The sequence below is a fragment of the Dipodomys spectabilis genome, unplaced genomic scaffold (genome assembly GCF_019054845.1).
Source record: "Dipodomys spectabilis isolate Male_0828 unplaced genomic scaffold, ASM1905484v1 ptg000043l, whole genome shotgun sequence".
Classification (NCBI taxonomy): Eukaryota; Metazoa; Chordata; class Mammalia; order Rodentia; family Heteromyidae; genus Dipodomys; species Dipodomys spectabilis.
In genome coordinates, this window is record NW_024870720.1 from 12,995,679 (window position 1) to 13,096,929 (window position 101,251).

At 41.2% G+C, this 101,251-nt stretch overlaps 3 protein-coding genes across 5 annotated transcripts; all 3 read left to right on the top strand.

Moving 5' to 3' along the window:
* The first annotated feature begins 3,199 nt into the window (after nucleotides 1–3,199).
* On the top strand, nucleotides 3,200–60,285 carry Slain2 (SLAIN motif family member 2). 3 transcript variants are annotated; one of them, XM_042678068.1, is made up of 9 exons: nucleotides 3,201–3,950; nucleotides 21,580–21,728; nucleotides 26,990–27,154; nucleotides 29,256–29,417; nucleotides 32,787–33,146; nucleotides 33,746–33,883; nucleotides 42,824–42,901; nucleotides 55,317–55,632; nucleotides 57,318–60,285. In XM_042678068.1, the coding sequence occupies exons 1-9, from the start codon at nucleotides 3,559–3,561 to the stop codon at nucleotides 57,382–57,384; spliced, it is 1,827 nt and encodes a 608-aa protein (XP_042534002.1). In that variant the 5' UTR covers nucleotides 3,201–3,558; the 3' UTR covers nucleotides 57,385–60,285. The 3 variants fall into 3 exon arrangements, with proteins under 3 accessions (XP_042534004.1, XP_042534002.1, XP_042534003.1); XM_042678070.1 differs by lacking the exon at nucleotides 26,990–27,154 and having other exon boundaries at nucleotides 3,200–3,950; XM_042678069.1 differs by lacking the exon at nucleotides 42,824–42,901.
* Nucleotides 60,286–91,636: 31,351 nt separating this feature from the next.
* Nucleotides 91,637–96,901, top strand: Slc10a4 (solute carrier family 10 member 4). The gene is made up of 3 exons (XM_042678444.1): nucleotides 91,637–92,235; nucleotides 92,880–93,090; nucleotides 96,110–96,901. Exons 1-3 carry the CDS (start codon nucleotides 91,637–91,639, stop codon nucleotides 96,620–96,622), a joined length of 1,323 nt encoding a protein of 440 aa, XP_042534378.1. The 3' UTR covers nucleotides 96,623–96,901.
* A 1,014-nt stretch (nucleotides 96,902–97,915) lies between these two features.
* Nucleotides 97,916–100,664, top strand: Zar1 (zygote arrest 1). The gene is made up of 4 exons (XM_042678362.1): nucleotides 97,916–98,848; nucleotides 99,880–99,972; nucleotides 100,058–100,132; nucleotides 100,521–100,664. The coding sequence occupies exons 1-4, from the start codon at nucleotides 97,916–97,918 to the stop codon at nucleotides 100,662–100,664; spliced, it is 1,245 nt and encodes a 414-aa protein (XP_042534296.1).
* The last annotated feature ends 587 nt before the right edge of the window (nucleotides 100,665–101,251 follow it).

Here is a 101,251-nt window from a genome sequence, read left to right on the forward strand (position 1 = left end):
GAAGAGAAAAATATAATGCTAAAAACCAACTATCCAAAATGCTTAGGAATTTTCACTTTAATGATTTAAGACATAACACATTTATCTGAAGCGCTATTTTAGGAGTTCATTTGACAAGCATTTATTAGGCTTCTAAGCAGAGTAGTGACTTGAAGTGACTTACCTGAAGGGTCTCCTGGTTGTTGTACACCCAATAGGAGTTAAGTAGCAGAATAGAAGAACTCATTAAAAGAATACTACAGTCATCCATATAAGAGAAAATGGCAACTTGAACTAGAGTTTATATATAGGTGCTGGAAATTATTCAGATACTTTAAATGTAGAGCTAGCATGACCAAACCAGATTTGGTAGACAAAAGAAAGTAACAAATATGGATTATCACCAAGATATTTTGCCTAAGCATTTCACAGAAAAGAATGGAATGGTATACTTCAGTACAAGCAGATATTGGTATGTGTTTATAGTATGTATGTGTCTGAATGAGTTACAAGTCCAGTTTCGAACTTAAGAAGGCTCTTAGACATCAAATGTCTGGAGCAGTGTCTGCCATATATCAGACAAAAAATTAACTGAGTAAAAAATGAAGATTTAGAGTAAAGCAATTGGATAAAAATACAAGTATATCTACCATGACTTTTATGTTTAAGCATATATTTACATACATGATGTTATTAGAATTCTTCACTTTTTGGTACTGGATATTGGATTTGGTACTGATATCGGAGGTCAACCAAAAAAAAAAAAAAAACCAAACCAAACAAAACAAAACCACATTCTGGGAAAATATAAGGACCTGAAATTAAGGGAATAGAAGTCAAGGTCAAGCACTACAGTTATATCTTGAACCCGCCATCGGGCTTTCTGATCCTCAGTTGTTCCACATTACTGTACAAGACTTTTTGTACTCCTTGCCTCATGTTAACATTAGTGTTAACTTCATAATGTTGATTGAACTTTTTTTTCCCCTTCAGAATATATATTTTGGGGGTTTTCCTTGAGAAACTGGCCAGTTAAAATCTGTGTCACAAACCATTAGTTCAAGTGAAAACTGCCACATGTGAAGCTGTCATGATATTCTTCTCATCATGACATGCCTCTCTGGAACAAGTTTAGATATGTTAGAAACAAATGATATTTGTACATCATATAGATGATACATGGATTAGTTCACAATTACTGTTAGTCAATGAAGGCATCTTTTGATTAAGTCAGGAAAATCCTTATAGTTAGTAAATTTTTAACATACTCAGTATGTTTCTTTTTCTGGCTATGAATAAACATCTTTCTGGTCCTTGACTTTTCAGAACTTACATTCTAATTAATGTGTGTGCATGTGTGCATGCCTGCGTGCATGTGTGTGTGTGTGTTTTCATGGGCTTGAACTCAGTTTTCACAGTTTTGTTCAAGGCTAGCACTCTGAGTTTGAGCCACAGATTCACTTTCTGGTGGTTAATTGGAGATAAGAGTCTCATGGACTATCCTGCCTGGGCTGGCTTTGAACCACAGTCCTCAGATCTTAGCCTTCTGAGTAGCCACTAGCGCCAGCTTTTCTAATAAATTTTCAACAAATCAGATATTGAATGTCCACTCTGTTAGATATTGTACAAGACATGCCAAGACAAAAAAAAAAGTGTTTGTGCTGGTAATTGAACTCAGGGCCTGGGTGCTGACCCTTTTTTTGTTTGCTCAAAGCTGGCACTTTACCACTTGAACCACACTTGTACGTCCATCTTTTTCACCATGAACTTTCCTGCTGGAGCTGGCTTCCTTATATGAGTTCAAAGCATTGCATGTGTGAGCTACCAGCGCCCAGCAATAGAGTCCATTAAAACAAAAAAGTTTAACCAGATGCAACATGGAAATCCATCCCTTTGTATATAAATGGTTCATTTAAATCAGATGTATGACCAAAAAAAGAAAGAAAGAAAGAAAGAAAACAAATGAAAAGACTTCCTTGAAAAAAAAAGCAATTTAAAAAAAAAGTAGGAATACCTGTAGCTAGCTACTGATGTCAAAGTAAGCAGAACAACCAGCTCTTTGTGATTGTCAGGAACAGGTTTCCTAGATGGGTGAGCCCAGGTTTTATGCAAAGATCACCTTTTGGTAGGAAGCTTATTTTAGACAAGTAAAATAGAACCAGGCACAAGGGCAACCATTAAAAGTCTTTCCAGATGCGTCCACACCCAGGTGTGATATTCCTGCAAGGGTGTTAGCTAAGGGCGGCGAAGACAAGAGCGGGAAAGCTGCAAAAAGTAAGCCAACTAGTTCACAGTTGACACCCGCAGCAGCAGCAGCGATGGTGATGGAAACAGAGCATTTAAGTCTGGTTTTGGTTTTGCAGGCACAAGTGCTGCAAAAAAAAAAAAAAAAGGGTACTACTTTCACTCATCTCAGTATTCTTCATTACCTGTTAACATGTTTGTTAATTTTAGTACACATTTTTTTTTAGAAAGTCAAGACACACTACATTAGGAAAAAAGCTTTCTGGGGGAGAGAGAAGGGCCAAGGGGGGTGCAGAGAAGCGGTTTTCTGTGTCTGGCTTCCGTGTGCTGTGAACTTCGAATCGGAAAAAGTGATGTTTTTAACCGATGAAATAATGCCTTTGAAAGTGCTCAGCATAGTGCTAGCCCAGAGTAAGCAATACACAGATTACGGTTATTGTTTTGACCTTGGAGCTCTCACAGCCTCTGGAGATTCGGGTTTGTCATTTTCAAGGAAGGTTGCGGTCACAGCTGGTCTGGGGGCTCCAGCCACGCTCTGACAACCTCCGATTTCAAGCAGGAACCAACTGAATGTTCGCTAAACAAGTAAGTAAACCCTCCCCAGCGGCCCGGCTCGGGGGTCCCCCTAGCCGCGTCTGGGAGTGAGGAATCCGCTCCACGGCCCTCACCCAAGTCCAAGAGGCAAGGCTGACCCACAGCCACGTTCGCAGTCTAGCCCCGCCCGAAACAAGCCGATCTCAGCTCGGGGTGAGGCCGGCGACTGGAGCCGCACCCCGCAGCCGGCCTGGCGGGTCCCACCTCCGCCAGTGCTGCGATCACACCCCTTCCTGTGCAAAGCCACGCCCACACATCAAGGCTCCGCCCCTGTCAGCCGACGAGCCACGCCCACACCGCGCAGGTCCCGCCCCTCCACCCGCCCGGCCCCACCGCGAGCTCGGAGCCTGGTCCTCTCAGCGTCGGCGGGAGGCCACGTCCACTCCCGACGCTCTGAGGTCACCGACGGGGCCGAACTGCAGGGGGCGGAGGGACGGAGGGAAGATGGCGGCGGAGGCCGGATATTGGCGCCGCCTCCCCCAATCCCGGAGCCGGCGCAGATGAGGCGGCTCGGCTGGAGCCAGCGGCGCTTCGGAACCCGAGCCGGGGAGACCCTGGCGGTGGGGCCTGGCCCAGCTCTATGCCGGCGCCTCGGCTAGAGTGAGCGGCGGCGGCGGCGGCGGCGGCGGCGGCGGCAGCGGCGGTGGTGGCGGCGGCGGCGGCGGCGGCGGCGACGCCTCGCTCCTCCGCTTCTCTCCCGGTCGCTGTGAGTCCCCGCGGGCGGCGGGCGGCGGGGCCAGGATGGAGGACGTTAACTCCAACGTGAACGCCGACCAGGAGGTGCGGAAGCTGCAGGAACTGGTGAAGAAGCTGGAGAAGCAGAACGAGCAGCTGCGGAGCCGCTCGGGCGCCGTGCAGGGCGCAGGCCCGCTGGGCCCGGGCAGCCCGCTGCGGGCCGGGGTGTCGGCTCCCGGCTCCGGCGCGGCATCCCCTCGAGGTTACCCTTTGGGCCTCGGCGTCAAGTCCGGGGGCGGCGGGGCCGGGTCGGGCCCCAGGCGGACGAGCAGCGAGGAGCCGCGGGACGTCACCTGCTTGCTGGCGGCGGGCGAGGGCGGCTTGCTGGACGAGGTGGAGCCGCTGAGGCCCGAGGAACTGGAGCGCCTGTCAGGCTGGGAGGAGGAGGAGGAGAGCTGGTGAGCGGGCGCGGGGAGAGCGCGGGGCGCCGGGCAGGGCTGGGCGGGGACGGGCCGGGGCGGAGGAGCGGCGGGCCGGGGTCGCCCCGCTCGGTCGCCGCGCTTTGTGTGGCCGGATGGTCTCTCGGGGAGCTGGGACTCTGTGCGTTTCTTGCTCTGGCCGCGGGAATACAGCTGGAGTTGGGGATGTCAAGCGCGTGCAAGGAAAGGGGCAGGGAGCTAGTTCTTTAGGGGGTTCGAGGACCCTCGGGGTGCTCGGGGTGTCTGTGGTTGACACAGCTTCAGACAGTCTGATCGCCTGGGGGAGTCGGAGATGGAAAGCTGGCCTTGTCGGAAGGGCCCTGCCTTTGTGTGAAATACCGGCTTTGGGGTGTTTGGGATAGTGGGGAGAAGGGTCTGCTTGATGAGATCTCGTCGCCCGGCACGCTGGGCTGGAGGTGGGTAGGGCAGACCGGAGTCGTGGTCGTCGTCGTCGTCTGGGGTAAGTGTTTGGGACCAGAGATGGGTGTATTTCTGGTGGGTAAGGGGAGGCCGTGTGAATCAGCGCTCCCCCTTGGGGGATGGGGTGACGCTTTGTGTGCAGAGGGCAGAGGATGGTGTTGCTTTGTGTGACGAGGTGGATCCAGAGCCTCAGCTCTTTCTTTCTTTTTTCTTTTTAAGCAAGAATTGGGCCTGACAATTTTCAGAGCTGGGAAGTAAGAGTTATCAAACCTTTCATTTCCATATCATCTAGGGGCAGAGAAAGAGCCCTACCAAAAGTCTAAAACAAATTGCTTGCCTGATGAACTTGTGACCCATGCCTTGATATCACTTTTACTAATAGAAAACACATGGGAGGAAACTTTTACCCTCTTCATTTTATTGCCACTTAGTTAAAGATGTGTGTGGGAAATTATCTTTCTCTCTTGATTCATCCTTTTAACTTTTCGCTGAAATAGCCCTTCTCATCGTTAAAAAAGAAACTTACGACGTAGTGAATTCAAAGTCCTTTGTAGACCAATATTGCAGGCCTAGAGTTTTGAAGTGTTTTTGAGCTTTGCCTGGATCGTGCCCTGGCTTTGCCACTCACTGGTCATATGACCTTGGGAAAGCTACTTTGAGCTTCACTTCCCCCCCCCCCCCCATTTGATAGAGCAAATTGTAGTTCTATAGAGTTGTAAAGATTAAATAAAATAATCCATTGTGTACTTTTAGCTCTGGGACTGGCATAGAGTAAATTCTCTGACTAACGACTGTTACTTTTAAACCTACTTTCTTAAATCAAGAATATTTAGCGTGCTTATGTGAGCTGTGGGAGATTCTAAAGATTGGTGCTTGTTCAAAAGCCGTTATAGTCATGCTGAGAGCTAAGCAGTTGAACAAGATAGGATGTATGCAGTGAGTTGTTGGAAGACTGATGGGACAAAAAGGACTTAATTCCCCGAAGCTGGAAAGAAATAAAAGTCTAAACTATTTGGAACAAACTTTAAGGAGGAATTGGAGTTGGGATGGGGAGTGAGACCATCATTTTATGCTGTGACAACTATATGTGGGGTTTTTGTTTTTCTTCTTTCTCTGTTCCTGGGGCTTGAACTCAGAGCCAAAGTACTGTCCTTGAGTTTTTGTTTTGTTTTGTGTGCGTGTGTGTGTGCTCAAGGTTAGCACTCTTCCAGCTCTGTAACCAGTTTTTTGGTGATTAATTGGAGATAAGAGTCCGGCAGACTTTCCTGCCAAGGCTGGCTTTGAATGGTGATCCTCAGATCTCAGCCTCCTGAGTAGCTAGGATTACAGGTGTGAGCCACTAGGGCCTGGCTGTATTACAAGGAGGTATTTCTAACTCCTAGCTGGGAAGATGAATGGCAGAGGTGGTACTTAAGAATATATTATGTCAAACCTTTATGTTATTACCAAGTGATAACCAAGTATTATTAGAACTGAATGTGGTAATGACAGTTTTTCACATTAAGGGAAATCACATCCTACCAAAGGAATCCTTGGTATGTATGCACTTTAAAAGAACCTAGAATCATCCAAATATCATCACATGTCTCTTCCAAGTGATGATGATATTGATGCTCATAATAATAAGGATTAGCTGCACTCATCAGCCCATTTTAGATTATGTATTATTAGAACACATTGGCTCCACTTGGAGAAGCTGATTAAGTCTTTGGCTACTTTGGTTTCTAAGCATAGGATTTGTTAAAGAAAAACAAGTCATTTTAGTTACTGTGTCAGAAGTTTCTTTCAACAAGATAAGATTGCTCCTTACTGCTTTGACCTGGCTTCATGTTTTTTTTTTTTTTTTAATTTTATTTTTGTGATACTTGGGTTTTAACTCATGTCTTCTCACTTGATATTCAGGCTCTCTGTCAGTGGAGCTACACCCCTAGCTAGTCCATTTGATTTTAGGAATTTTTGGAATACGATCTTGATTTTTTTCCTGGACTAGCTATTTACATTTCCTGTGTAGCTAGGATGACAGGAATGTACTCCACTATTTTTTGAGATGGAGTCTTGTTAACTTTTGCTCTGACTATCCTTAAACCAAGATCCTTGCTTTCTCAGTTCCTCAGTAGTTAGGATTATAAGAATGTGCCATGGGGGCTGGGAAGGTGGCTCAGTGGTAGAGCGCTTGCCTTGCATGCCTGAGGCCCTGGGTTCGATTCCTCAGCACCACATAAGCAAAAAGAAAAAAGCTGGAAGTGGCGCTGTGTCTCAAGTGGTAGAGTGCTAGCCTTGAGCTGAAGAGCTGAGGGACAGTGCCCAGGCCCAGAGTTCAGGCCCCACAACCGGACCCAAAAAAAAAGAATGTGCCATGGAAGTTGGGTGCCAGTGGCTCATGCCCATCATCCTAGCTACTCAGGAGGCTGAGATCTGAGGATCATGGTTTGAAGCCAGCCTGAAGGAAAGTGTCTGAGACTTTTTATCTATAAACTGCTCTGAAGCCAGAAGTCATGCTGTGGCTCAAGCACTAGCCTTGAACACGCATACTGTCCTGGCTTCATATCTCAATATTATAGATGACTTAAGCTTTTTTCTTAAAAATTTGTGCACATTAAAACTTGAAGGGCTGGGAATGTTGAGATCCTGCACAAGGGAAAATTTCAGATAAATCATAGTTGGATAAATTATGTATTTATGGTATAAATTGAAGGCTATGAATGTCAGTGGCAGAAAGATTCATAACTGGCAATTTTTTTCTTAGCCAAAATTTACCTTCTATGCCTTCTAACCACTGTGCTTCTTTTTAATCTAGAGGAATATTTTGCTTCAGGTTTATATCTCACAAAATGTTGATAATACTAGTAGGTATTATGTGGAAAAATAACTAGGTTCTGGGGCAAAACTAATTTATTGAAAACTAGATTCAACAAAAAGTAACAGATACTGAACTTCTATGAGATGCTACTATGGATTAAACACACTAAAATTTATGGTTTGTTTCCTAAACTTAAGTTCTGTTGTTAAGGAACTAATATTGGAGATAGGAGTCTCACGGTCTCTTCTGCCCGGGCTGGCTTTGAACCGCGATCCTCAGATCTCAGCCTCCTGAGTAGCTAGGATTACAGGCGTGAGCCACCAGCACCCGGCTCTAATTAATACTTTATAAAATACTTAGGCAACTTTGACAAACTTTGGTGAGGGACCCAACTTCATTATATAAATTTTATTTCATAACTAGTACACACATGTGTATGAGTAACTGAAACCAAAGTGTCGTAAAACTATAGTTAATTGTACGATAAGTGATACACTAATATATTTTTCCTGTTCTATTTCATTAGGGAAAAAATGCTACCACTTGGTAAGTTGTCTTTGTGTCCCACCATGAATGGGATTATAACTCTCACTTTAAAAAAGAAGGTTCTAAAGTAACTCAGAAAAGTCTAGGGAAAGGATCTAACATTGTGTATCACAATATGTAAAGATGTGCCAGGCAGTTTACAAATATTTTGCATTTAGTTACATTTAATTTTTTATTTTTGGGGCTGGGAAGGTGGCTCAGTGGTAGAGCGCTTGCCTTGCATGCCTGAGGCCCTGGATTCAATTCATCAACACCACATAAGCAAAAAGAAAAAAGCAGAAGTGGCGCTGTGGCTCAAGTGGTAGAGTGCTAGCCTTGAGCTGAAGAGCTGAGAGACAGCGCCCAGGCCCAAAGCTGAGACCCCACGACTGGACCTCCCCCCAAAAAAACAACAAATTTTTTTATTTTTTGTCAGTTGTGGGGTTTGAACTCAGGGCCTGGGTGCTGTCCCTGGGCCTCTCTGTGCTCAGGGCTAGTGCTCTACCACTTGAGCACAGCCCCGCCTCCAGTTTTTGAGTGGTTAATTGGAGATCAGAGTCTCATGGGACTTTTCTGCCTAGGTAGGCTTTGAACCATGATCCTCAAATCTCAGCCTCCTGATATATATATAGATATACATAGATATTATAAGGTATATGTAATTTTTCACTTAAATAAACTTAATCTCTGTCTCAGCTTTAAATAACAAAGTAAATGATGGAACTAAGATTAGAATCCAGCTCTGTAGAGCAAACAATGCTGTTTCCACTGTCTCTTTATATATATATATATATATATATATATATATGTGTATTTATATATTTATATGTATGCCTTTTCCACATGAGTGGTTCCTTTAAATATTAGAAGACTGTTATTATGATGATACACTCTGAACATTCTCTTCTGCAGAGTAAATCCCAATGATTTCTTTTTTCTGTGTTTGTTTTTTTTTATTTTTTTGCCAGTCCTGAGGCTTGAACTCAGGGCCTAGGTACTATCCCTGAGCTTCTCTTGCTCAAAGCTAGCATTCTGCCACTTAAGCCACAGTGCTGCTTCTGGCTTTTTCTGTGTATGTGGTACTGAGGAATTGAACCCAGGGTTTGGCAAGCACTCTACCACTAAGCCACATTCCCAGCCCGTGTGTGTGTGTGTGTGTGTGTGTGTGTGTGTGTGTGTGTGTGTGTGTGTGTGTGTGTGTGTGTGTGTGTGTGTGTGTGTGTGTGTGTGTGTGTGTGTGTGTGTGTGTGTGTGTGTGTGTGTATGACAGGAAAGTTTATTAGGAAAGCAAAAGACTTTCAATAGATTGAAAGAGGGTCATCTCTTGTATGAGACTGACAATTATTATTACTAATTTTTTTTTGGTTGGTCTTGGGGTTCAAACTCTGGGCCTGGGCACTTCCCTGAGCTCTCACCTTAAGGCTAGTGCTCTATCACTTGAGCCACACCATCAGTTCCAGTTTTCTGGTGGTTAATTGGAGATAGTCTCTTGGACATTCCTGCCTGGGCTGGCTTTGAACCGCCATCCTCAGATCTCAGCCTCCTGAGTAGCTGGGATTACAGGTGTGAGCCACTGGCGTCCAGCTCTGGCAATGATTTTTATCCCATCAGATGTTGAAGTATAAGAAGCTTAGAGCCCTTAGTTTCATATTACTCTTTCAAATTTACTGGAGTTTTACTAAATTACATCTAATCCTAAGGCAGTGGTTTACTGGACTTGATAGGTGAGTTAAAGAGTGCTGGCAGCTCACACCTATAATCCTAGCTACTCAGAAAGCTGAGATCCAAGGAGGATTATAGTTTGAAGCTAGCTTGGGCAGGAAATTGTATCTAATTAACCATCATAAAGTCCAAAGTGGAGCTGTGGCTCAAGTTCTGGCCTTGAGCAAATAAGTTCAGGGATTCAGCCAGGCCCTGAGTTCAAACTCCAGGACTGTCAATGCACAAGGGTCTCTACACATACATGCACACATGGGTCTATTTTTTTCAGAAACATCATGCTGACCCAGCTTAGCCTGGAATGAAGCCTTTCATTAATCCTTTGGTGAAGAGAATACTCAAAACACCCATCTTATGACATTGATGGGCTACAGAGGCTAGTCACTTTTAAGTTGGAAAGTTTTAATTATAATATTCTCTCTTTGAGACCTTAGGATCTCATCCTCCACTTTAAGCTTCCCATTGCGTTTCCCCATCATTCATGGTAACTGTTCCTGTCATTTCCCATTCAAGGGCCCAAAACCCCTGCAATCTTTTAAGATTGGAAATTGAAGTCACTCTTTGGCTGATATGGGGCAGTGTAGACCTAGGTCAGGAGTCTCTTGTCCTTGCTGTCTGTCAGTGTGATTCCAGGTTGTGGTTGATCCCAGGTCCTCCTTTTGGGATCATGGTCAATAGTGGTTGTGTTTAAGGAAGAGCCACACTGCAGAAACAGAGCAACAGGTTGGGACCAGTAAGGCACAGCAGCAGAGAAAGACCTCTCACAAATGATTATAAGTAGGAACAATATAAACATTACTATTTTCTTTCTCCGTGTAAATGTAGAGACTGAGAGGACAGTAGATTATCGAAGGTTTTGATAGAATTAGACATTTCATTGATATTGCCCAAAGGAATGTAAACACATTTCGTTTTAATCAGAATGTACACATGGCCTTGTGTTGTGGTTACAATATGAAGAGCTATCTTGTTTTGAAGTATTGCATGTCTTGTTATTTTACCTCAGTGCTTAGTGGAGTTAGCCCTTAAGCTGAATCACTTGTGGTTTTGTATGCTGGAGATGAGAGGAAATAAATTTAGTTAAAATACTAGCAATATGAGTTCCAATAATGAGTAGCATCTGGGTTTTTCTTGGAGCTATAGAAATAGCAAATAATAGAAACGCAAGGGCTCAGCTTCCTGTCCGTAGGAAGGTAGACAGGCATAGGCATCAAGTTGGACAGGCATGGGCATCAAGTAGCCATGTTTTCAAAAAGATAGGCACAAGTGACTCTATCTGGATTCTCCTATACCCCCTCTTGTCTGAACAGTTTTCTACAAAACTGTTTCTTTATGGTCCTTTATAGTCAGGATGAGGTTTCTCCTTGTTGGGCTGATACACTCAGTGAGTCTGCTCCCATATTGCAGATGAGTGATAGGTCCATACCAAAAAGACCGTTTAGGATATAACTTCATAGTATATGATACACCATTTTCAAGTATACAAGTCAGTGACTTTAAGTATATTAATAAAGTCCTACAACTTTCAACACTAACTCTAGAACATTTTCCTCATTACCAAAGGAAACTCCAACCCATTAGCAGTAACTTCCTATTTTACCCTCTTCCTTGCTTTATCTACATTTTATAACTAGGAAAGTGCTTATTTCTTATTCATAAAATATTGCCTCAGATTGGGCATTAAATGTTCCAATTTCTTTGTGTTGGAGTACTATTCTATTGTGTGGATTTACCATATGCATTCATCAGTACATGGATATTTGGATTATCTTTTGGCTATGAGTAATGCTGCTATAGGTTTTCAGATGAACATACAGTTTTTTTTTTCTTTTTATTATTTTAAATTTTAATTGTCAAGGTGATGTGTACAGGGGTTACAGTTACATAAGTAAGGTAGTGAGTACTTTTTTTTTTTAAATTTAATTTTATTTTATTTGAGAGCATACTGTACAGAGGGGTTACAATTACATGGTCAGGATAATGCATACATTTCTTACCAAGCATTGCAGCCTCCTCCTTTGTTTACCCTTCACCTACAGTTTTTATTTTTTTTATTTTTATTTATTTATTTATTTTGGGGGGGGTCCGGTCGTGGGGTCTGAACTCTGGGCCTGGGCGCTGTCCCTCAGCTCTTCAGCTCAAGGCTAGCACTCTACCACTTGAGCCACAGCACCACTTCTGGCTTTTTTCTTTTTTCTGCTTATGTGGTGCTGAGGAATCGAACCCAGGGCCTCATGCATGCAAGGCAAGCACTCTACCACCTTCCCTGCCCCAGTTTTTATTTTTCTTGGGTATACTCCTGGTTGTGGAAATACTACAAGTAGTAATTCCATATATAACTTTTGAGAAATAACCAAACTGGTTTTGAAGTGGCTGTACCATATGTGTAATTCCATAAATGATGTACAAGGTTTCTGATTTTCTACATCTTTGTCAACATTTGTTATTAGACCCATCCCATTGTATTTTCATTTGAATTTTTTAATGACTAATAATATTGAGCACTTTTCCCTGTATTTTGTATATCCATTTGTATGTCTTTGGAGAAGCCAAATGCTTAAAAGTGGCGCCTATCACTATATCACAGTTATTTTTTCTTCTTTTTTTATTGAGATTAGATGATAATATAAATTTTACATATTTCACAGTATTGTGGAATAGTGATACTTAGTTAAAGTCACCAACATATTTTAACCTTCACAAGGGAAATTGTCATTATCATAGTCTATAAAGTTTGTGAATTCTGTGAGCTTTGACAATACAATTATTTCTTCCACATCAGGTGATATTTACATTTCTTTCCTTTTGCTTAGGGTAAGCTGTTCCCTCTTTCCTTCTTATTCCTCCCTTCCCATCACTGTCTTTGGGTTGCTTAGTTCATTTTCCTATGTCCAGTACAGCTGATGGCCACTCTGTTGTATGTTTTCCTGTTTCCCACTGATTCTGTGTCCTCCTAGCTTCCTTCCATTGCATGCATATATAGATACCATATATGTGGTCAATAACATGGAGTCGTCTAGCAATGATACAACAAAATGGGTGGCAGTCTTTTGTTTCTTGAGTCCTGTTTACTTTGTCATATCTCCTTGCATTTTGGCTTTAGTATCCACATGCCAGGGAGACCACGTGTCGTTTGTCTCTTCGTTATTGGCTTACCTCGCTCAAAATGATTTGCTCTAGTTCCATCCATTTCCCTGCAAATGCCATTATTTTGTCCTTTCTAATGGTTGCATAATATTCCCTTGTACTATATCACAATTATTATAATTACATCTTTTATTTGGATTAGGATTGAAATCAGCTCTTTAAAGTTTTATTTTTAGGACCTTGGTTCATTTAAAATTTTTATTTTATTTATTTACAATATAAAACTCTCCTTAATTAACCATCTTTAACAGTTTAGCAGCATTAACTAAATTAACATTTTTGTATAACCATTACCACCTTCATCTCTAGAGCTTTATTATCTTCCCAAACTGAAAATCTATAAGTATTAAACAATAACTTCCCATTCCCCTGGCCTCTGGCTCTGGCAGTCCCTGTTCTACTTTCAGTGTCTCTGAATTTGGGTAATCTAGGTACCTCACATAAATGGAATCATGTAATATTTGTCTTTTGATTGGCTTATTTCACTCAGCATAAAGTTTACTCATGTTGTAGGATATGACAAAATTTTCTTCTTTCTACTAATTTTCCATTGCATGTATATGTCACATTTTCATTATTCATTGATAGCCATTTGGATTGCTTCTATCCCTTGGCTGTTGTGAATAATGCTGAGAACATAGATGTACAAATGTGTTTTTATCCCTAATTATATTTTTTATAATACTTGTGCCTCACATCCGCTGGGCAAGTTCTCTACTGTTGAGTCATGTCCCCAGTTCTTTTTGAGAGAGAGAGAGAGAGACTGAGAGTGTGTGTCCTGGGGCTTCAATTCAGGGTTTGGTGCTCAAGGCTAACACTACCAGTTAAGCCACAACTCCACTTCTGGCTTTTTTGGTAGTGAACTGGAGAAGAGTCTCTTTGAACTCTGATCCTCAGATCTCAGTCTCCTGAGTAACTAACTGGTGTGAGCAACAGCTCACTGGCTTGTACAGGTTGGTAAATTTTGAGATAGGTCTAGCTTCCTTCTGCCTAGTAATATACCTGAACCAAGTTCTCCTTTTCATTTCCCGCTGTAACTGGATGGCAACCACCACCATGCCCAGCTAGTTCTATTGATAAGGAGTCTTGGACTTTTTTGCTTAGGCTGACCTGAAACCTCAGTCTTCCTGATCTCAGCCTTCCACATATCTAGGATGAGAAGCATGCATCAATGTACCCAGCTATTCATTAAGAAAGGGTCTTGTGAAGTTTTCTACTTGGGATGATCTTGAACCATGATCTTGTCAATATTAGCCTCCCCAGTAGTGCTTATACTTCTTTGCAGTATAAAGAAGTGGAATTGCTGGACTAAATGTTGATTCTATTTAATTTTTTGAGGAGCTGCCTTAACTGTTTTCTACAGTGGTTGCAAATAGAATGTTACTTTGTTGGTGGTGGTCAGAATTTTTTAATTTCTTATTTCTCCCTTTACTGTTACTTAAGACTTTAAATTATTGAGGAAAATGAAGAATCTCTTAGGGCTGGACATTGGTGGCTTATACCTGTAATCCTAGCTATTCAGGAGGCTGAGACCTGAGGATCATGATTCGGAGCCAGCCCAGGTAAAAAAAAGTCTCTTTAAGACTCATATCTCCATTAGCTAGGAGATGTAACTCAAGTGTTAGAGCTCCAACTTTGAAAAAGTCAAGGGAAAGCACAAGGCCTTAATTTCAAGCCACAGTAATGACACAGAAAGCAAATGGGCACTGATAGCTCACACCTGTAACCCTAGCTACTCAGGAGGCTGAAATCTGAGGATCATGGTTCAAAGCCAGCCCAGGCAGGAAAGTCCATGAGACTCTTCATCTCCAGTTAACCACCAGAAAACCTCAAGTGACATTGGCTTCAGTGGTAGAGAGCTCGCAATGAGCTGAAGAGCTGAGGGACATTGCCCAGACCCAGAGTTCAAGCCCCATGACCAACCAAAAAACAAACAAACATGGAATTCAAACAACAATGATATGCACCTATAGTCCCAACATTTTGGGAAAGAAGCAGGAGAATTGTTAAGAGTCCACTGGTTTTGGACTAACCTGAACAAAATTTTTAAAAAATGATCTTTGCAAATGTGGGGTGTGTGTGTGTGTGTGTGTGTGTGTGTGTGTGTGTGTGTGTGTGTGTGTGTGTGTGTGTGTGTGTGTGTGTGTGTGTGTGTGTGTGTGTAATGGAATTCTATGCCTCTATCAAAAAGAATGACACTGCTCCATTTGTTAGGAAATGGAAGGACTTGGAAAAAATTATATTACGTGAAGTAAGCCAGACCCAAAGAAACATAGGTCCCATGGTTTCCCTTATCTGCAGTAACTAGTATATGTCTAGGACAAGCAGAAGAGTTCAAAAGCTATGTACATATGACCATATAACCTGATGCTAAGTGAAATTAACCCCAAGATAGGGACACAAAAGATTTTATCTTTCTTGTTGTTCTTTTTAATGTACTTATAATGTACTAGGTGATTTTTTTTCTTCGTATGTTCTTCCCCCGTGGTACAAAAAAAAATGATCTTTGCTAAGAATGACACCGTTATTTGAGCATATTTTGTGTACTGAGTATTGTATGAAACATTTTAACTCATGTTAAATCATTTAATTTGCATAATTTTGAGTTATTTCCTGTTTTCATTGTAGTACAATATATATCATGCTAATCACTTTTTAAGGGTACTGCTTGGTAACATTAATAAATACATTCTTACAGAGCAATCATCACCATTTATTTTAGAACTTTTTGTCCCATTGAACTCTGTACTCATTAAGCAGTAACACTTTTATTTCTATTCTCATAATCCTCAGGCTCTAGAAACTACCATTCTACTTTCTGTGTCTATAAATTTGAATGTTCTAGGTACCCAGAGTAATCAAAATAATGGAAATAGATTCATACATCATTTGTCATTTTGTGTGGCTTATTTTATTTAGCTTATGTCTTCAAAGGTCATTCATTTTAAAAATATATTATTCCCATTTTATAATAAAGGAAGCTAAATGTAAATTCACATAACTAATAATGTAAAATTGAAATTCACCAAAAGTCTGAAAGTTATGTCTAATGAAGAGCACTTTGTTTCTATTTATTTAGCTATAGATATTTAATCTGAGGGAAAATACTATTTTTAAGTACTTAAAGGTTTGATTTTTAGCCTTAATGTGGGGTTTTTCTTAGAATAATTGGTATAAATTAAAAGCAGGAAAATTTTGAAATGAGTAATTTTGTAATATAGCCACTTTGGTTCCTAATCTTATCACAACTTGGGTGGATTAAGAAATGCCAAGGAGATTGGTAAAACATTACTCTGAGGGGTTTTATGGTGGCATTTTCAGAGATGATTTGGTCCTGAGGGTTTTGACCTAATAAATGGTTTTATCCCTTAATGGATTCATACTGTGATGGCGTTCTTAGGAGGTAGTAGTGGAGCCTTGGAGGAGGTAAGTCACCAGAAGTAGGTCCTTGGGAACAGTATCTTGCCCTGGCCTCTTTCTTCCCTGCCTTTCTCTGCTTCCTGTCTCCATGAGGTAAACAGCTCTCTACAACTACTTACTCCCACTACCTGGATATTTTGCCTTAAGTATATGTGCCAGGTACCTGTCAGAACTGACCCATCTGGAACTGTGAGCCAAAATAAATCTTTTTTCCTTTCACTTATTAAAAATCAGTCATTTGTCACAGAAATGAGAAAGCTAGTAAGCTGTTCTGAAATGGTATGAAACACATTTTTAAAAAATTCTAGACTGCCGCGTGGGTCTGTGGCAAGGGATATTGACAAAGAAATAGAAAGTTGAAATAGAGGACTTCTAAGTACTCCTTTAATTCTATACTCCAGTGGTTAAAACATTGCAATCTAGTGGGAGCATAGATACTTTCAAGGCAAAATTAACATTAAGCTTAAATATCTGAGAGGTCTTTTTTTTTTTTAAATACATGTGTTTTTTCCAAATCTTCTCCTGTTACTATACATTAGTTGTACAAGGGTGGGGTTCATGGTGACATTCCCACATAGAGATACAACGTATCATAGTAATCAGTATGACATTCCCATCATTCTCCCTCACCGGTCTTCCCCTTCCCCAAAATGACTTCCTCCTGTTCCATTTTCAATCAAATCATTTCCATTCACCCTCCTCCTTAGGTCAGCCCCTACCCACTTGTATTCATCTCTTCAACAGAGCCTATTTCTCTGTCTTCATCTCCTATTGATAAATAGCTTTCACTGAGATTGATTATACCACATACATATATAGTTAAAATGGGTTAGAAAATTATTCACCTCCATCCTTCATTCTTCCCCTTCCCCTTTTCTCTTTATTCTCCTAAACAGTCCCTCAGTCAGTATGTAGGCAGTACACACACACACATGCATTTCTATGAGTATGTAAGTATTAGCTTCCACATTGGAACGAAAACAAACAAAATTTGGCTTTTTTTTTTTTTTTAATTCAAGGCTAGGCTCTCTGTCTCTTAAGTCACAACTCCAGGCTTTTTGGTGGTCAGAGATAAGAACCTCACAGACTTTCTGTCTGAGCTGGCTTTGAACCCTGATCCTCAGATCTCAGCCTCCTGAGTTGCTAGGATTACAGGTGTGAGCCACCAGCACCTGGCTCAAAATTTGGTTTTGAGCTTATCTGACTAAAGCTGATATCCTTCATTTCTGCCTATTTTCATGCAAATGATATGATTTCATTGTTTTACAACTATTTTTAATAGTCCATGGTATATCTATCTTTATCCATTCTATTTTTTATCCATCTGTTTTTGGTCATCTTAGTTACATGTTTGGCTATTGTGAGCAGAGCTACAATAAACATAGGTATGCAGTTTATCTTTCTTGTAAATTGATTTAAATCCTTCAGGTATATGGCCAGTAGTGGTATGGTAGGGTCATAGGTTAGGACTGTTTTTATTTTTTAATTACCTCCATACTGATTTCCATTGTTGCACTAATTTATATTTCATCAACCACAGTGGATGAAGGTTGCTTTTTCTTAATATCCTCACCAGCATTCTTTGTTTGCTTTTTGAAGGATGCCATTCTAACTAGAGTTAGATAGAATTTTGGTGTGGTTTCAATTTGCATTAAGGATAATAAACATTTTTTTCATGTGTATAGCCATGTGTGTTTTCTTTTTTTTCATATTTGTATTTCTGTTCAGTTTACTTGCTCATGAATTGTTCTCTTGCTATTTAATATGAGGACTTTATTATGAATATTAATCCTTTATTTTCTGATTAGCTGAAGATTTGTGTGTAGGTTCAAATACCTGTCTCAATTGCTAGAAACTCTTTAGTTTGTTGTAGTTAGTTCTATTTGTCAATTTGTGTTCTAATTTACTAGGTAACTGGAGTCTTATTCAGAAAATATTTACCAGTGCTTATAACTTCCAGGGTTTTCCTCTAGTAGATTTGAAGTTGAGTTCTTTGATCCATTTGGAGTTGATGTTTGTATGAGTCAAGCTTCAGTTTGTTGCAAATGGACACCCAGTTTTCCTTGTACTTTTTGTTGAAGAAGCTGACCTTCCTTCAATGTATGTTTTTGGCCTCTTTGTTGGCTATTAGATAGCTATAGGTGTGTAATTGTATTCCTTTGGTGATTGGGTCTGTTGCATTATTTTGTGCTAGCACCAAGCTGTTTTGGGATCTGTAGTGTAATTCTGAGTAAAGTATTATGATGCCTCCAGCATTGCTCTTTTTACAGTATTCATTATTGCTTTTGCTATTCAGGGTCTTTTATATTTCCATATAAAGTTTCCATTTTTTTTCTATTTCTGTAAAAAATGACGTTATGTCTCTGATGGGAATTGAATTTATTCTATAGATTGTTTTCCACAGTGTGACCACACAATATTAATTCTGCCAATCAATGAATATGGGAGAACTTTACACTTTTCCTTTTATTTTATTTTTTATTTTTATTTTTTTTGAGTCCGGTCGTGGGGCCTGAACTCTGGGCCTGGGCGCTGTCCCTCAGCTCTTCAACTCAAGGCTAGCACTCTACCACTTGAGCCACAGCACCACTTCCGGCTTTTTTCTTTTTTTGCTTATGTGGTACTGAGGAATTGAACCCAGAGCCTCTGGCATACAAGGCAAGTGCTCTACCACTGAGCCACCTTCCCAGCCCCTCCTTTTATTTTATTAATCTTATGTGGTACCAAAGAATCGAACCTAGGGCCTCATGCATGCTAGGAAAGCACTTTACCACTAAGCCACATTCCTTGCCCAAGGATTTACACTTTTGAGTGTCTTCTTCAACTTCTTCTTTTATTTTTTTTTCTGCTGGTCCAGGGGCTTGAACTCAAGGACTGAGCACTCTCCTGAGCCTCTGTGCTCAGGCTAGTGATCTACCACTTGAGCCATAGAGCCACTTTTGGCTTTTCTGAGTAGTTTATTGCAGATAAGTTTCATGGACTTTCTGCTTTGAACCACTATCCTTAGATCTCAGAATAGCTAGGATTACAGGTGTGAGCCATTGGTGTCCATCCAGCATGTGCGCTCTCTCTCTCTCTCTCTCTCTCTCTCTCTCACTCTCTCTCTCTCTCTCCCTCCCTCTCTCCCCTCCCTCTCCATCTCCCCCCATAACCCCTCCCTCCCACCCCTTTCCTTCTCCTCTTCCTCCCTCTCCTCTCCTCCATCCCCCTCTCCCCACTGTCCCTCCCTCCCCTTTCTCTCCCCCTGTCCCCTTTTAGTCTTTCTCTTTCTCCCTCCCTCACTCTCCCTATCTCTCTCTACTTCTTTATTCAAAGTTTTATAGTTTTTATTGTAGAGGTCTTTCACTTCCCTGGATAAGCTAATGCCTAAGTATTTTACTGTTTTTGTTTTGAGTCTGTCGTGAATGAAATAATTTTTTTCAATTTCTTTCTCAAACTTCATTATTTGCATACAGAAAAGCTACTTATTTTTGCATGTTGATTTTATATGCTGCTACATATTCTAAAGTATTTATTAGTATTAGAAGTTTTTTGGTGCAGCCTGTAGGGAGTTGTAAATGTAGGATAGTATTGTCTGCATATAGGGATAATTTGACTTCCTTCCTTGTATGAATCTCTTTTATTTCTTCTTTGGGGCCCTACAAATTATAGTGCCATATGGAGTAAGAATGGGAAAACTAGAAACCCTTGTCCTTTTACTGACTTTAGGGGAATGATTTTGGTTATTTTCCATTTAATATGATGGTGGCTATAGGTTTGTCATATATAGCCTTCTATTCCTAGTTTGGTTAGAGCTTTTGTTGTAAAAAGGATACTGAATTTTGTGAAAGCCTTTTTCTGCAGAGAGAGAGAGAGAGAGAGAGAGAGAGAGTGTACACCAGTATAGGGGCTTGAACTCGGCCTGAGTTGCTGGTCCTTAGGTTTTTCACTCAAGACTGGTGCATCTATAAATTGAGACACAGCTCTACTTCTGGCTTTTTGATGGTTAGTTGGAGATAAAACTCTTGTAGGTTTTTCTGCCTGATTTTTCTTGAAACCCCAATCCTCAGATCTCAGTTTCCTGAATAACTAGGAGAACAGGTATGAGCCACCAGTGCCTAGCTTTTGTCTGCATTATTGAGGTGATCATGTCTGACATTCGTTCATGATCAATTTATGGTGATAGCTTACATTTACTTATGTATATTAAACCATCTTTACATCCCTAAGATGAAACCAGTTTCATTGTGGTGTATTATCTCTTTAATGTGTTGTTGAATTCAATTTGCAAGAATTTTATTGAGAATTGGCCATTTTATTGTCTGTCTGATTTTGGAATGAGTGTAATACTTGCTTCCTGAATGAGTTTGGTAGCATATTTCCCTTTTATTACATAGAATAGTGTAAGGAATATTGGTAATCGTTTTTTGTTTGTCTTTTTTAAGATCTAATAGAATTTGACAATGATTCCTTCTGATAGGAAAGAGACAAACCTGTTTGCACCAGAAAACACTTCTTTCTGGTCTAATTTGATTAGTATAAAAGATGAAGTTATAAACATCTAATGAATTCTACTGAAACCTTCTTAATTTGAAGTCATCACACTTAGAATTAAGTAACTTTTTAACATTTTTATATGGAGTCATACATGAAATAATTATTAATAACTAACAAAATGTGAAGTAATCCTATGAAATACTATGAAATAGGAAATTTAAGAATACTTCTCTCTTTTGCTCGCCCTTTACCCTTTGATATAGCTTTTAGGAGCTTTAAAATGCCATCCCTTTCTCCTTTTCTAAACCTAGTTTTATAAAATACCATCCCTTATTTCTTTTCTAAAAGTAGTTTCTTAATGCTTTACATTAATTTACTAAGGACTTATAGTCTGCTTTTCTCAAATATCTCAATGTTTGAAAAGCATAAATAATAGGGGCTGGGAAGGGGGCTCAGTGGTAGAGCACTTGCCTTGCATGCCTGAGACCCTGGTTTTGATTCCTCAGCACCACATAAGCAAAAAGCCGGAAGTGGTGCTGTGGCTCAAGTGGTAGAGGGCTAGCCTTGAGCTGAAGAGCTGAGGGACAGACCCAGGCCTAGAGTTCAAGCCCCACGACCAGACCCCCTCTCCCCCCGAAAAAAAAAAAAAGAAAAGCATACATAATACTAATTTGTGTGTGTGGATTTGTGGTGGGATGTGAGTTAGTAAGTAGAGAAACAGAGTATTTCGCTCCGCTTAACTCCTAGACTACGAGTTATGATGTAAGTGGCTACACTAGGAAGTCAGTAAAGTACTACTAAAACAGAGCAAATTGCTATGAGGACAGATTTTCCTAAAGTTCTATTTGTAGGAGTAAATGACAAAATTAAAACATATTTTTAAAGTTCCTCATTTGTGTTCATATAGTGTTTGAGAATCAGGTTGATAAGGACTTACTAGAGTTTCATTTTCTTCTTGTGAAATAAATAAACATGGGTGACTTTAAGTGTACTCCATCACTTTCACAAGCCCCTCAACTTCAATATATCCGTAAATATCTCTACTTTATGATCATGCTTAATAATGAATGTTACCCCTTCTTTTGTTTCATTTTCTTCCAGGCTGTATTCATCACCAAAGAAAAAACTTACACCAATGCAGAAATCAGTTAGTCCATTAGTTTGGTGCAGGCAAGTTTTGGATTACCCAAGTCCTGATGTTGAATGTGCTAAGAAGTCTCTTATCCACAAACTTGATCAAACTATGTCAGGTATGTCTATAATTTTAGTTATGAATTCATCTCTTTGTTTAGTCAAAAACAAATATTGCTGAGCCACTGGTGGCTTATGTCTGTAATTCTACCTACTTAGGAAACTGAGATCTGAGAATTGAGGTTCAAAGCCAGGCAGGCAGTTAAATCCAAAAGACGTATCTCCATTCAACCGGCACAAAGCTAGAAGTGGAGCTATGATTCAAGTGGTAGAATGCCAGCTTTGAGGGGGAAAGCCAAGAAAGAGCACAAGGCCTTAAGTTCAAGCCCCAGTACTGGCGCCAAAAAAACAAAACAGAAAGACCAGAAATAGTGTGTAATGCATACTTACTGAGACAGTTCCTTGCTTGGAAGCATTTTCTTCTGTTTTTGTTTTTTTCTGCCAGCCTGGGGTTTGCACTCAGAGCTTGGGCACTGTTCCTGAGCTTCTCTGTGCTGATGGCTATCACTCTACCACTTGAGTCACAGCACCACTTCCGGTCTTCTGTTGGTTAATTGGACATAAGAATCTTTGGGGGGCTGGGAAGGTGGCTCAGTGGTAGAGCACTTGCCTTGCATGCATGAGGCCCTGGGTTCGATTCCTCAGCACCACATAAGCAAAAAAAAAAAAAACGGGAAGTGGCGCTATGGCTCAAGTGGTAGAGCGCTAGCCTTGAGCTGAAGAGCTGAGGGACAGCACCCAGGCCCAGAGTTCAGGCCCCACAACCGGACCCCAAAAAAAAGAATCTTTGGGCCTTTCCTGCCAGGGCTGGCTTTGAACCTCAGCCTTCTAAGTAGCTAGGATTATAGTCGTGAGCCACTGGCACCTGGCTTAATAGTATTTTTAATCGCATTTTTACTTAGTCTCCTCCTAAAGAATAATATAAATAGGAATTTGTGTAAATTTTTAAATATAGGTTTTCCATACAGTTTTATCAAAAGTCATCGTCTAAAGTCATCCTACTTATTACAAGTTGGTGATTCTCTCAAGTAGAAAAACTGAAATGCCAAAGAGACCTCTTTACTCTGGTACTTAATTGGTGTTTGAATCTTTACATTATTTAGCTTTTTTTAAACTCAATTTCACCTTTTTTTTTTTGTCGTGGGGCTTGAACTCTGGGCATGGGCGCTGTCCTTGTGTTCTTCAGCTCAAGGCTAGCCTAGCGCTCTACCGCTTGAGCCACAGCGCCACTTCCGGCTTTTTTGCTTATGTGGTGCTGAGGAATCGAACCCAGGGTCTCATGCATGCAAGGCAAGCGCTCTACCACTGAGCCACCTTCCCAGCCCCTAACTCAATTTTCATATGAGAATGATGAACCTTAAAGGTGTTGTACAGGGGTTTTTGTGTTTTTTGGGGGGGTGTGCATGCCAGTGTCCTCAAAGCTAATGTTCCACTACTTTGAGCCACAGAGCCATCTCAGACTTTTTTATAGTTAATTGGAGACAAGAGTCTCATGGACTTTCCTGCCCAGACTGGCTTTGAATCTCAGATCTCAGCCTCCTGGGTAGCTAGGCTTAAGCCACTGATGCCCAGCAAATGATAATGTATTATGAAGAACGTAGTTTGTTTCCTGGCTTACAATAGTTACCTAATAAATTTATTCATTTTCTTCCCTCTTAACACTGTTTTCCTCTTAACACTTTAGATTTAAATTGCTTTTTTAAAAAAATAGTATTTACAAAGCTGGCAAAAAATACGTTTATAGTTATTGGTGACTTTTGGTGTAGCATGCCAGTCGATATTATGGACAGTATTGACCTTTCCTTAGCGTTTTTCTTGATCTCTTTTAATATTCTCCATTTTGTTAGTTTTGGTAGTACTAGGTTTGAACTCAGTCTTGTGCTTGCTAGACAGGTTCTTTACCACTTGAGTCATTCCTTTATCCCATTTCTTCATTTTTGTTGTTGTTGGTGGCAGTGGTCATTGTTATTGAATTTGGGGCCTGGGCACTGTCTCTGAGCTCTTTGACTCAAAGCCAACATTATACCACTTAGAGCCACAGTTTCACCTCCTGTTTTCTGATGGTTAATTGGAGATAAGAGTCTCATAGACTTTCCTGAACCACATTCTCAGATCTCAGCCGTCTGAGAAGCTAGGATTACAGACATGAGCCACTAGCGCCCAGCTGAATTGGTTATTTTTAAGGAAGAGTTTCACTTCATGCCTGGAGCCAACTTGGACTGTGATCCTCCTATTTGTGTTTATTGCTATATTGCCAGGGATGAGAATCACATACATGACACTACCAGGAACCATTGGTTGAAATGGAGTCTTTCAACTTTCTTTTTGTCTGGGTAGCTTCAGACCTCAACTCCCACCCCTCCTCTTCTCTGCCTCTTGAGTAGCTAGAATTGCAGTCTTGAACAACTACAAGGGTCACTTTATGAAATATGCAAGTGGTAAAGGACTGATTCATGATTAGTAATTCTGAGTAAGATTTGTTTTTTGTTTTATGCTGTATATTTATAAGCAGACATGTATTTAAATTCCTTATTTTGACTTGAACATAGAGGTATGTACTCTTTGGGAGTTGGGAAAGTAGCTCAAGTGGCAGGGTACCGCCTAGCAAGCACCAGGCCATCAGCTCAAAGTCCAGAACTGTTTAAAAAAAAAAAGTACTCTTTGACTAGAGTTGACACTGAATATGGCTTAGGAGAGCTGAAAGAATAGGTAAGTAGTTACACTGGCAGTAAAGGAGGTTTTTTAGTTTGTAAGGAGTAACTTACAGGATAAATCTGAATCTGTTTAAAAACTAAAGTCTTAACTTTTCTCATCTGTAAAATAAAAAAGCCCTTTTGAAAAGCCAAATAGCCTTGGTGTCATTTTTTAAAGTTCTTGAATATGAATTTGTCTTTAGAATTATAGTCTGGGCTTGATTTATATTATATGCAAAATTATAAAATCTGTAAAATTATAAAATCTCCAGCAAATTTCGGCCAGATGATACTATTCAGACATTTATTAAGAATATTCAGACCAGGTGCTAGTTGGCTAGTGGCCCATGCTTATAATTCTAGCTACTCAGGAGGTTGAGTTTGAAGGTAAAAGTTTGAAGCCTGCTCAGAGAGCAAAAGTGTGTGCGTGTGTGTGTGCGTGCGTGCGTGCGCGCGCGCCAGTCTTGGGGCTTGAACTCAGGACCTGAGCACCATCCCTGAGCTGCTTTTTACTCAAGGCTAACACTCTACCATTTGAGCCACAGTACACTTCCAGCCTTTCTTCATGTGGTACTTTTGAATCGAACCCAGGGTTTCATGCATGCTAGGCAAGCACTCTACCACTAAGCCACAGTCCCAGCTTTGCGAAACTTATCTCTAATTGATCCTCAAAAAAGCTGAAGTTGGGTATGATTCAAGTTGCAGAGTGCCAGCCTTGAGGGAAAAAGCCAAACAAGAGGCTCTCAATTCAAGGCCCAGTACCAGTACAAAAAAAGAAAAAAATTATATTCCTAGGAATAGTTTATAATTTCTTAAATATCTCACATTAGGAATAATGTAATTATAATTACAATTTAGGAATTTTTACAACCTCAACAACAACTGTTGAGGACTGCTATGGTATACATTATTCTCAACTCTGAGGACATAGCAATTACTATAATAGCCCAAGTGATTATTTCCTTCCTGGAACTTATATTCTCATTGGAGGAATCAGATGACAAACAAATAAAACATGTAAGTGGCCAAACTTCCTATAAAGAGTCAGTTTGATCTTTGTGCACTGTAAGGTCTTAATTTTGGTCATAGACAACAGCAGCCATAGGTAATAGTAATGAGGCATAGCAGTGTTCTTGTTTACATGCACAAGTGGTGGGCTGTATTTGGCCTGTGGGCTTTAGTTTGCCAATTCTGGTTTAAATCATCTGAAGGAAGTGAAACTATTTTCAGCTAGTAACTAGGAACCTGGACTTGAGGGAGAAACACAAAGCTGTTATATCTCAAATAGAACCTTTTTTAGTAAGCAGTATTTTGTTTTATTTTAGCAAGTGTATTACAGATGTGAGGCTAGGTATGATGCACACATCGATAATCCCATCATTCAGGAAGTTGAGGCAGGAAGATTGGGAAGTTGAGGTCTAGTCTACATAGTTCCAGGAAGCTTGGGTTGTACAGTGAGATCTTGTCTCAAAAAATGAATGAGTGATTTAAAAAAATTATGAGTTTATGAGTGAAGAAGTTATTCTTTAACCAAAACTATTACTGGATTATCTGAACCAGTAATCTAGTACTGAATGTTTAACAATATTTAAGTTTTATATATATATATGTATATATATGTACACACACAGAGAAATACTACAGATACAAATATAGTATATTTAATATATACGCTCAGTGCTCAGAACTCAAAGAAACAAATTTACTAATGATATTATAAAGGCTATTACAAAGGGTACAGATGAAGATATGCATGCTGGGACTGCAAGGAGAGGAATGCAGAGGTTCCATGTTCTCCAGACATACCACTATCTAGGAACCTCAACATTTTCAGTTATCTAAACTCTGAACATAAGATTTAAGTTTATATGGAGACTTCATTCCATAGGCTGATTGAAATGTGGTCAACTTGTCAAAATGTGGTCAACTTGTCAAAATGTGACTGGATAAAAATGTCTGGTAGACTAGAGTGGTAGACAAAGCCAGTCCAGATTCTTCAGCATTCCTTCTTGAGTATGGGCAGGATCCATTGTGAAATAGGGATCTTTGTAGTCCAACAAATAAGGCAGGTTAAGGAATTTCTTTATGGGCAGCTCCAAGACAGGAAGACAGGGAGCAGTTACAGTTTGTAGAATCTGCCTTGAGGAAGAGAAATTCTAGTTTGTATTGCCTGTACTGGGAAGGGAGTTATGAGATATGAACTATATATGATACATGTGTGCACATGCACGCATGCACAAGCTTTTCAAAAATCCACACATAGCTTTTTAAAGTGATCATTATAGAAAAATAGAGAATTTTTTTATTTGGTTTGTTTTTAAAAGTCACTCTAATATTGATGGAACAGTTACTAAAGAACAAACTTGCTAATAAGATGGACATGGATTAATTTAGTGGCCAGCTTAGGATTTATTCTTTCTGCATTATTTTTGTTGTTTTGTACAACACAATAAAAGAGAATAGAAATATTTAGTCTTTTTTTATGACAGTTTTCCCTACTGAAAAGAATGATTCTTTAAGATAGACAATGACTAAATGAAATTTTCAATAGAAAAAAAGTTTTGAAATAAACTGGTTCCTTTTTTTTCAGTAATTAAATTTGAATTTTCCTTTTCTCACTAATGCAGCTTTCAAGAGGCAGAATTTATACAATAATCCTTTCAACTCTGTGAGTTATACAAGTCCTTACAGTCCAAATGCCAGTAGTCCATATAGCAGTGGCTTCAATTCTCCATCCTCAACCCCAGTACGTCCTCCTATAGTCAAACAGCTAATACTTCCTGGAAATTCAGGTAAGGAATAGTCTCTAATTTGCTGCCCTACCTCAAAAATAACGTATTACTAGTTCGGGTCCATTTTATTTATGAAACTTAAATAGAGAAAATCTTAATGGGGAGTCAGTTACTTTTACTGAGTATCAACAGTACAATGGTAAGTGATTGTGTTACATTATGTAACTTTCTTCAGTAAGAACTTAAAAATACATATATATGTATGTTTATATATAGGCACATAATTAAAGATAGAAGTTTAAAAAATCGGGTCTAATTAAGATCACAAGATTCATTCCTTTAATCATTATCTATTGATAGTGTTGTAAAAGTTATTGACCAGCCTACCTGGGTTGAAAAAGTTAAAAATTCTTTACTAAGGAGTTTTAATAACCTTCATCACATCAGTTAAATACTAGCGTAAGTGTGCCAAAGTGTGATGGGGCTGTTTAATGTGGGAGAGATAGTTTGCTATCAACTGGGGAATTTGTGCTGTGCTGGTTCTGTGTCTGATTCTGTCCCTGCATAACTTACTCCCTTTATAATTCATCTGTTTGTTACTTTTTTTTTGCCAGTCCTAGGGCTTGAACTCAGAGCCTGGGCACTGTCCCTGAACTTCTTTTTGCTTAAGGCTAACACTCTACCACTTGAGCCTCAGTGCCACTTCTAGCCTTTTCTGTTTATGTGGTACTAAGTAACAGAACCCAGGGCTTCATGCATGCTAAGCAAGCACTCTACCATTACACCAAATTCCCAGCCCATTTGTTACTCTTACAGTTGCAATTCTATGACTCATTAGTATAGTTAAATTAGGTATTATTAACCACTTCATATTTTTTACCTGCATGTTCTCTAGTGATTTTATTGACCCTGCTTTGCTTAATATCTAGGTTATTTGCTACTGCTTTCATTTATGGTGATATCATATTGAAAAATTTAACCAGCAGTATTTGTTTAAAATAAAGAAATTGATTCAAGCATATTTGAACCTGTCTTTGTACTTTTTCTGCCATGTGAATTATGCTCTTTTTTTTATTAATATTGTGTTCTTCCTCTATTTGTCTTTTATGTTGGAACTGGCTCTCACAGTGAGTGATTCTGAAAAATAGGTGTTTGATACAAATCTTTATTGCAAATAGTAGTAAAAGTGCTGGGATTTTATTCTTTAGTAACAGTTGATGGTCCAGTAAAGCAATTTTCTTAGAAATAAGACTTCTCAGGCCATATATTCTTTATTCCTCTGACCTGTTGTCTCTCCTTCTTTTAGTTTAGTACTTTGAATAAAAAATCAGGTTACTTTCTTGATCTCATTTTTTGTGCTTTACTATATCAGAACATTTTGGATCCCCGTTACTAATTTGGCAAGAAATTTTGTAAACATAACTCCATGTAAGGTAAATTAACCTAGTGTCCTTTTTTGTTTTTGTTCTTATATGTCTAAGAAATCTACTTTTCTTGCTGAGAAGTAGATCCTTTTAGTCAGCAAAAAGATTTTGGTGCTTGTTGATGACTGAATAGGGAAAGAGAAAACACTGTATCATAAGTTGATCTTCTTGTAGAGCATCTCTATCAACTATCTTGAAGAAGTTGACGTTTTTTAACATAGAGTTAGTGAATAACTACTTTCTAGGCACTATGTTGAAAGCTTAATTGTTCTATAAGAGACTAGAAAAGATATACTTTAAAAGATGTTTAGTGGGGCTGGGAATGTGGCTTAGTGGTAGAGTGCTTACCTAGCATGCATGAAGCCCTGGGTTCAATTCCTCATTACCACATAAACAGAAAAAGTGAAAGTGGTGCTGTGACTCAAGTGGTAGATTGCTAGCCTTGAGCAAAAGAAGCTCAGGGATAGTGCTCAGGACCTGAGTTCAAGCCCCAGGACTGGAAAAAAAATTTTTTTAATTTTAAGATGTTTTTTTATTTGTGCCAGGATATATAAAGGAGTCTTTATAGTTTTCTTTTAACTTACTGAGATGAATTTCTAATTTCAGATTGGGAGTTTTGCAAATAAAAATAGTAAAACAATAAAGAACTTAAAGGATACAATTTGTAATGATTGCAACAGATGTTCATTCAGTTTTTGTCTTAACTAATATTTGGGGTTTTCTTCCCTCTTTTTAAGGTAACTTCAAAAATTCATCAGACAGAAATCCTCCACTCAGTCCTCAGTCGTCTATAGATAGTGAGTTAAGTGCTTCAGAATTTGATGAAGATTCAATTGGATCCAATTATAAGCTAAATGATGTAACTGATGTACAGATTCTAGCTCGGATGCAAGAAGAAAGTAAGTATGTTAGCTGTTAAAAGTTGTGGTGGTTTTTTTTTTACTTAAAGTATTGTGGGAAATATAATGTAAAAGTAGAAACAGTAAAAAGGACATTTCAGTGTTTGTTCATTTACTTGTTTTCAGAGTCCGATTTGCAAAGAGCTGTTTTGTTGTATGAGGAGCAGAGAAAGGCACATTATGTTCAGTTTCTGTGATTGGTATTCAGACCCTTTGTGTAACTTCCTATTGGCACTCACTAGTTATTGCTCTGTTACTGTGTATCTTTTTGTGTAAGTCAATGTTTTATACTTTGATTCATCCCTTGGGGAGCCTTTTTTGGATCCCCCCCTTTTATCTATGCTTCTCCCATGAAATTGTGGTATATTTAAGTACTATAAGAAACACCCTAAGATTTTTTTCATATCCTAAGAACCATTTTTTTTGCCTTCTTGGTAACAAATATTTTCTCCCTTGAAAATGCAAAGATATAAAAATGACCTTTATGGAAAAATTGGAACTATGACATTAAATTAAATTTGATGGTACTTTGCAGCACGTCCTTGAAACATTTTAGGTCACTTTATTGAGAATCCAATAAAAATTATAGCTTCTGTAATCCTCAAAATGTACACAGGCTCTCATGTAAGATTATTGTGGCAATATTATCGTGCTAAGATTAAATTCTATTCCGTAGAATAAACTCATTTATTGGAAGCCTCACCTTTTGGGTCTTGGTATATTGTGAAAAGCTTAACTAGTTTGTTATTTTTCTTTAATTTTTTAAATTGTTATTATAAAGGTGATATACAGAGGGGTTAAGTTACATATGTCAGGTAAAAAGTACATTTTTTCAACAGTGTCACCCCTTCTCTTGATTTCTCCTAGTTTTCCCCTCCCATTCCTACCTCCTCTTCCCATTTCCTGGAATTAATTTCAATACTATTTTATATGATCAGAGCATATAGGTATTATGCTTTTGTATTTCTCTCCTAAGAATATCCTCCTTTGGTCTCAGTGTATATGAATGTCTACAGTCCTGTTATCATTCATCACGTTGTTATTAAGTAGTTGTACCAAGAAGTTTTATTCCATTGTGTCAATTTATGAGTACAATGGATCTTGATCAGTGATACTCATTTCATAATTCTTTCCCTTTTCTACCAACTCCACTCACCCCCTCAAATTTCAGATTTGTTTTGCAACAAATACAGGAATTTTAGCCTTTTGTAACAAATAATAGAAATTTCAGCCTTATCATTTCTTAGCCATCTACATATATGAATAATTGTATTCTACATATGTGAATAATTGTATTCCTGGTGAATTAAGAAACAGATGCAGTGGGGGAGTTAGCAGGGAGGAGAAAAAGGAAGGGAGTAACAATGTTTGACAAGAAATGTACTCATTACCTTATGTAACTAACCCTTCTGTACAATAAAATATAAATTTTTTAAAAAAAGGAACATGCTGGGGCTGGGAAGGTGGCTCAGTGGTAGAGCGCTTGCCTTGCATGCTCGAGGCCCTGGGTTCGATTCCTCAGCACCACATAAGCAAAAAGCCGGAAGTGGCGCTGTGGCTCAAGTGGTAGAGTGCTAGCCTTGAGCTGAAGAGCTGAGGGACAGCGCCCAGGCCCAGAGTTCAGGCCCTGTGACCGGACCCAAAAAAAAAAAAAAAGAAACATGCTGCCAAAACTATATGTAATACTTCCTTAAAACAGCAATCTGCACCCTACTCCATTTTTTAGAGATGATATTTTTCTTTTTTTTTTACATTTCCAGGATTTTTTTTCCTTGGGGGGGCAGGTGTGTCAGTTCTGGGACTTGAACTCGGCATAGACGCTGTTTCTTAGCTTTTCTACTCAAGGCTAATGCTCTGCCACTTCTGGTTATTTATTAGAGATAAGAGTCTCATGGACTTTCCTGCTCAGTATGGCTTTAAACCTCGATCCTCAGATTTCAGCCTCCTGAGTAGCTAGAGTTACAGGTGTGAGGCCACCTGCGCCTGGCTTCTACCCTGTCTTTTTGGTAGTTACTTAGAGATAAGAGTCAACCAACTTTCCTGCTTGTACTGGCTTCAAACCTCTATTCTCAAATCTCAGTCTCCTGAGTAGCTAGGATCACAGGGATGTGACATTAGCTCTGGGCTATAATAATTAGAAATTCTTTAACAATGAGAAATGCAAAATTACATATTTAGGCCATTACCTAGCTCAGCCACTTGAACCACACCTCCAGTTTTTCTGTTTTGCTGGTTATTTTGGAGCAGTCTAGCAAACTTTTTTGCCTAAGCTGATCTTGAACCTCAGTCCTTCTGGATCTCAGCCTCCTGAATAGCCAGAATAACAATTGTGAACCATAGGCACTCATCCTCAGTTTTCCCTTTTTAAAACAATGTTCCTTCACTGTTGATCTGTTGGGTTTTCTTAGATGACAGTGCTGTGTTTGTTATAACTAGACACTCAGTAGCTATCAGTTGTTACTGTGGTCCCAAACCTAACTGAATGGCTGAATGGACCCCAGCAATTTAAGGGGGTTGGAATTTATTGGGGAATTTTTCAAATGGTTTGTTATTGGCAGTGCATGGAATCGATCTCATGCATACTAGGCAAGTGCTGTCACTGAACTACATCCCCTGGAATCTATGGGTTTAAAGATACTCTAGGGCTATTCTACCTAGTTTGAGGAATTTTCTTAATAGTACTTTGATTTTTTTTCCATTGGTCATGGGGCTTGAACTCAGGGCTTGAATGCTGTCCCTGAGCTTTGTCACTCCAGGTTAGTACTCATCAGTTTGAACCACAGTGCCACTTCTGGTTTTCTGGTGGTTTGTGATGAGTCTCACAGACTTTCTGGCCTGGGATGGCTTTGAACCACAATCCTCAGATCTCAGCCTCCTGAGTAGCTAGGATTACTGGTGTGAGCCACCTGCACCTAGCTTTGAATATTTCCTTCTATGTATAAATATATACTTAAAGGTTTAAATATTTTGTAATATCCTCTTTTGCTGAATGCCAAGAATTGGCAAGACTTGATGGAAGTATCTAGATTCTGTGTACATCTTTGCATTATAATTTTAATCCAGATATAAATAAAGGGTTTTTTTGCTCATTGATATATTCTGTTCATTAGTTAGTCATTTTTCCACTTAGTTTTTCTTTAGTGCTAATCTCAAATTTAGATTACTGTCATCAGGTGTAAAAGTATTTTTTAGTATGTGATTCTACTTTATAATTTATTTCAGATTTAAGAAATCTAGGAAATAGGGTTTATAGGTTTTTATTAATTGTTTATGCCTTATTAGAATTTCTCAGTCTTTTACTTTTAAATTTAAAAAATATTTAAATGTTAGAAAATATAGTTAAATAAAATAATAATTTGTTATTGCCAGGTCTTCGGCAAGAATATGCAGCTACCACATCTCGGCGCAGTTCTGGTTCATCTTGCAATTCTACAAGACGGGGTACTTTTAGTGATCAGGAACTTGATGCACAAAGTTTAGATGATGAAGATGACAATATGCATCATGCCGTATACCCTGCTGTTAACAGGTTTTCACCATCACCACGCAATTCACCTCGACCATCACCTAAGCAGTCACCCAGAAATTCACCTCGTTCACGATCTCCTGCGCGGGGAATAGAATATAGTAGAGTATCCCCACAGCCTATGATTAGCCGCTTACAGCAACCTCGACTTTCACTTCAAGGCCATCCCACAGATTTACAGACAAGCAATGTTAAAAATGAAGGTAAAACATCAGTAGATATTGTTTCTTTTTTCTCTTTTGATAGTACTGTGTTTGAATTAGGGCCTCATGCTCTACCACTGAGCCATGTCACTAGCCCTTTTTTGTATTGTTTATTGTATTTTAAGGTCTTATTTTTTGCCTAGATCTTGCTTGGCCCACAATCCATCTATTATAGATTTCTCATCATAGCAGGAATAACAGAGTTGTGCCACCACATCCAACTTCTTCTATTGAGGTGGAGTCTCATGGACTTTTCTTCCAGGGCTGGACTGGAACTTCAGTCTTCCTCATCTCAGCCTTCTGTATAGCTAGGATGACAAGCAAGGGCTGCCACTCCCCATTATTGGTTGAATGCATTGAGGAGCTTGGACTTAATCACAGTCCTCTCAAACTCAGCCTCCCAACTAATTGGGAGTATTACAGTATGAGCTATGGATGATTAATGAGAGGGTCTCTTATTCTACCCATTTTCAAACTCTGGATTGCGATTCTTTTTTCCTTTTCATAATTTGTGTAAATAATTTTGTTTTCAGTTCTAATACTTTAGTTCTCCATTAGAATGATTTGATTTCTTTTTAACTGAAATTATATTATTGTAGAAAAACTGAGACGCAGTCTTCCAAACCTGTCCCGAACATCTAACACACAAATTGACTCCGTGAAAAGCAGTAGAAGTGACTCAAATTTTCAAGTGCCAAACGGAGGAATACCTCGCATGCAACCTCAGGCTTCAGCCAGTATGTATTTTTCTCATGCTTTCAGGTATCAATAACAGGAAATGAAAATTACAGATTTTTATTTTGTGCTGTGTTACTGCATTAAGCTATTACTAAAAGATAATGAACTTTTGTATAGCAATCATTTTGGGGAGATACTAGGGGATTGAACTCAAGGCCTTATGCCCTCTACCACTTGAGTCATACCTATTTTGCTTTATTTGGGGGATAGAATTTCACTTTTATGCCCAGGCCATCCTGGACACAAGCATACTATTTATGCTTCCCTGGGAAGCTGGAGTGACAGACATGCATCATGGTGTCCAGCTTTTGGTTAAGATAGGGCTTCTTGTGAGAGCAACCAACTTTATAGAGGTTTTAAACAAGCAAAATCTATTTTAAAATAAGGTACATTTGCCTTTTGCTTGTAGAAATAGAATAGAAATAGTGGCCAATATTCTATGCAAACATATCACTTAGTATTTAAATCTTCTTTTAGAAAATCTCTGCAGCACTGAAGGTATGCTCAACTGATAAGAGTGCCAACCTAGCAAGTATAAAATTCTGAGTTCAAACCTCACTAAAACCAGGAAAAGATCTCTTCTTTAGGAATATCTAAGGCTGCACATGTTGCTCAGTGGTAAAGTGTTTGCCTAGCATAAGAGAGGCCCTCTATCTGATCCCTACCACCACTAAAAAAATAAAATACACACACACATATGCGTGCACACACACATACACATTTTAGCAAAGGACAGAATTGAATCCAAGTAACTAGTGTAATAAATAACACATTTTTCTTATTTACTAGTTGTGTATGCTATTGTTTATATCATAGGAATTTAGGTATCTAAAACTTAATAGATTAGATAACTTCCTTAATTTACGTATCTAATCTTAATCCTCAAAGATTCCATGAAAAAGGTACCATTATCAACATTCTATAAATTAGAAATTTAAACATCAGAATCTAACTTTACCCATGGTTGTGCATATTACATATAATGTAAAGGACAGGTCACTGTCCATACTTTTGTTGATCCAGCCTACAAAGGTCACACAGAGACTTGTCCACGTACGTTATATGGTACCAAAGTATAAAAATATCCAGAAGTGTCATTTCTGATTTTTCTAAAATTTGAAATTCTATAGTTTACAACACTGTAGAAAACGTTAACCTAGAGATTTACATATCTCGTTTATTCTGTTGAATATATTTCAAAACAGATTTTCAAATCAAATGCAATATTAAATTTAGCATACCAGTCTGGAGAAATTGGTATTGTGAACTGAATATTTAAGAAGGCTGTTGTGATATCCACTATGGTAATTATTAGTAGTGTAGAACATACAAATTTATAAACTTTTTAGAGTGAAATTAAGAACAGAATTGGAACTCTGTCATTTTTGAAATGGTAAGTGGTAGGTTTTGTGCTTATATAAGCCTTCATAGTAAGTTAATTTGATATAGAATGTCATATATCTCGGAGGTTTTTTTCCCCTTATATATTTAGCAAGTACAATAGTAAATGAAATGTCAGCCATCAAAATGATAGAGTAATAAAACTCATGTATTTTATAAGCTATGCTTTTATAGCATCTGCACATAATCCAAAACATTTGTGCTTGGCTTTCAATGCTGCGGTTTTATAGTTGGTTTTAATTATTATGATTTGAATTTTGAAAACAAATTGACATGAGCTAGGCACTGGTGGCTCAACACCTGTAATCCCAGCTATTCAGGAGCCTGGGATCTGAGCACCTCAGTTCAAAGCCAATCCAGGCAGGAAAGCCCATGAGATTCTTATCTCCAATTAGCCACCAAAAGCCAGAAGTAGAGCTGTGGCTCAGGTGGTAGAACACTAGCATTAAGCATAAAAGCTCAGGAATATGCTCAGGCCTTGAGTTCAAGCCCCAGGACTGGAACAAATAAAACAAAAGTCTTTACATGATAAATCTTAAAACATCACCCCAATAGAGCTATTGTCAGTACCAATTCTGATTCAAGGTTGTTCTTCGTGGGAAGAGTATGCCCTGTACTTGAACTGTTACAGTATCACAACAATGAAAAATAGCTTTACATAAAGACAGAAGAAAAGAAAGATTGGAAACTGGTGTGTATATGTTAGTAGAAAATGTATTGGCTGTATATTAAGCTACATGATAATTACTTGCCTTGTATGGGGATAGGATTGCCTTCAATAACCATCTGCTGTTTTCCTAGATTTTTTTTATATAGGCAAAGTAATTTCCCTTTTTCTAAGTAGTTAATAATTAACTAGGAAAATGGGAGAAAATGGCGTTCCAATTATAATGTACTATTGTATGGAAAAAATATATGCAATTTCACAAAAGTGTATTTCTATGTTTGAACAATATATTGGTAGAAGAGTTAAATTATCATTCTTTCTTAGTTGTATATAATTGCTCATATGTATATTTGTAGCTACAATAAAACCTGCTTCTAATTTAAAATGTCACATAATGTTTATTTTTGTATAGAATTAAACTTACCAAAAATATATTTGGAAAATTGATCATCTAGAATATCAACAGGCTTAAGCTTGTGTTTATAAAAATACTTCAAAAATAGTGTTTATGAAAGCCTTTTAATTTATAATTATGTGTGTATAATAGCAAGTTTTATACAATGAATTACAGTTTGTATTTCTTCTGTAAACTTCTGTTGGTAGTGTTATAGATACTCCATTTTACTTTCTTTCAAATATTCATTTTTTTCAACTCTTAAGTGGCAAAACTTCAGTTCTTACTTGCTGGTCTGCATGAAGCTAACTTTGCAAGGTTGCTTACTTCTACCTACTGGACCACTTCTTTTGCCTTGTTACTATGCCAGTCGCTGTTTTTATATGCTTATTTGCTGTGGCTGCATTATTGTAGATGCTGACATTTAAATATGAGTATTATGAGAATCCTAGTGTATTTTAAACTTTTATAGTATTATAAATTTTCACCATTTTTATTTGGGAAATGTGAATAACTTAAAAGGTTTAAGAAAACCAGAGCATTATAAAGATCATGGGTACAGGCCATTTTCTCAGTGGTTAATTAAAGGGAAGAATGTTTGTCAAGGGAGAAAGCTAGTTAAAAAAAAAAAAAAAAACAGGGTTAGCAGAAAATGTAATTTTCTGAAATATATATGAAATACTGGCTCATAAGAAAAGGAAGAGTGCACTCTCCAAGAGAATTTTTAAATCTACTTGTTTTAAAAAAAATATAGCCAAAAATGGGTTAGTATTTTTAAATACTCAAAAGTTCTTTCACATGTATTATCATTGAATCTCACAAACATAATTCTTTTACTTTTTATTTTTACAGAAAAAAGGACAGATCCACATAATTTTATAAATAATGCAAGGTTATATAACTAGAAAAGTGGCAAAACCAAGACCAAATTATTCCTTCCTTTCAACACCTACTTGAAACTTCTTATTGTTTAGAATACATAATGCTGACATTAATTATAAATGAGGAGGCATCTTGGAAAATACTCTTAGATGAGTATTGGAGCATGACTTGAAATTAAACTATAAATAACTTGTTAATTACTACAAAAGAATAAAATAACTCAGCAATATCCATTTGCCCATTTTGCCTAATGTAAAAATAGTTGTACAGGGCTGGGAAGGTGGCTCAGTAGTAGAGTGCTTGTCTTACATGAATGAGGCCCTGGGTCTGATTCCTCAGCACCATGTAAGCAGAAAAATTGGAAGTTGCCCTGTGGCTCAAGCAGTAGAGTGCTAGCCTTGAGCTGAAGAGCTGAGGGACAGCGCCCAGGCCCAGAGTTAAGGCCCCACTACCGACCAAAAAAAAAAAAAGTTTTACATAGTATACACAGTATACCTGAGAACAGTGATCTATAAGACCAACATTGTACTCTGGATCTTTCACTGTATCCAGTGCAGTATCCAGAACAGTTGTCTGCTTGAACATAGCCCAGATTATTCTGATACCATCAAGCAAGGAATTCATTTGCTACCAAAACACTGAAAGGTGATCCTTAAACTTTATGTAATTATAAAACTTGAATTGACATAAATCTAATCATGTAATAACCATCGTTCATGGGCTTAGAATGAGTAAAGTATTTATGGAGCATCAGTTTAAGAATACGTAGTGCAGTGATAAGTCAGTTATCTAATCACAAGATTTTATAAATACAGTGTTTTTATTGGATTGGGGAGGTTAGAGACCTAGAATCTCATTCTTAAAAATGTCTCAGCTGATTTTGAAGCATATTCAAGTTTGAAAGCCACTTATTGAACCTCAGCTGAGGGGTTTATGTTTTGTCCATAATGCAAAAAATTTATAAATGAGTGAGATAGCCTATGCCTGCCAATAGTAAGAAATAACAGGCTAGAACTTCTGAGAGAAGAGCGATATGTTAGCCCCATGAAGTAGTTGTGGGATCCAAAAGATCTCAGCCAGCTCAAGAGGAGCTTGCATGAGTTGCCAAACAAAGAAGTATAGAGTATGCAATGAAAATTCTTAAGAATGACAACCTGGTCCTAGTGGTTTCCTACAGCTGAAGTGCAGAGAAGAGGATAGGCGAAGAATGGAATCAGTGATGGGGACTGAGAAGTGGAGGTAGGAAATAGACTCTTAAGAATTTTTTTTTTGGGGGGGTCCGGTCATGGGGCCTGAACTCTGGGCCTGGGCGCTGTCCCTCAGCTCTTCAGCTCAAGGCTAGCACTCTACCACTTGGGCCACAGCACCACTTCCAGCTTTTTTTGCTTTTTGCTTATGTGGTGCTGAGGAATGGAACCCAGGGCCTCAGGCATGCAAGGCAAGCGCTCTACCACTGAGCCACCTTCCCAGCCCAGACTCTTAAAATTTTTAAGTTCGAGTTTCATCCTATAAGCCTAATGAGCCCTAGGGAGCTTTTTTTGTTTGTTTTTGGTTTTTTTGGTCAATTGTGGGGTTTGAACTCTGGGCCTGGATACAGTCCCTGAGCTCTTCAGCCCAGACAAGTGCTCTATCACTTGAGCCACAGTGCCACTTTTGGTTTTCTGGTGGTTAATAAGAATCTCATGGACTTTCTTGCCTGGACTGGCTTTGAACTGTGATCCTCAGATCTCGGCCTTCTGAGCAGCTAGGATTACAGGCTTGAGCCACCAGTGCCCAGCCCTAGGGAGTTTTTAATTGGTTTTATAACAGTATGGAAAATGGACTGAAGTGAAGAGAGAGGAGAAATTACTGAGAAGGCTCTTTACTGCATAATCTGTGCAGGAAATAAAGGTTTAAACAAAGGGGTGAGTCAATAGTAAAATCTAGAGTTTGTTTTTTTTCTTTTCAATAATTAGAAAATGGCTTGATAACACAGAAGATTGGAGGTGAAGTGGGTGAGCGAAAATCAAAGGATAACTGAGAATTTGTAAGCAACAAGAAATTTAGTGTTCTAGTATTACTATTTTTTACCCTGGTCCTGGGACTTGAACTGTAGGCTTGGGCACTGTGCTGGCACTGGGCTTTTGTGCTCAAGGCTAACCTTCTAACACTTGAGCTTCAGCTCTGCTTCTGTTTTGGGGGGAGTTGATTGATGATAGTCTTACAGCTTTCCTGCCCAGGCTGGCTTCAAAACCAAGATCCTCAGATGTCAGCCTCCTGAATAGCTAGGATTACAGGTGGAGTCACTGGCACCCAGTTCTGGTATTCTTTTTTAAAATTTTGGTGTACTAAGATTTGAATTCAGGGCATGTGTTTGCTAAGTAGGTGCTCTGCTGCTGAGCCATGCCACCAGTTCAGCAGTAAGAGATTTTAAATAAAACATCACAAGTATTTTAGCTAATTAATTTTCATTCACTGAAGTAGCTTGTAATTAGTGTTTAGCACTTAGTAAAGATTGCTTTTAACAGTCTCCCTGTGTTACTAAGCCCAGTAACCTAATGAAATTAAATGAATTAGAATAATAGCGGCAAGAAAAAAAAAACTGCCAACAGTAAAAATATTTTATCAAACTTTGAATTTTAGAACTGTCAGCAAAAAAATTAATAAAATCTCTACCAAAAGGATAATATATTTTCATAGCTAACATCTATTATTATAGAATGATTTGGGATGTTTCACTTAAACTAGTACACTTTGTCATTTAGAAAATGTCTGCCTTTCTGAAGAGAAAATGGATCCGATGAGATTAATTTAGATAAAAATTTAGTTCTTAACCAGCCTCTGGTGGCTCACATCTGTAATCCCAGCTACTGAGGAGGCTGAGATCTGAGGATTACAGTTCAGAACCTTCCCTGGCAGGAAAGTCTGTGAGACTCTTACCTCCTATTGACAACCAGGAAATTGGAAGTAAAACTGTGGCTCAAAGTGGTAGAGCAGGAGAACTCAGGGACAACACCTAGGCCCTGAATTCAAGCCTCATGACTGACCAAAAAAAAAAAAAAAGGTTCTTGTTTGGCTGACATCACCTGATGATTGTTGATAGTTTATGAAAATCATCATTCAAGTCTGTATCAGATAAACTTAGAAGCTGCTACTGAATTGTTTATGTAGTCTCATTCTACAGTGAATTCCTGGTAAAAGTGTGTCCCTTGTCTAGTTTCCATTGTTGTGACTTGACCATGAAATTTGAAGGACAATAGAGTCCATTAAATTTACCATAGCTGTGAATGCAAATAGATTATTGTGGATGGTATTTGAGTTTAGTAGATTTTAATAGCTTGCTGGTTTGCTTTGCCATCATATACAGCTGAGTTCTGTTCTTCAGGATACTATTCACGTTGCAATTTCATATTCTTATAGTTGCTTTTTACTTAATCTGGAATACTTTTTCCCAGTTTCTGCATCACTCACTAAGTCTCACTCTTTCTTCATCTTTGTGCAAATATCCTCTTAGGGAAAATTTTTCCTGGTCATTTATTTGTAATTGCAACTTAAATCTTCTTGTCCCCGTTTTCTACTTACTTTTCTCCTTGAGATAGCTATCACTATTGGGAAAGTTGTTTCTTTTGCTACTTCATTTATATTGTCTGTCTCCCCTTTCTTAAGTACTAGTTTCATGAGAATATCAACTGTCTATTGAGTTGGCTACTAGCTCCATGTCCCCAAAGCAGTACTTGGAGTAAAGCAGATACTTAGCTATACGAGTAATTGAATATAGGATGAATGGGTAGATGGATGGATGGTTGGATGAAAACATGTGAATAAATATGTAGGTGAAGGATATTTGATGATAATAGTGCATTTTATGATGTAGATATAAGGTAACCCATTCATTATAAAGTTGTTTTTTTTTTTTTTTTGGGGGGGGGGGGTCCGGTCGTGGGGCCTGAACTCTGGGCCTGGGCGCTGTCCCTCAGCTCTTCAGCTCAAGGCTAGCACTCTACCACTTGAGCCACAGCGCCACTTCAGGCTTTTTTCTTATGTGGTGCTGAGGAATCGAACCCAGGGCCATGAGCATGCAAAGCAAGTGCTCTACCACTGAGCCACCTTCCCAGCCCCATAAAGTTTTTTTTTCAATGTGGAGTTTTTGCTAGTCTTCCTATTTGAGTTAAATTGGCATCAGACACTATTTAGCTATAGTAATTTATAGAGTGCTGAGAATCAGAAGTGAAATACATTGTAAATTTATTAGCTGTAAGGTAATAATCATTGCCCAACTTTGATAGAATTCAGCATATTATTCTCTTTGTTCTCTAATAATTTATCAAATATTACTTTATAACCCCAGTGCTTATTTGTGCCCTTGCTATACTCTTAGGCAAGAAATCTCTTTGATTTAAAGAAAATGGTATGTTCATCCTTGAAGTATAGAACTTTACACCAATGGATATAGGTGACTGCATTGGTAGATGTGGGACTCTATATGTATACCACTATAGATCACAGAAGCCATAGTAACTTGTCTTAGAATAATTGAAACCATTTTTACTCCAGACTTGGGCTGAATATTAAATGATAGTATGAGAGTTTTAATGTAGTTTCAGAAGATTAGAAATTTGGAAAAAGACAAGAGTTCTTCATTGATCATATTAAAAGGCATATGCTAATTTGAGCACCAGTGGCTTGTGCCTGTAATCCTAACTATTCAAGAGACTGAAATCCGAGGATCTTAGTTTGAAGCCAGTCCTCCAGGCAGAAAAGTCCCTAAGACTCTACTTCCAGTTAACTACCAAAAAGCTGGAAGAGAGGCTGTGGTTTAAATGGTAGAGCACTAACAGAGAGAGAAAAAAAAAACAACAAAAACTAAGGGACAGCTCCCAGGCGCTGAGTTCAAACCCTAATACCAGTACCAAAGGAAAAAAAAAAGGCATATGCCTTTTCTCATTCAGACCCTTCAGCTCACATCAACACTTGTGCATGTGTACATGCACACACATGCACACATACCTCCCTCTCTGCATGTGTATGTACATGATTTAAATATGATATTACTCAAAGATGGAGGTTAAAATTAATTGAATTGTATAACAAGAAAATGTTGAACACAGTAAAGCCAGCAGATTATGACTTTCAGAAGACTTTCCTGGTTCTGAGTTTTCTTCTCCTTTTTGAGTATGGGGATTTATTTCATTTTAGGACATTTCATCTAACAATAACTGCTTTGCCAAAATGCGCTTTTTTGTAGTAAAGGTATTGCATTTATTTTCTATGCTGTGTGCTTGTGTTCATCACTTTTATCTTTATATTTGTATTCTTTGCATCCTGTAGCATGTTTGCTGGTGGTTTGTTTTCTCTTTGATATGTCAACTGATTGACATATGAGTTTTTTTTTTCATCTACCAAAAAACTAGTTCTAAAAGTATGCTGTATGCATACCTTGTGCTGCACTGAGCTTCTCTTTAAAATCTCTTTGCTTCTAGGGTCTAACATTTTCATCTTATAGTCTCTCTTCCTTGATAAGTTTTAAAGTTTATATTAAAATATTCAAGTTTACAGAAGCTATAGCCTTTATCTTGTACTTCCAGGCAAATATTACAGTTCTTTATTTTTCAACAGCTTCGCAAAGGCTGAAAAATTTGCCTCGCACTTCCCTCAAAGCCAAACAGTTGCTTCAAACTTCATCTACAAAAAGAGGTAACTACAGCCTCTTAACTAAGTTTAAAGTTTCAGCAGATGCTGTAGCTAAACCTTATGCTTCTTGGCATTCTGAGTCAGTGATGTCTACAAGACACATTTCAGTCTCTTTTTTCATAATATAAGGTGAATTAATTCCTTGTTATATGGATAAATCCAGAAGAAACATTTTCTACAGAGGTATGTATTGGATTGCTCTTCTGAAAGAAATAGAGAATTTACCATTTTTCTAACCACAAATCAGCATTTAACATAATATTAGTTAATAAGTGCTCTAAAGTAAATCAAACGTTTGGCATTCCATGTGTTGTTTTTTCTTCAGACATTAATCTTTGTTTACTTATATATTACATGAAATGAAAACACTTTGTATTAGAAACTGACTGATGCTAAAGCACTGTTGTGTGGTTGTAAGAATTGAGTGTTAGAGATATAGAAGTTAAACATGACAGCTCTCCAGTAATGATTCCAAGAGTCTGGATGTAAAGTATATAAAAGGAAGCAGAACTGAGAGAAAACAGTGACATTGGTTAAACTGACAGTACTGAGTAGAAGCTTGAGAGAAAATTTGACTAAAGAAATACAAACAATGAGAGATGTGTGAATTTGTAAATACCTGTTGACCAATATGAATATCTTTTGGTACCATAGTTAGGAATAATGAACTTTAAAGATTATATTCTTTGATGGAACAGGAAATTATTTTGAGGGTTTTTATAGAAAAGGGTTGTTCATATTATCAAAAAAGCTTACAAAAGAGTAACTACAATTACAATGTAGTCATAATATAAACACTGCAGTCAGATTGGTTTAACCAATAATTATAGCTATGTAAGGATGCCCATGAAGTTGAGGTGAGCGACAGTAAAAAAGTATTGTCTTTTGTCTTTGTTCTTTTTTACTTCCCTCCCTCCCTCCCTCCCTCCCTCCCTCCCTCCCTCCCTCCCTCCCTCCCTCCTTCCTTCCCTCCCTCCCTCCCTCCCTCCCTCCCTCCCTCTTTTCCTTCCTTCCTTCCTTCCTTATTTTTTCTAGTCCAGTTTGTTTTATTTACATGCTTTCTTTTTTTTGGGGGGGGGGGGGTCCGGTCGTGGGGCTTGACCTCTCAGCTCAAGGCTAGCACTCTACCACTTGAGCCACAGCACCACTTCCGGTTTTTTCTTTTTGCTTATGTGGTGCTGAGGAATCGAACCCAGGGCCTCATGCATGCAAGGCAAGCGCTCTACCACTGAGCCATCTTCCCATACATGCTTCCTTTTTTAACAAAGGTAGAATAAATAACTTATTTTTTCTAGTCCAGTTTGTTTTATTTACATGCTTTCTTTTTTAACAAAGGTATAATTCTTTTGTTCATGCATATATAAATCTATACACCACAAAGTGTATTGAAGGAATAAATTCTGGGGTTCTAGTGTATAGAATAGAACTTATAATACAAGAATGTATCATGTATATTTCAGAATATAAATTAGGTTTTTGAATGGTCTCACTACAAAACATGATAAATGTATAAGGCTATGAGTATACTCACTACTCTTAATTTGATCAACACACCATACATACATGATTTGGACCATCACAATTTACCCTATAAATATAAATAAAGCCTTTTCTTGAATGAAAGAATCATGCCTGTAATACTAGCTACTCGGGAGTCTGAGATCTGAAGGTAATGGTTTGAAGTCAGCCCAGGCAGAAACGTCTGTGAGACTCTTGCCTCCATTTAACCAGCAAAAAGCTAGAAGTAGAGCTGGGCCTCAAGTAACAGCTCTAGCATTGAGCAAAAAAGCTAAGCTCTAAGTCCCTGAATTCAAAACTCAGTTCATGCTTTATAGTGGGTTATTTTTGCATAAGGTAGGTTTATATAGTTTTAATTTTTCACTTAAAGGTTAGTGTGTCTATTTATGTTAAAAAAAAAAAAAAAGACCGTAACTTTTAGCCAGAGTGTTTGTCTGTAGCCTATCTACCTATCTATCTACTTATTTATATTAAGTATTTATACAAAGGGATTTCAATTCTGGAAATCTTATTAAGAGTCCAGTGCATCTTGATCAGTATCTTTTAATTTACCCTTAGAAGTTACATTATTTTTGTGCTTCTGAGCTACCATACTTCTTTCCATGATTAGATGACATGACAGTCCAGTCTCAGCTATTGTGAACTAGAATTCTTGCATATCTAGCTATCTTAATTTAGTAAAACATGCATATTTATGTTCTGTTGTTTCATCTCTTATTCACTAATCCAAGTTTTCATATTTTATATTTGGTGTTGTGGTTTGTAGATTGTCTTTATATACCCTTTTCTCTTAAGTTCTAAGCCAATTGAGAAGTGGCTACAGGATATAGAATAAGGTGGAATTCAATAGAATTGAGAAATATCTCTTTGATGTTAGGCCAGAACCCTCTTCACCAAAAGTAGCCACTATTCTGACTTTCTTTTTCTCTTTTCTCTCTCCCTTTCCTCTTCTCCTCCTCTCTCTCTCCCTCCCTCCTCTCTTTCTCTCTCCCTCCCTACCCCCCCCTCTTTTTGTTGGTCGTGAGGCTTGAACTCTGGGTCTGGGTGAGGTCCCTGCGCTCTTTCACTCAAGGCTAGACTTTACTACTTAGAGCCACAGCTCCACTTCCAGTTTTCTGGTAGTTAATTGGTTATAAGAATCTCACGGGAACTTTGGGACTTTCCTGCTTGAGCTGGCTTTCTTTTTTCTCTGAAGGCTAGCGCTATACTGTTTTGAGCCACAGGTCCACTTCAGGTTCTTAAGTGGTTAATTGGAGATAAGAATCTCAGGACCTTTCCCGCCTAAGCTGGCTTTGAACTATGATCCTCAGATCTCAGCCTCCTGAATAGCTAGTATTACAGGTGTGAGCCACCTGTGCCCAGATTACTCTACTGATTTTTAACTTTTTGGTATGGTTGTTTCATCCATATAGATGGTAATGAAACAATAGTCCCCCCCCCCCCCCTTTTTTTTTGGTCAGCCTCAGCTCTTCAGCTCAAAGCGAGTGCTCTACTGCTTGAGCCACAGCGCCACTTCCGGTTTCCTAGTGCTTTATTGGAGATAAGAGTCTCACGGACTTTCCTGCATGGGCTGGCTCTGAACCATGATCCTCAGGTCTCAGCCTCCTGAGTAGCTAGGATTACAGCCGTGAGCCACTGGCGCCCGGCCTAGTTTCCCTTTTTGTTTTACCTTCTCTTTCCCACTAAGGTAGGTCCTGTTTAGTTCAGCTTGCCTTGAACTTCCCTTCTGCCTTAGCTGCCCAAGTGCTGCAACTACAAGCAAGCATGACTGTTCCTGGATTGCGCCTTTCAATATATGTCTCAAGTTTCTCCTCCATTCCTTTTCTGTAGATTTTACCATGTCATTTGTTTTGTACGATTTCTGTGATGCAGTCCCATTTGTCCATTCTTTAGTTGCCTATACCTATGTGTTCTTTGTATTTTCCTATAGGAGTTTCAAATTTTCATATCTTTACATTAAGATCTTTTAATAGGAAAAAATATATCTGTGTTTCTAGATTTGATTTTTTAAAAAGTCTGAGATTTCTATTATTTAAAAATTGATTTTTAGCTGGGCACCAGTGGCTCACTCCTGTAATCTTAGGTACTCAGAAGTCTGAGATCTGAGGATTGTGGTTTGAAGCCAGCCTGGGCAAAGTCCATGAGACTCTTATCTCAATTAAACTACTCAGAAAAAGTTGGAAGTGGCTCTATGGCTCAAGTGGTAGTGCTAGCCTTGAGTACAAAGAGGCTTAGTGACAGGGCCCAGGCCCAGAGTTCAAGCTACAGGAAAAACAAAAAACTTTTATACAGGATATAGGATGAGAGATAGGCATCCTGTTTCAGTCTTCTATATGTTGTTGATAGATAACAAGCTTTTTCCAGCATCATTTGTTAAAGAAGCAGTCTTTTCTCTAGTATATGTTTTTGGTTCCTTTGTCAAAAATCAGGTCACTGTAACTGTGTAGGTTTATTTGCTGGTCTATTTTGTTCCACTGATCTTAGTGTCTATGTTTGTGTCTGTATCATGCGGGGTCTGTTACGGCTTCATCATACAATTTCTAGTCAGATATTATGATACCACTAGCATTATTCCTTGTTTGGGATTACTTTTGCTATTGAGTCCTTCGTTTCCCTGTGAAACTTTGATTTTTCTATTTCTGTTTAGAGTAACTTTGGGATTTTGATGAGGATTTATTTTCATAGCATTATTTCTGCCAGTCCATGAACATGAGACATTTACCTCATCGCGTGACCTTTTTTTTTTTGGTTGGTCATGGAGCTTGAACTCTGCATCTGGGTGCTGTCCTTGAGCCACAGCGCCACTTCCAGTTTACTAGTGGTTTATTGGAGATAAGAGTCTCACAGACTTTCCTGCCCCGACTGTCTTTGAACCGTGATTCTCAGATCTGAGCCTCCTGAGTATCCAGGATTACAGACGTGAGCTACCAGGTACCGGGCTCAAGTGACCTTTTTATATTTCTTTCTTTAGGGTTTTGTGTTTTTCATTGAGAGATCTCTGGCCTCTTTGATAGATTGGAATTGTTTTCTTGTTTACATTCTTAGCTTGTTCATTTGTTGGTATATAGAAAGCTATTGATTTTTGCTTAATAATATTGAATCTTGCTAAATTGCTGAAAATGTTTATTAGCTCTAGAAGGTTTTTGGTGAAATATTTAGGTTCTTTTAAGTATAGACTCATTTCATCTCTGAATAAAGTTACTTCTTTCTTCCCTATATGACTCCCTTTTATTTCGTTCTCTTGCCTCCTTCTGTTTAAGAACTTTAGTATTTATTAAGAAAGAGTGGGGACAGTGAATGCCTATCTCCTTCCTAACTTTGGAGAAAATTAGTTTTTCCCTGTTGACTCTGGGGTGACTTACAGGTTTGCTATATATACCTTTATTATGTTGAAGTACATTTCTTCTATTCCTAGTTTCATCAGAGCTTTTATCTCTGGCCACTATTTTACCTATTAGTAATTATGCTCAAGAAAGATATCTCCTGAATTTGGGGGCTGGGAGGACTTGAACTCAGGGCCTGTCTCTGTCCCTGAATTTTTGTGCTCAAAGCTAGTGCTCTACCACTTGCGCCACCGTCACTCTTCTGTCTTTTTGGTAGTTAATTGGAAATAAGAGGCTCATGGACTTTCCTGCCAGGCTGGCTTTGAAGCATGATCCTCAGATCTCAGATCCTTGCATAGCTAGGATTACAGGTGTGAGCCATTGGCACCCAGCTCCTGAAAATTTTAAATAATAAAAATCTCAGACTTTAGTTATTTATTTATTGTGTTGGTCATGGGGCTCGAACTTTGGGCCTGGACACTGTCCCTGAGCTCTTCAACTCAAAGTGAGCACTGTACCACTATGAGCCACAGTACCATTTCCAGTTTTCTGGTGGTTAATTGGAAATAAAAGTCTACGGATTTTCCTGCTCAGACGGCTTTGAACCTCAGTCCTCAGATCTCAGCCTCCTGAGTAGCTAGGATTACAGGCATGAGCCACTGGGACCTGGCTAGACTTTTTTTTTTTTTAATCCAAGAGCACAGATGTATTTTTCTGTATTATATAAAATACTTAAGATTCAAAGTGAAGGGAGGAGAAGGGAGACCACCTAGGGACCTTGAGATTCAAGGAATGACATGGTAGTAAGTTCCCAGAGGGTTTTTTTTTTTGCTTTACATACTTAGTGCCTTCAAAAATCCATTGGGTGTGGAAGACAAAAAGCTTCTCAAAGTACTAGGGAAGACAATTGCTTTACTCCAACCAAGTAGCCACAGCTGTGGGTGGGCTTAGACTTCAGTAGGCCCAGTAGGGAGGTTGGATTTTGTGTGTGAGGCTGTAACAAGGCACCCCAATACCTTTCCCCAAGATATATCAGAGACCACAGTAAAGGGGTGAGACTTCTATCTGCTGACTTGCAATAAGCATTCAACTTTTAGTGTCATTAGAGACCTGCACTTCACCCCAGCATCCTGCCCCAGCAGTAGTAAGGTGCTTTTCCACTTCCCCTCAAGTTGGTGTCAGCAGAGCTCTAGCTGAGAATTAGGACCTTCATGATTGCTCACCCTCACCACAGTAGCAGTGGAGACAAATCACGTGGGAAATCAGTAATTGTACCTCTATGTATCAGTCCAGAGTGTGTTTCATCTTAGAGGAAACTGCCAGGTTGTTTCTTCAATATGGTAATAGTGTTTTACATTCCTACCAACAAAGTATGGAGAATCCAGATGCTTAGCAATATTTGTAATTGTTTCTGATTTTAATTATTTCCAATAGATGAGTGTGAGCAGTGTCTTATATGTTTTGTGCTGCTATAAAGAGAACACCTGAGTAAGACAGAAATGTATCCCTTAGTTCTGAAGTCTGGTAAGTCTTAATTGAGGAGCTGCCATCTAACTGCCTGGTGACATGTTGGAAGACTGGAGAGCAAATAAGGAACTTTTTGTTTTCACTTGACAGAAGCTCCAGAGAGAGAGAACTTGCTTCCATATGCCTTTTATGTAGCACCAATTCATTCATGAGGGAAGAGTTTTCATGAGCTAACATCTCCTAAAAAATACTGCACTGGGAATTGTTTCCAACACATGACTTTGGGGATGCATGCAGACTGTAGTAGGTAGCTTACTCTGAGGATTTATTTCCACATTGTTAGTAATGGTGAATATCTTTTCATTTTATTTCCAAACATCCATATGTTTTCCCTTATGAAGTAGCAGCTGAAATCTTTTCTTCTTTTTCTTTTTTCTTTTTGGCAATTATGGGGCTTGAACTCAGGGCTGGGGTGCTGTCCCTGATTTTTTTTTTTCCCTCAAAGCTAGTGCTCTACCACTTTGAACCACAGCTCCACATTCAGTTTTCTGGTGGTTAATTGGAGATAAGAGCCTTTCCTGCCCAAGCTAGCTTTGAACCATGATCCTCATATCTTCGCTTGCTGAATAGCTAGGATTACAGGCTTGGGCCACCAGTACCTATCTATTCTACTAATTTTGTGTTCAATTTTATTCACTTATAAGAATTCTGTGTCTTCTGAATTAGAGTCTTACCAGGTACATATTTTCAAGTATTTACTCCAAGTTTATTATGTGCTTTCACATTTTCTTAGTGACTACTTGTTGATATGAATATTTTACTTTAAGGTATTTCTAGTTTGTTTAGAGTTTTAAAAATAGTGCTTATTAAATTTTGGGTTTTCTGCATTTGTTAGTATGATCATGTGGTTTTCTTTTAGTCTATTAATGTGTGAACTTAAACTGATTTTTTTCAGACATTTATTTAACATTATAACTCTACTTGAGTATGATAGAGCCTTTTGTGTATTATATTTTTATTATTACTAAGTAGTGTTACAAAGAGGTTATAATTTCATAAGTCAAATTATGGTTACAATACTGGATTACATTTTTCTAACATTAAGGGTTTTTATATACTTGTTCTTTTATTTATTTGGCTTTATCAGGGTAATGCTGATCTTATTCAATGACTTCTTCCTTTATAGTCTTGTGTATAGTGTTGAAATTTCTTCTTCAACTCCGTAAGAAAAAAGCACTATTTGAGTTTAGAATGTTATGTGGAAGAAAATTTTGAATTGCAAATTATGTGACTTTTATTAGAAAACCTGAATGGCTTTTTTGTTGTTATTATAAAGGTGATGTACAGAAGGGTTACAGTTACGTAAGTCAGGTAATGAATACATTTCTTTTTGGACAGTGTCCTCCCTTCCCTCATTCTCTCCCATCCCTACCCACAAGTTGTATAGTTCCTTTTCAACATAGTGTCTCTAGTGATACCACTGCTTCATTTGCTCACCCTTTGTCCATTTCTGTACCTCCTCTTACCCTCCCAAAGACAGATAAATGAACAAGACAAAACAGAAAAGAAAAACAGCAATGAAGAAAAAACCTCTTATTTCCATTTCCTGGAGCTCATTTCAATAAATATTATTTGATGTGATCAAATGCACATAGGCATTGCACCTTTACGTTAAATGGCATTTTTTTTTAATTTTATTTTATTTTATTTGAGAACATACTGTACAGAGGGGTTACAATTACATGGGCAGGATAATGCATACATTTCTTACCAAGCATTGCAGCCTCCTCCTTTGTTTACCCTTCACCTCCCTTCCCAGCCTCCCCCCTCCCCCTAAATGGCATTTTTGATTCAGCCTTTCATCATGGAAGATGAACTTAGGTTGATTGATATAAAGTCTCTTATTTTTTTGAATGAACTATCAGAAGAGCACTCACTCTTTTCAGTATTGGTGTTTGTGCCATCCTTTCTTATTTTTATTGATATTTTCAGAACTATTTTGGTCTTGCAGTTTTATATTTGTTTATTTTTTATATATTGGGTTGATCTTTGCTCTTATTTTTATAATTTAATTTTTATTTAATTATTATAAAGATGACATACAGAGGGGTTACATTTGAGTTTAGAATGGTTGCATAGGTCAGGTAATGAACATATTTCTTGTTTGTTTTTTTTGTTTGTTTGTTTGTTTGTTTTTTGGGTCCAGTTGTGGGGCCTGAACTCAGCCTGGGCACTGTCCCTCAGCTCTTCAGCTCAAGGCTAGTGCTCTACCACTTGAGCCACAGTGCCACTTCCGGGTTTTTGCTTATGTGGTGCTGAGGAATCGAACCCAGGGCCTCATGCATGCAAGGCAAGCACTCTACCACTGAGCCACCTTCCCAGCCTTTGTATAGTGCTCTACCACTTGAGCTACAGTGCCACTTCCGGCTTTTTTTTTCTTTTTGCTTATGTGGTGCTGAGGAATCAAACCCAGGGCCTCAGGCATGCAAGGCAAGCGCTCTACCACTGAGCCATCTTCCCAGCCCATGAACACATTTCTTTATGGACAATGTCACCCCCTCCCTCGCACTCGCACTTTCCCAGTTTTTCCCTCCCATCTCTTTTTTTTTTTTTTTGGGTCGGTCGTGGGGCTTGAACTCTGGGCCTGGGTGCTGTCCCTCAGCTCTTCAGCTCAAGGCAAGCGCTCTACCACTTGAGCTACAGCGCCACTTCCGGTTTTCTGGTGGTTTATTGGAGATAGGAGTCTCACGGCCCGGGCTAGCTTTGAACCGCAATCCTCAGATCTCAGCCTTCTGAGTAGCTAGGATTACAGGCGTGAGCCACCAGCGCCCGGCTTTCCCTCCCATCTCTTATTAGCTTAACGTGGAAGATCACTTCATTGATACTATGCTTCTTTTCTAATTAAATGTTAAGAGTTTTAAATTTTGCCCAAGCACTGCTGTTGATTCATCCCTTAAGTTACAGTGTTTTCATTTTCAATCAGTTCAAGAATATTTTCTAGTTCCCTAATGATATCATTAACCCATGTATTATTAAGATATTTTTGCAATTCCAAAGCATTTAGGAACTTTTCCAGCTACCTCATTTATTTTTACCTCTACAAATTATTGATTGTATTGTGACCAGAAAATGTACTTTATATGAAGTCCTCCTTCCAAATTTTAGTATTATATATTTAGAATTGTATATGTCACATATTTATATGTGGAATGCTACTCTCTAAATATGCCATTTACAGTGCAAGAGACTTATAACAATACTTCTCTTCTGCACCATTCTCTGAGCTATTTGTTTTTTGCAGTGCTAGGTATTGAATTCAGGGCCTTTCACTTGCAAGGCAAGAGCTCAACACTTACCCATGTTCCTAGCCCTTTTCACTTTTAGCTTATTTTTCAAGTAAGGTACATTTGCAACCTTGGACTGATTCTCCTACTTCTGCCTCCCAAGGATTTGGGCTTCCAGATGTGCACCACCATCTCCAGCTTGTGTGTGTATTGCTTGCCAGTCCTAGGGGTTGAACTCAGGGCTTAGGTGCTGTCCTTGACCTTTTTTCACTCAAAACTATCACTACCACTTGAGCTACATAATCCCACTTCCTTCGTTTTGGTATTTCTTTGGAGATAAGAGCCTCAGACTTTTCTGACCCAGGTGGCTTCAAACCATGATGGTCAGATCTCAGCCTCCTATGTAGCTAGGATTACAGACCACTCATACCCAGCTTATTTACATTTTAAATAGGTAATCTCATGGCACAACTTAAAAGTGAAATTTGGGACTAGGAGTGTAATTCATAGTAGAGCACTCACCTAGAGGACACTGGGCTGGTCTCCAAAACTGCCAAGCCCTTCTTCCTCCCTAAACATTGATTATTTAAAAACCTTTTGTGTTTCCTGACAGGAACATCACAATTCCTAGCAGTGATCATTTATGCAGGTCAGCTTAGCACCTAGTATTATTTTCCTTCTCTCTAAGTATTTCTAATAGAGAGTGAAGAATTTTGAAATATATTTTTAAAGAGGATGAATGCATTAAACCTAGATTATTTTCAACTGAAAATTGTGGGAGATGGCTAATATTTACTTCAGTGACAGTACATTTTTTCAGATTTTTTTGCTTGCTTCCCTGCTGTTTCAAGAGTTTTTATATTTTGTTTAGAAAAGTAATTTCTTTGAATGTAGAATTCTAGATTGGCAGGCTTTTAAAACTTTAGTGTTGGAGCTGGGAAGGTGGCTCAGTGGAAAGTGCTTGCCTTGCATGCCTGAGTCCCTGGGTTCGATTCCTCAGCACCACATAAGCAAAAAGAACAAAGCCGGAAGTGGCGATGTGGCTCAAGTGGTTGAGCGCTAGCCTTGAGCTGAAGAGCTGAAGGACAGTTCCCAGGCCCAGAGTTCAGACCCATGCCCGACAAAAAAATAAATAAAACTTTAGTGATATTCTTTTGTTATCTTCATTTCTATCGAGAAGTCTAATATTCCATCGTTGTTCCTGTTTTTCTTTTTTTTTTTAAGGAAGTCCGGTTGAGGGGCCTGAACTCTGGGCCTGGGCAGTCCCTCAGCTCTTCAGCTCAAGGCTAGCGCTCTACCACTTGAGCCACAGCGCCACTTCCCACTTTTTTTCTTTTTGTTTATGTGGTGCTGGGGAATCAAACCCAGGGCCTCAATGCATGCAAGGCAAGCGCTGTACCACTGAGCCACCTTCCCAGCTCCATCCTTAAGATTTTTTAATCTTATTGTTTACTCCCAGAAGTTTGATCATGATGTTCTGTAGTGTAGTTTTTACTGCTTTGATACCTTCCTTGCTTTGAGGATTTTTCACATGTATAAAAACGTATGTAAGATATCTGAGAGAATGATTTAAAGGAGGAAATACTAATTTGGGATCATGGCTCAGAAGTTATAGCCCATCATGATGAGGAAGACATAGCAGAGCAGCTCACATCATGGCAGGAAGAGAGAGAAAATGCCTCGCTAGTGGCTTTCTCTGCCCATTCCCCTTTATTCCATCTGGGCACCTCCCCTCATGAGACAGTGCCACCCACATTCACTGATTTTTTTCACCCTTATTTAATCCTTTCTGGAAATATCCTTACTGACACACCTAAAAAATGTGCTTTGTGTATCTCCTAGGCACTTCTCAAGTTGACAGTCAAGATTTGCCATCACACATGATTCCCTCTCGCTATGATAGGTCTTACTGTGACTTTTGTCCTAGATGGATTGGTAGACGTGAGGAAGATGAAATTGTGTAGAATAACTCATTTCTATGGCCTAGGTTTTCCCTCCTCAACCATAAAAAAATTGAATAAGATCCATTTTTTCCTCTCCCTTGTTCCTCCTTTCCCTTCCTGTCTTGAGACCCTGCTCTAATATCAACTAAAATGTTGGTATTATTTGCAGTGTTACCATCCATGTGTATCTGAATGTCCTTTCAGGAGTGACATGTCCAAACATGATTAAACAGAGAATTTTATTTCATGTCTGAGTATTTTAATATAAAAATCTTTTAGTAGAATTGACATTCTTAAAAAATTAGCATCTTCTATCACTTCAAAGACCTTTCTATGTGCCCCTTGATTTATAACTTTCTTATTTTGTGATGTGTACAGCAGTCAGACCAGAATTTTTTTAATAATATTGTGAATTTCTAAATTTTGGTTACCCTGTGATATAGGACTTAGGACATACAGCCACCATATACTTATATGTGTTTTCATGAATGTTTCTTTGGGAAGAGAAATGGGTTTCAAATTCTAAATAGCAGCCTATAGTCAACCTTTGTAATGTTCTTATAGGCCCAAGTTAGTTACTATAGTGATGCAGAGTCCTATAATGCATTTTCTTTACTGACGTAGTAGGTTACAATCTGGCCTAGTTAGAACTTTCAAGGACAGTTGTAAGTTCTGAGGAAAGGCTTATTTATTTAGAATTTACCAATTACCTTTTTTCACCTCTAATGAGCCCAGGAATATCCTTTATCCCTTACATTTGTATAAGTAAAGTGTTGAGCATACAGATGTACTAGTTCCCAGTCATCAAATGTAGACTAAAATAGTGATTTCACTTATATTCAGATTCCACTGAAGACATTGGTTTTTCTTTGCCATTCCACAGTACCTTCTCCAGGCAAATTCCGCTCTCCTGCAGCACCATCTCCTTTGGCTCTTCGACAACCAGTGAAAGCATTTAGTAACCATGGCTCTGGTTCTCCTGGTAGCCAAGAAACAACACAGTTCACACAAACCACCTCCTCACCCGGGCCTCCCGTGGTTCAGAACACAGTCCCAGCAAACCCCAGCAATATCAACAGTACTACTCTAACTAGACCTGCAGGGACAACCGCAATGAGAAGCGGCTTGCCCAGACCCAGCGCCCCTTCTGCTGGGGGCATACCAGTGCCTCGCAGCAAGCTTGCACAGCCTGTTCGCAGGTAAGTGGCAAACGTTCTGTCTCAGCATTCTTGCGTGTCAGCTCTGCATTTGGTAATGAGCATAGAGAACCATAATGGATTTCCACTAGAGTATTAGTACAACTTGAATAAAACATTACTTCCTTATTTCGAAGAAGTCCTCATTTCGGACATTAGACCATTTTGGTTCAGATATTTAAATTCGTCCAGATGACTAGTGTGATTAACCATCTTATAGGACATGTAGAAAAAACTGTTAGAACCACTCAATTTAGTTGTGATATGTTTATTTTGAGTACAGTGATAGTCAAAGATAATAATGTGTCAAAATCTAGAATCACATTTAAGATGTAACTTCTAGCTACCAAGCTTGAGTAGAATCTAGAAGCGTGGTTTTCAAACCCTGATACAAGGGGCTGGGAAGGTGGCTCAGTGGTAGAGCGCTTGCCTTGCATGCCTGAGGCCCTGGGTTCAATTCCTCAGCACCACATAAGCAAAAAGAAAAAAGCTGGAAGTGGTGCTGTGGCTCAAGTGGTAGAGCGCTAGCCTTGAACTGAAGAGCTGAGAGGACAGCGCCCAGGCCCAGAGTTCAGGCCCCACGACCGGACCCAAAAAAAAAAAAAAAAAAATCAAACCCTGATACAAGTCAGAATTATCGGTGAAATTTTTATAATGTAGGAGTCTTAGTTGAAGTGTCATGAAGCCCGAAATCTCGTGTGTGTGTGTGTGTGTGTCAGAGAGACAGACAGAGACAGACTTTTTGTTGTTTAATATCAGTTGAGGTGATTCTGATCCAAGCTAGGTTGTTAACCATGTTTGTGCAGTCTTTTTATGCTTTTCAGGAAATACTGTTTTTGGGGGGTTTTTTGCGTCCCGTCGTGGGGCCTGAACTCTGGGCCTGAGTGCTGTCCCGTAGCTCTTCAGCTCAAAGCTAGTGCTCTACCACTTGAGCCACAGCGCCACTTCTGGCTTTTTTCTTTTTGCTTATGTGGTGCTGAGGAATTGAACCCAGGGCCTCAGGCATGCAAGGCAAGCGCTCTGCCACTGAGCCAACTTCCCAGCCCTACTTTTCAGGAAATACTGGAGACCATCATCAATAACTTTTTAGTCATTTATCTGCTTGAAGAAAATATTAAACAGATTACAGAGACTTCGTTAATTCAATAAAAATATTTTACACTTTTAAATTCCACCAAAAGAGTATGATGGCTCTTTGCTCTGTACTGTTCTAAATAACTTATACTTTGTTTAATGTTCACAGTAATGAGTTGGTTCTCCTGCTTTTTAGGGGAAGTTATGGAAATTTAATGAGATTCAATAAGTTACCTAAGGCCACACAACTAAAACATTCCATTACAAGGTCTTTTAGCCATTCTTTACAAAGTCTTTAACCCCATTCTTCCTGCTTCTTCAGGATCAGATTCATCTTTCTACCTCAAAATGACTAATAGGTCGGTCGTCCATGTGGATGAAAAAGTAATACTATCTTTCTTCATTTTAATCTTGGAGCTATGTTAGCCAAGACATGTTAGAGAAGATGTGCTCAGCTGTGAAAGTGTAAGGAAGAAGAAGTTGTGCTAGTAGCCTTTCAGAGCTTTGGGCTTAGTTCTTTTGTGATCATGGCACTTAAAATTAACATGTTGAAGACGGTATGGTTGTGTTTTTATAAATATATGCCAATCATTATAAAACTTTTTTTTTTTCAGATCCTTGCCAGCTCCTAAAACCTATGGTAGCATGAAAGACGACAGTTGGAAAGATGGCTGCTACTGACCAGCAAAGACAAGATTGCAGAAGTCCACAGCTTCATAATACCCCTTCACCAGTCTGAAAAACAACTTTTATATATGCAGACTGTTCTGATACAGCTCTTGGGATTCATAAAATCTCAGCCCTCTCTGTCTTAAACTAGCACAACTGACAGAGATGATCAAGCAGCACTTTAATGACATTTAACATCAAATGTGTTTGGTGATCATACAATCACTTCCATGAAATCACTTTTTAGTTTTGCTTAATAGAAATTCGGTTGATTTTTTTTTTTTTTTTTTTAATATTTGATGGAAACCAATATCTGGGTAAATACCAAGTGGATGCCAAAGAAAATGCCCATTTGTAAATGAAAGCCTAACATTGTACACAGAAAATGGTGAGTTCAGGCTATCCAAAAATCTTATTCAACCTAATTTACTGTATGAATAGTATCAATAAATATTTGTGTCAATGAGAACTAATATCCTGACTAATTATCTAAAGTGTCTGACCAGTCCTTCAGGAAGCGATAGATGAAGATTGGATTGGAAGACAGAAAAAGGAAACAGGCTAGAGATTTCAAGCATATGATACCTACATTTAAGAATTTCTATCTTTTTTTTTTTTTTTTTTTGCAAATTAATTAGAAAACATCATTTTGTTTAGTCTTAAGGTTTAGACATAGCTCACCTTTCACCTCCACCAGATGATGTTGCCATGTACATCATGATGTTGTTGCATTGACACAAAACAACTGCATTTGTTTTGATTGCCAAAAGGGCTTGATACCAGTTGTACAATCTTTCTAAATTTTATAGTTCCCGGCTCAGGAAAGACGGCCTTTACTATTGAAACCTACTTCTTCAGGTTACCTGTAACAGAAGTAAAAGATCTCGTTTCTCTTAGCAGGTTTCCATGATTGGGAAGAACAAGTAGAGCATGTCTTTATTCTTGATACAACACCTCAGTGCTTACAACCTGGAACAAAACCATACAGTGAGAGAGAGGGTGGAAATCTATGCACTTAATCTACAAAATCTCTGGTGATGACAGTTGTATTGTTGCTATTAAATGGCATAACAGTCTATTTTGTGGTAGGTAAATCTAGCCTATTAATCCTATTTAAGTCTATCCACTTTAAACTGAGTAAAGAAAATACCTTTTTCTAAATATTGCCCCTTTTGACTAAGATTCTGCCTTACGTCAGTTTTTCCATTTTTGGTAACCTACTACATCTGACTCATAACTTGTTTAATACTTGCTCTCTCATGGTAGATATATCCTTGAAATTATCCATTTTGGTTTTATCAGAACTAAAACTTCTTTCATAGTAGGTTTGTCACTTTTGATGGTGTAGTCTTTTAACAACCATCAAATAGTGGCATTTGAGTCACCTAAAAGATTTTAGGTATTTAAACATAAGTTTATTTCCTGTTAATCAAAGACATTCTGTAAGTTGGCAGAAGAAATTGAGAGAGAAATGGAAGGCTTTATATTCAGTACCATATTGAGGCTGATAGATTGAGAGAATGATAATACTTAAAACCAAGCCCATTCTGCCGTGACTGACACTAGGGTAATTGGTACCATTGTGACCAGGAGGAAGGTATTCAGTTAGCACAAGCAGCTGCTGGCTGGAGCTACCAGTCCTGTGTAGTTTGGTGCAGAATGCAGGGAAGACATTTTATGAATTTGAAAGTGATGGCATGGGTCTGGAAAGGATGGTGCCAGAATTCTACATGATGATAAACTAAAAACATGTTGCTTTTCAGAAGAAGATAAGAAAGTATCTGCTTTGGTGGAGGAGTATCTCATTTAAATCTAAGTAAAAAGAACTAGCCATGGTGTATTTTAAAAATGGTATACACACAAAACAGGTCTCGGTTTTCAGTGCAACTTAAAAAAAATATATATGCTGCAATCTATTAATTAAAATGAGTTTTAACTGTTATAAAACATCGGTTACATTTTTTAAGTTAGATAATCAGTTTCAAGAGGAGTATTCAGGTTATTTAACTTTGTTTTTAAATGGCTGCATCAGAAAAAATCTATTTTTTTTAATTAAAATATTTCATCACTTGTTAAAAGTGTATTTTCGATCTGAGTTTAGTAAAGTATTATTTTACTTGCTGTTGTACTACCACAGACGGTTGGCTTGTAGTTTCCTAAAGAGAAAAATTGCCTTTTTACTAGAAAGCCTTTGTGTATCGCCAGTTTTTCTGTTTGGGAAAATCTAAGGATTTACTGTGGTTAGTCTTACAGAAGAAATGTGGATTTGATAAACTAGTGCCTATGATTTTAACTTATGTTTGATACATAGTAGTAAGGATTTTATGAATGTTGATTATTTTGTGCCAACAACCCAGAATTGTCACTTCTATGTAAGCAGAAAGCTATGAACTCTGCTTCCAAAGTTATTTAATTTTCTTGGTGTTTGAATGTTATTTTTTGTAAGTGTGTTAATAAAAGTGTAAAGAATTGGAAAATATAAATATTCTTAACTCAAGCATTTGCTGGATCATTTTTCTATAAAGCTTGTTTGTATAATACAAAACACTCTCGGAAGAGTTGGCTTTTTTCAGTTTTCATACCCTGGAAATCACATTTTGTAAAACTGGGACCATTCATAATTACCAGATACTTTTTTAAATTATCTCAATGCATCACTTTTATATTACAGTTTTTTTGAAAGAAAATCAGATACATATGTGGCCCCAGGTGTTTGTATAACTCTAGAATGATCTAGACTATGTATGTTTAAATTGACTTTTTATTGACTGTACAGGTGTCCATTTTTGACATTATGCATGGTCCTTTTAGATCACATGAAGTTTGATTTGCAAACATTTCTATAGCCTAAACTTGTATATGTGGTTGCCTCCTTAATAAACAGCCTGACCATAATGTTTATTATTAAATTTATATTCATTTTCAAGTGTTTTATTAATTTCTGCATATGATAATGTTTCTCCCTCATTTGCCTTTAATTAGTTTTAATAAATTTTCATTTTGTTTTTTAAACACAACTCAAATCCAATTGCCCTTTTAGATTTAGACTTCATAGTGTTGGATTGTGTCACGTTATTTCATATATGGATTATTTGTGGTAAATTTACAGTTTACTCCAAATTTGTTTGTTCTTGGAAATTTTCACCTGCCACAAACTAGTGTCTTTTTAGAAAAAGTTAACATAAATGTAGCAAGGAAGTTTCAAACTTCCAAGAGGGAAAAATTAATGAATTTTCAAGCCAAATATAATATTTAGATAATCACATGCATACATTGTTTGTGGATGGAAAATGAACAATTGTATGCACTGTTCAAGAATACCTTCACATTTGAATTTTTCTAAGTCAACTGAAAAACTTTTAAGTACGCTTGAATAATAATTCAACATCATATACTAACAAGTTTGTCTAAACTTATTATATTCCTGGTGCAACAGGAAAATCCATGTGAAGGATATTATGGGACTTTTACCGTATTAGAGTTTACATTGAAGCTAGATACAGTGGTATGAGCTCAGCACTCAAAAAGGAGGCCAAGGATCATAGTCTGAAACCATCCTAAACTACATTTTGAGACCCTATTGCAAAGAAGGTTTACTTTGAGTTATAAAAGCAGAAATGTAGAGAAACTAACACGACCAGAAGGAGTACTCTAATGTATTTTGAATTACCCTAAACAGAAGTCCGGGCAGGTAAATGGCCCTCTGCAAAATGGAACACTTTTATTCATGGGCATGATTTACCACAATCTGGTTACAACTGGGTTACCTGAATGCCACTTTTAAACCAATATCCATCTATATTTGGTCACATTATTTTCTTTTTCAAAATGAGAAGCCTGGCGCTGGTGGCTCACACCTGTTAGATCAGGGGATCACAGTTCAAAGCCAGCCTAGGAAGGAAAGTACGTGAGACTTATATCTCCAACTAACCACCAGAAAAACAGAAGTAGTGCTGTGGCTCAAGTGGTAGAGCACTCACCTTGAGCTGAAGACAGTTCCCAGACCCAGAGTTCAAGCCCCACAAACAACAAAAATGAAGAGGAAAGGTACAAAAGTATATATACAAAAAATAAGTCTGGGTTTCTTTTGTTTAGTAGGGTAACATTGTATGTTTCAAAGTAACTATAAAGGTTATTCCGAATTTTCTTATCACAGAGAAAGGATAAATGTTTGAGATGATGGATATGCTAGATACTCTAATGTGTGTCAAAACATACTCAAATATGTACAATTGCATTCCAGTTTGAAACAAAAAAGTAGAAAAATACACTGATCACAGTAGCAGTGAAAAAAAAAAACAAAACACTTTATTTTTTTTATTGTGAAAATACTGTACAGAGGGGTTACAATTACATGGGCAAGATAATGAGTACATTTCTTATCCAGCATTGTAGCCTCCTTTGTTTCCCCTTCCCATCCCTTCCGATACCCCCCCCCCCCCCCAACCAAAACACTTTAATGGTTTTGGAAGTAACAGATTCATTGCTTTAAAATTTAAAAAAAAAAAACCTGAAAATAGTAAACAATATAAAGAAGAAAAGTGATGATTGCCTACAATCCCACCATTCAAAAGTAAATTTCTAAGCATGCTTACCATAAATGGTTATAAATGTGGAGGAGTAGAAAGGTTTTTTTGTTGTTGTTTTTTCTTTTTGATTTGTCTTAGGGCTTGAACTTGGGGCCTGGGGGCTTCCACTGAGCTATTTTGCCCTAGGCTAGCGCTCTACCACTTGGAGCCATAGCTCTACTTCCGGTTTTCTGGTGGTTAATTGTGGATAAGAGTCTCTCAGGGGCCAGGTGTTATTGGTTCACGCTTGTAATCCTAGCTACTCGGGAGGCTGAGATCTGAGGATTGCTGTTCAAAGCCAGCCTGGACAGGAAAGATTGTAAAGACTAACATTTATCTGCCTGAAAACCGTAAGTGGAGCTGTGGCTCAAAGTGGTAGAGCACTAGTCTTGAGCAAAAATGCTCAGGGACAGCGCCCAGGCCCTGAGTTTAAGCCCCATGACCAGCCCACCCTACCCCCTGCCCCACCATCCTCCTTCTCACAGTCTCACAGGGACTTTTCTGCCCGGGCTGGCTTTGAATCGTGATCCTCAGATCTCAGCCTCCTGAGTAGCTAGGGTTACAGGTATGAGCCACCATGAGAAATTTTTTTTTTTTTTTTTTTTTGTCGGTCGTGGGGCTTGAACTCTGGGCCTGGGCGCTGTCCCTCAGCTCTTCAGCTCAAGCCAAGCGCTCCACCACTTGAGCTACAGCACAGCACCACTTCCGGTTTTCTGGTGGTTTATTGGAGATAGGAGTCTCACGGTCTCTCCTGCCCGGGCTGGCTTTGAACCGCGATCCTCAGATCTCAGCCTCCTGAGTAGCTAGGATTACAGGCGTGAGCCACCAGCGCCCGGCACCATGAGAAAAATTTTTGCACATTAGTTTTTTGTTTTGTTTTGGGGGTTTGAGGTGGTTTTGTTTTTGTTTTTGTTTTTTTGTACATTCACTGCTATTGAAAGCTTGGTGCATGTCATAATTGTACATACACCTTGAGAGAATATACATACACATATATATATATATGTTTCTTGTTATGACATCAATTGACTTACAAGGAAATCACACATTGTAGAAATTAGAAAAGTAGTCAATTATGAAGGTGAAGCATGCATTCCTTAGATCATCAAACTTCATAAATTTGAGAATTTTTTTGGAATTGGAATCAGCGCTCATGCTTCACCGTTTTATGTTTCTTTTTGTTTTTCTAATTTTATAATATATAACTCATAAGACTATTAAAAAAATCACACAATTGCTAGAGAGCATAAAAGTTCCAAAAAATTGTCTGTTTTTTGTTCAATTTTCTAAGGATGCACTTAAATGGTTAAATGCAGACATTATGATATTTCATTATTTTTTGTAAAACTATTCTCATTATTTTGTCTATTCACAGTATTAACTCTCGTGTCTACTTTTGCACTTTTATGTTTTCATTCTGAAGTTACTGATAACTTGGGACATCACATGGAAATAGTTCATTATTAACCTACTTTTCTCTCTGTGTGTACACACATATAATCAAAGTTCACAGGGCAGAGATCATTGATTGCTTCATAAATGGGTAGCAGGTACTTAGAAATGTCCCTGACACATAGCAGACACTCAAATATTGTTGAATGAAAGTGTTGCTAGTGAGAATCTGTTTAGAGGATAATGTATAACACAAAATTTAAAATGTGATTTTGGATAGTTATTCCATTTAAAAATTTTTACCTTGGGGCTGGGAAGGTGGCTCAGTGGTAGAGCGCTTGCCTTGCATGCCTGAGGCCCTGGGTTCGGTTCCTCAGCACCACATAAGCAAAAAGAAAAAAGCCAGAAGAGGCACTGTGGCTCAAGTGGTAGAGCGCTAGCCTTGAGCTGAAGAGCTGAGGTACAGCGCCCAGGCCCAGAGTTCAGGTCCCACGACCGGAACCAAAAAAAATTTTTTTTACCTTGACGTCTACCTGCAGTGTGTTGGTGCAAATAAACAAAACCAAGTACATATATATATATGGATTTCAGTGTCCATTAATAAGAATTGGACATGTATTAATATGCACACATTAGAAAGATCAACACAAAGCAGCTCTATACAGAATGATGTGAGATGACACATGAGATACTGGTTAAAAGGAAATGCCAGTTGTCAAGCAGTGCCTCTTGTGGAATAGAAATGGTCTGTCGGGGGCTGGGGTACAGCTCAGTGGCAGAGTATATGCTTAGCGACTCTGGGTTCTGTCCCCAAGACACCCCTCCCAACATATTTGCACTTCTGCTTGATTGATTAGCAATGACCATCTCTGTAGGAAAACAATAAATTGCTAGCAGATTACCTGTGGAGAAAGACTTCCTTGTGGGGGTTTTGTTTTTGTTTTTCTGTCAGTCATGGGGCTTGAACTCAGGGCCTGAGTACTGTCCCCGAGTTGTTTTGCTCAAGGCTAGCACTCTACCACTTTGAACTAAATGCCACTTCTGGTTTTCTGGTGGTTAACTGGAAATAGAGTCTCATGAGCTTTCCTGCCCAGAGTAGCTTTGAAGCATGAGCCTCAGATTTCACACTCCTGAGTAGCTGGAATTACAGGCGTGAGCCACCAGTGCCCAGCCTCTTCACTGGTTTATAACTACATCCTTCACTCTATCAAAAATAAAAGAAACTATGTATACACGTATAATCCCAGGCACTCAGAAGGATTATAGTGCAAGACCAACCCTGAGATTTTTTTTAAAGTTATATTTCCCTATCTCAATAAAGCAGGGGCTGTTGGTGAAGGCTGTAGTCTCAGCTAAGTGTAAGTAGGAGGATTACGATCTGGATCTGGGTTTTAAGCAAAAATTCAAGACCCTTTCTGAAAAAGCAAAGAGGGCTGGCTCAAGTGATAGGACACCTGCTTAGCAAATACGAAGCCCCGAGTTCAAACTCCAGTACTACCAAAATACAAGAGTAAAAGTGAAATCTAACACCTAACTAGACTGCCCTACTAACGACAGTCTCACTGGGTGAAGCAATTCGGCTGCTCTGTGAGACACCATTGTTTGAGATTATTGTTTTAACCTCTTGTGAAGTCATTGTAAGATTATATTTTCCTGTATTATGCTTTGGGCTCTGTAGAAGGTTTTATAAAGAGCAATGACTGCTTTTGCCTCTGTTGTACAATTAACCAGTGCATTGTGCATTGTCTGGCTCTTAGTTCTCCATATTCAGGTCCTGGCTGTCATTTTCCTTGTGGAATGCACCCTGTGGAAAATGCAACTCTGAAGGACCTGGAGGCCCCACGGGGCCCTTACCACCTCTGCATTTTCCTCCCTGTTGTCAGAAAGTTCAGCTCTCTGCACGATGCTCTTCCGCATGTTTTAGGAGCTATTTGAAGTGCTTTACCTCACTAAATGCCAAATTTTTAATTCAGCTAGAGACAATAGCAAATAGAGAACAGGACAGCCATCCTGTGCCATGGTTGCTTCCTCTTGCCTTCCAACATACCGTGTTTGTGTTATTATGTCAATATCTTAGAAAGGAGTTGTGTGAGGGGACTAAGGCACTAGTGAACAATGACAGTTTAAATATCAGATGCTCCCAAGCCAAGATGGTTTCAAAGTGCTCCTATCTACTCTCAACACTAGAGGGAGTTCGTGCTCACATTTGAAGGACTGAGATTTTCATATTTGTGGAAATAAAATGAGGCTATGTGATGATTAAATGTGGTATCTTGGTCATATCTTGAAACACAAAGGCTATCAAGTAAAAAAATGAGGTAATTGGTCAGGCGCTCGTGGCTCACACCTGTAATCCTAGCTATTCAGGAGGCTGAGATCTGAAGATCAAAGCTAGCCTGTCACACAGAAAGACCATGAGACTCTTATCTCCAATTAACCACCAGGAAACAGAAGAAGCAGCTCAGAGTCAGCACCCAGGCCCAGAGGATAAGCCCCAACTGACAAAAAAAAATGTTTTAAGTGATAAAGTTTGTCTCTAATAAAACATCTCAACATTGATTGTTGTACCAAATGTAAGGTGTTTATGTGGGGAAATGATATAGGTTCTCTGCTGGTGCTGTAAGCCATGTCTCCAATTCTACCTTTTGTTGGTTATTTTTGAAGATGGAGTAAGACAGTATCTCTAGGATTTTTCTGCCTGCACTGACTTCAAACCATAATTCTTTGGTTATCAGCCCCTTGAGTAGGTAAGATTACAGTTGTAAGCCTTTAGTACCTGGCTATGTTAATTTTTAATATAAAAATGTTTAAATGAGACTAGAACTTAATTTCCATTTTCTTTGATTTTGGAGCCATGAAACACTTTCAGAAGACTAAACATACAGACAAGGTAACTGATGGAAAGGAGTTTGCTCAATGAGATTTAATTCTATGAAAATGTAAGAATTAGACACATAAAACAATTTAAAAATAAAAGTTTAGTTTCCCAGCAACAGGAGCAGTCTCTCAGGACAAAATTTAGAACCAAATGTCAAAGAAGTTTCTTGAAGTCTCTTGGTAACTTGTGTATGGGTCACCTTGAGGCCTTTTCCTGGTGTTCCTACTGAAAGAGACATAAAACTGATTCAGCAGCACTGGAAAGCATCAAGCATCCATTACTATTGTTTGGGGAGCCATCAAAGAGGTTCATGCAGCGCAGGTCATGATAGTTCAAGATTGAGGAGGAGGAGAAAGATCTTTTAAAGCATTTGTTATCCTGGACACTTTATGGGCCTTTCTTTTTTCTTTTTTTTTTTGGGGGGGGGGGGATCCAGTCGTGGGGCCTGAACTCTGGGCCTGGGCGCTGTTCCTCAGCTCTTCAGCTCAAGGCTAGCGCTCTACCACTTGAGCCACAGCGCCACTTCCGGCTTTTTTCTTTTTGCTTATGTGGTGGCTGAGGAATCGAACCCAGGGCCTCATGCATGCAAGGCAAGCACTCTACCACTGAGGCACCTTCCCAAGCATAGAGTTCCATTCTGGAAATTTCCTTCTTACTTTGCAAATATACTCCATGGAATTATGAGCTTTGTGAGTATGTTTTGGAACCTAATAATTATGGATGAATGCGTGAATGCAGGAGGAAAACATAAATGCTTTAGGATGAAGAGACAGCTGGATTTTTAGATGTGTCAAGCTGTCGCCATAAGTTCTAAGAGCCTGTTCCCCAATAAATATGTCAGAATTATAAATTTACCCAAGGTAATTAACTACTTATAGTAGGTACTTGAAGACTTGATCATGATATAAACCCCCTGGATAAATATAAAAAGTGGACTATACGGCAGATCATCCCTTTGAATAAAGAAACAAATTGTGTCAGTCTTCCAAACAGAAATTAAGTGTGAAGAAGACATTCCATTATCCTCTGGCTTTCTGTTACCTCTAACCCCCTCCCCCCCCAAGCAAGATACCTTTATCCAGATTCATCTCTCCATCCACCATCTGAGGAAGCAAAGAGAGGACATACACAGGCAAATCACAGAAAGAACATAGAAAAGAAGCAAACGAGAAAAGTTGACTCACAAGAAAAAACAGATGAACAGTTCTGGCTCACCAGTGCCCTGCTCTCCTTGAAGCTATTCAGAACCAGCCCCATCCTCTGTTCCTAAAAACACTAAGGCCAAACACCCTCCAGGACTCCAGACCCAGGGTAGGTAAATGGCTTTTCCAAGTCCCTGCCCTGTTCTCTAACCACATCCTCCTCTGCTTCTGACTTACTCCCTCCCTCCAATAACGCTTATGCTCCTGTTAGGAAGCTCAAGCCTGTTTGTCCAGCCCAAGTAGAGCTGAAATAACTCCAGTTTATATAGGGCTCCTTCTGGGTTTGTCAGAGTCATAATCACCTACAGGGACTGACTCCATCTGTCCAGTTTCTCTCTGTCCCTCTTAGCAAAATTAAGATGAATAGACTTTGCCAGAGAACCACGCAGACATCCAGGTACAGAGAACAAGAAAGGTTTATTGCTGGTAAAGGGGGCCGGCAAGACTCCTTCTCACAAGGGAGGAATGAAAAGAAGCACAGGCTATTGTCTGGGGTGGCCTATATAATTAACCTGGGAGGTTTCGGAGGGGCTAGAGGGGGGTAGGAGGCGGAGACCTTGGTGTGGACAGGATGTGTGGGCCAGGGACTTCATCATGGTGGACTAGTAGTAGATAATAAATAGTAGATAAGGGTCCTGCAACTGCCCAGACATGAAGGTCACTCTAAGGGGCTCTTGTTGCGTTATATGGTGGTAGCTGCCCCAGAGAAGTGCCATCCCAAGGTAAAGGGGGCTGGAAGTTGATTATTTACTGCCTTTACTACTGGGGCCTGGTGTTGCTTAGGAAGGGAGCATGCTAAGCTGTGGAGAAGGGAAGGAGTGGACTAGGCTATAGGAAGGGACTCAATTTGCTAACAGTACCCCTCTCCCCAACCCAGTCCTCCAAGTTTCTCCACCATCACCATACCCTTCCCAATGAAGCTCTCAGGACCCTGAACTGCATCTTCCTGCCAGGACAGGCTTGCTAATGAGCTTGCAATTGAATTTGCCTATGGTACTGGAAGGGTTTGGGCACCTGGGAGCCAGTGTTGGAACACGTACTGGATGAAATAATGATGAAGTCCAGATGTCAGCACGTGGGGCACATCCCCCACTGTCCACCTCGCTGTACAGTGGGAAGGAAGTAGAACGGTGGTTTGTGTCTTGGGACATCCCATACTGATAGGAGTTTGTTTTCCATTCATGGTGAGCTACAGAGTAAAAATTCAACCTTTTCTCCAAAGAATACTGAAAACTCAGAAAGTCTCAATAAAAACAATAAAGAATTAGAGAAAAAAAAAGTGAAACATGCCGTGTCCAATTTGGGAGGGGAAGTCTGAGCCAGTCAAAACCATTTTGTGCAAAGCCGGTATGCGGGCACTGAACACACACTCTTGAGCCTCCATCCTCGCATAGCGAAGAGAACAGAGTCAAGACTCAGGGCCACCCAACCAAAAAAAGAAAAAGGGGTAACATTTTCTAGAGCATAGTGCACTAGGGTACACTAAGAAAAGAAATGATCAGAACTGAAGACCTCTATCTTCCTACAGTAACTGAACAGGGAGAGAGAGAAAGGAAGAAAGAGAGATTGGGGGAAGGGGAGGTAGGAGATAGAGAGAAGGCCCTAAGAAATTATGGCTATAGATTGGTCCCAATAAGTGGCTATTGAAAGTGATCCAGTAAAGTGTAACATACAAGATGCAAGTGAAACTCTGCTTAGTGTACATTGAACGATATGAAATTGCCAGAATTTGGCCATTTATTTCTTTCAAAACCTGACATCTCATGTATTTCAATGTATTAAATATGTAACAAACATATATCCATAAATATGTTAAAGGGTTGTAATATTTTAAGAAAGAACAAACGTTTCAGTGACAGAAAGTAAAACTTCACTTGAGTAGCACCAAGTGTTTTACTGACCAGCCATGTTGGCTGCAGTTGTGGAGTGCAGTCATGAGCTTTATCACACGGCTGCAACCTCAGCCTGGTGTGTGTCTAGTTATCCAATTTATAAACAAAATCTTGACTTTGAAGTACATAGATGACAGCATAAAGACTTAATGCCCAAAAGAAAGGAAGAAAAAAATGGAGGGATGAAGGGTGAACAAATGCAGCAGTGGTACTCACTGGACTCTGTGGTATCACTGAAAATGAACTATACAACTGTGGGTGGGGATGGGAGGGAAAAACTTGGAGAGAGCAAGGCAAGGGGTGACTTTGTCCAAAAAGAAATGTACTAATTACCAGACATATAACTGTAACCCCTGTGTACATCACCTTTATATTAACAAAGTCTTTGAAAGAAGAAAAAATTTAAAAACAGAGAACTAGTTTCTCATTGGAGTTGCCCCTTGAATAAAAAAAGTGCCAAATTAAAATCCTAACATAAGGGCTGGGAACCTGACTAAGTGGTAGAGTGCTTGCCTAGCGTGCATGAAGCCCTGGGTTCAATTCCTCAGTACCACATAAACAAAAAAAGCTGGAAGTGGTACTATGACTCAAGTGGTAGAGTGCTAGCCTTGAGCAAAAGAAGCTCAGGGACAGTGCCCAGGCCCTGAGTTTAAGCCCCAGGATTGGCAAAAAATAAAATTCTAACATAGAAATAAAATATTTTTAAGCCTTTGTATGATGATTTTATAGGAATGGTAGATTATAAAGTGATGTGGGAAAACAAAAAAGGAAAAACACTGTAATGTTCTGACAGAATAGTCAGAGGGTGATCATTTCCAAAATCAAATGGAATTATTGATGCTTATTTGTTTCCCTGTTTGTTTCGCATGATAGAGGAAGACTAAATATGCACCAAACTCATTTATTCCTCTTGGACACACAAGTCAAACCCTTTTCCCAGGCTGCTGGCCTCTAAGTGGCACCGCATAGAACCTCGTGGCTCTGTGGTGTATAAATGTTTGATTTTTTTTTTAAAGCTTCATCTGTAGTATCTGCCTGGTTTTATAATGTAAATATTCCCCCATACTGTCACAAAGGTCTATTTCCAGCCATCAGCATGACATTATTGAAGGCTGAGTGGGAAGAAAAGCACAAAAGTGACTCTAGAAGGTGGTCCCAGCACAACTTGAGATTGTGACCAGTTCTTAGCTATAGAATTTGGCAAGATCCACCACTTAACAGGCAAAGATTTGTGCTCCGTGGATTCCTCAGTCTATCTTTACCACCACCACCCCCTCCCCGTCCTTATGAAAAAAAACAGTGGGACTCCAAGTTGGTTCTTGGTCCCCTCCTTCAGGGGCACAATTCTACATACTACTCAGGAACATTGACTGGACTTCAGATGGTAAGAAGCACCTTTTACGGTGTTAAACCACAGAGATTTGGGGCCTGTTGTCAAAGCAGTTAGCATAGCCCATTAGCATAGCCTTGAGAGAAACTGCAACTAGACCACACAAAATGCCCAATTTTTTTCCCCAGCTCTTTTTTCCAGCTCAGACTCTGGCCAAGTATATCATGATTTAAGTCATATACTTAACAGTTCTGCTCCTTAAAAGTCTTCACTTAACCACAATGCATCTCTCTATACTATCTCTTAATATTGATGGGCTTAATTTGCCAATCAAAAGAAAAAGAACTGCAGATTGGATCAGAAAACATGACCCATCCATCTGTTGCCTTCAGGAGACCCACCTCTCAGCCAAACATCCAAACAAACTCAGAGTAAAGGGTTGGAAAAGGATCTACCAATCAAATGCCCCCAGTAAGAAAGCAGGTGTAGCTATCCTGATATCTGACAAAATAAACTTTTCATTAAAATCAATACAGAAAGACAAGGACGGACACTACATATTAATACAGGGAACAATCCAAGAGGAGGATATTACTATCATCAACTTATGTTCCCCAAACATTGGTGCACCCAGATATGTTATGCAAATACTCTCAAACTTACAGAATAAAATAGATCCCAATACGATAATACTAGGAGATTTTAACACCCCACTCTAACCAAAGGACAGGTCTACCAACCATGCTAACCCCATGCTGCTGATCACAGTATGGTGTATATGTGTACACCGTAATATGTTATAGACCGTGATAGACAATTTGCTCCAGGAAAGTTAGAATGAGTTTGTGACTTTAAATGAGCATCATTATCCCACAATACTGTGAAATTTGGGAAATTATGTAATCACTTAACCAAATTAAAAAAAAAAAAAAAACCCACCAGAAAACTAGAAGTGGCACTATGGCTCAAGTGGTAGAGCATGAGCCTTGAGCTGAATTGCTCAGGGACAGCTCCCAGGCCTAGAGCTCAAGCCCCATGACTGACAAAAAAGAGAGAGAGAGAGAGATCTTTCATGCGATTGTTTCTAACATATTTATAAGATTATGTCTTTGTTGCTTTGTATGTTCCTCCCCCATGGTATAACCCCTGCTTTCACTATATATGATGTTGGTATATGTGGAGGGGAAGGGAAAAAACAAATCGTTAAAACAGGGATACAGGTGGACCCATTGCAACAATGAGATGTACAAGTCGTTATGTCAAAAAACGAACTTTACAACTTTGGTGGGGGGGACGGAAGGTGGGGGGAGGATACAAAAGGATGGGAAGGGGAAACAAAGGAGGAGGCTACAATACTTGATAAGAAATGTACTCGTTATCTTACCCATGTAATTGTAACCCCTCTGTACAGTATTTTCACAATAAAAAAAGTCTTCACATAAAAATCAACTATTACCATCATGAGGCATTTATTAAATTACAAAGTGAATGCTCCATCATTTTCATGAAAGGCTGTAAGGAAAACATCAATAGTGGACATTTTACTTACTTCTCAAATTAAAAAGGTTTAATGTAATCCAATTATTTTGAAAGAGCTTCCTATCAGCTAGCAGATTGATTCGGTTCTATTGAATAAACCACGTTAACCCTTGAAAATACAGCTACCAATAGAGGATGTACCTACACTCCATTTTCTTGATACACTTCCACCCTGAAACCTAACAATGGTGAAAAAAATTCCCTGTTGCTAGAGTCAGATGAATTCACTGAAGAATGCAGTAGGATTTCTTGATGAAACTTCTAGCTGAGTGCCGGTGGCTCATGCCTGTAATCCTAGCTACTCCGGCTCTGTGATTTGAGGATAGGGGTTCAAAGGCAGCCCGGGCAGGAAAGTCCATGAGACTCTTACATCCAATAAACTACTCAGAAAACCAGAAGTGGCGCTGTGGCTCAAGTGGTAGAGCACTTGCCTTGAGCTGAAGAGCTGAGGGACAGTGCCAGGCCAAGTTCAAGCCCCACAACTAAGAGAGAGAGAGAGAGAAAAAAGACTTCTACTGATACAGGCTCTAAAATAGAGCCCATCTAGTGCTATATGCTGTCATTGGTGTCATCAGTTTTTGTCACACTGTTAAGTGTAGCCATAAGGAGAGAATGTGGAGGCTAACGGCAGTGCAAATTGAAGCCGTGAATCTAATTTGGAACTACTTGAGTCATCAAAAGCTAACCAATTAAGCTATCTCTCAGCAGATGAGGGAAAGAGCCTGATCGGGGTACCATGAGTACCCTGAGTTTTTCACTAAGCATCCTCTCTCCACTTGAAGGCATTTTTATTTTGGTGGGTAGAAATTTCAGGAGGCAAACTTAGCTATCATCCTCTCCTCTTTCTCAGACCTGACTGGCAATCATCTCTGTATGACCCCATGGAAGGCAGGGACTGGCAAAGCATTTTTTTGGTGACATTTTCCTGTGGAAACAACGAGGCCACAACCTCGTTTTTCAGCTAAGGGTTCAAAAAATAAAGTTTTACTTGTGTCTTCCAAATTATAAATAGGTAAAGTCTCAAATGACCATCAGAAACAATCAGGAGACATTCTGATGTCTCACATCATTCTGGTGTGAGGATGGTTGAAAGCAGTATCAGGGGCGCAGGCTTGGGTGTTGTTGCTGCTTCTATGACTCTATACAAGTCCAGCGGTCATAACCTATCATAAGGTGTATAATTCATTACATACCTAATATAAGGGTTATTACTAACATGTAGGTGTGTAGGTATTTTACTATGTTTGATTTAGGAAGTTGACTTTTGAGAAATAGTTGGCTAGTTAGGAATCTGGCAAGGACTACAGGGTAAAGCATACCAATTGGAATAAAAATATAAGGTCAAGAGGAATAGGATGCCAGATATTTCCAGCTTTGAAGGTCACGTGACTAGCTTCTAGTTCTAAGTTGGGATGAAGAATTGCCTTAGTTCATCCAAGCAATAGGTCATGGAAGAAAAAATATTGTTTTTTTTTTTTTTTTTGGCAAGTGCTGGGGCTTGAACTCTGGGTCTGGGAGTTGTCCCTGCGCCTCTGAGTGCTGAAGGTTAGCACTCTGCCACTTGAGCCACAGTGCCACTTCTGGCTTTTTCAGAGTAGCTTCTTGGAGATAAGAGTCTCACAGACTCTTCCACTCTGGCTGGCTTTGAACTGTGATCCCAGGTCTCAGGTCCCTGAGTAACTAGGGTTACAGATGTGAGCCACTGGCTCCCTGCTTACTGGAATGTTTATAGCAATGGCAAGAACTGTCAAGTTCTTAGAATGTGATCAAGTTGCTTTTGTTTTGTTTTAATATATTTTTATTGTGAAAATACTGTACAGAGGGGTTACAATTACATGGGTAAGATAATGAGTACATTTCTTATCAAGCATTGTAGCCTCCTGCTTTGTTTCCCCTTCCCATCCCTTCCCATCCTTCCCCCCCCTTCTGTCCCCCCCACCAAAGTTGTAAAGTTCGTTTTTCGACATAAGGACTTGTACATCTCATTGTTGCAATGGGTCCACCTGTATCCCTGTTTTAACGATTTGTTTTTTCCCTTCCCCTCCACATATACCAACATCATATATAGTGAAAACAGGGGTTGTACCATGGGGGAGGGGCATACAAGGCAACAAAGACATAATCTTATAAATATGTTAGAAACAATCGCATGAAAGATCTCTTTTTTTTTGTCAGTCATGGGGCTTGAGCTCTAGGCCTGGGAGCTGTCCCTGAACAATTCTTGCTTTTGTTTTGTAAAGAATTACTCGGGAGGTTGAGATGTGAGGATCATGGTTTAAAGCCAGTGTGGGCAGACAAATCCAGGAGATAATTATTCGTAATTAACCAGTTTACAAAAAGAAAAAAGCTGGAACTAGAATTGTAACTCAGGCTGGGTGCCGGTGGCTCATGCCTGTAATCCGAGCTACTCAGGGGGCTGAGATCTGAGGATCGCAGTTCAAAGCCAGCCCGGGTAGGAAAGACCAAGAGACTCTAATCTCCAGTTAATCACCAGAAGACCGGAAGTGGCGCTGTGGCTCAAGAGGTAGAGCACTAGCCTTGAGCTGAAGAGCGCAGGGACAGCGCCCAGGCCCAGAGTTCAAGACCCACGAGAGACAAAAAAAGAAAAAAGAATTGTGACTCGGATGCAAGAGAGCAAAAAAGCTGAGGAGAGGGAGCGGCCCTGAGCTCAAGCCCTATTCTGGTAGCAAAGGGGGGGGAAGGCGGGGAGGAGGGGGAGGAGGAGGGGAGGGGGAGGAGGAGGGGAGGGGGAGGAGGAGGGGAGGGGGAGGAGGAGGGGGGGGGAGGAGGAGGGGGGGAGGAGGAGGAGGGGGGGAGGAGGACGGGGAGGGGGAGGGGGAGGGGGAGGGGGAGGGGGAGGGGGAGGGGGAGGGGGAGGAGGAGTGTAATAACCCGTGGTAATCAGCAGGGCCCAATAGTCAGCGTGGCCCGGCCCAGCCTGCTGGAGGGGGCGGGGCATCAAGAGGGGAGCCTCTTGGCTCCACCAACCAGGCCATTGGACAGAGCATAGGTGGTTGAGAGGTTGAGGGGCCGCCGGAGGGGCGTGCCATGCCGCCGAAAGGGGCGTGCCATGCCGCCGAAAGGGGTGGGGCATGCTGCCGGAGGGGGCGGGCTGTGCTATTGGAGGGGGTGGGGCCTCGAGCCTAGGCGGGAGAGGGGCAGCTTGGGGGAGGAGTTTGAACGCGTTAGTGGGGGAGGGGCGATAGCGGGGGAGGGGTAGGAGCAAAACCAGTGTCCTGAGGGGAGAGGAAGGGAGGTGAGGGGGAGAACAGTCCGGAGGAGAGAGGGGGCCAGACGACCCCTGGACTCCGGAGGAGAGGAGGGTAAGGGAAGGAGAGTAGGGGGAGTCCTGAGGAAACAGGTAGTGCGGAGGGAGGGGTTGGGCGCTGTCCCTCAGCTCTTCAACTCAAGGCTAGCGCTCTACCACTTGAGCCACAGCGCCACTTCCGGCTTTTTTCTTTTTGCTTATGTGGTGCTGAGGAATCGAACCCAGGGCCTCATGCATGCAAGGCAAGCGCTCTACCACTGAGCCACCTTCCCAGCCCCTAAAACGGTTTTTATTGAAATATAACTTACATACTAAAAAATGCACAAGTCTCCCAGCTTTGTCACTGCTGAAGCATACATAGTTTTCTCTCTCACCATTTTTGGGGATAACCCCTAAGATTCCTGGAGTTATTGGGGAGGGGGTCTGGTTTCCAATGTCATACTGGGATAGCCCTGAGGTTGTTTCTTTTTTCTTTTTTTCTTGAGATTAAGTGATTACATAAATTTCCACAAAATTCACAATATTATGGGATAGTGATCCGAGGTGATTTCTTGTTTTGTTTTATTTTGGGTCCAGTCGTGGGCCTGAACTCTGGGCCTGGGCACTGTCCCTCAGCTCTTCAGTTCAAGGCTAGCGCTCTACCACTTGAGCCACAGCACCACTTCCGGCTTTTTTTGCTTATGGGTGCTGAGGAATCGAACCCAGGGCCTCAAGCATGCAAGGCAAGCGCTTTACCACTGAGCCACCTTCCCAGCCCGAGGTGATTCTTATGTCCTGTCCTCTGCACAAACCTTCGCAGCCTAACCTGACCCTTAGGTTCTGAGGCATAGTACTTATAAGTAGATTCCATTCAAGAAGCCTGGTTCTCAGGGTATTTATTCTTTTTAATGTAGCAGTTTTGATATTTTGTAGCTGGCGGAAGTTCCAGAATAGTTTATGTGTAGTATTGCCAGGAACAATTCATCTTGTTAAAGCCTATTCACCTTTAAAGGCTCAATTCAAAGGTCAGCTCTTACATAAATGCTTTCCATCTTTCTCCTGGAGAATTAGACTTCCTTCTGCTAATGAAAAAAAAAATCTTCCTCATTCCCTCCGGGTGCTCTATTCCAGTGCTATAATTCACAGGCTGCGTTAGCTGTGTACCCATGTGTCTTTTTCCACCACCACTTCCGACCTACTCAAAAGTGGGCACGTGGAGCTGGGTGCCGGTGGCTCACACCTGTAATCATAGCTACTCAGGAGGCTGAGATCTGAGGATTGCGGTTCAAAGCCAGCCCTGGCAGGAAAGTCCGTGAGACTCTTACCTCCAATAAACCACTACAAAACTGGAAGTGGCGCTGTAGCTCAAGTGGTAGAGTGCTAGCCTTGAGCTGAAGAGCTGAGGAATAGTGCTCAGGCCCAGAGTTCAAGGCCCACGACCGACCAAAAAAAAAAAAAAAAAGTGGGCATGTGGGGCTGCATTGCTCATCTTCTGTATCTAGCTCACTGCCTAGTTGACTTAATACTCACTGAGTTAATTAATTGATAAAGTAATAAACTGGTAATAACTAACGCCACAGATCAAATTCTGCAGAGGCTTGTTCTAAATCATGTCACTTATTGTCATTTAGATCTTAAGTGTCCCCCAAAAGTCCATGTGGTATTTATAAGATTATGTCTTTGTTGTCTTGTATTTCCCTCCCCCATGGCACAACCCCTGCTTTCACTATATATGATGTTGGTATATGTGGAGGGGAAGGGAAAAAACAAATTGTTAAAACAGGGATACAGGAGGATCCATTGCAACAATGAGATGTACAAGTCGTTATGTTGGAAAACGAACTTTACAACTTTGGTGAGGGGGATGGGGGTGGGGTGCGGGGAGGATATGAAGGGATGGGAAGGGGAAACAAAGCAGGAGGCTACAATGCTTGATAAGAAATGTACTCATTACCTTGCCCATGTAATTGTAACCCCTCTGTACAGTATTTTCACAATAAAAATATATTAAAAAAAAAAAAGTCCATGTGGACTTGGTCCCCAGTGTGGTGCTTTGGAGAAGAGATTGTAAGAGCTGGGATCTAGTGGGAAGTCTTCATTATGAGACCCTGGTAACTTTTTCTTGATCTCTCTTCCCAGGCGTGAGGTGAAAAGGTTTTCTCCAGCACTGAATGCTCTCATCACAATGTGATACCACAGGCCCAAAACATGGCAGCTAAACAATCAAGGACTGACCTCTAAAACTATGAGCTCAAATAAGCCTCTTTATAAATCGATTCACTCTAGTGTTTGTTACAGTGAATGAAAACTGACTAACACAATTATGAGATATCCAGTGTACACACTCATTATCAGTGTGTTCAGTCCCTGTATTGTGGCCAGCTTGTTCCTGTCTCCAGGTCTTTGCTTGTAATACTTCTTCCCACGGATGTTCACGAGGCTGCTACCCTCTTATGTAGTTCAACTTAAATATCTTCAGCGGGAAGGCTTTCCTAACCACCCCACACCTTCTCCATTACATCATGCTGTAGTGTCCTCTTCAGAGTACATAGTTACATTTCACCTACAATACACTTTGTGGGGTGTACGTGTGTGTCTGTGTCTGTGTGTCTGTGTCTGTGCTGGTACTGGGCTTGAACTCAGGGACTCATACTCTCATTCAGCTTTTTCATTCATAGCTGGTACTTTAACACAGGCCACACTTCCACTTTCTGCTTTTTTGCTGGATAATTGAAGAATTGAAGATAAGAGTCTCTCGGAGTTGACTTTGCAGGCTCGCTTCATCCTTGGATCTCAGCTTCCTGCGTAGCTGTGGATAATAGGTGTGACACATAATGCAATCTATATATCATCACTCCCAGAAGCTACAGTGCTGCAGTATGATAAATAGTCAGTGGGTAACATCAGCTGACTGCCTCACAGGCTTATGTTTAATTGTAAGGTTTTTTTGGTTTTTGGTTTTGGTTTTTTTTTTTTTTTTTTTTGTCAGTCATGGGGCTTGAACTCTGGGCCTGGGCGCTGTCCCTCAGCTCTTCAGCTCAAGGTGAACACTCTACCGCTTGAGCTACAGCACCACTTCCGGTTTTCTGGTGATTTATTGGAGACAAGAGTCTCACAGTCTTTCCTTCTCGGGCTGGCTTTGAACTTTGATCCTCAGATCTCAGACTCCTGAGTAGCTAGGATTACAGGCGTGAGCCGCCAGCCCCCGGCTGTGTTGTTTTTTTTTTTGTTGGTCATGGGGTTTGAACTCTCAGTCTGGGTGTTGTCCCTATCCCTGTACTCTTCAGCTCAATGCCAGCGCTCTACCTCTTGAGCCACAGCGCCACTTCTGATTTTCTAGTGATTTTCTAGTGGTTTATTGGAGATCAGAGTCTGATGGACTTTTCTGCCTGGGCTGGCTTTGAACTGTGATCCTCAGATCTCAGCTTTCTGAGTAGCTAGGATTACAGGTATAAGCCACCAGCACCCAGTTTGTAAGGTATTTTTAATGAATAAAAATGAGTACTAGAGGGGCTGGGAAGGTGGCACAGTGGTAGAGCGCTTGCCTTGCATGCCTGAGGCCCTGGGTTCGATTCCTCAGCACCACATAAGCTAAAAAGAAAAAAGCCGGAAGTGGTGCTGTGGCTCAAGTGGTAGAGCGCTAGCCTTGAGCTGAAGAGCTGAGGGACAGCACCCAGGCCTAGAGTTCAGGCCCCACGACCGGACCCAAAAAAAAAAAAAAAAGAGTACTAGACCCCAATACTTCCGTTGAACTTGGGGCCTAGGTGCTGTCCCTGAGGTTTTTGCTCAAAGCTAACTCTTGACTACTTGAGCCACAGCTCCACTTTAGGATACTTGGTGGTGAATGGAGATAAGAATGTCAAGGGAACTTTTCTGCCTGGGCTGGCTTCAAACCATAGTCCTCAGATCTCAGCCTCCTGAGTAGCTAGGATTACAGGCGTGAGCCACTGGCGCTCAGCTTATTAGATCATTCTGTCTTTGGTTGACAACTAATAACATTTGCTTTCTTAGAAGCCGATGTTATATGTTATCCTTTGGGATTGTAGGCGCCTCACTGGTCACTTAATTGTGAATTAGAGTGTATTTAGCCCACTTTCTGAATAAAGTCCTGGCTACAGCTAGGGATCCAATTCTTTCCAGGTCGAATTTTGTTTCAGCCCACCAGTTTCCCTGAAAGGGTGTCTGCCACTCTACTTGTTTCTCCTGCACCTCTGCTGATACAGGTCTGTGCTAGGAAGGAGACATGAGGTTACATATGAGAGCAGTGCAGGGGGTGCTGAGAGAATTGAAGTGGCACCAGCACTAGGGAGACCTAAGAAGTGGAATAAAAGAAAAAAGAAAACACAAGCAAAGTGAAAAGAAACCCAGAATAACTTGGAATAACACTGATATTGAGTCCAAGGTCAGCTTTGCCTAGAATTGATGTGATTTCTGTCTGAGCACTAATGGCTCATGTTTGTGATCCTAGCTACTCAGGAGGCTGAGATCTGAGGATTGCAGTTCAAAGCCAGCCTAGGCAGGAAAGCCCATGAAACACTTACCTCCAATTGACCACCAGAAAAACCATAAGTGGAGTTGTGGCTCAAAATGGTAGAGTGCTAGCCTTGAGAAAAAGAGCTCAGAGACAGACCCAGGCCCTTATGAATTCAAATTCTAAGACTGAAAAAAATAGATAAATAAACAATAAAGGTTAGTCCTCCCTTATAGGTTCTGATTCACTGAGTCTCATGCCAGGCCCAGGGGTTCTGATCAAGGAGATCATGAATCAGTCTTTTATAAAATAATCGTTAACTTTTTTTTGTCGGCCATGGGGCTTAAACTCTGGGCTTGCACACTGTCCCTCGGCTCTTCAGCTCAAGGCTAGTGCTCTACCACTCAAGGCACAGCACCACTTCTGGTTTTCTGGTGGTTTATTGGAGATAAGAGTCTCACGGTCTTTCCTGCCCAGGCTGGCTTTGAACCATGATCCTAAGATCTCAGCCTCCTGAGTAGCTAGGATTGCAGGCGTGAGCCACTGGCACCCAACAAAAGTTAACATCTTAAGTTAACATTGTTTACCCTGAACTATTCATTGCACTGATTTCTTGATGTGCATTATCCTACTCAATCCACAACAGCTCATCTAGCAACTGACAAGGAAACAGGCAGAGAAGTCAGCTATAATTTGTATGTGGGGAATCCTGGTCTTAAAGATAAAGGTCTGTGGGGCTGGGAAGGTGGCTCAGTGGTAGAGTGCTTGCCTTGCATGCATGAGGCCCTGGGTTCAATTCCTCAGCACCACATAAGCATAGCACTGTGGCTCAAGTGGTAGAGCACTAGCCTTGGCCTGAAGAGCTCAGGGACAGCGCCCAGGCCCAGAGTTCAGGCCCCACGATCAGCAAAAAAAAAAAAAAAAAGATGAAGGTCTGTGACTTCAAAACCCATATTCTTTCATTGGCCTCTACATATATCTTTTTTAATTTGTAAATTATTTGTAGCATTCCCCAGTTCTTCTACAACATGACTGACAGCATCAGTATCTTCTGAAACTCATTAGAAACAGAGTTTCTGGAAAAGGAACAGTAGAGTGCTTGCCTGGCTGGATTTGATCTCCAGCATAAGAGACAAATAAGTAAATAAAGGAATAAATAAATATATATTTTTGTGGCCTCACTTCATGCTTTGTGAATCAGAATCTTTATGGGATACTCAAATCATGTCTATATACATTAAAGTTTGAGAAGTACTGTGAATGTTTTTGTCTTGTTTGTTTTGTAGTGTTTAGGGATCAAAACCCAGGGCTTTGTGCATGCTAGGCAAGTACTTTACTGCTGAGTTCCCTTCCTAGCCCCACAAGCACCATTCTAATGCGCTTTATATATTCATTTGTACTTCATCTTGTTCCAAAACAAATTAGCAGTGTGGGTTCCCATTACATGTGTTATGAAAATACTTTGAATGTGATTCATTATTGGTGACATCCATTCAATGAGATTTAGTGGAACTAATTTTATTATTTCTTAACCAGACTATTACAATTATCTCTTATTTTTTGTTTATCTGCTTCCAGTCTTGTCTGCTTTGAATACTTTTTGAATCCTTTCCAAACAAATTTTGCCGCAGTGGAACACATTTAGAAACCACATTTGGGTGCAAGACCCACAATAATAAGAACAAAGTGCAGCTGTTTGGGTTGAAGTGTAAGTGGTGGTGGCGGGTGTGTGTGTGTGTGTGTGTGTGTGTGTGTGTGTGTGTGTGTCAGATTTGGTCTTCTTTGCCTCCCTCAGGCATCTCTGGCCCTTTAGATGTATATGGAGCACAGATGACCACCCTGTTCTATCTGTTTTCAACCACAGCATTGTGTGACTTTTCTATGATCAGTGATTTGACATATTACAAATAATTTAGTAATCATTGCGATACCTACCTTTGGTTTGAAAAATTGGTTTGACAGACCTTGGAGTGGGTTCAAGTGTCACTTTGACCTGCATCCCAGGATGCTTTCTAGACAGGCCAAGAATCAGTTATACCTGGGAAAAGAACTGGGGAGATGTCAACATAAATGTCTTGTTAGGAAAAGATGAAGAACCATAGACCTAGGCACGTTCCAGTTGCTGCTCGGAAGAGCTTCCTTAAAACCAGTCACCCACCTGCTGGTAAACCCAGCCCCCAGGTCATCAGAATTAAGCCCAATTCACCTACAGCTGTGTAGATCCTGTGCCTCTCAGCTTCCTTTTCCCCTTCCCCCACCTCCACCAGGGACTCCAGTGCCTTTATACCTTTCAGAGGTTTGTGTCTTCACAGGTGCTGCTCCTCTGCCTGAAACTTCTCTTGACTTTCCTCTCCCCTCTCCTCACCCATTGCTTTACCAAGATACTGCTTTCCAAACAGCATAGAACAGGGTGAAGAGAACAGGTGAACGGATGGCTGAATGCAGTGGAGGAGCTAAAAGAGAGAAAAGGAAGAAAGAGAGAGACGTGTAGATCCCTGAATGTCCCTGAACGTTACTCCCTGTTCTAATCTCTCCTGGGCCGGGCTTTGGGCTCTTTGGTACTTTTGGGTATGACTCTGAGGCATCTGTTTGTCTGCACATTGTTCAAAGGCAGAGATTTTGTTTTATTCATCTGTGTGGCTTTGGAGCTTGTGACACTGAGGATTCTTTGTTTATTTATTTGTTTTCTTAATGGAACAAATTAAAGAACGCTACCTGTGCTTTAGGGGGATTTTGAATTTTTCTTTCCATAGCTCATGATGACACTTGAAAATATTTTGAGTAAAATTAAATAGAATGTGTTCCTTAGGGCTGGAACTTACTGTATTTCTTCTAGTTTTCATTGTTCAATAGTTACAAGAATTATTTCTCTTGATCCCCTAAAGCATTGGTAGTATTTTATCATCCATATCATGTTCCATTTGTGTGAGATACACATTAGGAATTTCCTCATTTGTGCACAGAGTGCAGAGAGCCTGGCTTTTTCTTTTTTTAAAGTAATTCATTAGCTTGGAAATAGGAAGTGACAAGAGGCAATACATTTCCATTTGCTCTCTTAGGAGATAGCTTTTATTTCTTTGGCCCATGGCCCTTTTCAATTTAGTGTATGTATTTTCCAGAAAACCCTTGTTTTCTTCCCATTTCGATGGGTTGCAAATGTTAGGTGATTTTGACTATTTTAAATGATAAATGTAGAGCTCTTGGTTCTAATGTCTACTTCCCCATAAAAACGGAATACTGAAATTGAGCGATAGCCGGGTCCTGTCTTACCAGCATCCTCATTTCAGCCCTCTCTGTCCAACCTTCTTTATTCCCTGCTTTCCCCTCCCCCACCGAGATTTTAATTTTGTTAAAACCTTTTTACTGCAGCTGTGACTCAAGCAGCTCAGCTAGCTGCGGAAACACAATGTCATTTAATATTCCAGCACACAGCCCAGACAGTTTCCCATCGGGTCACTTGGAGCCGAGCTGTTGAGACGGCTTTATTTGACAATGATTGGCACCACCCCGCTGTTGACAAAAGCAGCAGAAAGCATAAAAAAAAAAAAAAAACCAGCGAATGTGCTCAGCGCAATAGATGTGCTTTTAGTACTAGACTATAAATGGGAGCCAATTTACAGAAGTGGATGTGGTCAGCAGGTGACAATCTTCCCCTAAAGCCATAATCCTGATTTGCTCTGGGTTTGTTGGTCAAGACTCATCCATTCATGAACCTCTCCCCTCATCCACTCAGTCAAGTAGGTCCAAAGTGCTCTCGTTCTGACTAGGCATCTTAAAAAGCAATACTTCAGACAGAGCAATCAGAGCACAACTCTTCTTTAGCAACTGTAGTCTTGTGGAGAAGGCTGATTTCAAAGACATATTTACATGTAGGCTCGAAAAACAAAGATAGCACTTGTCATCAGGAAAAACCAAAGAGGATTTAAAGGGACTAACCGTGGCCAGTAATGGGATGCACTGAATTGTTCCAGATTGTAAAAAGGAGCAAATATATTTCCCACCAAGGAAATGGAGATGCAAAGAAGCAAGAGACTGGCCAGGGCGGGGGCCATTAGCTAAGGCAGGAAGAAGGTTTGGGTTGAGGAATGATCATGAATTGGGTTCTCAGCATGTTTACGGTAACATCTATGGTGGCTTTAGTGTGCAGATGAGATTTGGGATTAGAAATAACAATTTGGGAGTCAAAGTTGATTGTTTATAGTAAAAGATATCTGACAAAGACACCACCTAAGAATGTACCAAGTGACAAGAAAAGACTGCAAGCTAAATTCACACATCTGATGAAGGACAGGGACACAGGGACAAAGTGGAGTCAGAAAAAGAGCCAGAACTCAGCGAGACCCACTGTTCCCACAACCACACTCTTGTAGCTTTCCTGTCTGACATTCAAGACATGTGTTAAAAATCAGTTCTAAAATATGTTACAATCACTGTCTGAAATCAGTTCAATTTCCTCCTAGAAATGAGAATAGTAAACTTAAAACTTGCTGGGCACTGGTGGCTCACACCTGTAATCCCAGCTACTTAAGAGGCTGAGATTTGAGGATTGTGGTTTGAAGCCCACCAGGGCAGAAAAATCCCCATGAAACTATTTATCTCCAATTAACCTCCAGAAAACTGGAAGTGGAATTGTGGCTTAAAGCAGTAGAGCACTAGCTTTGAACAAAAGAGCTCAGGAACAGTGCCCAGGTCCTGAGTTCAGGCCCCACAACCAACAATAAATATATACACAAATAATACATAATACATAAATAGTACATACATAAATAATAAATTCTGTGAACAAGATTAAAGCTCCTGCTTTGTACATGACTACATGTACAAAGCCAATATTTGTGCCCTTTCTTGGCATTTTGGACTTTGGTAAAGACACTTAGACTCCAGAGCAGAACTCACGGCTCCATCTCCATTTGAACTTGAACACATAAAGCTTACTGTATGGCATCACAGTGAGTTGTGTACTCAGAGCAGCAAGCTTCTTGAGAGCATAAACCATACCTCATGGAGTTCGTGTTCTCCATCGTTCTACTGTCTCTATCAGTCCACTTTCCAGCCACATTTTGGCAGATGGAAATGTACAGTTAAGAAATGCAGGTGTTTGTGCTGGGAAGGTGGCTCAGTGGTAGAGTGCTTGCCTTCCATGCATGAGGCCCTGGGTTCGATTCCTCAGCACTCATAAGCAGAAAAAGTCGGAAGTGGCGCTGTGGCTCAAGTGGTAGAGTGCTAGCCTTGAGCTGAAGAGCTGAGGGACAGCACCCAAGCCCAGAGTCCAGGTCCCACAACTGACAAAGAAAGGAAGGAAGGAAGGAAGGAAGGAAGAAAGAAAGAAAAAGAGAGAGAGAAAGAAAGATGAAAAAGAAATGTAGGTGTTATGCTATAGTACTACAAAAAGAACTTAAATATTGAGACTTTTTGTCTGCTAATCACAGATAACCAGTCTAGCATAATAGAAAAAATATAATTATGTGCCACAGAATAATGTTCTGGTCAACAAGAGAGTCTAAATGTTAACAACAGTCCCATAACATTGTATTGCCGAGTGATGATATCACCATCTTAGTTTGTGTAAATATACTCTATGATCACACAACAATAAAATTTACTAACAGTGGCTGGGTGCTGGTTGTTCACACTAGCTATTCAGGAGGCTGACACCTGAGGATCATGGTTCAAAGTCAACCCAGGAAAAAAAAGTCTGTGAGATTCTTATCTCCAAAGCCACAAAAAAGCTGAAAGTAGTGATATGGCTCAAGTGGTAGAACACCAGCCTTGAGCAAAAAAACACTAAGGGATAGCACCCAGGCACTGAGTTCAAGCCCAGTCCTTAGCTTTGAAAAGAAAGGAAGGAAGGAAGGAAGGAAGGAAGGAAGGGGGGAGGGAGGGAGGGAGGGAGGGAGGGAGGGAGGCAGAAAGAGAGAAAAGAAAAGATGCATGGAACATAAAATTATCAGAACATAGTCTTTTCTCAGAATCATATGAAATTAACATTCTTTATAGTTTCCCCAACAAAAATTAGCCAAAGGCTATTTCTATGATTCTTTTCTTTTTTAATAGACAAGAAGTTTTACTATTCCAAGAGAAATCTAGCTTTGTAGAATATGGAAAAAATAACACTTCCTAAATTCAAATGTTAATAATGTTTCTATTTTGTGTGGAGTGACAAAATGTAAAACAACTCAAATCTAAACCCATTAGTGAAATCTAATTTATTTTTTTCTTTTATCTTGGTTTTGCTAGGTATTGTGCCTGCTATCTGCTAACCCTCTGTTTTTCAATAGTGAGCCTCAAAAAATATGACTGCTTTTTTTTTAATGTCTAGGTCAAATAAATCCTCAGTTTAATATCCTGCTAGAGCTTTGTAGAAATTGTTTTTTCCTCTCCAGTTTATCAGATGACAAACGCCTTGGATACCAGGCTTTCTGCCATATGAAAACAGTTATGTGAAGTCTCTAAGAAAACATGCTTCACACATGAAGTTTCTGAACACTGCTTTAGAAACAGGTTGAAAGCTTAGCTTAGGTGAAAGTGCCAGGCTTTAGGATTAGGACTAATTATGAAACAGAAAATTATCAGAGAAAAGAGAGAAAAAACATTCTCCTACGTAAAGCAAACACTTTTTTTTTTTTTTTTTTTTTTTGCCAATCCTGGGGCTTGAACTCAGGGCCTGGACAACCTGAGCTTCTTTTGCTCAAAGCTAGCACTCTGCCACTTGAGCCACAACACTACTTCTGGCTCTGCTTATGTGAGGAATGGTACCAGGGCTTCATGCATGCTAGGCAAGCACTCTACCACCGAGCCACCTTTCTGACCCTAAAGCAAACATTTTTACCTCACTAAACATGGGCACAAGAGCATGTCCTGAGCTGTGAACAACAGGCATGTCTGCAGGACCAACTCAGCATTCCTCAGAGCACTGGTAGGGCCTCAACACAGGCTGCCTTTACCAGTGCCCAGAAAGCATCTCTAGTCCAAGCCTGTGTCCCTCCTCTTTGCCTAGCTAATAGATTTCTTGCAATTGAACTTCATTATAACTAGCACAGAGATCTTAGTCTTTTGAGACAACCTCAAATGTCAACTTTCTAATGATCAGCTGCCTCCAGATAAGATTGGCAAAGAAATATTGGAGACATCTTATGTTAAATAACGTATTTGTTGCTTATCTGAAATTCAAATGTAACTAAGCATTTCTTTCTTTTTGTTTTTTGTGTGTGTGGGTTTTTTCCCCTACATCTAGCAGCTCTACCAGTGGTACTTCCTTCAATGTAACCTCTTTTACTTGGTCCACTAGTTCAACCAGACATTCCTGAGCAGGCTTTTGTTATTTCTGAAATGGTATGGCCATTTGAATTCAGGGACTCAATGCTTGCTAGGCAGGTACTCTACAGCTGAGCCACACCTCCAGCCCTTTTGTATTTTTTAGATATGTTCTTGCTTTGTTCCTGGGCCTGCACCTGGACTGTGATCCTGGGATGATAAACATGTACTACCACTTCCAACTTCTTGTGAGATGAAGTCTCACAAACTTTTCTTTCCAAACCAGCCTTTAATCAGGGTCCTCCTGACTTCAGCCTCCCAAGTAGCTAGGATTACAATGTGAGCCACCAGTGTCTGCCTAGAAAATTTTATAACTTGTTTTTGGGGGGGCAGTACTAGGATTTATACTCAAGACCTTGCACTTGGGAGGCCAGGCACACACCATGTGACCCACGCCTCCAGCCCTTCCCTAGGAAGATGTTAAATCAGTAGCAGATGGTCCAGGCCATTTACCTACTTAATATATTTTCTTAATATGATGTTGGGTCTTATTAATATATAAAAATGAGCCGGGCGCTGGTGGCTCATACCTGTAATCCTAGCTACTCAGGAGGCTGAGATCTGAGGATTGTGGTTCAAAGCCAGCCCAGGTAGGAAAGTCCCTGAGACTCTGATCTCCAATTAACCACCAGAAAACCAGAAGGTCCAACTTTTTTGGTAGTTAATTAGAAATAAAAGTCTCACAGACTTTCTTGCCTGGGCTAAGTTTGAACCATCAGCCTCAGATCTCAGCCTTCTAAGTAGCTAGGATTACAGGCATGAGCCACCTGTGCCTGGCCAATCCTGATGATTTTCAATCCCAGACCATCCCTTTCTGTTTTCAGTGCTCACACTGTGGTACACATTGCCTTTCAAGTCCTCCCCCTCCCATCTCCCCACATCCCCCAGCCAGCTTGGTTGGATGAGTCAGCCTCCTGTAGTTACTGCTCATTTAATTTGATTGCAGACTTTAATATCTTTAACACAAGACGAGGTTTTCTGAGGGAAATGGTCTTGTGCACAATGATGCACAAATGATCTTGGTGTGTATTCTTGGTGTGTGATCCTGTGGTTTCAAGCATTTAAAAGTCTCGTGTTGGCCAACTTTCTATCTCTATAACAAAACAACTGAAATAATCAACTTCAGCAAGAACAGTTTTATTTGGCTCATAACTTGGCAGTTTCTAGGCCATGATTGATTGCCTTGTTGCCTTTGGCCCTGTATTGAGATAACACATCATGGCTGGCACAAATGGTACAGCGGAACTGTTTACTTCACGGCCAGGAATTACAAGAGAATGAAGGGGGTCAAGATCTTAGGATTCCACCACCACCAATGACCTACAGAACTCCCGCTAGGCCCCACCTCTTAAAGGTTCCACAGACTCTCAATTGTGCCATTCTAGGAACCAGGCCCTTAGACTAGTTCTCCAGCTATAGCAGTGTCTCCTCTGTTTCTTGTCTGTTTCTCCTCATGCCTCCTCTGGAGTTGTGGTAAACAAACAAACAAACAAACCCTGGGTAGCATGTTTGCTTATACGTTTGAATATCTTCCTTTTATCTGCATACACATGAATGCAAAGTTGGGATTAATTTTTTTTTTAATCATGGCCCACTTCCTTCAAAGCTCAATAGATACCATTGCATTTTTGTCTTCTGGAGAAGACAAGGATGCATTATTTTCCTAAATGGTTGCGGAATCTCAGCCTCCATGGGATTAATAGTCTAATGAAGAGAAGCTGTGTGTGATTAAGAGTGCAATATCGTATGAATTTCAGTCTCATTTTTCATATCCTCTGCCTTTTACACAAGACTGGGAGGAGAAAATACAAATGCTCTACACCATTAGGCAATGCATGTCATCCAACCCTCCTTGATTTCAGGAAAGGGAACAGGGTTTATGCTCAAGACTAACCCTGGGCTGGGCACCTGTGGCTAATGCTTGTAATCCTAGCTACTTAGAAGGATGAGATCTGAGGATCACGGTTCAAAGCCCACCCAGGCAGGAAAGTCCATGAGACTCTTCAATTAACCACCAGAAAACCGGAAATGGTGCTGTGGCTCAAAGTGGTAGAGTGCTAGTCTTGAGCAAAAGAGCCCAGGCCTGACTTCATGCCCTATGATCAACAAAAAACAAAATAAAAAGACTAACCCTGAGCTAAAACTGAGCCTTGAGTTCAGCCCAGCCATCCCTATGTCGGTTTTCACAACTCAACTGGGTTTAATGTTACAGTTACTCTATAGAGCTAGCTCAGTTCCCTGGGAAGGCATCCCTTCCTAAGAAGTCTGAATTTGATTTGTTTGGGGATAAAGCTGTCTGAACCAGTGAATATCAGCACTTCATTTATTTAGAGTCCTTTAATCCCAATGCCAGCACTTTACTCAGAACACTTTATAAATCTGTAGCCACTCAAATATCTTCTCCTCACCTGCCAATACCTTCTTGAATGCACTTTTTTTTTTTCCTCAGAGACTTTTCTTAGTTGAGCTCCTCAATAAGCTTCTAAGGACCTGTATCACTGCAGACTCAGACAAGAACCTGTGGTTTTGGTCAATAAGGCCAACAGGTCCCTGTGCCTCAGATTCCTCCTTTGTAAAACAAATCAAGCTTGTCACAGTAGGATAGCAATGGCTGACAACAAATCATTGCATATTTCAAAAGAGAAGTAGAGACGATTTTGAATGTTCCCAACACTGTGATATGTTCCCATAATCACAAATATGGTAAATATATGAGATGAAGTGGGTCACTAGCATTGTGTGTATTATTAAAATGTCCCAGTGTGCCCCATAAATATATTCCACTACTATATGTCAAAATTGGGTCATTTCTTTTTGGTCAGTCATGGGACTTGAACTGGTTGCTATCCCTGAGCCCTTTTGCTCAAGGATAGCACTCTACCACTTTTAGCCACAGCTCCACTTCTGGTTTTCTGGTGGTTAATTGGAGATAAGAGTCTGACAGCCTTTCCTGCCTGGGCTGGCTTTGAACCACTATCTGGAGCTCTCAGGGAGGAGTACAGGCATAAGCCACCAGCATCAGGTTTTTTTGTTTTGTTTTGGTCCGGTTGTGGGGTCTGAACTCTGGGCCTGGGCGCTGTCCCTCAGCTCTTCAGCTCAAAGCTAGCGCTCTACCACTTGAGCCACAGCACCACTTCCGGCTTTTCTTATGTGGTGCTCAGGAATCGAACTCAAGCTCTCTACCACTGAGCCACCTTCCCAGCCCCAGCAGCACCAGGTTTTTAAATCTATTTTTGAGTGGAGGGTGTAACAGTAGTGTCTCTCCATGGCTTTACTGAGACAATCAAACCACCAGCATTCATTACTGCTTTCTACTTTAAGACAGAGCATAAAAATCATTAAAAATGTTTTGTCCAATACAAGTCAGATCCAGTGTCTGCTGCTAGAGAATGGCTGTAATTAAGCCAGGCCCTGGTCTTGATGCCAGGCTGCCGGCTATGTAAGCTATTTAAGCTGTTTACGTATCAGGTTTGTGTGCAAGCATAGATCATTCCTCGGCCCTTGCCCCACCCCTCCGTGTGTCTGCTTCTCCAGATTTCATTACGAAAGGGGCAGAGTTCTGGTGTGCTTCTGAGCAGCAGGGCGAGTGGAGATAACTAACGCGCACTGTCTATTTCCAGAAGCCAGAAGAAGGCACGTCGTCGTCATAAAGACTCGATGCGTGTTTGAAGGGAGGGCACGGAGCCTGATTGCAACACGAAACCGTGTGCACAGAAATATCCAAGCACCACGTGGGTCCTCACGTACGAGGTGCATGTGTGACTTAGAAAATGTATATTTTTTAACTAAAAAGGAAAAGAGGCCGGGCCCACCGGAGGGCTTGGAGGGTCGCCAGGCGGGTGTCCTGGCTGGCCGGGTCGTGTCTTTGTTCCTGGCTGGCGCTGGTGCTGGCGCGCTCAGCTAGAACCACTTAGCGGTGATTAACAGGCGGGGCCGGCGGGGCGGGGCGGGCTCGGAGGGGCGGGGCCGACGGGGCCGGCGGGGCGGGCTCGACGGGGCGGGGCCTGTGGGGCGGGGCGAGCTAGGAGGGGCGGGGCGAGCTCGGAGGGGCGGGGCCAGAGGGGCCTGAGGGGCGTGGCGGGTTCGGAGGGGCGGGGCCAGAGGGGCCTGCGGGGCGGGGCGGGCTCGGAGGGGCGGGGCCGAAGGGGCCTGCGGGGCCGGCGGGGCGTGCGGGGCGGGGCGGCTTCACCTTGCGGGGCTGCACTTTCCTAAGTGCCAGCCTGGGAGGCGAGGAGCAGGAGAGTCTATCTGCCTGCCTCTCTGACGCGACCCGGCACGTCAGCGGCCCCCAACTGACGGACGGACGGACAGACAGACGGGCAGACAGAGACAAGAGAGACCAGCAGACAGACAGACGGACCGGCGGACAGACAGGCGGTGGAGACGGACCCAGGCGCGCGCGGCCGATCGGAGCCTACCGCCGACAGCATCATGGACGGCTCGGACAACGCCAGCCTGCTCTTTGCCCCGTCCTCTCTGCCGCCGGACAACGCCACCCTGGAGCCCAACGCCAGCAGCCCGAGCCCAGGCACGGACTTCCCGCTCGTCCTCACCCCCAGCCCGGGGCCCGGGATCGATCTGGCTCCCAGCCTCAGCTTCGGCCTCGGTCCCAGCCCGACCCCGACGCCGGTCCCCGAGCCGACGAGCAGCGCCTGGGCGGGCGGCGGCGCGGCGGGCCCGGGCCCGTCCCCGTTCCCGCGGCCCTGGGCCCCCCACGACCCCCCGTTCTGGGACACGCCGCTCAACCACGGGCTGAACGTGCTGGTGGGCGCGGCGCTGTGCATCACCATGCTGGGCCTGGGCTGCACCGTGGACGCCCACCGCTTCGGCGCGCACGTCCGCCGGCCCCTGGGCGCGCTGCTGGCCGCGCTCTGCCAGTTCGGCCTCCTGCCGCTGCTCGCCTTCCTGCTCGCGCTCATGCTCCGCCTGGACGAGGTGGCCGCCGTGGCCGTGCTCCTGTGCGGGTGCTGCCCCGGCGGCAACCTCTCCAACCTCATGTCCCTGCTGGTGGACGGCGACATGAACCTCAGGTACGCCCCCCCCCCCCGCCCGCCCTCCGCGCCGACGGCCCCGGGTCCAGAACCGGGGAGGAGAGGGGGCGCGGGTGGCCGGGGCGAGGCGCCAGGGAAGGAAGGGCCGAGCCGGGCCGGGGGAGGGGGCCCGGACGGAGCTGCTGGAAGATCCTGGGGTTTCTCCCCGCACCCTCTGGCCCAGGGGCCCGCTGTGTACACACGGAGAAGCGGGGAAGTCCAAAGCTAAGTCTCGGCCCGAACTCATCAAAAGCAAATTGGAGCCCTTGGTCCAATGAAGACGGGCATCTCACCCAGAGCGCAGCATCTCTGCGCTTAATCCAACAAGTAGCATCCGCCCGCGCTGACAGGGTCGAACCCAGGGCCAACAGTGCGCAGTACTTGGGAAGAGGACAAGAAAATGAAGGAGGGGAATGGCCCTGTTCTGAGAACCACCCAGACCCAGGCCTCACGGTGGTGGCTGCTTTGTCTTGCCTTGGGGCCCTCTTGTTTCCTGTGGGCTTCTGTGAGCTCCTGATGTTCTTGCAGACTTCAGCCCTGCATTTCCGGTCCCCTTGTCTTCCCCTCTCCCCAACATGGAAGGAAAGGGCTGGCAGGTGCTTTGGCGCCGAGCCCTGTCTGACTTCCCATTTCCTTTTCTGCAGCATCATCATGACCATCTCCTCCACGCTCCTGGCGCTGGTCCTGATGCCCCTCTGCCTGTGGATCTACAGCCGGGCTTGGATCAACACCCCGCTGGTTCAGTTACTCCCCCTGGGCGCTGTGACCCTGACGCTCTGCAGCACGCTCATCCCCATCGGCCTGGGTGTCTTCATCCGCTACAAGTACAACCGCGTGGCTGACTACATCGTGAAGGTAAGGCGCCCCTTCCTTTCCAGGGTCACCTGGCCTCTCTGGGCTCCGCCCATCTGCTGAAATGGTACCAAGGCTGGAAAGGGCTTGGCAAAACATGTATGCATGCATACACTTCGAAACAAGTTTATGCGACCAACATTAATATCTACTTTTTGGAAATCCTCCCATGATAGCTCTATTTAGGATCTAGTTTAAGCAGGGTGTCCTTGTTCATCCTATAATCCCAGCAGTCTTAGGCTGAGGCAGGAGGCTCTGCCTTGAGACCAGCCAGGGCTACTTATCAAGAACCCTCCAAAGATACAGCTTGATTGAAAACAGCATCACAGCATAACTCTAGGGAGAAAGCAGGCCATGGTGTGTGTGCGTGTGTGTGTGTGCAGATGACATTGCAGTGTTTTCCCATGTAATCTATAGTATTTAAAATTGAGGCAGATTAAAGAAGATTATTTAGATAAAGATGTACATTCTTTTTTTTTTTGGGTCCAGTCGTGGGGCCTGAACTCTGGGCCTGGGCTCTGTCCCTCAGCTCTTCAGCTCAAGGCTAGTGCTCTACCACTTGAGCCACAGTGCCACTTCCAGCTTTTTTCTTTTTGCTGAGGAATCGAACCCAGGGCCTCATGCATGCAAGGCAAGCGCTCTACTACTGAGCCACCTTCCCAGCCCCAAGATGTTCATTCTTTTAGAATGGTTTTACTACATTTTCAAAAGTAGAAACCTAGCTCTGAAAAACCTTGTGCTTTTAAAATACTTTATCAGTTTTTAAAAGAAAAATAAGTTAGAACTGCTCAGATTAAGACACTGAAAAATTATATTGGGTCAACATAATACAATGCAGAAAATACTAGTTCTGCAACATAAAAGAAATGGGATCCCGGATAAAGTAGATGATTTTGCCACTACTTAATTTGTGTTTCATTTTCCTTCCCCATTGTGCTCTCTTCTATGACTTTTTTTTTTTTTTTTTTTTTTTTTTTTGCCAGTCCTGGGGCTTGAACTCAAGGCCTAGGCACTGTCCCTGAGCTTCTTTTGTTCAAGGCTAGCACTCTACCACTTGAGCCACAGCACCACTTCTGGCTTTTTCTGTCTATGTGGTACTGAGGAATCGAACCCAGGGCTTCATGCATGCTAGGTAAGCACTCTACCACTAAGCCACATTCTCAGCCCTCTTCTATGATTTCTAATGGTCATGGTAGTGTGGGTTCTTTTATTTTAGCAGTACTTTCAAACAGTACTATTTTCAAGTGGGCAATATTTCCAATATTGTTTTATTTAAAACACTGGTGGGTTTTTTTTTGTGGTGGTAGACATTTTCTAATAGTTGCCTGGAGAAAAAAATAAAATACTCGCAAATTAGACTTCTTTGAAAACTAAAAAATAATGCGAAAGAGTAAGACACACCTAGGAAGTTCACCAGATAAAAATCTATAGTTACCATAAACTATAAAGCCAAATTCTTGTAGACAAATGAGGAGAAAAGCCCCCTCAGCACTTCAAGTTTGCAGACTTAAGAAGGTAGAATCTTTGGTGTGTTACTTAGATTAGCCTATTTTCTGAAATACTCTGATTATACAGAGGAGCCAGACTTTATGAATGTGAAAAAAGAAGCCTCTGCTCTCTACACAGGTTAAAAATGAGTAAAAGAAATCCTGAAGAAGAAAAAAGGAAACCCTGCTCCATAATAAACATGTATATGTTCGTGTAATAAATATGTACAAGCATATAAATATGCACATATTTTTACACATTTTCTACAAGATCCTGTAGATAATCTTGAGATGCATTCAGAATTTACTAAGCCTAATCATTAAGCTGCAATGCAATGGCATTGACTATAAAACAATAGGAATTGCAAAAGAAAGTCTATCAAATAAGCTATTATTTGAAATAATAGAGACAATTCAATAAAATTGGCTATCTCTCCAATATCTGTATTCTTTCATTAGCACACTCTTAAGACATGGGTTTTAGAATTTGTTACAGTTTTTCCAAAACTTCTAAATGCACATTTGATCTCCTCACTCAAGTAATTTCATTGTTTTAAGGAACTTTGGAGCCAATATTTTCGAATATCAGATTTCCTGTCAATGTTTTCAGCATGACACACTTTAATTTAAGTTGGGATCTGCAATAGCTTGGTATTTGCCAGTTGCAAATGTGTATTATGAATACCTCATAGAATAATTATTTTAGCATCTTTTACATCAAATTTTTGATGAGCCCAGATACTGATCTGCTAATCCTACAGTCTCCAAAAGGATTCCCTACGTATCCAGAGAAACACAGGCCAAAATCCTATATCTGTTCACTCTGGATCACCCTACTCTCATGATAAAAAGCCAAGGTGATTACCAATCTGAAGGAGACCTTTTAGATTTCTACCTTGCTATTTACACAACTTGTCCTACTTGAATAGATGTTAGAACAACAACATGATGTGTTTTATAGTCAAATAGTACCAATACCCATCTGTTTTAATAATTCCCAACCATCATTAGGAACTTCCAGATGGGATATTTCTCATGAACAAATGAAAAGGAGGGGTGTTGTAACATTGCAAAGAATTCCTCGCATCCCTGAGGGTGTTGAGCTCAGTTCTATTTTTGTGAGGCCCACTCACAAATTAAACACACATACTGAACAGTCAGGACACAACAATGAAGATTCATAATGGAGGCTGAGAAGCTGGGGACAGTCTTCCAGAGCACTATTTTATCAGCTTTCAAAGACTGTTTTTCAGAAGGAATTAGACTGGCTTTCTATTGCCCCCAGGGCCCATAAGAGCACCAGCCAGAGGTTAGAGAAGGCAAATTACCATTAGACACAGGAACAAGTAGAGTTGTCCTGCGTGGATTTGGATGCCTCCTGAAGCAGTGACCTATCTCCATCAAAGGTCTCCATTTTGTGCGGGAGGTCAGACTCGATGGGTGTCCCCTGCCGAGAGCCTAGGAACCTCCTGCCTGAGTTCCTCCTCTTCAGTGATCTCCTTGCTGATGGCTTGTCTGTGCGTTTCTGTTACCAGATTTCCCTGTGGTCTCTGCTGGTGACTCTGGTGGTCCTTTTCATAATGACGGGCACTATGTTAGGACCAGAACTGCTGGCAAGTATTCCTGCATCTGTTTATGTGGTAGCCATCTTTATGCCCTTGGCAGGATATGCCTCAGGCTATGGCTTAGCTACTCTATTCCAGCTCCCACCCAACTGCAAGAGGACTGTTTGTCTGGAAACAGGAAGTCAGAATGTGCAGCTCTGTACAGCCATTCTCAAACTGGCCTTCCCCCCACGCTTCATAGGAAGTATGTACATGTTTCCCTTACTTTATGCCCTTTTCCAGTCTGCGGAAGCAGGGATATTCGTTTTAATATACAAGATGTATGGAAGTGAGATATTGCACAAGAGAGAGCCTCTAGATGAAGATGAAGATACAGATATTTCTTATAAGAAACTAAAAGAAGAGGAGATGGCAGACACTTCCTATGGCACAGTGCAAGCAGATAACTTAATAATGATGGAAACCACCCAGACTTCGCTCTGAACATGGAGATGCAGAGGAGCGCCTGTCTTGAGGATATATTCATATTTATGGCCTGTGGTAGGCGTATGTTTACAGAAAGGGTAACAATTCGCTCCCCTTCCATTAACAATTTTGATCTTCCCATTGTAAAGTTGCAGTGGCATAGTAACCAAGTGTCCTCATAAATTACAAATCACTGTTCTAATATGTCATCCACCTGGATCACCTAAATTGGAGCCTCATCTGGTTACCTGTGACTTTAGGTTTTCTCCACTCCCATTTTCTCTGAATGTTTTGCAGCTAGAGATAACAGCATTTGAAAAACAGGGGTTGGAAGTGTAGGATTTTGGTGCATCCTGTGAGTAAAATGAGCGATCTTTGTAAAGCGTAAATGAATTTAATGCAATTGTAAAACAAAGTGTTGCTTGCTCAACTTGTAAATACCTGACAGTATTGAATTTTGACTCGTGTTTAGCAAAGTCCAGAAGGGGTCAACAAAACAGTGAAATATAGTCTGTTATTGTCAAGCCAGTATCCTGTCAGAAAATGACCATGTATTTGATGACTTGATCTGACATTTATTGGTAATGAACCACTTAACATCTTTCTAGTGGATAAAAGCTGTTCTTTCCCCCTTCTGTGTTTATGTAAGCACATCCCAAGACAGGGCATCTTTTGGAAGAAGGGTGTTCGGTCAGGGCAAACTGGTACTTCCCATGGGCCGGGAAGATGTGGGGGGCGAGGTACCCCAAGAGGAAGACAGCCTGATTAAGAGGTGCCCCAGTGTGCATCTCAACACATCGAGAAAGGGCTGGGGATGGGGGAAAGGAACTGAATTTGCCCTGAGAACAGGTCATCAGCCTTAAGCCAGTTTCCAATCCTTGGCATTTTGCTCAGGAGCCCTAGGCCCTGGGCGCTGGGCCTTCCCGGGCCGGCGGGCGGCACAGACACATGGGGACCACCTGGGGATGGGGACCACCTAGGGATGGGGACCACCTGGGGATGGGGACCACCTGGGGATGGGGACCACCTGGGGATGGGGACCACCTGGCTGGGCTCCCCGTGCTCCTTCTCGGGTGAGCGTCCTCACATCCACGAGGTCATGAACACATCGCTACTTTTCCTGGCAGCGCCAGCCCAGGTTGTGCATCCCCTTAGGGTTCTCGCGCCCAGCCCCGTGTGGAGAGGGTTTCCTGAGACGGGAAGGTGTGGGACACGATGGAGGGGGCGGCAGGGCGGCATTGGCCGGGGTGTTCCCGCCTCCTCCGGGCCGCCTATTTAGGGCGCGGGCGCGGGAGCAGCTGGGCTGCGTGTATGGCGGCCTTGGGGGCCCAGGTGCTGGGCCGGAACATGCACCCGGCGTGCGCCCCCTGCGCGTACCCCGTCCCCGGCCCGCTCTCCGCTCGGGGCAAGGCCACGGCCGCCGCCGCCGGCTGCAGGCTCCGCGCCGGGGGCTCCTCGGCCTCGGCCGGCGCTGCGGCCGCCGGCGCGTCGTCGTTCCCCGGCTGCGCGCAGCCCCAGGCCGCCGACTCCCTCGACGGCTACCGGCGGGCGCTGCTCCTGGCGCTGCTGTCGCGGGTGAGCGCGGGCGTCGGGGCGCGGCCGTGCGGGGTCGGCAGCCGCGAGGTGGCGGTGCAGGTGAACCCGCGCCGGGACGCCGCGGTGCAGTGCTCGCTCGGCCGCCGCCCGCTGCCGCGCCGCCCCCGCGCCCCGGACTCCCAGCCCGCGCCCGACCCGCCGCCCGCGCGCCCGGGCCCCGGCGCCTCCCCGCCGCCCGAGCCCCAGCGCGGCCCCGGCGCCTCCCCGCAGCGCGGGAGCCCCGGCCCGGAGCCCGGCAGCCTTGCGGGGCGTGGCCCGCGGCTCGCGCGCTTTCCGCGCACCGTCGCGGTGTTCTCGCCGGTCCCCCGCCGCCTCACCGCCTTCCTGGAGGCCGAGCGAGGCCCGCAGCCCGCGAGCCCCCGAGCGCGAAAGCAGGAGGGAGAGACGGCGGGGAGGACGCCCGGACCGCCGCGGGCGGAGGAGGACGAGGCGGAGGGGGAGGAGGCGGCCGTGGACGGGCCCCGGCCGCCCGTGGAATCCGGGGAGGACGCGGCGGCCCCGAAGCCCGCGCCTCAGCATCGGCAGCTGCGCCCAGCAGCAGCGGCGGCGAGGGACGGGGACCCCGGGGTCAGCGCCCAGGAGGCTGCCGGGCTGGAGCGGCCCCCGACGTGGAGCACAGAGCTAGGCGCCGAGCGCCTGCCTTTCCAGGTGAGGCCCAGGTGGGCTCTGGGATGGGGTCTCCTCTTGCGCTCGGCCCCACATCTCAGGGACACGTGGAGATGGCCAGGCCGGCCTGGGATTTCGCAGACGTTGGCTGAGGCCAAGGCCATCTTTTCCCAGTAGTGGACTCTTACTGGCCGCCACTCTGACCTGGTCACCCCCATACGCCAAGGATTCGCACGTGAGCACCGGGCTCCAGTGTGGACCAGCGTTCAGATAAGCTGAGATCCACACACAGCATAGGGCCCAGGGTGAACTCTGTTCCCATGTCCCCACTAAATGTGGCATCCCTCAGCGATGTCACAGGACTGCTAGAACTCCCGTAGAAAAATGCCTTGGCGGTTATTATTGTTGTTGAAAAGATCTCACTACGTCCTCCAGACTGATCTAGCGGCTTCCCAAAGTGCTGGGGTTTGCCACCACACCTCGCTTTGCCTTGCTTTAAATTTAATCCACTTAAAAACAATTAAAAAATTCTTAGGCCTGAATCTTAAAGGTCATCTCTCATCCGATGGGATAAGGGAAAGCTTAAGAATAACGGAATGTTCTACCATAGTTCCTAGTTAAATGAACTTTTGCTTACAGATATGTGGCAGGACTTTTTGATGGAAACTGAATTCAGCCTAGAGAAATTCATCTTTGCAGATAAACATCTTATAAAGTATCAGAGAGATGGAGCCTTTTTTAGCATAGCAACTCTCATCTGTGAATGTTTAAAGATCAGGCATTATCCTACTGAGCAAAGGCCTCCTCAAAGAACTAGAAGTTTCCAAGAACCCTGAATGTTTTTTATTTTTTCACCTGCCTAGTGAGTCAAATTCACCTGGCGTATAATCTGTTTTGAGGGCCCTATTTGACTATTATTAGCTCACTAGATTTTGGAGACTTCCCCACACCTTGTCCCACTTTCCTCCATGATGTGAAATGAAGTCGCCAATTTTAAGGATCACCTAGAACCTTCCAAGCTCTGAAAGGTTCTCAGGTGTGTGTTGGCTGAACTCTGCTATCCTGTTGTTCAGTTCTTAGAGCAGAAGTATGGCTACTACCACTGCAAGGACTGCAACATCCGCTGGGAGAGCGCGTACGTGTGGTGTGTGCAGGGCACCAGCAAGGTAAGGGACTTTGCCCGGGCCTGGCATCTTCCTGCCCAAAGGTTTGCAGGGCTTTGACTTTAAGTGTATCTGTTTCTCATCACAGGTTTACTTCAAACAGTTCTGCAGAACTTGTCAGAAGTCTTACAACCCTTACCGGGTGGAAGACATCACCTGCCAAGTAAGTTGTTTACGGTTTTTGTCTGAACTGGGTAGTGGAGGATGTTTCGCATTTTCTCGAATGTGTTTTCTAAGGGCTTCTGTTCTTGCAAATCCTAGTTGTATTAGGCTTTCAGTGACAAGTGCATCCCCTACTTATTTTCTTCCTCACCCTCAAAAGCAGAGTGAAACTTGTTAAGTTTCTTGTGAAACAAGTTCCTAGTTAAGAATCAAACCTGCTGCCACAGAGAGCCTCTTCCCCCTACTCCCATTGCTAGGTAGGATGTATGTAGTGATGCCAAACCCAGGCACCTGCCTTAGATAGCACTCAGGAAGTGTTTGGAGTAGACAAGTCACTCTGAAGTCCTAAGGTTCATCTTTTCTATGTACTTTTCACACTGATTTTTCAGAGTTGTCAAAGAACTAGATGTTCCTGCCCAGTAAGACTTCGCCATGTGGACCCTAAACGCCCCCACCGTCAAGACTTGTGTGGGAGATGCAAGGGCAAGCGCCTCTCCTGCGACAGCACCTTCAGCTTCAAATACATCATTTAACGGATGTGAAAAATGGTCCTGCCTAATGTGTCAAGTGGAACAGACAAGCTTTTTCTGTCTCTCCTTTCTTGCCACCATCCCTTCTCAAAATCCTTTGTGAAAGGCAGTATATTTGGACAGAGCCTGCAAATAAAAAATGCTGCAAAAACAATCCTAAAGATTTGGATGCAATTTGTGTCAAGGTTTAAGGAGAGCTTGTGCTACTGACAGTCACCTTGACTTTGTTATTGTCTTTTGATGGCACAGGCTAGTCTGTGGTAGCCAGGTTTGCAGGCACTTAAGAAACTATTGATAGAGGTTCATCCACATGAGAGGTACTGCGTGGGGCTACAGACAGAGCTGAAGCTTCTAAGAAAGATGCGTATTGAATTAAAGATCTTTTGGCCATGAGAGCGGTCTTTTGGGGAAGTCCAGGTACAGCCTTGATGTGTGAGGCCATGGGGGTCACCAGGGCACACAGGGGAGGAGGTGGAGGTGGATGTGTTTCCATGCACCGGCCAACTGCTGAGGGATCTTGTTGGACTGACTGGTGTTACAAATGAGGCTTGAATAGGTGGCTGTTTATGAGCAGCTTCTTTAAGAAGGTG

What these genes read in the sequence shown, in the direction of transcription:
- Slain2 (XM_042678068.1), top strand. Translation starts at nt 3,559, where the DNA reads ATGGAGGACGTTAACTCCAACGTGAACGCCGACCAGGAGGTGCGGAAG. An exon ending in AGCTCGGATGCAAGAAGAAA is followed by an intron (nt 29,418 to 32,786) that starts GTAAGTATGTTA and finishes TGTTATTGCCAG; the next exon opens with GTCTTCGGCAAGAATATGCA. An exon ending in AACTTCATCTACAAAAAGAG is followed by an intron (nt 42,902 to 55,316) that starts GTAACTACAGCC and finishes GCCATTCCACAG; the next exon opens with TACCTTCTCCAGGCAAATTC.
- Slc10a4 (XM_042678444.1), top strand. Translation starts at nt 91,637, where the DNA reads ATGGACGGCTCGGACAACGCCAGCCTGCTCTTTGCCCCGTCCTCTCTG. An exon ending in GACGGCGACATGAACCTCAG is followed by an intron (nt 92,236 to 92,879) that starts GTACGCCCCCCC and finishes CCTTTTCTGCAG; the next exon opens with CATCATCATGACCATCTCCT. An exon ending in TGGCTGACTACATCGTGAAG is followed by an intron (nt 93,091 to 96,109) that starts GTAAGGCGCCCC and finishes TTCTGTTACCAG; the next exon opens with ATTTCCCTGTGGTCTCTGCT.
- Zar1 (XM_042678362.1), top strand. Translation starts at nt 97,916, where the DNA reads ATGGCGGCCTTGGGGGCCCAGGTGCTGGGCCGGAACATGCACCCGGCG. An exon ending in GTGTGCAGGGCACCAGCAAG is followed by an intron (nt 99,973 to 100,057) that starts GTAAGGGACTTT and finishes TTCTCATCACAG; the next exon opens with GTTTACTTCAAACAGTTCTG. An exon ending in TGGAAGACATCACCTGCCAA is followed by an intron (nt 100,133 to 100,520) that starts GTAAGTTGTTTA and finishes CTGATTTTTCAG; the next exon opens with AGTTGTCAAAGAACTAGATG.